General features: G+C 43.3%; 1 protein-coding gene across 1 annotated transcript; it reads left to right on the top strand.

Annotated features, from left to right (window-relative positions):
- The first annotated feature begins 29,290 nt into the window (after positions 1 to 29,290).
- On the top strand, positions 29,291 to 131,239 carry LOC8027799 (Down syndrome cell adhesion molecule-like protein 1 homolog). The gene is made up of 24 exons (XM_040207633.1): positions 29,291 to 29,407; positions 37,534 to 37,621; positions 63,649 to 63,909; positions 64,338 to 64,745; positions 70,557 to 70,718; positions 83,496 to 83,786; positions 86,669 to 86,790; positions 89,274 to 89,460; positions 92,511 to 92,658; positions 94,039 to 94,187; positions 95,951 to 96,082; positions 97,243 to 97,410; positions 106,147 to 106,217; positions 107,013 to 107,253; positions 110,812 to 110,904; positions 111,470 to 111,655; positions 112,774 to 112,907; positions 114,364 to 114,523; positions 119,828 to 119,992; positions 122,454 to 122,641; positions 126,168 to 126,249; positions 127,164 to 127,268; positions 128,070 to 128,128; positions 131,102 to 131,239. Exons 1-23 carry the CDS (start codon positions 29,291 to 29,293, stop codon positions 128,114 to 128,116), a joined length of 3,705 nt encoding a protein of 1,234 aa, XP_040063567.1. The 3' UTR covers positions 128,117 to 128,128; positions 131,102 to 131,239.
- The last annotated feature ends 12,940 nt before the right edge of the window (positions 131,240 to 144,179 follow it).

Genomic DNA, 144,179 nt, shown 5'->3' with positions numbered 1-144,179 from the left:
AATTGCAGATAGAATGCGCCCACACGTCTTTGGCGAATTAGGAAATTCTCGTTTCGCAAGCATGCACTGCAATTGCTGCATATCTGTATTTTTAATGAGCTATAGCAAAAAAAGCAAAATACCCTTTGAAAAAAAAAATATCACCGAAGGTCTCGTTATCTAAGAGATGTTTTGCGTAATATAGGCACTTTCACATGCAATTCCAAATCCATGGAGCGAGCCAGTTGTGCTTGTCCTGAATAGAAATATGTCTGGTTAATATGAATGCCCTGTTATATTGATACCCTTTTTAAGTACAAACTGGGAAAATACATGCTTTTTTGTCTCCTTATTACGGACAACTAGTATTATAAACAATTTTTCGGGGAGAGTGTAGGTGTCCATATTGAACAAGACATCACTGTGTCACGGTGCGAATAGCCGGTAGTGCTTTTTACATAACTGCCGGCATCGCCGTACAGGTCGTGCGCAATTGACGCGCGTTTTGAGTTCAAGTTCAATAAATATGGTGCTATAAAAATATTTATGAAGACTACGAGAAAACATCAGGAGGCAAGCGCAGAATTTTTGACTCAAACTAATATTGGACAATGCACGCTTCCCTTAATTTTAGCTCTTTCCGACGCTATCATTCCTTTACTAGGAAACGATTGAGGGCATCTTTCTATTTGAAGAACGTAGTAGTTGAACAATAGGTTACCGGCGTTTGAGCCAGACGTTTCGTCATCTGAGCAGAGGTAGGCATTTTATGTCGCTCTCACTCACGCTCACCCTCACAGCGACACTCACCTAAACCCCTCGCTCACAATCACCCTCACAGCTACACTGACTTCAGCCCTCACTCACCCTCATCCTCAGAGTCACACTCACCTTCAGCCCTTCACTCACCCTCACGGCCCTCACGGACTCATGGCCCTCACGCCCCTCACGCACTCATACCCCTTACGCACTCATAGCCCTCACGCCCCTCACCACCCTCATGACCCTGACGCACTCATGACCCTCACGCCCCTCACGCACTCATACCCCTTACGCACTCACGGCCCTCACGCCCCTCACGCACTCATACCCCTCACGAACTCATGGCCCTCACGCCTCTCACGCACTCATACCCCTTACGCACTCATTGCCCTCACGCCCCTCACCACCCTCATGACCCTCACGCACTCATAGCCCTCACGCTACTCAGGTCCACTTCAGATGGGGTAATTTCGCCCAGAAACTTGACGTCGCAACACGAGCAGCACGGGCCATTCGTGTTCACACGCAGCAATCAATTACTGCAATTTCCCAACATCGCCATACAATTTTATTTTTCTTGCACTAGTTAGACACACAATTACGCGTTATAAACGTGTTTTTATGAATTTAAATCTCGTTGAGAATACTAATGCATCTTTATGAACTGTTTATTTCCAAGAAAACGATCAATTTCTAACCAGAACCAAGTATTTTGTTTTCGTAAAGTAGTAAGCTGTAACATGGTTAAACCATGTTCAACGTTTACCAAATTCTTTTCTTGTCATCGTCACCGGCACGAGGTGTCACGTGAAAATATCGCGTCCCTGATTGGATGCAGCCGCTTCAAACGTCTTCGAATTGCTCCGAGTTGCTCGCTTGTTTCGAGCCGGACCGGATCTCAGCAACTCGTGTCGATCTAGGGAGAGCTATAGGGAACAACCTGCCAGGGCAACACCAACATTGCTGAGAAGGTTGCTCCGAAAGTTCTTCCTCACGCACTCACCGCCCTCACGTTCCTCACGCACTCATGGCCCTCACACCCCTCACGCACTCACCGCCCTCACGGCCCTTATAGCCCCCACGTCCTTCACGCACTCATGGCCCTCGTGCCACTTACACACTCACTGCCCTCCCGCCTCTTACGCACTCATGGCCCTGAGACGAAGCGTCACGTGAATTCACGCTTCTGGTTCGTCCGGTGCCAGTCGCGGTTCGTCCAGATGCATCGAGGGTGGTGGCCGTGCTGTATTCGCGCTGAAAATGGTTCACTGCTCCGCGGGACGTTGTTCTAACGCAAGCCACACAGGACACAAAATGTTCCGGTTTCCGTTTAACGAAGAACGAAGAACAGAAGCAGTGATGGGTCGTCGCAGTTAAGCGGTTGACGGAGCAAAGTAACCTGTAACAGCCAAGCGTCGGTGCCCGTTAATGCGCGGCCCATTTTCTCACACGTCAGCGCAACGCGTTCTCTCTTTATTCAGGTTGGGGCCGCGTGAAATGATGATTTCGAACGCAGACTCTTTACACACAGAAAAAGGTCTGGATTAACCACCGAAGGGGTGAGCATGGCTTGCCGTACAAAGCGTCCGCGAGAACGCTGGATGCGATTTCCCAGACGTCAGATTGCTTGCGATCTTCGCAGGCAATCAGTTCATCGCGTGACGTTTCGTCGACAGACCGTTTAATCGACAGCAGCGCCTCTGGGATGTATTCCTCTGTATGGGCTCCCACGATTAAAAGCTTGGCTCCTTTTCACAATGTCGAATAACTAAGAGTACTCATTGAAACTCGGCCACCACAGCTTATAGGGAATTCAAAGCAGCCCATCCGGAATCATGGATCGGCTTAACGAAGTTCTATTCTCGTCGTCCGAAGTAGGTAAAAAAATGCCCAGTTCGCGAAGAATGCGTATACGTTTGCTGCATTAGAGACTTTTAATCGTACTCACAGAGTAGTTAAATTAAAGCTAATATAATCTTGTCGACGGATGCAAAAAACACAGCTTTCCGCCGCGGCCTCTTTTAAGCTTCATAAGTCGAGAACCAAAAATCCGACCTTTTTTGCCATTACGATTTGAGATGAAATCACCCCATTTATATATAAATATATATATATAGATATGGGCCATGCAAATCGGCCATGCTAAAAAGGTCTAATTTTTGATTTTTGCGAAAAAAAATATATGTTTTGGCGGCATTTTTAAAATGAAGGTGGGTGCAAACCGCATGTTCTCCAGATTTTTGGTTCCCGAGTCACGAAGCATAGAAGCCGCAGTGGAAGAAACTAGTCTTTTTGCCTGCCGCTGCAGGTGGCGTGTTTGACATACTCTGCTCGCACTAGTTTCTTTTCTCCAGTTTTTTAACTTTTCCCCCTCCTTTAATGGGTACTATAAAGACACCTTGACGTATTCAAATATTTTTAGAAATTTTATTGTTTCCTAAAAAAAAAAAAAAAAATGTTAACCTCGTCATTCAAGTCAAGTTTTAGTCAACTTCAACTGACGATTATATTGTCTGTACTTAAGTTAAATTTTATTTCTTTAGCTCTATAGAAAGCCCAAAGCAAGTCCATTATAGATATAATCATATCATTATGACCTGCCGAGTATCCGCTCCGTTACCTTCACGTAAACGTTGTAAAAAATAACAAAAGCTAAAAGTTTCAGGTCAATGTTATAAAATGCTTTATTTTTATTTTTAAAATATTTTATATATAATAGTTGACTACTAGAAAAATTCATCTAGAACTGTACTATTGTGGTTGTATGTCCTCTATTTGAGCCGCAATCGCCGGAAATGTGTGCTCATTTGGCTGAGATACAGCAATCTTACTGGCATTGTGCGCCTCTACAGTTTCTAAAATATGTGTTCATTTTTGTTTACGTTTTCAAAAAGTACGTAAAGTAGGCGAACTTGTGATATTCATTATAATTTAAAACTTGAACTAAAAGAGAAACCACATAAGCACGCTACAAAACAATGAGTAACAAGTATAAACAAATCAAACGGTTCAACGTAAATAAGGGTGGTTACTCATTATACAGCCTATTGCGATTGAATGATAAATTCTTACACCATTCAAATCGTGTACCTAAATGATCGGGAATTTATTTAACGAGGTTCAAAAGTTGACAAAAAAAAATACATACCACGCTTCTTCATCAGACGCACCCAGCGAAGATCCACATGGCTCGAGAAAACGCATGTTAAGTCAACGTTCTGTCATCTTGCACTTTGAGTTTGCTGAAAACTGGAGTGCCGTGATTCAGCGCGTGGCGCAAAGACATCACTGGAAGAGGATGTTGGTTTTTATCTTTACCTGCCTGGCTACAACCGAAAAGGGAACGTTTGGCTTCGGCGTAGTGAGCGACGACATCGTCCATCACTCGTCCCATACGCTCTTTGCGCTAAACGTCGAAAGGCGGATGGATGAAATATTGCTTATTTTCAAGGAACTCGTCAACATTTCAAGCGGTGCTGTAAGCCACTTCAAAAGCAGACGCCAGGTGTAGGTATTCAAGAAAAGAAATGTCGTCGGCAAGTGGGTATTCTCCGCATCAGGGCACGAGAAACGCTCGTGTGATGGAGTGGGCTGCGTGCTCGAGCAGCAGGCATCCATGTATGACTTGAGAACTATAGAATTGTATTCCATGCCAAACACGCAAAGCATCGTTGAGGCACTCAGACCGAAAGTCAAAGGGATCATTCTACTCTCAGTTGCCAAAAAGAAGCTCACGAGTTTCCTGCAGGGTGAGAATAAAGTTGGGAGAAGGTACACCCACCAAGGGGCATCCGATCCTCACACGAATGGAAGAAGACACTGGAGGAAGGCGCCTTGAACGTTGCCATAGAAAACGTTTGCGAAAGCACAGGGTAGCTCAATACACGTGTCTAGGCATGGATGTACCGCTTTGTGCCCCGAAATTTAGAAAATCATCAATGATTGCATACCGGCATGCTCAAAACTGCAACTGTGGACTGCGTGGCTCTTACACAGTGTGAAAACTGATTCACAGTTGCGTTGAACCAGTAAAAAAATGTACTGACTTCGGAAAATGTGGCATCGATGTTTTTTTGTGTTTTTTACTGGTTTTGCGCACGCGTTTCTACATTACTCAGGTGCACGAACTGTGCAGTCAACCGTCGACGATCAGCAAGATGTATCATTCAATCGTAATAGGCTGGTTAATGAGTAGTCACCCTCGTTTACTTTGAACCGTTTTTATATAAAAACAATTTTTGACTTGTTGCGTTGCCTTTTGATTTGTATATACTTGTTACTCATTGTTTTGTAGTGTGCGTATGTGGTTTCTCTCTTATTTCAAGTTTTATATTAGAATGAATGTCACAAGTTCGTCTACTTTAGGTTCCTTTTTGAAAACGTAATAAAAAATGAACACGTATTTTCGAAATCGTAGGGGCGCACAATGCCTGCGGTAAGGTTGCTTTATTGTAGTCAAATGAGCACACATTTCACGCGATTGCGGCTCAAATAGAGGACATACAACCAAATAATTACATTTTTAGATCATTTTTTCTTGTAGTCAAGTATTATATCTAGAATAATTTAAAAAAAAATACAAAAATGGGTTTTTTTTTAGAAAATCGATCACTAACTTTCAACTTTTGTTATTTTTCACAAAGTTTACGTGAAGGTAGCGGAGTGGCTACTCGGCCGATCATAATTATAATATTATATCTATAATGGGCTTGCTTCGGGCTATCTTTATAGCTATAGAAAGAAAATGTATCTTAAGTACAGACGAAGTAATGAGCTGTCATATTTGTCCAAATATTGACCTGAGTGAGGAGTTTGATATTTTGTTTTGGAAAACAATTAAATTTCTAAAAATATTTGAATACGTCAAGGTATCGTTATAGTGCCCATTTAATGAGGGGAAAAGTTAAAAAGGCGGAGAAAAAAAGACTAGCGCTAGCAGAGTGTGTCATGTCAATACCTCACAGCGGACAAATACTTGCCCAAGCTGAAGTATTGACCAGAGTGTGTCAAACACGCCACCTGCGACGGCAGGCAAAAATAATAGTATCTGCCACTGCGGCTTCTACGCTTCGTAACCCGAGAACAAAAACTCTGGGGAACATGCGGTTTGCACCCGCCTCTATTTGAGAAATGCCCCCCCCCCCACCCCCCAAATATATTTTTTTCGTGAAAATTAAAAATTGGACCTTCTTAGCCTCCCCGATTTGAAATGAAACCACCCATATATATATATATATATATATATATATATATATATATATATATATATATATATATATATGCGTGATTTCATCTTAAATCGTGATGGCGAAAAAAGGCTTATTACATAAAGAAAAAATCACATTGTCACAAATTGTACAAAAAAAATGGATCGCAAATGTGGTATGCTAAGTTCAGCATTTATCGGTCTCTTGTTAAAAAGTTGTTTATTCATGACGAGTGTGTGCATTTAAACGCAGTAGAAAATAGTATTTTTCACAAACCAGATAAGTTTTGGAAATTTGCTAGACAACATACAAAAGGCAGTACACACGGTATCTGCCTAAGAAGAAATTCTGATTATCTGTCTAACCCGAAGGATATCGCTAACTTTTTTGCAAGTCATTTCAGTGGTTGTTTTTCCTCCGATGTTCCTAAAGATAGTGCATTTCTTGACGATCCTGTCTACTCTGATGTTTGTGCAGTAGACAAAGTCACTGTTAGCGAGATCTTGGCGGCTATAAGGAAACTGAAGCCGAAACTTACATCTGGTACAGATCATGTGCCTAACTTTATTGTTAAAGGTTGCTCGAATCTTTTTGCGCCTATCTTAGAGCATATATTTAATATTTCATTGAGTAAGGGTATATTTTCATCTCTGTGGAAAGAGTCTATTGTTGTTCCTATTCACTTCGCAAGTTGGGAACTATCGCCCTGTATCATTGCTATGTTCTTTTTCAAAAGTATTTGAGATAGTGATGCACACCCGTCTGTCTTTTTATTTCAAGCGCTGTATCAGTTCTTTTCAGCACGGTTTTATCAAGGGGCGCTCAGTCGAGACAAACCTCTGTACCTTCATTGATTATTCAGTGCCTTTTGTTTGTAATCGCGGTCAAGTTGACGTTGTTTATTTTGACCTCTCGAAAGCCTTTGACAAGGTGAACCACGCTTTGCTGCTGCACAAATTGTCACGTAATGGCGTTTCTCCTGTGCTTTTATTATGGCTTGAAAGCTACCTGACTGACCGTCGTTGTGTCGTACGCATTTTAAATAACTTCTCTGATCCTTTTTATCCGTCATCGGGAGTACCACAGGGCTCCAATTTGGGTCCACTATTGTTTTTGATCTTTATCAATGAGATATCTACTTGCGTAGTAAACTCAAACGTGCTGTTATTTGCAGACGACATCAAGCTCTTTTTAAGTATTAGTTTGATCGATGACTGTGACCTTCTTCAGAGTGACGCATCGCATATTTTAGACTGGTGTCGGGAAAATTGCTTAATCATCAATCCAGAAAAAACGAAGGTCATGTCTTTCAGTAAAAAACGTGAAATTATACACTATTCATACTCAATTGATGATAAGTGCATTTTAAGAGTATCATCGCTTCGTGATCTAGGAGTGTACTTTGACACTACTCTATCCTTTGGCTGCCATGTCGCCCATATTGCCTGTTCTGCATTTAGATTACTTGGAATGATTACTCGATTAACTAGAAAGTTTAAAAACTATGCTTGTTTCCATCGTTTATTTTGTTCTATTATCAGATCGAGACTAGACTTTGGCTCTGTGGTGTGGAATTCACTGACACTACGTGATGCAGCTAAAATAGAGTCAGTTCAGAGACGTTTTGTGCGCATAATCTATGACAAATACCTTGGCCGAAGGCATTTTTACAACTATGAACTCCTGCTCGACAAATTTGGCCTACAGTGTCTATCCCTCAGAAGATTATCGCGCGATGTTGCCTTCTTGTATAAAATAGTTCACGGGGACATTGACTCAACACTTTTGTTCTCAGTGAACTTTAACGTACCGACTCGCTCAAATAGGACAGCTCTCACTTTTTATCCCCACAATCAACACATGACATCACCAACAACAAGAATGCAGACAAGTGTAAACAATCTTGGGCATGAAAAGTTTGATATTTTTGATAGCTACGTAAATCTCAGTAGACAATTAGATGAGATTATTTTCCGTCGCTAAAAATGTACTGTCGTGTTTTGTTGCATGCTAGTTTTATCAGTTGAGCATGTTTTACAGTTGTGCAATTTGTTTTTTTTTCTCACTGTGCCACATTGTAGACCTTTGTTGGTTGTTAATTGGCACAAATAAAGGCATTATGATGATGATGATGATGATTTGCTTGGTGTATTGTTCACTCTTAAAAAAAAGGTACTGTAGTACCATCCTAAAGCCGGTAACCGACTTGCACCCAGGACAACCCCTTTTGGAGGTAACGTTACCCCCGCAACGAGGGTCCAAACTTACCCCCTGGGTTAGGGTGCAACGTTGCCTCCTTTTGGAGGGAACCTTAGTTCCTTTTGGGGTGAAAAGTGCATCCTTTCAAAGTCAGCTGTTTCCTCCTTTAGGGGGAAAACTCAACTCCTTTCAGAGGTAAGACAACATACTTGAGGGGGCTGCTTTTACCTCCTTAAGGAAGCAACAGCACCTGCTTTGGGTCTGGTTTTCGCTCGATATAGAGGGAACAGTTTCCCCATTTTCCGGCCATTAGTACACGCCCCTAGTTTCAACTTTTCCCCCTTAAGGAGGGAACTATATAATCCAGTTTGGGGTTACATTTACACGATGAGGGAAACAGCTCAGAAAACGCGTACTACGAAGAAGAAACACGACAGGACTGTGCTGTCCTGTCGTGTTTGTTCTTCGTAGTCCGCGCTTTCTGAGCTGTTTTCCCCATCATGAATAACATCAACCAACTGGCCTTGTTCACCACCTTCTTACAGGTTAAGTATACACTTGATGGTATCACTTTACCCCTAAAGGAAGGTACTATGGCCCCTTGTGGGTGTGATATTACATGCTTCAAGCGTGCGCCATATAATAGGTGAAGACGGCACTATTTCTGAAAGTAAAAGACAATGTTTTATTGTAGCTGTCACAAACGAAATGACATAAAAGCAATGGCATGACTAGACATCTTATAAAAGTTCTAAGCGCAAAAAAGGCGTTTGGAACAACACTTTCGGGACTCCAGTTCGCGACAGTCAGTAAAATTATCATAAAAAGTGCATAAACAATCAGTGTCTACCTGGCAAATAACAGTGAATCCTTGGAACACTGCTTGGAATAGCGAAGCTTCATCAGAGTGAGCTCAAATGACGGAGTCTTGTACAAACCAGAATCAAAATGAACTCGCTGTGATATAGCATACATTCAGTATCACACATATTGCAAAAAGCAACACAAACCAAGACATGACTAGTAATGACTAGTGCGTTGTCAACTCAACGACAGCAGTACACTATGCCCGTCCTATAGAGTAGAGGAAAGCAGACTCTGGGATTTGCTCGTCTAATGTGTGAAAGAAGAAAGGGCTCGTATCTCCTGCTGCTAATAAGCTATAATAAAACTACCGCGAGGGCCAAAGGGATCTAACCCACTTCAAATGCATTGCAAAAATCAGTTTTGGCCATCTTGTATTTGAACCCTGCAAGTCATCACATACCATCTTGTATTTAAACCTTACAAGCAAAGATCGCTGTGAACATAAACCCACAACCCTCAAATGCTTTCAGGCACCGAGTATGAAGCAGACTGAAATAAATTAAATATGCCAATGCTGCACAGAGATGAAGGCAGTGATTTTGGAAGTTACAAAAATGTGACTATAAAGCAATATCATTGCCTTTTTGTAACTCTCAAAATCAACCATCCTTCCTTACGTCAGACAAAAAAAAAAACATTTAAGAGACGACATAAAAAAAGTTATAAATCTGAATAAAAGGGCATTAAAAAGGAAAATACTTTGTGGCATTTCTTTAGGTTTGAAAGCAATGTGTTGCGCGTGACTTCACAATTGAGTGTTTCAGAGCCATTAAGAACTCCAATGCAATAAATATGCTGCTGAACTGGTAATGGTACTCAAAGTTAAAGATGAAGTAGAGGCAGAATGCAAACAGGACTGCCTCAGCAGGCGACACGGCTTCGAGGTCTCCCTCCAGTGCCACATAGCTGGGCACCTCAGGATTAATTAGGCTTGAGCTGACAGCCACCGGGTAGATTGCACTGCCTGTTTGGAACTAAAAAATGTGGAAATCATGCGATATAAAATTGAAACCTATCATCCACAATTTAAAGAAACTGAAACAATATTAGATTTTTCTAAGACGCATTTGGAGCATTTTATGGGCCACTGGCTCCGGCATTGAAAACATCAACCATATTTACCAGACGTGACCAGTTTAACTGTTGACTAACCACCATTGACTAAAATTATCACATGGCGGGTGGTAATCGTAGATTAGTAAGCACTTTGTATTCACCGGTCATGTTTAAATCTGACCCCCCGATTTACTTAGGTGACTAACCGGCACCGCTCCCCGTGGAGAGATAGGGCAACCAGCCTCTGCTGCGTCGCGCGATGACAGCGCAGCAGAGGTTGGTTGCACTATCTCTCCACGGAGCGCGGTGCCGCCGCGGCTGAGATGCGCTCCGATAGCAAACCGAAACTTAAAAACCCGTCGATTTTGTGCGGTTTTTCAGAAAGCCGTAAAATGCTTCGCGTGCCTTCTATCGTTCTGCAATTTGTTGATTTAGTGTTCTTTATTGATGCTGAGCAATTTTCTAATTAAAACCGTGCCCTTAAACACAATATTACAAAAAGGTAATTACGCAAAAATAATTAACAACTTAATTATCCCGGACTTTAATAATTTTCCCAAATGGGCCCCAGGACCAGGACCAAAACCCCACAAGCATTTTTTGTTGCGATGAGTAGTTTTCCCAGGAGCGATTTGGCCTGCGTTTTCTGGAACACCCTGTATATATATATATATATATATATATATATATATATATATATATATATATATATATATATATATATATATATATATGTAGAGAGAGAGAGAGAAGGAGTAATTTTTATTACTCTTTTGTATAAAAAATAGAGCTGAACGAAGCACTTCTTTTTAATGCGAACGTGCTTTCCGGAAAAACACGCGTGCTTAAAGAAACTTTCCGGAATTATTAATTCCCCCTCGAAGACGGCAACCTTATCTAAAACAGCGTCTCACATGACAAACTCAACCGCCCGAACTAGGCTTAAGACCACGCTGCAAAGCACGCATTTCAAGGAACCTACTTTTCAACTGTTCGGACTTGACATTGCCGAAATTCTCACTCTCGTTGAGCTTTCACAAAGACAAAACCCGACCCAAATCCTGGGTTTTAGGAACTCAACAATAGAAGCTCGGCGCACGAAACTCGATAACGGGTCTCGTATGGTTTATATTATACTATCCGGGCAATGGACGGAATCGAATGAGGTCTACGACGTCAAGCGGGCCTAATCTCCGAACGACCGCTTTCGGGCACGCCGCTACCGCTAAGCCCCCCAAGCCCCCTCCCCACATAAGCTGCTTACGCATTCTGTGGCAGGAAGTAAAGGGGAACCTCGAGCTGGCGCGCTTGGAGTTTCGGCTCGCTACACGCGCGCTGCACACCCCAAACCCATCGTCGAACATGCCGAAGCCCAAGCACAAGCCGGTGCCGAAGCTGCGACCAAAGGGAGCCACCGAACCGTTACCGATTTACTCGAGATTCAAGCCTTCTATCAAAAACAAAAAAGCACCCGGAAAGTCACCAAGAAAAAATATGAAAAACCGAAAGACAACATCGTTCATTCCTAAGCTGACAGTGGTGTGGCAGGTACGCTATCATCGGGCCAATCAACCGCCTCGTTTTCATCACCTGACCCCGCTTTCTTCGCGTTGGCATGGGTGGGGGCGCAACTACGTGATGAGGGAAAAACTCAGGATAGGTTCGACGAGCCCGTAGCTCTGATGGCACTGTCACCGGACGGGTGGACAAAGCATACGCGTGCACTGCGATCACCCCTCAGCTGACAGTGCGGTGGAAGCTTTGCACTCTCCTGACAAATAACCGCCTCCCTTTTGTCACCTGATTCTGTTATCCGCACGTGGGGATGGGGTGAGAGGATGATCATGTGGAGGAAGACAGCCGTATTACTGGACCGACAGCCACGTAGCTTCCACCGCAATGTCAGCTAAGGGATGAACGGAGTTGGTTCGGTGCCGCCGAGGAAATTGAGAATTCCTTGTTCGGGGACAAAGTTCCCCATTCGCCGAGTGAGCCGGTTTTTCGCGACAGACGAAAATACTTAGGCACTTGTCCTGCATTTCGTTTTCTATTGGTGTGCCGGGTTAAAGTTTGGGTCTAGGACACTGAGGATCCCGGCTGAAGCCATCTAATGCGAAGCATCTTTTGTCAGACAGGATGAATGGGTTATTGGCTGGCATAAAGCTCTGATTGTGACGTGCGCCCGTGAACGTCGGGCAAGGCCTCAAGGAAGCGTCGTGAGACATTGTTTTTCTGCAAGGATGAAGATCTTCTTCGTTTCCTTCTCTTCCCAAAAAGTGAGGGCAGTGAGAGTGGGTGAGAGGAAACTAAGCGACGACGACGCGCAACGAAGAGCACGCAGTAAACAGCCCTTGTCTCTTTTTGTCACTCAGGAAGCCAGAGCGGGGGGCATAAAATAAAAAAAAAAGTGCCACGACACTGTTCAGCTGGGCTTCATGAGTAATGTTAGCGTTACTACTCCGATTGAACACAAATTTTAGCAGAACGCTCACGAAGCACTCGTGTCCCTCCAAGGTCTCACTCTGGCAAGTTGTAGGTGACAGAGGAACTACAACGCAAGTTTTTGCTATCTGTACAAATCATCGGCCGACGTTTTGTATACGGCGTAAACACTCCAGCGCCACGGCCTCACTACCTAGGAGAAGTAGTATGCTAAATAGATGATTTAAGGGAGGTGATTTGGGAGGAAAAATAGAAGATCCGTGTGAAGCGCAGCCCTATTAGTTGGTTTCAAGGAACATTTCAGAATGTTGCGCGGCGAAGTAAGGGTACGCATCTTCGCGTGCGTGCCGTTACTTTGCAAGGCTCTCCTGGGGCCTAAGTTGTTATACTTTGTTTCACTTCGAGTCAAGATGCAACCGACGCTCTGAGCTTGACGTGACCAATCAAACTGCGTCATGAGTGCACTAGTGTGGGGTTCGTCGTGATTGTGTACGGGATCTGTCATCGCTGAACAGATCACAAACAGAAAAGACCCAATGCTGGCTTGCGCTTTTGACGCTCCTTGATTGGCCCCTTTAGCTTGTAGCGTCGGTTGCGTCTGGACTTAAGGTCAAACGAAGTATAGGCAAGCTTCACTCGTCATTGTTCCCGCGTAGCAGTCAAAGACAATCACTGAAATCGGAAACAATATGTTGATCGGAGGGCCAGAAATGTAGTCTTATACGAAATACTGGTTGTTCGGTGTGAAACTGGTCATGATTTATGTGCTCACATCACGCGCAATGTAAAAAATCCCGCACTTTTTTCACGATATTATTTTCCTCCGCCTGGATTCCCTCGGTTTAATCAATAGTTTCTTGAGACTGGTTCTCCAAGTGCTAGGTGAAAAAGTGAATGCGCAAGCGCTTCTCAGGGCCTACATGCAATAAAGGCGTAAGAAGTTCAGGGTCTTCCAGAACGCTATTAGTGTGTAAACATATATGTAGAATTCAGTCAATGAACATGTTTTAATAAAACATTTCGCAACTGTGTTTTCAGCTGGTGCATTTACTTGACTTAAACTTTATAAATGTAGGTTTCTGGAAGGACATGCAACACCCACAAACCCTGTTATTCCTATGATCGAAGAGGAATTTGCCAGATATCGCTTCCGATAGACGCGACTACCTCACTGATACCACATCATAAAACAAATAAATATATTTTACACGTGCACCCTCAAGCACATCCAGCACATTGAAGGGTGTATAGGTTCATCTGTAAATAACAGCATCAACCACAGTGTTAGTTAGCATTTTCCTCCTTTGGCACAAAAATACTAATCGTTTTTTTTTTTTTGGCTTGAATTGTTTTGCAGGAACTTACACTCATGAACTTTGAGTACGATAATTGCACAAGCTTTAAGCAGCTTTGTGAAATGTAATATTGTACATTGTTTTTATACGAATACTTTTACGGTTGATTTGCACTCAGAAATATCCTCTGGACCAAAACTCTTGTCTAACGGTGAGCGGGGTAGCCAAGAATTGTGACTTCCTTGAGAACGCCGCATGTTATATTCTCGGCTTACCACGCTGCTCTCTGTTTTGTTGTTGCGCAGGTGACCGGTACAGCCTTTTTCCGACTGGAGAGCTCCACATCCGAAAAGTGGACGCTGCTGATGCAATGTCCCGGTACCAGTGCCAGACGCAGCACAGGTTGACCGGAGAGACGGTCAGCAGTCCCTCGAGCCGCAAGCTCACTGTGAGAGGTACTATCTGCCGTTCTTGTCATCATACCGTTTCGTGTACTAATTATGGAGGACTGCGCTGCGAAGCCACCAAAAATACAACAGCTTAGAGCCGTGTGTTCAGTAAGTACCCTATAAAAACTGTTAAACACAGATGTCCGCGTAATTTGCCCTTTATGCAATGTTGACAATTAACACTTTTGTATAGGTGCTAATGCATCATTGCACCTACGTGCATGGAATGTTTAATTCGACAATTTCATGGCGTTATGAGTTTCTGTAAGGAAAATGTTTTTTTTAAAGATTTTTTAGAGCCATTCATTTCACAGATGCATCTACCTGTTTATAAAGCAGAAGAGTATGCACGTTGCCTTAAACGCTTCAGCTGCACAATAGCTCACAGAATAGAAGTAACGTGTCACGGCTCAAGCTTTCATACCCCGACAAAAATTTAACTAGAACTAATTAACTAACTCTATTGAATTAGTCAGAATGTTTCGAATTCCAAACACATAGATCGTCATCAAAAGCAACTAAATGGGTAATATTTAGAAATACTTAACGCACGTGGCAAACAAGGGCTTGCCCTAATATTACCACTTGGGCAACCATTGCTAGACATGTGCGAAAGGCGCTTCTAGTTCACTTATCTGTCTCCCCGTGGCGTATATATCACCTTCATTTTCAGCGTTTACGTCATGTGCAAAATCCCGCCAAAGCGAAGTGTGGGCTGAATGAAATAAACAGTAACGTCAAAGATAGAAAGGATAAGATAACGAGTGTCTTGCGGTGGCAAAATGATACCTTTATCATACTCCGTTGCCATTTCATTGCGAGAGTCTTGTTTTTCAATCAAATTGCGATAGTTCAATCTAAGCGAAAACATATGAACTTCTAAACAATTTCGCTGAAGTTATCGCACACATTTCTCTCATTCTTATAGTTGACTTGGTGTGCGACAAAGTTAGGTACCTTCACATGTAGCAGTGTCGTTAATGAGTATAGGGCATAAATGTGAATGTGAATGTAAATAAATGATCAGAGGTTTATTCTATGGAGGACAAGTCTAATGAAGGATTGTCAGATTATGTATTTCAGTGACAGGATTTTTTACGCGTTGATTTATATCCGCTGTCCGCCTGGTGCAATGTTGTCACCAAGAAAAAAGCAGATCAATTTAGAACAAAGAATAAGCGTTTAATGAGGCGAGATTGTTCCTAAAATCAGAAAACAAGGCGTCACGCATCTTGCGTCAGCTAGGAGCGGAAGGGTGACTGACCCGAATCAGCGCGCTATCGCTACTTTCTCCAACGCGGCACATTCAGGAATGTTCTGAAAAGGAACAATCGATGGCAACTGAGAACGGGCTGGGATTTATTATAGCAGTACAAAATAAATAAAACAAGTATTCGGGACGAGCGGGATTCAAACCCCATCCCTCTGTGTGACAGCAGCATGCGTTGCCAACTTAGTCACACATGTGGCAATATCACGGGAACGCGACAGAACAGCACACGACAAAACAGCACGTGACGAAACAGCACGGTCAAAACAGCACGCGTCAAAACAGCGCAGCGTCAAAACAGCACGGCGACAGAACAGCAGGTGTCAAAATCGCACGCGACAAAACAGCGCAGCGTCAAAACAGCACAGCGACAAAACAGCACGGATGTAGCAACTTCGAGCGCGCTCTTCACCTCTCTCTGCACGAATATTTTCGAAAATCTTAAACCCTTTTATTTATTGTCGCTAGGACATAACGGAATTTATTGCCTCTTTCATTGCTAAGTCAGTGTCCGGACTGGTTCTGCTGTGTTATTCCATAAAACAAACGAAGTTAGCAGTAGTTACTACTACTTAACTACGCTGATCTCTGAAGAGATTGGGTAGTTAGAGGTGATATCTTCGCGTCGATGTTAAGCGCGTTGTCTGGCATTTTCTTTTTTTTTTCTTTTTTTTTTCTTTAGAACCAGATGAAAACTTATTGGGAAAAAGAAATGCATAAGTTCAAGTTATGAACCGTCTTGTTTGCGGCGGTCCGGTGAGGTTCCTTAGTACCCGTCGTTTCGTAATTACCACCTAAGCGTAGAACGTCCCCTCCACAAAAGCGGGAGATGCGCCGATTACAGATGCATTGATAGAACCGGGAAGATAAGGTAACTTTAATGTAGAGTGAATTCAAGGTGTACCATGGACAACGATTCTGCGGGGTTGATTCGCCGTGAATAAAATGTCCCGGAAACTCGCGGCTGCAGCTTGCAGGCGAGAAGTTGATTTGAGTTAAATTCGCAGAATATTGCCGACGAATGCCTTGATCGAGTGGAAACCGGTGAAGCAAAAACATGCCACAGCCTCAATGCTGTTGCCGTACAGCATGGGCTAAGCACACCGTTGCCGCACACACTTTCTGTATCTTTTTAACGACTAACAACAGCACATTGCAGTGCGATTGATTCATTCATTGTAGACGACATCACCAGAAAACTTGAGCGTTAATATTAGCACAACTGCTCGAGAAATTACCAGAATACGCACCAGCGGGGGCTTCGGTACTGCCCAGGGAGCCTTCATGTGCGCATCGAGTATACTCCCCACTCCCAACTTGCTCCCATGAGAACGGATTCGACAAATTGGACGTCGACGAGATGACCTTCGAGGAATTGGCCTAGACCCTCCATTCCTTTACAGTGCCTACTTTGAGACATGCATTCTTTAACTCCATCGCTATATTAAGGGTTCAGATAAAAACGGTAAAAGTACGACGAAGTATATATATTTTTTTAAATCGGTTTTATCTGAAAAAGGTCACTAATTTCGAGAGTGTTTGGAGGGGTGGGCGGGAGAATGTGCTCCATTACTGAACGTATGACCACTTCTTTCCGCAGTTTTTAGCCTGTCTCCGAGATCGGTTGAACTTTCAACAAAAGTTGAACCGACGCAATGGTCTTCAGGACAAAATGTGGGTTTTTGACCTGATAGGGATTTATTTGTGTGTCAAATTCTTTGTTCAAAGAAGATAGTTTAACCATGAAATGAACAATAAAATTAAAGGGCATCCGTAAATGCCGCACATTTTTTAACCACCCCTAGCTTCCCTCTACTAGAGGAGGGCATAAATACGATTGATTTATTGTCGTTTCTTGGACTGCGCGAATTAACCACCTCTCGCTGTCGTGAAAATGGGGGAAAGACGCACTGAGTACAATGCTAGCAAATTTTTGGATTTTGATATTTGCCTCTCCGACCGAAGTGGTAGTAAAGCTCATGTTCGTCCTGTGTACAAATACAAGCCCACGACGATATTGTCAGATCACGAAAGGGCCCCAGTGCGTCTTGCAGAACAGGTCGCGTCGGCTGCCACAAAGCACAACAAATAGGAAATCCAGTGCCTGGTTTACTCACTATTCGTTTTAAACAAACGCCTTTAAATATTGCATTTTCGTCAGTTCTGGTTTTCGTCTATAAACCGAAAAGAACTGAAAAGTTTGAGTCTACAAATATACTCAGCAATAAACCGAAAACTTCTGCTTGAAATAGAAACCGAAAAAGTGTACGCCGAATTTCAAGATAATTGAAACCGAAAACGCCAAACCCTAGCTCTATTGTAAATGTCCTGTATTGACACTGTGCTGTTCTGACGCTGTGCTGTTCTGACGCTGTGCTGTTTTGACGCCGCGCTGTTTTGGCACGTGGTCTTCTGTCGCTGTGCCGTTTTGACGCTGTGCTGTTTTGTCGCGTGCTATTTTGACGCGTGCTGTTTTGTTGTCGTGCTGTTTTGACGCTGTGCTGTTTTGACGCGTGCTGTTTTGACCGTGCTGTTTTGTCGCGTGCTGTTTTGTCGTGTGCTGTTCTGTCATGGTGCCCAATATCACCTATACTTCGTTCCACTTCAGGTCCAGACGCATCCGGCGTTACGAGCTGATGGTACATATCAGACAGCGTTAAAAGCGCACCATCATTGTGTTCTTCATGTTTCTTTACAGGATCTATCATGGCATAAACTATCATAAACATAAAAAGGCCCAGTCACTTGTGATTTCGACTCTGCTTGATTGGTAGCTCGTAGCGTCGGGTGCGTCTGAACTTAAGATGGAACGAAGTATAAAACCTATCGTTTATGCAGAATTTGCACCACCTTACATTGCATTTATATGATGTATACAGGGCGTTTGGTTTAGGCTTTTCACATCATTTATAACAATTCCTTGAGGCTACAATAAAGCAGTATATTTACGTAAGTCATACGGTCAGGGAGATATATGTGTGGGGCTAATTGTCGCGATAAGTTGAACAATTACCCAACAATTGTTGAATAGTTGTGATAATAAAAATAAACCATCTGTTCAAATTAGATACTTGCTGAAAGTCATCGAAAAATACTAAATTGATCAATTTTACAAAACAAAAACGCAGCGCATAGCAAACGCGATGGTGCGCGTAAGTTGCTACTCGTGCAACACGCGCAAGGCTGGCGTTGCGAAAACGAGGATGACCATTTCATCATCGGTGTCTATCATGCCAAATCATCGAAAATCAAAGCATACCGAGTAGCATGGGCTCAAAGGGCAGATGATTTGGCTGTTTTTAAGCATTCATTCGCCTTTTGACTTTTGAGCACCCGCGCCTCGCCAGGGAACATTTTGAGGAGAACCCAGTCCCAAGCAAAAGATGGAATAGAAAATTTAGAGCCTTCCAGCACATCCTGGTACCATGGCAAATACTTCAAAATGAATCTTTTTTGAGAAAACCGGTCCCAAATTTTTGGATTGTCCTGCTGTGTATACGCATTCGATCATCATTCGAAATTTGAGCATCGGCGCTTTTTTAGGACAACCCAGTCCCTAACTAATGCTGGAATAGGTAACGTCGAGCCCTCAACCACATACTGGTGCTATGGAAAATACTTTATAATGAGTCCTTTCTGAGATAACGGATCTCAAAGTGGAAATGGTTTGGCCGTTTTTACGCATTCGTTCATGTTTTGAAATACTGGCACACGCGCCTCATCCAGGAACTTTTATAGGTCGACCGAGAGCTTAACTGTTTACGAGATACAAAATTTACGACCCTGGAGTATAAGCTACCGCTATGCCAAGTCCTCTAAAATGAGAAAAATGGACATGGTTCGACTATGCCGAGGCATTCGTCCATCATTTCCCATTCGGGAAAACGCGCGCCATCCAAAACTTTTTTTGAGATCGGCAGAGTTCTTAACTGGTGACGAAATGCAAACTTTAGTGGCTCTCGACTACAGGCTGTTGCTATGGTAAGTCCTCTAAAATGAGCCATCTTTGAGGAAACTTTTCTGGAAGTGGGGAAGGACCGTGTCCGCAAAGTGCGACCCCGTGGGCATTTCTCAACGGTGGCTGCAGGGGGGGAGGAGGAGGGAGAGCGTCGCCAGTGTAATAACAGCGGTGGCTTACCGGAGGGGAAGGCAGGAGAGGGGGGGGGGGAGGAAGTGAGGGAGTAGCAAAAGCGAGCCTTTGCGTGGCCCTGTGTGAGGAAAGACAGGGAAAGTGAGAACAGTGCCTCTGCAGTATAATGAAGTTTTACGTTTTATATGAATATTTTATTGCCTGGAAGGGGCATTAATAGCTATGCTGTACTAATATATTCATATAACAGTAATAACGATCGCATCGGCAGACAGACGCAAGTGCCACCACAAGTGTTCAGAACCACGTTTCTCACACAGTTTACTTTCTGCTTGACGTATTCGAGCCCATGAAATAAAATGTTAAGTCCTTTTTGTTTGCTAGGTGAAGAGAAAGTCATCGCCGTTAATTTATATTCTGTACCAGCTCGTCTGACCCTTGCGCACCTTGTGTGTTTGCTAACTCCCCCCCCCCCCCTCACGCCAAATGCTCCCAGGGGCTTTAGTATTCACTCGATCTCAGCAAATGCGCCGAAAATTTAAATGGGAGGAGCAGACGAGAGCGCGCGGCAACTTCAAAACTCCGAGCTCAGATTCGAATAATTAGGGGGTAGAACGCGTTCGACGGCTGCCTTTGTGTCCAATGCAGCCGTCGAACGCGTTCGAACGCGAGATTCGAACGCCGAACCCCTGTGTTCCGGGTTTTAAAGCGTTCTACTATCGTAACGGAGACAAAGACAGCTAGCCGTTTATGTTTACCCACTAATCATTCCAGTCAGACCTCGACATTCTGACGTTCCACATGCTTTCATCGCCTCCTCTTCCTCAATATCTTGGAGCATACAATCAATGAAGACACGAGCTTGGCTATCCCGTCATCGCGCGTTATTTACGCGTTCTCTATACTGCCCTTTGATTGGCTTGCTCATATCTGTGTTCTGACGCGCAAAAGACGCTGCTTAGGCGGAACGAGGTATCGCTCCGAAGAATAAGCGACGGAGACTGAAGCGAACTAGTACTGCTCTAGTCCCATGCAAATATCAGATCTTTAAACTCGTACATGTATGCAAATTTTGTTTTCATTCAAACGTTTATATAGCAATTGCGGTAGGAGATTTGATACCTTTCACACCTCGCGCTCTCGTCCATTGCAGTAAGCAAACAAGGATAATAATTGAACCCTTGTCAATAAAAGTATAAGCCCAGCAGCCAGGACAAAGCCCTACTTATATAGCATTGTTGCTCAAAAAATCCTTGCTCAAGAGACTACTCTGCAAAATATGATATAAACAAAAAAAAACGCAAGGTCAGCTTGATTGAATGTCAGCGAAGCACATAATTCCCGGGTACAGAAATGCCAGGTTCCGAATCAACGACGCACCGTGGCGTACGCGTAGCGAAATGCTTTTACCAAACCCCCGGTACCTAATTACCCGACACAGAATTTGTGGCACCGAATTGTACCGCACCAAAGTTTACGGCACCTTATTTTCAGGAATCGAACTGTCCGGCGCCGAACTGTCCGGCACCTAACTGTCCGGCACCGAATTGTCCGGCACAAAAACTGTCCGACACCGAATTGTGCAGCACCGAATTTTCCGGCACCAAATGGTGCAATACCGAATTGTACAGCACCGCATTCTTACGCACCAAATTATTCGATACCAAATCGTTCCTCACCGAACTGTCCAACACCGGAAGGTGCAGAACCGAATCATACGGTTTCCGAATGGAACGGAAGCGAATTTTACAGCATCGAATTGTCAGGCACCAAATTCTGCAGCACCAAATCGTACGGCACCGAATTGCACGGCGTTGAATTGTCGAAACTTCTTCGCCGTAAACGTTTTTGTTCCAATTTTTTTCACCGTGAAGATCACAGGAACGAGGCGGGTTGAAAAACGGGTTGTAATTCCCTTTTACACTTTCTCCTCCAGAACGAACTAAATATTTTGTTTTGTTATTCCAGCGAAGAGCAACGAAAGCATGTTTTGAAAAGGGTCTACTTCCGCCGAAAGCAGACCCTTTTCAAAACCCCATCAAACATTTTCGGTCCCCATTTTTTGAGCACGAAGGGTGTGACTGGATACGAATGCTGACGCAGCGATCGTTCTGAACACGAGAAGAACTAAATTCATGCCGAAGGCTGACACAATCTTCGTGTCCAATAGACGGAGTTGCCCACGTTACTGGAAAATAGTAAGAAAATACATTTACAATTACTCAAGGCTAAATTGTAATTTATTACAATTACCCTCCCATAAAAGTAAGTGACCGTTACCCCCAAAAGTAATCCGTTACTTTCGTGGCGTTACTTATAACATTATCGTCCTCAAATAAGAAACAAAGGGAAGAATGTTATTCAAGTTCTTACTGTTGCCACCTGTTCCATTTATTGACCTTGAGTATTTTGAGCAACAACTGACTCTCGAAAGTATCGTCAGACATTTTGCGTTATTTCTTACTGAAGATGTCCACGCTGAACGCACTTTGAACTGAGGCACTGGATGGGAGTGCCTCCCGAATTTTTTATACTCTGCATTGAGCTTTTTCAGCGAAACAATGGAAGTACTATTTACCTCGAAGATAGAGCAAAGCTTCGTCCTTGCAGCCGTTGCCTGATATTCGAGAGTTTTAGTAAAGTTAGTAATAGTAACGTGATAATTAAATATTAAATAAGGTTTGGCTGGATATTCTTCTTCCTTTGGTTCTGAACAGGTCGAGCCCAGGTTGAGACGTTGGTGAATAAGAAAAACTTTGCAATATTTAAATAAAAGTAATTGAAGAAAAAAAAAAACAGGACACTCATAACAACAAATAATTAGAACGTTGGTTAAAACAAGGAAACGTAAACGCACGTTTACCGTGTGTACCTTTCTTGGTGCCGTTCAAAAACGCACGGCACACGGACCGACTGCAGTTCACTCCGGTGTTCTCCGGATACACGTCCGCTGATGCCACGGGCAGCGAAGGGCAGAGAACTAAGTGAGCCGCGCTATGGCCCCACTCGCGAGTTTCACTCTCTCCTCAAGCCCAGAATATCAAGTCTACGTCAGCCACCATAATGTTTTATTTGTAAAAATATCTGCTTGAGATAAGATGCGTCCTTCTGGGGTAAAAACAGGAAGAAGAAAAAAGGAAGACTGTTACCATTTTCGAAGTGCTCGCAAAAAGATGACTCACAAAAAAGTAACTGAGATGCATACCTGGCTGGAATTCACAAAAAATGTGGGCCAACCCTAGAGGTTGGACTACAAAAAATGTAAGTAGCTTTTAAAACAGGGTCAAATAAGGTGAAAGAAGCGAAAAAAATTACATCCTGTTTTCTAAGAGAAAATGATAAGTGTGCATCGACGAAACAGGATGCTTGTGGCAATAACACATTCACACATTATCATATCTCTTTTATTGAATTTTAGGGTAGACGGAGCGTTGTCTCGTGTTGTGATTGTTAATTCTTGTCTTTGCACTTACGGCCTCGATCTTCTCGAAGAGGCATACAACCACTTGGTGTCTTTCTCTCCCCGCCTTCGATCGTAAACAAAAAACAGATACTAAGAAACTCGGATATAGCTTATGTATCCGGCCAAATCGTCGAAAGCCAACTCGTCGACGGCCAACTGGTCGACGGCCAATTCGTCGAATGGGCCAATTCGTAATAGGGCAATTCGTCGAAAAGCAACTTGTCGAAAGGGGCAATTTGTCGAAGTGCGATTCGTCGAATGGGTTGAATGACGGTTTGGGGTAAAAGTTCGTGTTTTTTCGTTATGCGCTGACCTAAAGTTTTCTGTTTGGACTAGGGACAGCGCCCTCCTCAGGTTACAAGACGGTAAGGAAAATTACAAGAGGGCGGAGGCAGGACAGTAGCTTGAGACAAGTGTAGAAATGTTCATTTTGGGATCGTCCTTATTTTAAGTTTTCTTTATTGCATTTTGTAATGAGCCACCGCAGACTGTCGAAGTGAAGCGGCGTGACCGGTGGGCCAGGTGGGTTAGCATTTTCGTTATTATCCGCCGCAGACTGTTGCCGCGAAACGGCGTGAACGGGTGGGCCGAGTAGGTTAACACGCGCCGCGCGACGTAGTTATCGTCCCCCCCCCCCCCCCCCCCTGCACCGTGAAAGCGGAGAAAGCTGCATGTTATCTTCGACAAGAAAGAGCCCACTTGAGGTCTATTACCGTGCGGAGATATTACACATTACTATATGGCAGGATTTGCTTTAAAATTCTGGAAAAAAATATATATTATGGCTTTGAAACAGCAGCAACCAGTTGGCCTCTTTGAAGAGTTTTCGTTCGACGAGTTGCCCTGTGACGAATTCTCCTGTTCGACAAATGGGCCCCCGACAAGCTGGCCGTCGACGAGTTGGCTTTCGACGAATTGGCCTAGACCCTATATCTTGTACCCCCCCCTTTTTTCTTTTTTTCTTTTGTAGAAATGTTTATTTGCATTTTTCGACATTGTTGTTAGGGTCTAAAAAAAATAGACTCAGGGGTTTGGTGTTGCAAATAAAAAAAAAAGGCTTTGCGGAACTGAAAAGTGCCAAGCCTCCCTTTGCCCTGGTCAATTTGCGTGACAGTGTCACTGCGCTCAACTTTACCAAAATGAAAACTACATTTTCTTTGGAAGGGGGGGGGGGGGGGGCGAGAGGGGGGGGGGAAGCTGGTCCTGAAAAAATTGTAACGGATTACAAGGAATCCGTTACGTAAAAAATGTAAGGGAATTACTTTAAAATTACTCTAGAAAGTATGTAATTATTCCGTTACTAAATTACCGTTAAATGTAAGGGATTACAAGTAATTTCGTTACATGTAACGGATTACGTACAAGTCTGCCATACATATTCACTGTGCGCGCCCAAGCAATGACAGACTCCGATAATTGGCTTTGTAACTACAAGAAGGCGCGCAGCTTTGAAAAGTTTTATTAACCAAATCATGACATTGTTACTGCAAACAAGTATCTAGGTACAAGTAGCGCGTTACCTGCTGCACCTGCTGCACCTGCTCGCACCCGTCACGTGTCGAAGACACGTAATGACTAGGGTGTAGAATTTTTCTGGTTTTTACAAAATAAATCTAAAAATAGCAATGAACATTCACCAGCGTCAGAAATACCACGTTGTTTTCGATTAAAACGAGAAACACCCATTCAAAGAAAAAGAAAAAAAAAAAAAGCCCTTCAATTTCCGTCTACTGATGTCATAGATGTGCCATGCTGTCGCCGGTCGCGATCCTGGCGGTGTCCCAGCAGCGGTGGATGATGTGGCAGACGCCTGTTCTGCTGCAGGTCACCCTCCGATGTGACAGTTCACGGAAGCGTCGTCAGCCAGAAGTTGTTACGCGGTGACAGCAGTGACACTCGCGCTCTCTCGTGCTTTTTGGGAGCAGTTCTACGCAAAACCTTACCCGCTAAATTCAGCGGAAAATTTTCCCCACTAAATTTAACAGAAATGTTTTCTCGCTAAATTTGGAGTTTTCCCATAATGCAACGTGCTTTTAGGCCGATGCCGACGCCGATGGCGACGCCGCTCAACCAGGAAACGGGTGCCTAAGAGCTGCGGTCTAAAATGTTTGCTGGTTATTTTTTTTTTTCAAGGTCGTTTATTTTTAGGCGCTTGTTAGGTACGTACATTTTCCCCAAATCAAGAATTCTGCCAGTCGGGAATGAGTGAAATCCTTCATTTCGAAAGTCTATGGCATGAGAGTAATGTTAGGTATGTGGTCACCACCGATTGTACCAATGTATCAAAGGGTGTTGCTAGGGTAGGTGTTTAGATAGAAATCGATAAAACGGTACAAACACTAGTAGAAGATACACCCCAATACAACTCTGTGCTTGTGTCCTTTTTCTGCATGTGCTTGTGCACATTTTGCACTGTTTCTTATTAATCTTTTCACAATGTGAATGTCTGGTTTGTTCAGGTCAGCGCTAAGCAACTCTCTTCGTGACTAAACTGGCGATCGTTAACGCTTTAACCTACCTAGTAAAAACAGCAAGTACAACTTGCCATGCTCGTGGTAGAAACACTATGGTTAAGAACAATCCAATATTAGTGACAGCACGCAGCGCAATAGTAGCAAAGAAAAAGAATCCGAATGGTCTGAGTGATTGCATTGAGGAGTACACAGACTTCCTCCAACCTTCGGACATGTGGTCCCTGTTTGGCAAGTATTGCCGCCTTATGATATGCGTGAAACGTTATAAGTGCGAATAAAAAGTGTAAATGAGATCTGAACTCTTAGTCTCTTAGGATTTTACTCACCGATAATAAGTGCTTTAGCTTCCGTACAAAGAAATAAAAAAAAATATTGCTAAACTGCGTTGAAATTCTAAGTAAAAATAAACACCAAAAACCTTTCGGCTATTTTGTTTTTATAAAAAACACCGCGAAATCTAGGGCCTAGTTATCATCATTCACACAAAGTGTTCTAGCCTCATTCTCTGCACCCTCTGCGCCGTTTTGAGAAAGAAAAGAAAAGAAGAGGCGACGAGGCGAGGTTTAGAAAAGACGAGGGCATCCCGTGCCCTTCAAACCGATATTAAAATTGAGTGTCGGCTATATTCCTCATAAAAGGCAATCCTGGATATGACGATCTGATCGGAATATCAAAATACAGCTGCAACCTTTACTGCAAAGTCTTAATGTTGCGTTATTTTTATTTCGTACTCAAAATTGTATTTTTATGTTTTCCTTTATTTTTTATTCAAGATAAATTACCATCATGCAAAGATGGGCAACTCTGTCTCGTCGCGTCTGGGAACCGGTCGGCTTTCGCAAGCAGCGCCCAAGTTTCCAATCTATCGTCGTGTTTTTCGTGGTTTATCCGGAAAACATGAATTTTTGGCATATTGTCTGAGGCTTCGAGTGGTCATCGATTCGTCCAGTTTGTTTACTCCGAACACGCCAGGTTGTTTAACGTTCAAATAACCGTAGATGGGCACTTCCGTGAACGCGTTATGCCAGCTATAAAGAACCGCACCCAGGAAAGTGAGCAGCTCCGTCTGTTTGGATTCAAAGCAACTCTAACTTAAACGCTCACTCCTGACGGTAAATAATTATTAAGTACCGAGAAATTCTGAATGCCGTGAAAAAAGCTTTCTGCATATTGCCATACATTAATGTGAGATATTTTTAATTTCAGACAGATGCATCAATCATCAATATGTATGATTACTGTTTAAACCTATACGCCCGCCAAACTAACTCCGCCTAGCGCTTAAGGGATTACGAGCCAGCTAGCGAATATATTTAGCACACTGGGGCTGGAGTCGTGTTTAAGGCTGCCAATGTCCACAACTTTTATTTGTATTTTATCGCTCCGAAATTATTAAGAGCGTTATTGCTTGAAGCAGACATCAATCAAAGTGTCAAATAAAGTTTTAGCAGAGTCGGACGCATCAATCTTATCGCGCAATTAATATTCGCTTCCGTGATTGGGCAGTCTGCAACGCGCTGTATAGAAGAGGCAGCTCTAGCTAGTTCTAGTCGAGACTAACAGCTTAAAAAAACATTAAGATTTTCTCAAATTTCCTTGAATATTATGGGTGTTTGCCCTAAGCTGATAGTTTGACATTTGTTTTTAGTTGTTTTTTTATGCAGATTGAACGAAAAGAAATGTAGAGCAAAGTTGAGGCGTCTTTCAATTAAAACGCTAGACTGCCCCCGGCCAGACACCGTTACTAGGGAGTTTTCGTAGATCGTTTTCGCCGTCCCGCAAAGCCCTCCGCAACCTGCTGCGATAGCGGGAACTCCACAGTCAAGGCTATCGGAGCGCAGGCGCAGTAGCAACTTTGTTGCGGAACGCTTAGCGGAGGGGGCAGCGCGGTCTACGAAAACTCCCTACTGACTCCACATACCGTATCATAAGCGCCATCGAAATGGCGAACTGCCATGTTTGCGGACCACTACGTTTGCCATCACTACGCACGTTTGCTACCACTACGCATAAGCGTTGACAAACCCTGAAAGGTGACCATTCAAATCGGTTAATTTCGTGTAGACATTTTGAAGAGGAAATTCTAGCTGTTCAATGCTACTTCCTGGGCATGTCTTCCCGTAAGTGCAACCAAAAATGACTGAAGGCTGCGGCTGCTAGCTTGCGTATGGGAATTGGCAATCCCTCGTAAAAGCCCATTCAGCCCGGTCACTTTCCAAAACAAGCGTTTCAAGGAGTATATTTTAGTTTTTGTTTTAACGGATAATTTATGAGTGCTAATTAAAGACTTGAGCGTGTTGGTGATCTACGTTGACTTAAAACAAACGAAACACACAACGGGAAGCAACGGGAAGAAATTAGTAATTCGTCCTCTTGTGTGTTTCTTTCGTTTTAAGTCAATAATGCCTGCATCCTGCACTAACCTTGCTTGCTCGTGTTGCTGTTGATCGCACCGTAGCAAGGCCATGAGAGATACAGTGCGAGCAACGCAGAGAAACTGTTGGTTTGACGTCATAGCGCGTGCAACCAATGGCGTTGCACAGCTCGGAGGGGAAGAGGGGGGTGGTAACCGATGTTTGAACGCTCCCCTTTCCCCTGCTACGGTGCGTAGGAAGTCGGGCCGCGTACAAGGGTAAGATCTGCGTCCTAAGGCTTGCTCACGCCCTTGTGGTGATTGTGACCGAGGGGGAGGTTTGGTATGGCAACCGCTGCGTCAGCTCAAACAAAACCGGTTTTACCCGCCTCCCCCCCCCCCCCCCCCCCCCACCTTTTTTTTGGAGCCGACGCAGCTGTTGTCATAGCAACCCTCGCTTTTGGTCGGACTCAACGCAACTGTTAATCGCCCTTTCGTGCTATCGCACCTTCATTGTACTAGACAGAATGTACAAACGCGGCGCTTTTATGCAGAAGTAAAGAGAGGGGGAGGAGGATACGACAACTCACGAGGACGTCAGAGCACCAAGCTCTCATTAGAGGGATTACTGGGTAGTCCCGAAGGCTAGGTGCCTCTGTCTCCCTCCAGTCAGAGCGAGGCAGGGCGTCGTTTTCTCCGCGCGCAGTGTCTCACGTGCAAACGCCGGACGTCGGCGTTCAGCGCTTTCTTTCGTTCTTCTCCGGGAACCTCCCCGGGGTTAATGAATTGTTTATTTCGCCGCGCAACCGGGGCTCTTGGGTGGTGTCGGGTATCTCCGGTACCTGCCGTGTGCTGAACCATAGCCTCCTCTATACTCACAAAGCCTAGCAGTTCGACGACGGAGCCTTAGAGTGCCCGGTCGCAGAATTGGAGCGCGAGTATCTGGTAGCAAAGAGCATCAAAGAGACATTTCTCGGTGAACCTGGATGTCAGCGGACAGCTTTTGCAGCGGCGAGGACCCGAAACACGCCTGTTCGCTCGGGACAAGCGTGTTACGGCGTCTCGCCGCAGCGGGGCGCCAGTCACGTGGCTCTCCTCTCGTTCGTTGTATGCCGCTCCACCTTTTCCATTTCGGCGGCCGCTTCTCGTGGTGTTCAGCCAGGCTTTGTCAGTATATAGGAGGCTATGTCTGAACATACTCCTTGGGTTAAAAGTCCGACTCGCGTGCGGCGTCGACAAAATGAGCACGGCCACGTCCACACGTCTACTCGCTAAGCATCTACTGATTTCCCAAGGTTTCTATCCGCATTACCTAGAAAAAAACTGGGAACATACATATCACACTTTTTTTTACTAATTTCTTCCCGTTGCAGAGTCGTTCGCCATGTCGCCCCGCATAGTGGACAGTCGACGGCAGGTCCGCGCCGACAAGGGACTGTCAGCCGAGCTGCCTTGCGCGGCCCAGGGCGAACCCGTGCCCGTGTACCAGTGGTTCCGAAAGGTCAGGGGCCAGGCGGTGCCCCTTCTCCCGGGGCCCCGGCTCCTCCAGCTCGACGGGACGCTCGTCATTCATCAGGTGGGGGTCCGTGTCCTGACGCGGATATTGCATTCCGGATTCCGGCCCAGACGAACCTCTCTTTGCGAGCGAGCGAACAAAATAAAACGGCACGTTTCGTTTATATCGGCTTTTTGTTCCTGCTTGTTTTGTATACGTCGCGTTCGAATGGGCTGGAAATGGAGAGTCCGCACGCCTAGGTAGGTGTATAGCGTGGATTGCAACACGACGCCCCTACACAGATGCACTGGGACGCGGTGGAAATTGTGAATCGAGAAAAAACAAAACATGCAAGCAATAAGTGGAAAATGAGAGAAATTCCCCGTTTGTTGGAATCCGCGGTCGACCGTGTTTATGAACGCCGCCAGTTTAATTTCTTTGAGGAGCTGTAAGAAAAATAATAATTTTGATATGTCCAGAATGTCTATAGGAATGAGGGAGCGAAAATCACTTTCGAACACATCTAGCGGCAGGCTATGAACAAGCTATGAACCGTTTCAGTAGTTGGCATGAAAAAACCTTCTCAATTGAAAAAGGTGTGTGCTGCTCGATGTTGAATTGAGCATTATGAAAGAAAGTTTATCGTGATTTCAAATTTTAAATTTCACACTTAGTTTTTATTCGTATCGAGTTTTTTTCGCCTTTGTCATTTGGCGTAAAAGCCTACTTAGACTTTTTTTTTTTTTTTTGGGGGGGGGGGGGTTTCGCCCTGCGATCCTATATTAGAGAAACAAGAACCGGAAACTTTTTTCTTTAATGCTTGTCTTTTTTTTTTGTTGTACTTCAGCGTTTATTTATGGTTTTACACACCCAAAATAATTCAGTCTGAAAACCATTTTTTATACACTGCTGTGCACGTATTGTGTCACATTATAACTGAAGTGCATTTACCAGTATTCATCTCCCGTTTAAACCCCATATAGAAGTGGTTTACCGTAGCATTACAGTATTTTCCACTCTAAAAGTCGCAGGTTTGCTTAAGGCTACGGTCCCACTGAATGTGACAGTTTAGGTACTTTTTGGCAGGTCATTACTCATCTCCTTTTAAAAACTGTTTTGTGGGATTAATGTCATTCGAAAGGCAATGCAAAACTCTTTCATTTGATATTATGTATGTGTTGGTTTTTACTGTTCATGCGTGTTTGTAGCGTTGCGAATATGATGGCGCGGACCCTCACTTGCTCCGCTAGTTCATGTTTTATGAACGATCCATTAAAGATAGCACGGTTCCAATATGGCAGTTTTGTTAAGATGATGTCGGAGCAGAATGTAACGATACACTTTTTTGGTATTTGCACTACTTTGTCTTTTTAATCCCTCCAAATATTGCCCTAAAATTGATATTTTTCAGCACCAATATGTTTTTAATGACAAGAGCTAGGGCAATGAAATTAGCTACAGATGTAGTGCTTATAATTGGTAATATGCAGAAAAAATTTAATGTTGTGTAAAATTTTTTTGTTTAGATATTTTATATCAAACATAGCACTTTTTTGTGCTTCGAGTCATGGTACTTCAAATGCCGCTGAGGAAATAATTAAGCTATGACAAAATCTTTTATAACATTTAGAGCTACAATGGTTGCCCAAGAGGTGGACGATCGCTTTTTTTCATTTTCAAAGTCATAACGCTCCAGGAGCCCTTCAAACTTACCTGTTTTTTATGCATATCTTTTTTGGACATCAAACAGATTTATTGGCATCTAATAACATTTATTGCTTGGAATAGATATACATTGCGATGTATTCAATTTTCACAATGATCTTGATTTGGTTTCTTAATAGGTATAGAGCTTAGCTAATTTTAAAAACAATTAAAAACTGTTTGGGTGTTTTGTTGCGCTACCTGGCGGATGGCAGACAAACTGCTGATTTCTAGTGTTCAAAAAATTTCCGAGGGCGGCGTTGGCGTCTGTATCATCATCAATCTCCGCGTCTTTTTACCTTCACATTTAAAAAATATATTGGAAGATTTACTATAAAAAAATGAATGGTTTAAGTACTGGGTCCGATTAATAAATCTAAGACAAATAATTGCACACGTGTAGCGTGATATAATGTGTTCATTATTCGATATGATTGAAATCAGTAAACAATAAAGACGAAGAGGAAAATAATACACCCGAGTTCACTTCATGTCTAGAGTCACTAAATGAGCTTTAAAGTATCGGCATTCCGTTCCCCGAAATTGTTTTGGGCGCCGACATTTTGGGTCTTGTTCAGAGCAAACGCAACTGCCGATCGTCATGATCCAAAAGTACGACTTCCTCAGCATTAGATGCGGTGCTAGGAAGCTGATGGAATATTGCAATGCTCTGTCGCGGGTTGTTTAAACATTTGTGGGGTACGGAAAAGCGTTTCCTGTGATTTTAGATAAAGCTTCAGGTAACTGGCAACCATGATTTTAAGCCACAATATGGCTTAAATCATGGTTGCTACGGTTCAGAGTAACTGTCGTTACTCTGAACCGTAGCTAATTATACCCCTGTTACACGAGCATCCTTAACCGTGGTTAACTCAGCTTTAACTGCTGTTACGTGGCACCACAGTCACCGCACTATACTCTCAGACAGCTATTTCCATAGAGGTCATATACTAAATCTAGAGGAAAAAGTCCGCCATTTTCCCATACATTCTGGCTGCCGCAAGCGGCGCACCATGCAGGCAGACCCTCTGGGTCCCAAACACGGTTACATCATCAGAGCAGTTTCGTGAACTTCAATAATCCACGAACTTACCGGTGGAAAGATACTCGCGTTCTTTTCGAAGGTTTCTTTTTGCATAGCGCGCAGATGTAGGGCCTCGCGTTAACGCTAAACTAAACCATATACCCGGCTTCGCTGGTGGGGCGCGGCTGGGCGCGGTTGAGGAATACGAAACTGCGCAACCACCAGATTTCCGAGATTTCGACAGAAGGGAAGTTAATGCAGCGTAATGACTTTATTGCTTTTTATAAGCGTTAGAATAGCTCAGGATTTAGTTTACAACGTTAAATTATCACTGTTTATATTGCTGAGAGTTTTCACTCTTCGTGTTTACCATGGCAACGTTGCTTTCTTTCTCTCGTGTTCTGTCGCTCTCTTTTGCGATCGTTCACTCGGGACCCAGGATGTCGGCGCACGGGATTTGCCACTCCTCCTCACCCACCTTTACCCCCCTGGCTATTTCAGAAGAAGTGGAGAGCGCTCGTGCACTGCTTCGATGTGTGCTCAAGATGCTCAAGCGCACGTTCGCCCATAGCTTTGACTGCATAGCCAAAGAATGTTGTCGGCCAGTATTGTGCGCTAACTGTGGCTTAGCGTAACTGCAGTTAAGTGCGCCCGTATAACAAGGGTATTACTGGCACAAGTGGGAACAATGAGGAAGAGGCAGGTGTCAAAAGGTAGTGGCTTGTGGAATCCACGGGGCTTACGTCATGGCCCCTCCAGGTATTACAAGCCTCTTGAACAAGAGCATGAATAGTGTCATTAGATAAGCTACGCGTCAGAGTAGCGACACTTGGCCATATTGTGGCTTAAAATCATATTTGCCAGTTATTTGAAGCTTTATCTGAAATCACAAGAAGCGCTTTTCCGTCCTCAACTTTAAACAGTGTGCGACAAAGCAAAGCAACATTACGTGAGCTTCCTAACACCAAATCTAATGCTGAGGATGTCGCACTTTTAAATCTTGATGATCGGCAGTTGCGCCTGCACTGCACAAGCACCAGAATGGCGCCGTTCACAACACTGACGGGGAAGAGAGTGCCGACACTCCAAGCGCAGCTCATTTATTTGCTCTAGTTCCCGCAAAACTCCTTCTCCCTGACTGAAACTGAAAGTAAATATGAATAATACATTATTATTATAGCTTATTTAGTTATAACCAACTACACATGGTGAGAGGAGGAAGCGGCCGGGTAGGTGAAACGTGGGTTTTATGTGCGACCGTACTAACCGTCTCAAAAGAGAGAACGCGCGAGCTTGCGCTGGTTTAAAAAGAGGCATCCAAGGAAAGAGGCGGCACGCTGTGCTCTTTGTTATTATGCGTCTAATTGCAAATTGTTGTGTGTATGTTTATACAGCCGGAAGTTAGTCCGCCTTAGTGGGCGTCTGACTCTCAGCTGTAGATGAGCAGTTTAGCCAGTGCGGTACATCCGCAAACCTGGCGTCTTTAACGTGCACCATGCAGTACTGATGCACACGACCGCACGCCGGTACGCTGCTCTTCCAAATCGAAACGGGCAGGGGCGGGGTGGCTTCTGCAGCGCGAGCTTTCACTCCAAGTGCTCCGAGCTGGTGTGCGCTACACCATGCACTCAGCCACCGACCCCCCCTTGTGCGTCTAATTTATATACAGGTATAAGTATTTGAAGATCGGCGATGGACGTCGATCGTCTCGAGGTAATGTAACGTAATGACATTATATAAATAATAAACTTGTTGAAGGACTGAACAACTCAATTTTTCAATTCTTGGATTGTAATATGGCGATAGCCTATTGTACTTACTGTTGATGAAGAGCAATATGAGGTGACGATGTAATGATAAAATGATGAGGCTCTATAAGGACGACGACATTAGTGGGTGTCGAACCACAACGTACAGTGCCAGACTTGTTTCAAGTATCGTGTACCCAAAGACTTTCTTCACCCGCAACAGAATATGGTAGAATCAATGAGGATGCTGCTTTACAACTGCACTGTGCAGAAGTGCGGCTTATTCCTTAAAAGGAGGATTGAATTTCTTGCAGAATTCCCTGATTGACTACTTGGAACAAATGGCCTCGTTGACGTAAAGTGTCCCCGTTCCAAAAGATTCTTGAAGCATACTTAAACCGCAAAGGAGTATGAGGCGAAAAATGAGAAAATGGAGCCTGGTGCTAAAGGTACAAATCACCACCATAGCTTCTACTATGAAATACAAGGGCAGTTACACAATACACAAAGAGAGTTTTCTGATTTAGTTATATTTACACTTAAGGGCATTGATATCCAACGTATTCAGAGAGATGACACCTTCTGGTCAACCAACATAGAGCCTTTTCTACTCAAGTTTTACATGGAAGGCCCGACTTCCGATGAAATTCCTTACGTAGACGAGTTGTCCGACCGAATAAACTGCAATTACTCCCAATCTCTCGATCTTCGTTCGTAAGCCATGGTATCATGACATCGAGGGGTGTGGCTCTTCGTCCGCTGAATATTGCCTCGGCGGATGTTTTTACCGTGTAAGATGAGACCGTCGCTTGCTGGTGGAACAACGACCTGGCGATTCTTCACTGAACTGCTTCTTCCGTAAGCTTCAAAAGGGCTTTTTTTTAGAGCGCAGCTCTTAGGGGCCCGTTCCCGGCTTGAGCGGCGTCGGCGTAACCAAGGTCACCCCAAGGTCACACGACCCCCCAAGGTCACCCCAAGGTCACGCGACCCCCAAGGTCATCACAAGGTCACGTGACCCCCAAGGTCACGTGACCCCTCCCCAGGGTAACGCGACCCCTGTCACGTGACAACCCCCGAGGTCACGTGACCACACCCCAGGGTCACGTGACCCCCCCGCCGAGGTCACGCGACCTCGCCGATGACGTCACCGGCATCCGTATCGTCATCGTCATCATCACTGATGACATCCGTGATGATGACGATGACGATGCGGATGCCGGTGAAGTCATTATTGACGTCACTGGTGACGTTATCAGTGATGATGACGATGACGATGCGGATGCCGGTGAGGTCATCAGTGACGTCATCGGAGTCCGCATCGTCATCGTCACTGATGACGTCAACAGTGACGTCAATAATGACATCATCGCCATCGTCACGTGACCCCCAAGGTCACGTGACCCCCCCAGGTAACTTCACCCCCCCCCCCCCAGTACCCTTCCCTCCTCCTCCTCAAGAGCTGCGCTCTAATTCGGTGTTACAGGGAGTTGTAAACGGCTTTTACTTTTTTTTATTTCGCACACCATCTGTTCTGCATGCCCGTTAGTTGCAGGATGGTATGGTGCACTAATGTGATGCCTGATGCCGGTTTTTTTTTCTTCAAAAACTTGTTTATTTTGTTTGAAGCAAGATTTGGCGCGTTATCAAAGAAAAGTATTTTCGGTAGGGCAAAAGTAGGTAAAAGAGACAGTAGAACGTCAATGACGTGTTTGGACGTCGTGGCAGGCATCGTGTAAACCTCCAACCACATAGAGTACGCATCGTCCATGACTCCGCAGATGCGGATACGCTTCGCCGCCCACCGATTGAATAGTGGATCGTTTTCAGTTACTGTTCATGATGGCGTTGGACTCAAGGAAGACTTCGAGTCTTTCCAGAAAGTTAGCCCAGGTGCCAGGACTTTTGTCGAAAGCGGTAAGTGTTCGAAACGTCGACAACGTCGGTAGCCACGTGTTGTGCTTGACACTGGACACTTACCATTCGCTGAGAAGAAACTTGCATGTTCGTCTGCGACGAGTCGTCCGATATCAGGTCATCACCGCAACACCATCTCCCGACAAAAAAGCCTGTCCATAGTTAGCAATCACGTGAACTTATAAATTCCCGAACGCTCATAACTTGCCGTCGCTAAACGCCGTTCATTCATAGCGTCATCATTGCAAATAAACGTCTTCCTATTTCTTCTGATGGTTTTCATCATATTCCTCCTAAGCTGTACTTACAACATTATGTGTGTCGGTACTTCCGAAAATATTGCAACGGCGTTTGTTTTCTGGGAACCTATAATGTAACAACCTTTACAACATCTGCCGGACCCCGTGAAACACAATATTTCGTGACATTATTTTAGTCGTCATTAAAATGCTGAGGTAAGCACCGTAAATCGCGACTTGATGTCCGCTTCCACTCGTGTCTTGGAAGATTGAGTCTACTGAGCGTGCATTCCTGCAGAAGAAATTTTCATTGATAGAATATTAACACGTCAATCAACATTTGATTCCTTCTTGGTAAGATTTGTTGTGAAAGCCCGTAACAACCTGCGAACCGCATCTCCGCATACATCCGTTTGCTGGGCCACGCTACTTGAGCTAGCTGAGCACAGCTGGCAGCGGCGCGAGCAAGGCCACGAGGGGAACGTGATGGTGCTCGAGCCATCCCACTGTGAACCAATGTTTCGGCCACCCCACGGGTACGTGTCGCCATCTATTGGTTGAACTAAAGTCTTGTTCAAGATGGCTGCCGTGGGACCGCAGCCTTAAGTCGCACCCCCTCTACACGGAGCTAGTTTTCAGTAAAAAAGTAGGTAGGTGAGTCGGACCTTTGTATAAGTTTCACCGTGATGTTTCTATGGCCGGCGCGGTGAAACTGCATTGAAAATCCCTCATATTTGTAATATGATTGGAACCATGTGCAAGACAGTGCAAGGTTCAATATTCTGGTCAAAGAATCAAACGAGAAATATGACCACCTTGGTGAATTTTCGTAATCAAAGTTCATACTTATTGAGGGAAATGGGCATGAGTCGCACCGTTCTGTAAAGCACGAAAACGTAAAGAAAACGACTGGTACAGAGAACAATACACTGCTTCCAAAATTTCAAAACCCACCTTCTCAAACTTAAAATCAACTAATCTATGTTACAAGGTGCTTTCGAAAGGAATACATGAGATGCATATAATACGGCTGGCAATTGATGGAATAACCTTTCAATTATTTAACTAATGCTTCAATCAAAACAATTTTTAAGCCAGTTAATTGACCTGTTAGGTCTTTTAAAAATTGGCGGGAAAATAAAAATGTTTGGTTTATCGGTTGGCGCTCATATTTTTATTTTAGGACGCAGTACTGTTGTTTTCTAGTGTACATATATTTATAACACTATCTGAATGTCAGCTTCAGCGATGGATAAAATTAAAATAATATTATTTTTCATAGAAATAGTGCGAACCAAACTCTGGAGTTTGAAACCTTTAATACTGTATTCCTCAAAGTCAACGCAACCGAATAATCAAATGATTAATCGACTAAAGCTTTGCGATTAGTCGGGTTAAAATGCTTAATGAAAGCTCAGTCATAGTGTAGGAGAGCCATGTATAACCCATACTCTTGCTTCTGGCTTCACTTCAAGGAATCCTTATTCTTCTTCCTACCAACAGGTGGCCGTGACTGACGCAGGTCTCTACACCTGCTTCGTCAACAACACGTCGGGTTCGGACACGGTGGACACCGAGCTACAAGTGTCCGGTAAGCGAGTAACGTTACTTGCCACCACGATATGTTCCACTGGCCAAAGATACAAGAGGCATCCTACACTATAAATAAATGTCTGCGAGTTCGCCTTCCTGGAGAACTCGAAGACAGTCAGTCACTATAAGCAATCAAAGAGCCCCAACGAATAATAGCAAAAAATAATAATACGATTAGATTTGCAATTTGCGTTGTGCACAGGGAACGATGAACAAATAAAACGTTATGCATATTTTCCCAGCGCATCTCGCACATTTTTGGTTCAATAATATCCGGAGCTTTGTAAATTACCGGGATTCTCCTAGTCTTCCCCGTGGTTTGTTGTTTCGCGTTCTGTAGAAAAGTGAACGCAAATAACTTTTATTTTTGAAGTGTATAAGGAACACAAGGATTCATCTACGAACTGTTGAATAAAAGTACCAGACTTACAGAAAATGTACCGGTCATCGGTTAGGGTATATGAATTTGCATACTATCTTATGTGTCCTTGCATGTTGGTGAGAACATTCTTGTAAATTCGTGTTGCTAGGACACTGCTCGAAGGTACTGTGGGGTTCGATTGAAATGCGGAGAGTGACAGAAATTCCAGCGCGTCACCGGCGCAGCGTGGAAGCTTGGGTTGTGCTGGGCGAGGTTTAAACAGATCGGAGCAGGACAATTAAACACCCTCGCAGCGCCCTTCTTTCCAACCCGCAGGAGATGCAACTTGTGCGCAACCTTACAAACTATTCAGTTTCGAGAAATCGCTAAAACAATATTGTTCAGCAAGTGGGGGCACCGATGATTAAAAGAGTAGCCTCAAAAAACGGCGCCAGCTCGTAGAGCTCAAATTTCCAATTGGATGTGTTCTGGTTAATCGAACCTTACCTTCTGAATTTTAGGCTTATCATCGTTTTTCTGAGAAAGAAACAACACACGAACATCCGGAACATCATACAGGACGGGCGCCGACGCAGAAGACCGAGTCACCGGGGGTCGTTCTTGTGAAGCCATCGTCCAATAGGTTGATCAAGCATTCATTCCACGGTAGATATCACGGTAACAGTATAGTGTGCTTTTGATAAAATGCTGCAGCGTCTAATGGGAGATGATGCCAGAAGCAAGACCTTCGGCCGATTCTGTTGACTCCGTCGGCAGCCGTCCTTAATAATGTAACAAATGACATTTTTTATACAGACATCTTACAAGGTAAAACTTTATATTAAAGCACACACCTATTGAAGACGTTAACTATATGTGCTGCCGCCGATTTGCACAACACCTTTTACAATGAGCCCCTCACTTTATGTCAACCTAAAAGGCCTTGTTCTGTCAGTGAACAAACAGTGGTGATTACCTTTAATAACAAGGCAGTTGCGTCGTATCTCGTAAAGGTGGTTCAATTCAAAAACGGTAGTATAAATGTTTTCAGGAATGTTTCTTTCTTTTGACAGATATGTTTTCTTAGCCGAATTTTATGACATAACCGACACGTTAATTTTCGAAGGCTATCCTTTATGTTTGCGCGTTAGAAAACGTTTAAAGTTATATATAAAGTATTCAAAACCATTTGAAGCGAAAATACGAGGGACCAACTGACCTTCGTACAAAATAAAAGTGAAAAAACCCATTTCAAACTAGCATACGAGAGACAAACAGTTCCTCCGACAAAGTTAATTTTAGCCGGATATTAAATCAACGGAGTTAGACGGCGCAGATATTCAGGCAGGAACTGTTGCCTGAACATCTGCTTTGGTTTTCGCCAGTATATTCAAGATTGCATATTTCCTTGGTCGTAGAGAAAACAAATACCGCAGTGTTCTGGTATTTTCTATTTGTGCAACCCTGTGTTGATGTTGAACACGCAAATACTCCTGAAGTCTCCCATCTCTTCGAGCATACCATGTGGGCTTCCGACGTTCCTACTGGCAACTTCGCACTTTGCTTCCCTTACACAAGACAAAACATAAAAAAGTGTTCTGGGTCTCACAGTCGACCTTCCGTTAGGCTAATAAACGACCACCACGGCTTGCTAAGGTGATTAATTAGGCGAAATTAGCAAACCTGTTTGTGCGTTAGCGTCAAAACGTTGTCAGAAAAGAGCGTGTTTATGAAGAAGGAAAGCAAGCTGCAGAGCAACCTTTGGTTCAGCAAAAGACATCCGTGTTGGTGTGCGGTGTTAGCTCTTTACCTGTTGCAAAACGTGCATTGCCATCTGTGGCGCCGAAAAGGATGCCGGAAACGGTAGGTACAAGACGGGTTGTTGCAGACGACGAAGGCGACGGAGAGAACACGGATGAGCAGGAGATGGAGGGCCACCTTGTTAAATTCTGCGTTTTGTAAATCTTTGTCGTCCGTAGATCTCCATGTTGCAATATGTGTTAATGCATTACTGTTTCCCTGTACATCTCTTTCTCTCATTCTCTATTGAGTATCTAGTGATAGATGTGGCGGAGGCAAGGAGTAGTGTACGTGGCTTCCCGCGTGGCGTATTGGGATTGCGAAAAGTTTAGGGGACTACAGTGGATCGCAAAACCTCGCAGCATGATGGCTGCAGAGAAGAGTGCCTGACGTGCTGCTTTCTCACTACTGAATATGTAGTTGACGTATTTCCACATGGCGTAGTGTCACAGGACCTGCCATAACGTGTTTTTCTACTTTACCAACAGGTGTTACGTAACCTATTAAAATGCCTATTCTACAGAATTGTATATCATAACAAGCATGTAACTTCGGCTAGCTGCTTATGCTTACTTTTTTCTTCGACAGTTACGAACGAATGAATGAATAAGTTAATGCAAGAACGTGGTAATAGCTGTCGGGATGAGCGGATGGTGTGTGCCTGGCGTGCGGTTTTTCCATTGATTGTAAAATGATTTCACCTGTTTAGCTACTGCAGTTTTATAGAAATTATTAAACGATCAATGAAAAATTTTAGGGGTGATAAGAAGCCCTGTCATCATAAAACACTTGAAATCAAGAAAGGAAATAAATTCAATAAATACCTCGCTTGAAAAATATCACATAAAATTTTCTTTTTTTGTTATATTTACAAATTAACCAACCGGATGACAAAATCGAAAATAGGATAAATGTTCAGTTAGGGATAACGTCTCATAGTACTATTCATTGGAAGCCGATTTCGAAAAAGCGCCCAACGAGATGGATATGAATTATTTATTTACATTTTTCAAAGTGTTCAACCCCAAAAATGTGTATACTACTATGTTTGTATCACGAAAATTATATTTAAACAAATATTATGCCAAGGTTAGTGGAAATCTCAAGAGACTGCGAGGAAAATATAGCAACAACTATATGCGTACTTATCATGTATTCAAATAAAAAGTCATTAAACGATACCATTCAAGCATACAAAACAAGCTAGTAATCAACACATGACAAAATATTTTTTATATTATCGAACTGGCTTAATATTTCCCCATCTCGGGCAAAACTCCGTTAATGCTTTTCTTTTGAAGTGCTGAAAAAAGAAAAGACAGAGGAAATCAGTTGTTTACATAGCTACTTTCGCATGCGAGTTGTTCGAATGGTTCCAAAGAATCCTGCTAGACGTAAAGAACCTTAAAGAGATGCTGGGTATACTTACTCTTTTGTATCCTGTTTAGTTTGCTCGTGGAGTGAATTTTTTTCGTTTGTATGTTGTTGCTTTGCCCACTCTCTTATGTAATTTCTTCGGGCCCTGAAGCTTATAAATAGGGCTCCGTGTTTTCGGATAAATTCGAAAAACTCCGAAAAACACCCGCCGGTAAAATTCGGTCAATTCGGATTTATCCGATAAACTCCGAATATTTATGTGGCAGTATTTTTTTTCTTTTTTTTTACAGTTTGATCAGCGCAGACTTAATGGTCCTGGGAAAATTCCACCATAATTATCTTTCAAATCTTGGATCGTTGTCAAAAGGGGTCTCGCCGCTTGTCTCTTCGAGGTTGATTCACCGCAACAGGTCGTTCGTCGTACATTCGGGTCACGACAAAAGCCACTCTTTTGGTTTCCGGTTTGGGTCATGCAATTTGTGATTTAGAGAAAGGAAAGGGTACGTTTTAGTAACATTCAAAGCTATGGACCATAGGGATTGTATAAAATTTGGAAGAGGGGCAGTTCAAGCTCTCTATTACCTCCTTAACCACTTCACCTCACGCAACCGTGGTCTAGATTGATGGAATAGGATGGGATGACTACGAGCTTCCTAGCGACTACCTCCGGGAGTTTATTGATTTTAAGGTATCGGTGTTTATCCAAGTGCCACTTGTGTGTGACTTTTGTCGTGGATAAACAGCGCTACGTCCCTGTCACTTTTTTGTCTGGTCCTCGTCTTTTCGCGCTGTTTTTAAATCCGATGGATAAATTAGTATTGCCAATGGCAATGGCACCAACGCCGAATTCAACTGAAAATATTTCAATTGATACAAGAGCGTCTTCTTTTTTTATCTGGCATATGTTTACATTCGGTTATTATTTATTTACTTATTTTTAATAGGCAACACAGCGAAATTAAACTCCGAATTTCGGAGAATTGGGAATAAAAAATATAAACTCCGATAAACTCCGAATCTTCGGCAAAAATAAAATCCAAAAAACAACCTCCGAATTTCACGAAAAATAAACGCCGAAAACACGGAGCCCTACTTAAAAATAAATACATAAACTTCACGCTTGGCATTTCTTACAACTACCGAAATCTATTCTTTTATGCGAACTTGTTAGGTACGTGCCACGAGCCCGTTCTTCGCCTCCATTTGCATCCAAGTGCCACGGGAGAAAAGGGCTTCGCACATCGAAGTCGTACAAGCGTACCACAAGGCGTTATGCATAGAAATGTTCCGAAGTAATTTACGCGCACTTGTCTCGTTTCATTTGAGTAAATAGGAAATGTAATGATATTTTGTTTGCATTAAATATGGCACCCAGTTTTTAATGCAATGCTTGCCGTACAAAAGAAAACTGTCGCCTTCTTCGTTATTTGCTGAGAGCCAGTCGATCTGTCACAGAGCAGCGCAATTGATTTTTTGGGGGTGGTCGTTTGCCTTTGAGTAATTAATCAGAGATTAACGGCGCAATCAATTCCGACATGCGACGTTTCTGTCGCTTTCGGCCACGTCCACAATGTAGCCAAATTGTCCTCCCTAACTTTCTTATGCTTTCTTGTTATCGACCTTTACGTCCGTTGATCAAGAACAGCTTCGAAGCATTCGGGAAGCAATTGAGAGATATACACAGTCAATCACTGTTCGCCATGAACAAATACGATGAAAGAGATTGCTTGGATTCTAATGATCTGGAGTTTCTTCGATGAGGCCATGTCTCTGACTTACAAAGAGAGCATACAACTAGGGGAAAGCTGTTCGCGTACATATTCAACCTGAGACTTTTATAATCTTAACAAGAGATTTTTTATTTTATTTCATAAGCATATCTTCATGCCTTTCTTGAGCGTTAAAGCGATTATGCAGGCACTTTTTCACCTTTAGCAGATACCGTTAAATGTATTCCTTGACGTTCATTTCCTACAAAGCACGTATTACATTTTCTCCCGCAAATGGCAGTCACAGAAGAAAAATAAACGAGTACCGTTTTACTTAGTAAGCCGTAACCAAACAGGTCTGCCACGTGATCTGGTGCCAATTATAAGACGCCATCGTTCGTGATAACCGCGCGCTGGTCAACGAATTTTAGAGAACGTTCCGATCTGTAGACATTGTAGCGAACAAGCGGGCGACACCATCTACACCGCAGAGCAACGTGCACCAACGCAGGCATAGCGAAAGAAGGCACAAGCCTCGCACCCCTAGCGGCACACACGCGACACAGAGCACCGATGGAATACGCCAGCTGGAACCCAGGCTCGTCTCATCTGACGTAGACATTATCTCGGACTGGCCCGTTTGTAAATACCTATCTGTAAATTATGTCTATCTGTAAATATCTATCTGTAAATATCTATCTGTAAATCCGAAAAATATTTACGATGGCCTAAAGGATGCGTTGATCCAGCGTACTACCACCTCCGAGCAGAAACGGCTGCAACAGTTACTGACCGCCGAAGAACTAGACGACCGCAAGCCGTCCCAACGTCTTCGCCGCATGCAGTAGCTACTAGGAGATAGAACCGACAACCTCGATAATTCACGTATCCGCGAGCTCTTTCTTCGAAGGCTTCCCAATAGCATGCGCATGATACTTACAACAGCCAACTCAACGTCCCTGGAAGCGCTAGCACGCATGGCGGACAAGATCATGGAGGTTGGTTCCCCAGCTCTTTACGCCACCACCAAGTGCTTCCCACGCAGCAGCTTCCACCTCTCCACACCGACATGATGCTTTTTGAGATCATCCATTGTCTCTCATCAAAAGTCGACCAGCTATCGGTGCAGGTTGCCGAACTACGAGCGTCGACCACCTTTCGTCCTCGGTCTCGCTCCTCCAGTTTCCACCGAACCACTGGACCCAGAAGCTCTCCAAACTCGACAAACCGCATCTGCTGTAACAGTAAGAAAGCACAAAACAAACAGAGGGACAAAAACAGACATGTACAAGCTTTATGAAAGCTTGTACATGTCTGTTTTTGTCCGTCTGTTCGTTTTGTGCTTTCTTACTGTTACATCTGTCCCAACACGCTCGTCAAAGTCTGCATCTGCTGGTACCATCAAAAGTTCGGCAATGCGGAAAACAACTTCTCGCCACCCTGCTCTATGGGAAACGCGAGAACAGCACGTATTAGACAGCCAGTGTGATGATCCTAGAAAAGAACCGTCTTTTTTTTATTACTGACGAGACCACCAAAAATTTGATACCTCGTGCACACAGACGTGAAAATCTGCGTTTATCCTTCAACTCAGCTATTAACACCTATGGGGAGAAATCCATCACTCTCGAGCTCAGATTAAGACGGCCTTTTCGCTGGATATTCATTATCACGGATGTCAAGTACCCTATCTTTGGCGCTGACTTATTACAGTTCTTCAACCTAATAGTAGACATGCGTCAGTACCAGCTTCGCGATGGCGAGACGCATCTACTCGTCCAGGGAATACAGGTCCGAGACCAAAAGCTTCAACCCCACCAGCCATCTCCCCGAGCCTCGACACAATGGGCAGTCCTTCTCTATCACTTCCCGAGACTAACACGACTATCGTTCCATGACACATCCACGCAGCGCACCATTACTCACTCCATCAAAACTACCGGACCACCCATCTTCGCTCCACCTCGGCGACTAGCTCCTGAGAATCTAACAATAGCAAAGAACGAGTTCAAACACATGATCGAGCTTGGCATTGTCCGGGCTTGATCGAGCAGTTGGTCGTCCCCCTTACACGTGCTCCAAAAGAATACCGGAGATTGGAGGCCTTACGGCGACTACCGTGCACTGAACAAAGTCACGGTACCAGACCGGTATCCCATCCCACATATTCAGGATTTCCCCAGGGACATTGCAAGGGCAGCCATCTTCACCAAGCTAGATCTCGTGAAGGCCTACCATCACATCCCAATTGCGCCAGAAGACATTCCTAAGACAGCGATTGTAACACCTTTTGGATTGTTTGAATATTTGCGGATGCCATTCGGCCTAAGAAACGCCGCTCAAACGTTCCAGCGTTTTAAGGACCAAGTGCTGCGAAACCTCCCATTCTGTTTCGCATACCTGAATGACATTTTGGTGTTTAGCAAGACATCTGAGGAGCACCAATGTCATCTCCGAACGACCTTCGAACGTCTAGACGAATTTGGTGTCACCATCAATGTGCAAAAATATACATCCGGCGTGTCCTAACTGGACTTTCTCGGACACCACCTCGACAAGGACGGCATTCAACCTTTGTCGTGGAAAGTCCAAGCAATCAAGGATTTTCCAGGGCCAACCAATGTCCAACAACTCAGAGAATTCCTGGGGCTTATCAATTTCTACCGTCGCTTTCTCCCAGGATGCGCTGCTGTACTTCGCCCACTGAATGCTTTCCTTGCGGGAGTCAAGGCGAAGACTTCGCCCCTTGCCTGAAACCCCGCAGCCGAGGAAGCCTTCGTCAGAATCAAGAGGCAGTTAGCCAACGTGGTACTCTTGACGAATCCCAGATCTGACGCTTCAACTGCCATCATGGTCGATGCCTCGGACATAGCGATCGGCGCAGTTGGTCAGCAGTTAATTGATGGATGCTGGTGTCCCATCGCTTTCTACTCGAAATCGCTGTCCCCTACAGAAGTCAAAAACAGTGCCTTTGGACGCGAGTTACTTGCCACCTACTCCGCTGTTAAGCACTTTCGTCACATTCTAGAAGGGAAACAATTCTTCATACTCACAGATCACAAGCCGCTGACGTACGGCATCGCCTCTCGCAGTGCTGCGCACTCCACGAGAGAAATTCGTCAACTGGCATTCATATCGAAATTTAGAACGAACATCAGGTTCGTCAAAGGACAAGAAAACATTGTAGCCGATACTCTTTCCCGCATTCACATCGATGCGTCTTTCATAAAACACCCACCTACGCACTACTCGGCCCTCTCAGCTTCCCAGAAAAATGACTCTGAACTCCAGACGCTGCTCAGCTCCTCCTTCCGCTTACTGGAGCTCCAAGCAGTCCAGACAGATTTATCATCACCAACACAGGTATGCTACGTCTCAACCGGTCAGCCACGTCCTTACCTCACTAGAGAGTTTCGACGCCAAGCCTTCAACATACTTCATTCCCTGGCACACCTTGGTATCAAGTCAAGACAGACTTGTTTCATCTCGGTATGTATGGCCTGGCATGAACTGCGACGTCCGACGCTGGACACGTGCCTGCATCAACTGCCAGAAAACCAAAGTCCATCGCCATACTGTCTCACCGACTGCGACATTTCAGCTTCCCCAGGGACGATTCTGCCACCTCCACATGGACAACGTTGGCCTCCTTCCACCATCTCAAGGTTATTGGTACATATTCACCGTCATCGATCGCTTTACCAGATGGTAAAGCGATCCTAACCGATATCCTTTCTGAAGTCGTTGCACACCCCTAACCGTTATCACTGCTGAAGCCGTTGCACATACATTCCTCACTTCGTGGGTTGCAAGATTCGGAATTCCTACCACTGTAACCACAGACCGCGGAAGACAGTTTCAATCCCATCTGTTCGTAACGCTATCAAAACTGTTTAATTTCCATGACATCTCAACGACGTCATATCATCCGAGCGCGAATGGACTCGTCGAGCGATTTCATCGGCAGCTCAAGACAGTTATCACTGCCACGACGCCATCCACATGGAGTGAATATCTTCCGCTCGCCATGCTGGGAACCAGAGCTGCGCTTAAGATCAAACTTGGATGCAGCGCAGCAGAGTTGATTTATGGCACCCCGCTCCGCCTACCAAGCGACGTCTTCTGTGCTCCACCATCCAGCTCTGTACCTGACCCCCTCGGCTACGTGGAAAGGCTCCGCTGCCACATGGCCACCCTCCGTCCCACATCCACACGTCGAACGTGGCAACAAAGACTCTTTGTGAGCCCCGATCTCTCCACCGCCACGCATGTCTTCGTGCGCCAGGATGCTGCGCGACGCTTCCGTACAACCCGCATGCGACGGTCCGTACAAGGTACTTGGAAGAGCTGAAAAGCACTTAACCCTGGCCTACCCGAACCGTGAAGACCATGTCTCAATCAACCGACTGAAGCCTGCGTATATCCTGAGCTCCAACGACATGAACAACCTCACACCGCACACTGCGAATGTGGGATGCTCTGCGATGATGGACATCGCGCATCCAACCCAACCCGACCAAGCCCGTCCCCGCACCATCCTTCACTCTCCAAAACACTACCAACTAGTGCTCCAACAGCGTCTTTCACCGCTATTCCGCTAGGGGGGGGAGCCCATGTAGCGAACAAGCGGGCGACACCATCCGCACCGCAGAGCAACGTGCACCAACGCAGGCACAGCAAACGAGGCAGGAGCCTCGCACCACGAGCGGCACACACGCGACACAGAGCTCCGATGGAATACGCCAGCTGGAACCCAGGCTCGTCTCATCTGACGTAGACATTATGTCGGACTTGGCCGTTTGTAAACTGGAATATATGTAAATAACAAGTGTGTCAGCAAAGAACGCCTCTCACTATGTCGACCACAACATTATTAGAGCCTGGCTATTCCAGTCACCACAGCGATTAGGCCCGAGCCACTGTCCGAATGTTCACCAAGGGGTTGATTTGTCTCCAGCCGAAGTCCAATGCTCACGCAGAGCTCGTTTCAAATTGATGGGTCACATTCGACTATCGTCCCCCTGGGGTACTTCTTGTGATATCGTCAAACACTATAATCCCCCTGACTACATCATCAGGTATTCCAAAGTTGAGACTGAAAGAAAAAGGCCCGACACTATCTTAAAAATCGTACCGCGACAAAGAAGTTCCTGAAACGGTGGCGTTGCGTGCAGATATGCTCGAGTCACACTATTGCTAGCTTAAGAAACGCAAATCATGGCGATTTCTGGGCATCACATTGCTCCGCAGCCAATATAAAAAATTGTCGAATTAGCCGATGGGAACGCCCTCCGTTTCTTCAGCTGTCAGAGAGTGTTAGCGACATGAGCGACCAAAAGCGTCGCCGTAGCCGGCATTCGCGATTGGCCAAATCATGGATTCCCATGCACTGGGAATGCTTGCCCAATCGCCGCTTCACGTCCAGACAAATTCTGACAATGAGAGCGAGTCAAATCTTGGTCGTGACGTGACGAACGGAAACCACCAGAGAGCGCCACCGAAACATCTCTGAGCGAATAGTGCCAGTAAGCTCTCGTAAAATGCGAAGCATTGAAACATGGCAACCAAATAGTGTTGCACGGTGCATTTAACTGAATGCCGGATAAAATGACGGACCAGATATAACTGACAGAAAATTGGCCGTCTATGTCGCTCTTCGCCTGAGTAAGTGGACAACTTATTTCATCGGAGCTGTTGATATAACCCACTAAAGCTCATAATCTATGCCTGCTTAAGAAACGCTTGGCGACGCTTATTATGTTCACGCTTCTCGCCTTGTGATTCGTTATGGGGCGTTATTACAGGCGGATGCCACACTCTGATTGACTGTTTAGCGAAAATAAGACACTCGAGAGTCGGCACGCCCAGCGTTCGTTTTAAAGTTTTCGGTGAGTATATGGAGTATTCACTGGCGGCCGTAGCTGTGTGCTCGACTGCCGAGATCGTGCTGACGGCGACCTTCCAGTTTCATTTTGTAACGTGCCTTCCGCACTATCAAGATCACCCATCTTAGCACCTATTAATGTGAGCTCGTTCTGACCGCGCTCTCTGAACAATCCGTTCAAATATGACGTCCAGTGAATACCTCCCAATAGAGGCTTAGCATCAGCTCTTCACGGGTGCCGTCATAACCAGCCTTCAGTTTTTGTTCCCTTTTGTTCCGTTTGCTCCACTTCATCATTACCACGAAGTAACACGTTATTGCCGTTTTAGATCCATCAGTGTCGTTTTCCCCAGCGTTGACCTTTGTGGAGGCTCCTCAACGCCAGCTTCAGTGTCTCGGCATCTGGGTAAGAGCAAGCGAGGTCAGCAATAGGGGCTGTAATAAGGCGCGTGGGTAACGCGTCTATAGACGAATATCTCAGTGTAAGACCGGACACCACATGACGGCAGGGCTTAATTAACGCCGCAAACTCACGCAATATTTCCAACACTGCCGCTTTGACCAGGTATCGCGTCGCGTCATCAAGCCTATACTGACCGGAACTTGAGTAACACCGTAAGCCCCCCTAAAAAGTGTGGGTGAGTCTCCCAGCTGTCGAGATCGACAAAGATGAATCACCACTAGGCGTAATACTATCCGTACGAGCATTTATTATACCCGACGGGTCCGGATGGCAAAGCGAAATGAAAGGCGTCACTGTCATCGATCATATGTTGGGCCTGCGGGACCATGGACTCTTAGTACGACATCAAGAGCGACAAGGCCTTTTGGTATTATTTCCTGCTCCCCTGAATGCCAGTCTTAATTTATAGCCTAGGAATTCTCAATCATTTCCAAAATATCGTATTTCTAAAAACAAATTATCGTAAGTAGAATCATATGTACATCGGCTAGTTGGTGATTCATCGTATGAAAGTATTATAACTGATAGACTCTGGGAGCATTACTCTTTCAATAAGGTCGTCGAAACCGGTACACTGCGTCCGATGTGACTCTGTCCCCAATTTGACTACAGAATCATTTTAGCCTCAAACGAGAACAAAATGACAAAATAACTATCGAAAAAGTATTTTTTTTTTTGGAATAGCACAGTGGGATGACGGCACGTGTTTCAGCGCCGCCTAAATAACGTTGTTTATTTCTGACGTGGCACACTTAAAAAAAAAAGTGTGAGTGGTAATCATTAGCATGATAAGATCTTGATATACGACGCATTTTGCCTAGACCCCATGTATTTTTGATAACACAGTGTGTGTGTTTTTCTATATAATTATAATTCAGTTCTAGGTGGCGCTCTGTGGTGTTAGTCGTCTTTTCACTTGTCCATAGATTTCTGGTGCATTTAAAGTACTCGAAGCCAGATGCAAACCGTACTGTTAAGACGCAGTAATATCAAAAAACAGCAGCGAACAAAAAAAAAATCTGCCTCACATACGCGTACTCACTAAAAGTGTAAGAACAGCACGAGATGGCGAGTTTCGCGCATCTTCTAATGAGCGAACGAGATTGCGGCGCTGTTGGACACGACAGACGACGAACGAATCCCGAAGACAGAAGCATAAATATAATAAATCATGTTTCCAGGGTTCTTAAGCTGTCAGTAAATGTATATCTGAAACTGTATAATATTTTAAATGCAAAAGCATTTACTGTCCTATGGAGCGAACCGGCGTTATCAGCTCTTGAAGCCGCACAAAACGGCACCTAAATTGGCAGCCTCTAAATTCCCATTGGCTGCAACGCGTCATATCAAATGTTTCGTCACAGAAGCCACAAAAGCCACTCAAGATCAAAGCGGACGCGCCTCAGAAAAAAAAAAAATAAAACACAGACACACACACACACAAAAAAAAAAAAAAAAAGCACAGCAACGCAGACGCATGGTCACGGAAGCCGTGGTGCCGAGGATGTGCGCCCTGCCTGCGCAGTGGGGGAGCGCGGTGTGGAAAAGGAAGATGTGATACGCTGTTTTCAGGAATAAACTGCGTGTAACGAATGCTTTCACATTCTTGCACGTAAGTAACCTGAAGTGACTTATCGAACTTTGTTGTATTCGGAAGACATGAAGTTGTGACCTTGAACATTGCCGAGTCACTATTTTTGTGCCCTTAGTAAACCGAAGTTTATAATTGTCAATGGTTGGCAGCTGCAACGAGTTCCAGGATGTAGTCTGGTTCTTTGCGGGAACTGTGGGATAACTGTTTTACTTGAGCCCGGTGTCCGACATTTTTCGCGCGCTGGCCGCGCTGCTCAGGCCGCTGGATTTACCGTTAGAAACTGTTACTGTGAGGCGCTCGGTGGCGCTCGCAACTAAACCAAACGATACAAAAAAATCACCGCGAATTTTCATCATCACCGTTATCGTCGTCTACGAAAATTAGGAGCAGAGCGAAATGTGCTGTCCGCATCTCGCCGCAACACGCAGACCTTTGGCAAGGTAGATGTTGGTCGAAATTCGAAGGTCCATCTTTTGAAAACGCGAAATGTGTAGAACAAATGTCCATGCGCCGTAAGAGAAGTTCGAAAAGCCTTTTTAATGGATGTTCAGAAAGCTATTTCTATGCCTGTCCCACCGGTCTATACTAGATCCGTAGGGAACAAATACCGATTCGCACTAAATCTATCACTCGGATGTATCATTGAGTGAAACAGCGCAGAAACCGGAGCAGCGAATAAAAATTACGAATCAACAAAAATCGGCTTACCTGTCTATTTTTTTAATGACAACTATGAAAATGCAATCTTCATGCAGCGTGCTCGCACTTGACCGATGCTTTTAGGCAATTCTGTTTTCGCTTCTGGTTTGGTTATAAGCGCCGAATGCGGAGCTCTACAGATCTGGCTCCGCTCGCTTTTCTGCTGGGCAGCCGAGCGTTTGGACGTGCAGGAGCAGTGCGCGCGAAAAATCTCGGAGGCCATTACTAGAGGCAATGCTCGTATTATCACAGACTTATCTGCTAACAAAAAAGAAAGATTCTATTTTAGAGCAACGCTAAAACTGAGTCGCAGGAGAAAAGCCGCGATTGCAGCCACTAAAACAAGTAGTCAGAGCGGAAAACAACTCCACTATTCAGCGGAAACCGTTCAAATCCGTCCGCACGGAACGCCTCTTTTACAATTAGAATCATAGTAACAAAAGGCTAGTTTCGTGCTTTTGAGATTCATGGGCTGTTTCCTGATGGCGTAAGCACGCGCCGCTCTTTCTGGGCGTGACGATGACGCCCCCTACCCTACAAGATGTTGGAAGGCGCGGAACAAAATTTCATAGTGGGTTTGGTCTCTCTTCGATCTGTTGTATTGACCCAACCTAGCAACGCTTCTTGAGGCTAATACGGCACTGTACGATCATGCAACCAAACAGAGCTATCGAGGCTCGGATCAGCCTTTGTCGTCTAGCGGAAAAAGCCAGCCTTACAAAAAGGTATCCTTGTCAAGTGTGCAAAATCGATTGGGTTAGTACCTTTCAGAGAGCCTCACCGAACGGTTTGTGACTTCGACTGTAGCTTGTCTAGTGTCGAAGTAATATAGCGGAATAAATTTACAGATAGCTGTAACCCTCGCCTGTCAGCCCTATCTTTCTGTTTATGTTATAGTCGGTGAAAACGTAAGAAAATCAAGGCGTGGATATTCCCTGACGTCTTATCATCTTTGCGCAGTCTACGAGATCGCGGCATGATATTAGCCAATGAAAATGAAAATTAACGAAGCAAGAGGCGTGAACCTGAGAAGTCCCTCCCTGCGTTTCTTTTCCTGTCTGGGACCGTAGTGGCACCCTAAATTCATCATGCTTATCAAACTGAAACTCATCGGCTCAAAAGTTTGTATTTTAACTTTTTACTCGGAAATATATTGGAACGGATCATTGCTTGATCGAGGTACTAGTTCTTGAGATGGCTCAAGTACTCATTTTTCTTTTATATTAAACAGCCTTAGGAAACATAATTTCTTTCATTCTTTCGCACATTTAAGTAATGTTTAAGCAGAATATGAATTTTTCTAATTTCCTTTCATCCTAAGTTCGGCCGCACACGACGTAATCAGCTAATGGGACCAATTAAAAAGCGCCAAAAGCGCAAATCATTGGATATTTTTATGGTTGATACAGCAATGACAAAACACGCACAAAATTATGAAAACAACATGATAGTCCGTTTTTTTCATGCTATCTAAATTGCCCCGTCAATTCGTACTGTCGGCTGCATCTGGACGTAAACTGGTACAAACTATATGTATGTTCACATCTGTGTTTTAGCAGAATTTCTGTAAAGTACTCTGTCAGGTTTTTTATGGTAAAAAGAAAGGAAACGGAGGGGTCCGTCTGGTTTTGATATAAAACAAATATATTTGCACCTAGTTGTTGCTCTTCTTTCCGAATCCACGTAAAGAAAAAAAAACTTTTTAGCAAATAAATCAAAGAAAAGTGCGTACATCCAAAGTTCAACTCGCCGAGGTTGGCACTAGTTTACGCTGGTTTTATGCGCCTCCCTGGTGGCAGATGGTGACCAGTCAACCGGTTGTTGGGATGGCTTTGCCGGTTGCTCTTGAGCCAGGCTTGCCGTTTTGAGTTGACGGTGACGACAGGCCGGCAGACTTCTATGGATGACAGCTTCGCCGGTGTATTCCGAAGCCAAGCTTTTCCGAATCCGTCCGCTCTCAGCCCTGAATCTCCTCCCTCTCCTCGACCTCTTTCTCTTCCTTTTTCCCCCGTTGGTAGCCTCCGATTTTTTCCCCCTTTTTGTTGCCGTATTGATCACATCATTACAATGACCCCCTTTTAGTTTTTTTCGTCTTTTCGCAAAAAAAAAAAAACCCGAAAATTCGTAATTATTTGTTCCTTTGGTAAGTACAAAAAATCACAGCCAACCAAGGTAATCAGCCTACGTCTTTTTTCTGCTAAATGTGTTTTATTCGAAACGAATATTCTTGCAACAATAAACTCCACTAAAGCGCACGACTGTTGAGCTGCTTTGCTTTGTGTGAGTAATGAAGCGGCTGATGGACTGTTTGCACGACGAAATGCCTACCCGATAAGTACAAATTAAAATTTTCCACTGCCCATACGAGTGCAAGGTACTCTCACTCAATCGCAGAAAAGTTATTTTCTCTCTCGGAAGGAGTCGCTTACTGGCATACGCTAAAGGATGCAGTGTTCCCTCGAGTTCTTTCATAAGCACCACCCCCAAGCTGTATTCGGAGGCATCAGTTCTTAAAACAAACTTTTTCAAGAAATCAGCGCTTTTAAGAATAGGCGATTCTGCAAGTGCCCGCTTCAACATGTTTATATGAAAAAACCTTGTGAGTATGACCTAAATTTAACATGTAGACGACCTTGCTTTTCTTTTCGACCACGAAAAAGGTTCTTTCCAATGCATAAGCAATTTGTTATGACTGGTAGACAGCAACGTCAGGGACCGATCTCCTACTTTCAATTGACGGAGTCTCTCCTTTCGGTCATATGTCGCTTTTGACTTTGTTGTGTTACGTCCAATAGCTGTTGAGCTAATTCAATTGTTTGCTCTAACCGACTCTGTAGCTCTAAGACGTAGCAATATGTCGTCTTCAGCTCCGGGCTGATTGTATCTCCCGTCCAGGTTTCTTTCAGAAGCGACAATGGACCTCGTAAGTGTCGTCCATAAATCAACTCCAAAAGGAGAAAAACCTATACTCGCCTGTGGTGCTTCGCGGTAGGCGAAGAGCACCGGAGCCAAGTATTCATTTCAAGATTGGGGTTTCTCTTCGCACATCTTTTTCAGCATTTGCCTGAGCGTAACGTAAAAGTTTTCGACCAGACCATTGCACATGGGGTGGTAGGGGTAGACAATATGTGCTTGATCGAGAGCAGCTCCGTTACCTCATTCATCAACTCCGAGGCAAAGCTCGTACCCTTCTCAGAGATAATCTCACTTGGTAGACCCACCATGGAGAAAATTCCGATTAGCCCCTCCGCTACTGTCTTCGAGGCAGTGGACGGTAGGTCGACGGCCTCTGGGTATCCAGTCGCAAAATCCACTAGGGTGAGTATGAACCGATCACCATTCTTAGAAGTGGGCGACTGCGGTCCAATGAGGTTGATAGCAGCTCGTTCGAAAGTTGTCTTAATGATGGGCATGCGCCCCAAAGGTGCTTTCTACTCCATTCCTTTAGGAATCGTCCTCTGGCACAGATCACACGAACGCACAAACCGCTTAACATCTGCTAAGACTCCCGGCCAATAAAAAGATTCTAGGACTCTGCCACTCGTACGCTTGACACCCTGGTGGCCTGCTATTGCGATATCATAAGCGAGACTGAGGATATTGTGACGCAACGTTCTGGGGACCACCACTTGGCGGAACTCTTTCCCGTTCGCGAGAAGGAATCTTCGGAAGAGAACTCCCTTGCTTAAAAAAAAACTGTAGGTGTTGCTTCCTTCTGTCACGTGAGTGTCGGCAATCCTTCCGCGGCAGATTTCTAATGACGTGTCTTTCAACTGTTCTCTTTCAAGGACGTTTTTTGTAACATCTTTAATCCCGAGGCTGGGTGTGGGATTTGGAGTAGTAGGAACATGGCTCTTCAATGCGGCGAGGATGTTCCTGCTCAGTGGCGAAATCTTTGCTGCTTCAGTCTCATCCCCACTTCTCCAATTTGGATCAAGGTCTAATACCTCCTTGGCTCCCTGAACGTTGCCAATAATTACGTCATAAAGTGGCTCGTCCATACACTTTCCGACAACCTCTGCAGTAAATATAGAGAAGCTATTCTAATGATTGTTTCTGGTAACTCCCTGCATGTTCCGTCTATTAGGACAACTTGGCGTTGTTTGCCCGTCGGGTGCTGAGGACCAACCAACTTTCTGCAGACGATAACGGTGTTGCAGCCAGTATCTCGTAACAGCTTAGCGGGTTGTCCGTTTAGTAGTCCATGTTCTACTGGCATGCGTCTCTGTGGTTGTTACTCCTTTTTATCGCACACCACACTCACGAGTGCTTCGTTGGTACGCTCCACACCGTGCGTTTCATCGTTATGCAAGTGACTTTCTTCACACTCGCGTCCTGTACTTCCAAATTCAGATACAATAAAGCATCAGAGCTGAGTTTTCCCGCCCTTCCGCTGAAAGCATGCTTTGGCATCGTCCGGATCTCTGGCAAGTTTGCCATACTAGGTGTCGCTGTTTTGGTCTGGACACGCAATCGGTCGCTCGGTGACCAACTCTGCCGCACAAGAAGCACCTAATTTTTGTTTTCTTGCCTGCTACCTGGCAGGTAATTTTTTCAATTATTATCACCTTGGCTATGGTCCTCCTTGAAGTGCGCCAGATTGTCTTGCCTGTGCGCTTCCATGAACTTATCCGCTGCTGCGGCCATCAAGGGAAGTGTATTGCAACTCCGCTTCTTGAGGAACACAGCGAACTTCAGATGACAGCCCTTGATGAACTGTTCGGTGATCACAAGGTCCCGCAGATCGCCGTACGTTTTGGGAGGAAGACCCACCTCCACCCAGCGATCGAATAATCCCTCTAGCCTCGCGGCGTACTGGCTGCCTGTCTCGCCGCTATTTGGAGCGCTTCCTCGGAATTTTTCACGATATCCTCGGTTGTAAAGCGAAACCGCTGCAAAAGTGCCATCTTTACTTTCTCATAATCTAAGAAGTCTTCCGGGGACATTCTTGCGAATACATTTAGGCCTCACCTACGAAGCAGAGGCTTAATGCAGTGACCCATTTTCCTCTTGGCCACTCCTGTCCCATTGCTAGAACCTCAAATCATTTTAGGTACGCATCCAAGTCATATCTTTGGTCGTCAAACGGCGGCATTATCTTATGGGGACTGAGATACTGTGACGCAGTAACTCCTTGGGGTCCTTCACAACCGCCCGCACCATGCCTGTCACTTGCCGACCCCTCGGCCTCAATCACCCTAAGCTTAAGCTGGAGCGTTATCTCCGTTCTTTCCTCCAGTTCCGCTCTCTGTCGGAGAGCTTCTCGTTCTTCCACTCTGTCCTCTCTTTGCCGAGCTCGTTCCTTATCAACCCATGTTCGTAATTCTGTTCCTGTGATGCCCAGCTTTTCACCCAGGGACAGTGGCGTCACAAGGGGGAGCGGGGGGGGGGGGGGGGGGGGGGGGGGCGATCGCCCTAAGTGACGCGCTCAGGGCGTGGCGCGACGGGCCACGAGAGCGGGTAGCGGGGGGGGGGGGGGGGGGGGAGGGGGGCGGGCGGGGGGGGGGGGGGGGGGCGGGCTGCCGCCGTGGGTGCCGCTGACCCTCGTGACGCCACTGCCCGGGACCATCAACTCCTTTAAATCGATAACTCATATGCTGCACCAAAAACCAGTCAGTGTCCTGTCGCGGACGCCAGTTATTGTCAGGTTCTTTATGGTAAAGAAAGGAAACTGAGAGGTCCGTGTGATTTTGATATCAAGAAATATATTTGCACGTAGTTGTTGTTCTTCTTTCCAAATCCACGTAAAGAAAAAAAAAAAACTTTTTAGCAAATAAATCAAAGAAAAGTGCGTACATCCAAAGTTTGACTTGCCGAGGTTGGCACTGGTTTACGCTCGTTTTAGGCGCCTCCCCGGTGGCAGACGCCGGTCTCGTTTGGCTCCAGCTGCTGGCGCACCGATGGTGACCAGTCAACCGGTTGTTGGGACGGCTTTGCTGGTTCGCTCTTGAGCCAGGCTTGCCGTTCTCACTCGACGGTGAGGACAGATCGGCAGACTTCTATGGATGATAGCTTCGCCGGTGCATTCCGGAGCCAAGCTTTTCCGAATCCGTCCACTCTCAGCCCTGAATCTCCTCCTTCTCCTCGACTATTTTCTCTTCCCCTTTCCCCGTTGGTATCCTCCGATTTTCTTCCTCTTTTTGTCGCCGTATTGATCGCATTATTACATACTGCAATCTATGTTGCCTTAGAACACAGCCGACGCTACACGCTGATGGGACCAATCAGATAGTGCCAAAGTGCACAATCGTGGGTTTTGTCATTTTTCTGTACGTGTTCTATCATTAATGCACCAACATAAACGAGAAGAGAAGTGTGACTTGTTTTTGACCCTGCTTGAATTTTCGCAATACCTCATAGCGTTGGCTGCGTCTGATCTTAAGCTGAAAGGAATTGTAGTTCTACTATTTTGTACAAAAAACACCTCGGTTTTACATTTTTTTATCATTGCTGCAGTGGCTATATTTTGAGCTTTTCATGAAAGCCCAACCCCCACATAGGGCCACACCAAACGTTTTTCGGCGTAGTTGGTCACTAACTTACCAACCTATAATTCTAAATGATATCTCGAAGAGAAAGGCTTCATTGTATAAAGATTCTCGGTACCACACTCTACGCACCAACTTGTGTCTCTAAGGTCACGCAGCTGAGGTGGAGCTGCTCTCAGCGTATACCCCACGCACAGAAGCTTTACTTTGCACGAATCTACTTCGTACGCAGGCGCAGTGTCGATCCATGGCGTGGGAAAACGCCTGCGGCCTTTGTTTGTAAACGGGGTGTTGACCTACCGACTATCTTTCGTGAACTTGCAAATGCAAACATAGCGGACGAACACGAAGGAATGAACAAGGACAATACAAGCAAGTATACGTGTATGAGCTTGACCTTTTTCCACTCCTTCGTGTTCGTCGTCTGTGTTTGCGCACTCACGTTTACTCAGCGCAATGAAACAACCAGCCCAAAAACGCACTCTTCCTAGACTATAAGTAGGCGCCTACACGAATACAAAAGTCGTAAAGTCACGGCGCACTATCTGCTCTTGGTTGAACGAGCCCTCTGAGAAAGACAGCGAACGCCGTGACGTCTCTCGCGGCCCTGCTTGATTTGCCACTCGGCTCATTCGGACAGCCGCGCTTGTACTTGAGCCGCTGTCCCATTGCTCTTACATCGTACAAGAGACACGGTGTCTGCTACAGACAGGATTACATAATTCTCTGCGGTCACGCCCCGAGCACGCTTGAAGCATGCTTGCTTCAAACATGTCTGCAAGAAGATTTATCACGAAAGCATTAACTATCCCATGGACCGGAACCGGCGGCGTCTGTAACCGCAAAAGCATGCGAAAAAAAATGCCGATTGTCCCATTGGCTGAGCGAAACGGCTCCTAGATAGCCATTGGCGGCCGCTTCACGAGAGCGCGCGCTCCGTCGCCGCTCTCGCGTCAGGCGTTGACGAATGGGAGGGGGGGTCTGCGGCCGCTTCTGCTCCTCTCGGCGCCGGGGAACATGGCGGCGCCTGAGGCATCTATGTCGTCGGCGGCCGCAACATCGGCGGTAGCGAAACGGAGCCATCCACACCAGTACACTGCACACGAACGAAGGAACCGGAAGAACAACATTCATGCTTTCGCATTGACAGCTCAAAAAATGTGCTTACTAAATGTCCTCGTATTTTTTTTTGTAGGACCAATTTGACACGAAGTCGTACAAGAAATAAACATGCCTTTGAAAGTGGCTGCAGGCATTTTTTGTATAATGTTCTTGCAGTGTGCACTGGACATGTCGAAATTAAAATATTTTTTTTATTACCTAACACGATTGAAGACGATACGTGGATGTTACCCTCAAAATTTAAAGCTTGAATAAACAGTACTTTTTAAGTAAAAAAAAAAAAAAGTTCCAAAAGCCAATTTTGAAGTTCCCGCGTGATCCGCGCAAATTCGGTTACGTCAAATATTGAGCCGTAATACGAGTCGAGTTTTTCTCACGCCTTCCTATCGTCACGACCCGAAATGGGTTCGCCCGCGTCCGCGACCAAACGTTCTTTTCCGTGCGTGACGCCTGTCCGACGGTGAGCAGCCCTTACAAAAATCTGTAGTTAAATTCTTTTGAATTTTTGTTGAAACTTTTCTGGAGTCGTATTGAATTTCGTTTTAAACTTTTTTGATGTTTTTTAGACTTTGTTTTGACAACTTATTTAACTCCTAGTTAAAATTGGCCATTTAAATGTTTTAGAATTCCTTCTTATATATATTCTTTTGAAGTCCTTCTTACATACATTCTTTTTAATTCCTTATTACATAAATTTTGTTGAATTCCTTTTGACACCAACCGCAGATTAACGATAAAAAAACAGTCATTTTTTCCAACATATTTTTGAATTTCGTTAGAAAATAGTGTCCTTTGGTACATACACATCCCACAAATGAGCAATGCAAACAAACACAAACACCATCAAAGACTCAACATGACTCAACATCAGAAGCACAGTCCTGTTGACAGCACCAGAGCCTTATATAGCCTACATATTGAAGGTAATGATTTGGCCGGTGACCACCTCAGCACTTACTAAGTTTCAAAGTCTCCGGTCTCCTTCTCGAAAGTCTGTCAAAGGGAAGAGAGTGTTTTGAAGTTCGTGGACTCTATCTCTTACAAAAAGCATTGGTACAACTAATAATAATTTCGTGAAGTCGCTAAAACAACCTCCACAAAAACGGCTCATAAAACAAATGTTATCGCTTCTCTGCATAGCACCACTCAGGACGAAGCCAGTCAAGGCGGTTGCTCCACTTTAAAATAGTTATTTTGCTCTTCTTTACTAGTTGAATAGGGTCAATAATGCCACGATAGTCATTTACAAAGTGAGAACGGCTGGGCGTGTTTTTCGAACGCCTGGCCCCCAGCACGCGCCCCTTGCCTTCCGTCGTGCTTTGACTACGCAGTGGAGCTCGAGGGGCGCGAGACGTCGAAGAGTTGTCAAGGATAGAAGGCTCGCGCTGGAGGCAGGAGAACGGAAGCTCCTCCCTACGGTTCTCAACTTGTCAGAGACTATTGAGAAACGTAGTGACTTTTGACATTTAGTCAAGATGTAGTATGTTCAATGAAAATTCAACAGAAAGTCTGTAGCTTTTCTTTTGACACTGGATACAGAAAGTCAACTGAATAATTTAAACACGAAGTAAACAGAACGTCTCCAGTATTTCTGATAACACTTTCAACAGGAAGTCAACAGAAAAAGATCCAATATAGAGTTAATAGAAAGTCAATAGCTTTTCATTGACTCCAGGCAGAAGAAAATCATAAAAAAAGTTTCAACACAAAATCAACAAACTTTCTGTTGACCATGTCAACAGGAATTCAGTTAAAAGAAAGTAATCAGAGTGAACAAGAAGTCAACATATTTTCAATAAAAAGTAAAAAATAAAAAAAAACATCCGTCATATTGGACACCGCACACGGCCGCAGACCAAATAAAATATTAAAAAAATGTCTCTTTTTATTATGTCTACTTTGTATTTTGTGTGTATCTCAATTGTGTGTGCTTAACCCAGTAGTCTTTCGAGCTGTTGGTTAGCACAAGAGAAAAATAAACATTGATTGATTGATAAAATAATATAAAGAAATAATGTCACTAAGTTTTCTTTTTTTTTTTTTAGAAAATAACCTACAAAAAACGTCATTACAACTTCCTTTTTAATTTTTTTATAAATAAGTCTACAAAACAAAATCTAATGTTTTTTCCTTTTGAATTTTTTTAGAAAATAACCTACAGAAAAACGTCTTTACAAGTTCTTTTTAATTTTTTTATAAATAAGTCTACAAAAAATCTATTTTTTTTCTTTTGAAAGTTTTTTGACAATAGTCAAAAGGAAGTGCGTTTATAAAGGAATTCAGTAGGATCGCGGAAAGTCAATAAGAAGCCTAAACAAAATTAAAAAGAATGTTGAGACCCGTTTTTCTAAGGGAGACTACGCTTCACTTTCGATTTTGAAGTTCTTTCAGATGTCGAAAATTCTGTTAAACGGTGTGAGGTCGAAGTGGACGTGCAGTGGACTTTTATGAGCGACGTGAGGGGCTACGTCGCGCCGGTTCTGCCTGAAAGCCTGCCCCGGCGGTGTCACCACCGAAACGGCGGCTCAGAGAGCAAAGCCAGTTGTTTTGACCGGTTGACGGTTTCTTTATCGAAGTCTTAGAAGTCATCGAGCACCTAGGAAAAAGAACTTCGTCCGACTCCCCGACTCCCCGACTCCCCGATCATCCACAGCGCTACATATACCGAGCGCCCGCATGTTTTCCGAGAGAGGATAAAAAGCCAGGTCTCTCAGGACTCCGATTTTCGGTATTTCAAAAAGAAGGACGTAGTGCCTTCGCAGTTGCATTAAAAAAAAAGTCTTACGAATGCCGTTATTAAACATAATAAGATCGTCGCTTAAAAAGCTACTAAATTTTATAGCGGATTACGTCACAAATGAAACGAAGCGAGGAGGAGAAAAGAGGAAGAGAAAAATGCCAAAATTAAAAATACGCGCGCGCGCGCGCGCGCGTTTGGACAGCTGTTGTCGCGTTGTGATGCATATTTGCGTATCTATGACTACAATTTGCATCGTTTAAGACAACATCAAGGAATTCGACCTTTGGGGTGTCAGTGCCCCTTTAAGATGAAACGAAGTATTAGCGGCGAGATCTTTTGGTGGCGCCTCCTATGGTTCCCCCTTGTGACGTCATTACCTTACAAACAACAAGTTCGATGGTGTTTGTAAATAGCATGGTGGACACTTGAAATTATTGCGCTCTCAAAGCAACACTGCCAACACCGTCAAAATTAAAGTTCTTTCATTCCTCTTATTTCCGTCGATGATAAATCCTTTTCTGACGTCTTAGTCAGCGTTCGGACAATCGTGGAAGGCCGACCACAGCGACGCTTTCGGTCACGCACTTCGCCAATAGATTGTCACCTCGAAATAATTTGCAGGGCCTTTTTCTTTTTTTCTTTTTTTTTACCGCAAAAGTAAGTTTTGCATTGCCGAGTCATTTGCCACCCAAATGTAACGCCAGCAGTCCGAAGCAGATGTCAAAGTTTCAAAACTATCCGTTATCTACTTGAAAAGTTAGAAGTGATATTCTAAAATTTTCAATGGGAAAGTAGCGGCGGGGAGCCCTCGAATGCAGGGCGCTGAGCGGCGCCAGTAACCAAGAAAAGGTCCCAGTTATGCGTTGAAGCTTTCAAAGAGTGCATCGTGTCTTTTGAATAAAATAACGATTCGTTTTGACAGTTTGGTATCTGCTTCGGGCCCTTAGCGCTACAATTTGGAGGAGGATGAGCGTTCAGTTATTTCTCGTTTTTTGTCATATAAAAAAATTTTTTTTAATGATTATGATGCAATTAAATGCAAAGGTGCAAGCGAGCTGGACACGAATGACGAAAATAATCCTTGGAGATTGGTAGATCTCAGTTGGTAGAGCGCTCCACTGGAAATGGAGGGGTCCCGGGTTCGATACCCGAATCAGGCAGATATTTTTCGGTCGCACACCAGACACCTAGCTGTGTTTGGAGATTTGTGCTTGTTCTTTGTCCCTCTTGTTCCCCTTCTCAAGAGATTATTTTCGTCATTCTTGTCCAGCTCGGTTGCACCTGTGAATTTAATTGCATTGTAATCATAACCTTAAGATGAGAGCTTCACCCTTGCTGGTGTTACACTGGTGGCAGCTGATAAAACCTGTTTGCTCTACTGACGTCTAAGCCCTGGTTAGCTCAGTTGGTAGAGCGCTCCCCTGGAAACGGTCCCGGGATGGATACCCGGACCAGGCGAATTTATTAGGTCGTGCACCAATCACCTAGATTTGTTTGGAGATTTCTCCATTAATTATTTTTGGTCAAAATATGTTTTTGTTTTATTTTTAAGGGGGGCTGTGGCAACGTCGTATACATGTAGACCAATCTCATCATATCTTCTTCTTGCTGCAGCTTTGTTTACTGGGCTACGAAAGAACTTCTGAGCGTGTGTAATGCTCTCCTCTGTGAAAGCGCATGGGTTCCCGGCCCATTGACTCTCCATCTTTGAGCTGGTTGATTAGCGGCGTAAATATGTATAGGTCTCGCTGATTATTTATTTATACTTTTTTGTTTTCCCGTATGCAGCGTCGCTGTCAGTGACCATTCACCCTCGGAACCAGAAGGCGGACGTGGGGAGGCCCGCAAGCTTCAACTGCAGCGTGACGGGCCATCCGGTCACCAGCGTGGAGTGGTACCACAACCAGAAGCCGCTGTCGAGGGGCTCCAGCCACTCGCCGTACAGCGTCACCATCCCGTCGGTGCGGCGAGAGGACCGGGGTGTCTACCAGTGCTACGCCTACAACGAGGAGGAGTCGGCACAAGCGGCCGCTGAACTCTCGCTGGCCGGTACGCAAAAACCTTCCGACGTTACGGCTCCTGACGACATGCCGAGTCGACGCCGCTGGCTGTGAAACAAAGGACGTTGGATGTACACCAGCGCACGGCCTGCACAAACGCTCAGTGCCACTGCCCAGACAGCTTTCATTAGCTTTTGTCTAAACATTAAATAGAAACTCGTGGTCTATTCTTAAGAACACGAGCCCGGACCGAATACGAGGCAGCACTATTGCCCAGGAAAGTCTGATTTCAAAAGAAACTATATCATTTTATTTCGCCACAGAAATACAGCAAGGTTTCAGCTTGACGGTTCCTCGGAGCACGAGAGTAAGAAGCTAAAAACTAAGAGAGGGATAGAAAGAGAGTGCATACTTCTGTAAGACACAAAATATTTCCCAGTAGTGAATGTTCTTCGACCTATTTGCATCACTTTACAGACGATCCTCCGATCCTCCGAGAAACCTTCACGGAACGCACGCTCTCCCCCGGTCCTTCCATTTCGCTCAAGTGCATCGCTGCGGGGAGGCCGCTCCCTCAGGTCACGTGGTCGCTGGACGGACTTCCGGTTCCGGAAAACGGTCGCTTCCGAATGGGTGACTACGTCACGAGTGACGGGAGCGTCGTGAGCTTCGTCAACATCTCGGCGGTGAGGGCCGAAGATGGCGGTCTGTACCGGTGCAGCGCCGGAAATGACGTCGGCGTCTCCGAGCACGCCGCCCGGGTCAACATTCACGGCCCGCCCTTCGTGCGGCGCATGGGCAACCTGTCCGTGGTGGCGGGAGAGGTGCTGAGCATCACCTGTCCCGTCGGAGGACATCCTATCGACTCCATCACCTGGGAAAGAGGTAAGATCTTCCTATTTTCTTTCAATTACTCGTTTGGTTACTTGTGCGCCAAGAAGCTAGGTCAAACATATTACGGCTTTCCTTGAAAATTGACGCCGTCTGGTCCATTGGTTGTCTGTCACACTTCTGAGGGTCAACCGGCGGAGTGGTCGCCTCACTAAAAATTGACGCCCTCTATGCTGTTTGGATTCGATAAAAAGGAATAATCACGAATTCGGAAGTACCAAGCGTCCATATACTACATTATTGTAATTATAATATTTTTGATTTGAGCTCGTAGTATATGACAGAATTTTGTGTTCTGACCCCGACGTAATGCTCCCGGTAGGTATTCATGAATATTAACAAAAATCAATATGAGTTGCGATTTACTCGACAAAGTAATAAAGGCCCTTTTTACCCATGAAACATTCCTTTCCGGCACACTTTCTTATTTAGGACAAAGTTATCACTCACTCTGAGTGATAAACTTTACGAATAGTAATGGTAAATTGAAGCTATTAGAACTGCGCAATAAAATATTTTTTGATACATTAGACATAATATAACCACAAAAATAAATTAGATGATTGTTTACAGTATAATTTTATTTTGCCTAACGCTAAGTTCCTCCAACTTTTTGGTGTAATCGGCTCACCGAGTGCTTAGAAAAGGTAAAGTAGATGTAAAATAAAAAACAATATATAAACCGCAAAAAAAAAAAGAAAAAAAATCTTTATTATATATTTTTTAGAACTTCTATAGTCACTTTTTTTTAGTGTTAAAACTACGAATATAATACTTGCATGAAAGTGATGTGATGATACTTTAGAAAAATCGCGTTTCATTAAATTCGAGCCCATAGGGTCTCAACCTAAATCTTACTTTTCTTATAGAGATCCTGATAGCCTGTAACGTAGAAAGAAAATTGTGGTTGATATAAGTAAAAATAACGTACTATTTCGTACTTGAAGCAAAACAAATAAGTTGCAACAAAGCCAAACATATTATTTAACGTTTTCTAATGTGTTCTTGTTATAGAGTAGACGCACGCGGAGCCAACAATTCGAAATTGGTGCTTAAGCAACGAATATGCGTTTATTTACTTTGTTTTACACTTCAATATGTAGTTGGTTTGTTTAGAAATAATGTGCAATGTACCGTGTCAATATACCGAGAAAAGTTTCCAGCCCAAATCAGAACATTCGGAAAAGTTTGACTTTTACAAAACCCAGCTCTGCTACTTGCAAAGGTTTTTCACGATGGTTGAAATATTATAATGTAGAGGCCAGCTTGTTGCAAAAAAGCAATGATTTATCAGATTTCAAAGTTAACTAACAAACGTGGTCTGATTTTTTATGTCGTTTCTATCCTTGAAAAACACTGGAACAAGGTCGGATCATAATTAAACGGAGAGCGTGTACGCCTGCTTCTTTGTCCCGACTAACGAAGCCGCGATGTCTCGCGTGTTTGACTATGGAGCGTCAACGGGGCACGCACTCTAATTCACCGAAACCCTTTTTAAAGGTCTTTTCTTTTTATTTTTTTTTCTAATCCGCGCATTATTTCTTCGCTTCGAAGCCTTGAGCAAACGGGTTCGTCGAGCTACTAAACCAACTTCCGTTTCCTCGTTGTTGTTATTTGAGTTTCCGCTCACATTTTGTTGTTCATATTTAAGTTACCGCTCGCAATTTGTGTTTTCATTTATCGTACATTGTTGCTTGTCTTTTCTTCTTAGCGGTGCGCGAGCTATCCTATCACGGTTTTACCAGGTGACTCGCTCAAGAGGTTTTCCCAGGAGAAAGCAGTAACATCGTTGGTGTTATCTTGTCGCACCAGGCGCGCAACTCGCTGCTGCAAATTGGCTCTACGCGTTCTGTTTTGTGGTAGCTTTATTACGCAGTCTATTCCGCGTTTGGTTTGTGTAGCGAGACCGAAATTGCAACCTCAAAGATTCTGCTAAAGAAAAAACAAATTCTAACGTGTGTAGTATGCGGTTTCTAAATGGACTTTTCCAGAAAAACGTGGAAGGTTTCGCCGCAATTCCGCATGGTACTGTGGGAAACAAAGGATCGGACTTTTAGTTTTTTTTAAATAACCGTTCATCTGGCTGGAAGATATGCGGTTTATAAAGCTCGAGTTTATACGCAACGCGACACGCGAGTCTGGCTTTCGTTCACGGCTGGGTTTAGGCCACTCCTGTAGTCTCGCTTTCTCGTGTGCCGAGATATGCCATCCGAGCTTTATTAAACCTCTCCGATGAGATTGAAGTTCTCCGGAGATAATTTAATTCCGATCGCAAATAACCTTGCGACTCCAGACGAGACGGGCTCTCCAAATTTACCGCTTTTGTGGCTTTCATCTGGAGGGTTTTGAAGAAGCTCGAGAATGTTTTTAAAAGGCTCGTTAAGCGGGTAAGCTGTATTGAAGGCAGAAGATAAATTGCATCATCATTTCTGAAGCCCTGGAGCAGGAGTTTCAATTACTCGCTTTATGGGTGCTACTCGCTTAGGTATGTAAGGATGTTCCTATCTTTTCATGAACGACATTAGCTGAGGTTTGTACTTACGGATTAGAAATTATAAACTGCACGAATAAATCTTAACTCTGAATGAGATACTGTCGTTACTGACAAAAAATTGCAGGGTGTGGCAGCTCCCGAGTAGCTCATTGTTGCTCCCAGCCAATTAGGTTGCGACATCAGCCGATTAGATCGCTTGAGTACGAATCACTTTCCGTAAGGCGTCAACCAGCGTGGCAAATCTAACGGTTTTCTCGCTAACTGTAGCGTGTTTTCTCAGTTATCGTGCGGGAGAAATAGGCGTTTTGCATGAGGCTGGATTTGTAGCGGTTTTCAAGTCACGTTAGCAGTGCCAGCGGGTAGATGGCGCTGTTGCCGTCGCGCAGCAGCGTCACCTTCTCGCTCTGCAACGGGACTGCCACTTCTTTTTTCTGCGGACCCAGAGTGCTCTCAAATATATTTTTAATATTAGAACATGGTTCTATGTCTGTGGTAAGTTAGCGTCAAGGGGTCGTCATTTTTGCATTTCCCCAACAAAAGCGTTGTCAGTCAGAGTAACGTCTGCGACGCCGTTGATGTGTTACAGTGAAAAGCATTGAAGCGTGCTCTTATTTGATTTGTACGTGAACGTATAAACGCGTTTTATGTGTCTGCCAGGTGAAATGGGCGAAGTGAAATATGCGCAAGAATTTCGAAAACACACGGGGCTATAGGAATTTAAACTCTGACGCTGGTTGCTGGAAGCTCCAAGCGACGTCACAATTCGTCAGATACCGCTACTGGAAAGAGAGAGGTTTTATCAAATTATGTGGATTGGGTAATAAAATATTTAATCTGATACCAGATATCGCACAAAGGGTCTGAAGAATAAAGGTGTCCGTCGGCAGGTATTGCAAAAAACAGACTAGGTAACACCTGGTAACAGTGAGGTTATGCAGCCGGCATCGTTGAGTGCATGGAAGCAATCTGAGCAAAACTACATAGCTCCCTTCTAAGCGTTACTTTATTTATTGTCCTGTTTTAGACTAATTATAGGAGTACATTGGGTTTCAAAGTCATTCATGCTCTGGGCCTGAAATATATAGATTTATAGCGGTCGTTCCGGATTTCTAATGCGAATTTTGTTCAGTTTTTATGTGGCAACTGTGGGGTTGCCAACTTATATCCAAACCCAAATTTAAAGCAGCACCTTTGTTTCCTCAGCTGTCATTGACTATGATGTGGATGCACCGCTATATTACAATAATATTCTTTGGATAAAAATGTTTAAATACTATCAATTTTGTCTTGGTGTTCTGGCCTACTCGCATTGTGGGTGAGATTGGGGATGGCCGGGGGAGGGGGGGGGGGGGGACGGAAGTGTCTATATAACCGAGATATGCATAAAGGTTTTTTTAAATGTATGCCGCAGAGGGTACTTGCTGAGAAATAAAGTCACCACAATAGCCGGCGATGCGACGTCGGTTCAAGCCAATCATTCTCGAGATCACCTGAGATATTATCGTAGAAAATCAAACCTCCTAGAAGAGGTCTCGCTTTGAAAAGTTTATGTGAATGCGTCGATCATCACACCGTTTGTCCATGCCAGAACGCGTCATACCACGACATCTGCCTGCTGCCCCTTTTGTCCCACCCAATCCGGGAGGTGGATCTGAAGCTCCTCCTTTGGAGGTTCACGGACCTTCAAGCTAGCCGTCGGCGCAGTCTCAGCCGGTTGTGCCTTCATCCTAACCGGCCGCCAGACTTTCAACGTTGGGCACATGGCCGCATTACCGTTCCCTTCTGGACTTTTTCCAGAAAACGGGAATGCACTGTCACCCTTCAATCTCTGCCGCGCCGCAAGTGGACCTAACTGATATATATATATATATTGCCATTTTTTTAATTAGTTAAGTTCCTTTGGCATCTCTTACATCGTGTAATCAGGTAGTAGACAAAAACGAATTGACAGCGACCTTCACTTCTAAGGTACTACCGAGTGTCCTAAATAGTTGTTAGGCTCTTTAAATCGACTGCGAAATTCGGTTTCTTAATCTATCGCGCTGCGATTATGTGCAGCATTGCCCAACGATGGTGCATTTTTTTTTTTTTTAGATTTGCAAAGAGCTAATTTATTTGAGGGAAAATTAAAGAAAGAAAAAGGCTTAGCTCCTATAGAAACTCAGCGAAGCCACCAGTCTTCAAACGATGCGGCGCCGTTTCGCAAGGGAGACAAGAAACGGCGCAAGCGGTCGCGACGCCAACTGCCGCCAACGAACGAGCAGACGGCGGCGAGAGCCGGCGTCATAAAGGAGTTGTAGTAAACCGTTTCCGCAGCCCGCTAAGCACCCGAATAGCGCTGAGTAATCCGCCTCAAGATTTCAACTATGCAGGCAAGGCTGGCAGCGTGCATGCGTAGCTGGGGCTTTTTTTTTTTTTTTTTTTTTTTACGGATATTGCCGCGGAGAAGAACGATCTGCTACAAATCCTTATTAGCAGATGATCGGTTCGACTCAAAAGCGGCGCGCGTTCCGCAAGCGGCGGCAGTCGAAGAACCAAAAGCAGGCGCGGTACCAAGGGTCTGCAAAGCAGACGACATAAGTACCGCAAAATGAGACCAGTCAAAATAACCCGAAGAACAATTTTTAATCGATTATATATGCATTCAATGTGTTTTATTAATAAAGATGATAAAAGAAAACATTGGCAACAGATATCAAAAATGTTCGCGCCGCTCTTGAGTAAAAACAAATCGTCTGGTAATGAATCCGGCTCTCGGCGCCGTATGCTCGTTCGTTGGCGGCAGTTGGCGCCGCTACCGCTTGCGCCATCTCTTGTCTCCCGTGCGAAACGGCGCCGTACGTTTTGAAGACCGGTGGCTTCGAGGCGTTTCCATAGGAGTTAGGCCTTTCTCTTTCTTTAATTTTCCTCAGTTAAGTTCGCTCTTTGCAAAGTTTACAGAAAAAAAAAGCACCATCTGTGGGCAGCGCTGCTCAAAATCGTACCGCGATAGGTTAAGAAACCGAATTTTGCGGTCGATTGTAAGGACCTTGGGCATTTGGAAAACCCGGCGTAAAGCATACTATTGTATTATTTAAGGAACGATCGTTCAATGCTCATAGAAGACATTAAACAGCCATTCCGGTAATGAAGAACCCATTTCTTTAATTTATCCGCTGAAATTCGCGCGGCAAATATATTGGTATATAGTTCACGTGAACATTAAATCATGTGACGTCAAATTCCCCTATCAATTTAGCTGGGAAATGTAGTGTTTTTCGGGTTTCATTAAAATGGTTTTCTCGATTTTTTTCGTGTACTGGCTGACACAGAGGGTCTGCGGCTCCCATACAACCACCGGCAGAAGGCTTTCCCCAACGGGACCCTCCTGGTGCAAGACGTGGAGAGGGCAACGGACGAGGGCCTCTACTCGTGCACGGCCAGGAACAAGGACGGATTGTCCGCCCAAAACAGCGTATCTGTCAGGGTTCTGGGTGAGTGGACATCAACGCGGCACGTCCGGTAGATGCTTTGAAATGGAGCTCCCGCGAAATATTAATACTCACTGATTTGCTTGACCTGACCTAACTTAACCTAACCAAAACTAGTAACCTAAAGTACAAGACACAATGCTTTTATTCGCGAAGTTGATAAAGTTAGCCGGGTGTACTGCTAACTTAGCTACGGAGCCAGCACGCAGGAACGGGTGGAGCAGAAGCAGGTGGTGTGAGAAAGCATGTGGAGAGGAGAGGGGTGGAAAGGGCAAGAAAGAGAGGAGCAGAAAGCGGTGGTGTTAGAAAGAGCGCACGCAACGAGGAGTCGAAAGGACAGGATTTGGTCTGAGAGGCTCAAAGGCTCTGCTGTTAACTCTAAAAACGTGCTAATTACAAATAGCACGAAGAGGTAAAAATAATGCGGCTTAAACTGAAACAACAAAAAAACGATAGTTTTTTTTTTATTGCCTGGGTTATTTGCTAGTTATAGACATGTGATCCAACGGCGAACGGGGGAAAATTCGAACGTCGGTATTGACATTACATTTTTTTTGCCTTATTTTTCAATTGCTCTTTTGAATAAAGCGACAATAAGTAGCATTCCGTAAAAATTAAGACTGAGTATTCCGTTAACGTGTTTAGTTTTGGGCAGCTAAAAAATCACTGAGGCGGTTTTTTGAGTTACCCGAATTTAAAAAAAAAGACTGTATAGAAACCTTCGTGTTTTGAAAACCGCGGACAAACGCTGTGTCGAGAGCCCAACCCGACGCTGCCCATCGAGCTAACGGTACGACACTTGTACTTCGTTACAACCCAGTCGCGATGGGCGCGCGCGATAAGCCATCGACCGCTCAGAATTACTCACGTCCCTATCGCTAAAGCCTACGCCCGTTCCAATTGGCAATGTGTGCTTGTTATCCGAGGCCCTCCAAAAAAACGTCGCACTGCGCTGCATGCAGTATTCATGGTGTGGTCACAGCGGCCTCCAGGGACAATAACGAGGGCGAGGGAATGCAGTTTATCCGCGGGACGACAGGAGATTTATGGAATTTATGCGGGCGGGTCCGGACGATAGCGATGCGGCAGACACCATCTGCCGGTATGGGGAGAGTATACGGCTGCATTACGTCGATGGGCCTCTTGCGTTAGACTCCTTCCGTGTTTGCCGTCGTTTCATTGCTGCGACTCGTTGACCGCGTTTTCGGAAAGTGTGTCTGAGTTCAACTCGCAAGGGGAAAAAGTACGAACCGGTTTATCGGCTTATTGAATTAGAGCTTTCGGAAAGATTTGCGTTAGTTAGCGGTAAAACTGGGACCTGTGTTTGAGTGTAAATTCGTTGAACATTGTGCGTGTTATAGTGGTGGTGTGGACTTCAACTGAGCTCTTTCAATGCTCGGATGGTTCCGAGAGTGTTTGCTCTCAAATTTCAGCTCGAAGGCTTCATCGTTCGGAAAGATGAAACTTTTAGCAAAGGATCGGATCAAGAATTCAAAAGGAAAGGTAACTCTATGGATTGTAGTCACGCTCCTTAAATACAGACTTCCTAAAAGACTAAGCACGCATGCCCAACTTTCTTAGAAAAGCTTGGAGCATGGAGGTAGATGGGGTAAACAGAAATATGGAGCATGATGCTCGTGGCAGTGTTTCTATGGTGTAGATTTAAGCTGACTCAAAGGTATGTTTAAAGTCACGTCAATTTATTACACGAAGCTTTAGCGTCCATTTTATTGATATTGACTGCCGAAGCAACTATATTTATGTGAACAAGAGGACACAAATCTTTATTTATACATTTCTTTTTTTTTTTTAGAATCCTGTATAAAAACAAACGGGCAGATTTTTTTTTTTTTCATATCCCACTTTTGATTTGGCATTATTTTGCACAAAGATAAACGAAACATATATCAGATGAGCATCTCTGTTAATGGCAATTATATATTCGAGGCAACGCCTAAACTCATTTTGAAATGCCTTTACATTTATTGTCTTGGTGCGTGCAGCAATTACAGGTATGGTTTGGTTTGGAGTGGACTGGACCGTGGACTGCTTTTGCGATTCCGCAGAGCGGTTCCCGCCGTGCTCTTCCGCTCTGTGCGTTACCTCGTTACGTTCACTTTTCTTCTCACAAGAGGGGACGATTTTTCTAGCACGCTTCCCATAACACACCATTGTTGACGCACACGCGTATGAAACCTGTTGTGTCTGCACCCAAAATCGCCGACATCCGGGAGGGCCAGACTGCCTCTCTGAAAACAACAAACCCTTTGATAAATCTAACGCATTTCGTCTACAATCAGCGTAGCGACACCAGCGATTTTGCATAATTTTAGATATACTATTTGAGGGAGCAATTGTCTTCGTAAAGTTTGTGGCTGTGGATCTACTAAAGCAAACCTTTTATGGAGGTTCTTCAAAACTTGGTTTTAATTATGATTTTGATGCGCCTTATTAGTGTCCTATGTGCATTTATAAGAAATAGAAAAATAGTTTTTTTGTTAGGATTTAGGATGCGAATAAAGTCAAGCTGATACGTAACTTTTCGAAAATCGTACACTGCAGATTGGGGGTCCTGCGTCCTTTTTTAAGCTCGCGTATCCACGTTCTGTGCACCCTGAATCTAGCGCCACTTATGTAATCTGCAAAGGGTGTTTCTTCGTTCACATTTATTAAGTTCAAAGGGTTTTTAAGCGCTTTATGTTTCGACGTATTTCAGCCGCTTGTCTTTCGTCTATTTATCTCGCCTTTCCCATCGAATTAAATGTGAAGCAATTTCCTTTTTTCTTCATGTGGAATTTTCCCAAATACTTCACAAGGAATGCACATCTCATTACGGGAACAGCACATGGACTTGGCGCAAACAGGGTTTTCTAAATTAGCCATTTTTGTTCATCGATTTTTCAGGAGGTCACGGTATGGAAATATGCGATATCAGGGGGGGGGGGGGGGGGGGGGGGAGGGGGGGTAAGGGAGGGCGATCCCTAAACCAATATAAGGAGGCTTTCTGCTTGTTTGATAGAGCTGCAGTGGTTGATTGGGCTCCTATAAAGTCCATTTTGTATCTACTGTAGCTTGTCTCCCCCCCCCCCCCCCCCCAACCCCCCCCCGCCCCCCCCCATCAAGTTTGCTCTCGGACGCCTCTTTCCACTCCTTCGTAAGGCGTGCGTTGTTTTGTCCTGAGAATCCTCGGACCCTGTCTTTCTTCAGGTCTCAGGTGGTGCCAGTTATTTCTAACATGATGGATTTGGAAGGCAGGATGCTCCACAACCTCGAGATGTTCTCCTTCGAATTAACAGGAGTAGCGGCCTCCCTCTATCGTCGTGGGCATCTCGAGGTCCAATCCTGACAGACGCCTCAGATGTCTCGGCAAACCCAATGTCTGGGTGGGCCCGTGGTAACACTCTCTACTGGCGAAGCGCGATGGCGTCAGCAAGGCCATGAGCGATATTCGAGTAGCACTCGACTAGGCCGAGAAACGAACGGAGGCTCCGCGTGAGTGGGCGCAGGGGTGTTCACAATGAAGTTCACTTTTCGGACAGTGGCAAGATGCCTTGCGTGGTGACCTTGTTTTCCAGGAACGACAATTCATGAGCTCAGAAGGTACGTTTCTCATTCATCCGAAGTCTAGCTGCCATGATGAGGCGGAGAACAGCGGCCAGGTTCTCCAGGTGCTCCTGTTGTTTTTGCCGAACTCAGTGATATCGTCAATGTAGAAGAGAAGGCCGACGGACCCTTGAAGAATCTACAACACACTGCTGCAAGGCTGCAGGGTCCGACGCCAAGCCAAAGCACACCCGCTTGAACCAAATAGTTCATCGTGAGTCACGAAATGGTCAAGTTTCGGCTGTCGGGTTGCAGCAACACGTGGTGCTAGGCGGACTCAACATCTAACTTAGAGATGTGGGTGGCGCGGACAAGACTGTTCAGGAGTACTTTTATGTGAGGAAAAGAGAAGTTGTCCATGGAAACAGATTTCTTAGACTCACGAAGGTCAAGGCGGAGTCAAATTCTGCCGTCCTTCTTTGTCACGACGACAATGACGGACACCCTTTCGGGGGCATTGACGCGTTCAATGGCGTCCAGCTCTCCCAACCAACAGAGTTCTTCCGAAATTTGAGGTCGAAGTGTCAGTGGGAGACGCCGTAGCTTGACAGCCACAGGAGGCATTGTGAGTCAGATGTTGACCCGATGGACCTAATATTTGGCAAGCCCGAAGGCCTGAGTTGAAAAGGCGGCAGAACTCGGCGGGCAAAGTCTTCGGAAGACAGTTCCTTGGCAAATATTAGCGTGAGAGGGGGAGCTGACTAGTTTTGATTGTCACTGGCATATTTGAAGTCTCGAAGAAACGCAAGGACGACACTTTAATGTGAAGGTTCAAAGCCTTGATTGAGTCGATACCGAGGAGGGATGTCCTTTGCGACGGGACAAAGAACAAAATATTATTGGTACGTCCCCTGTACCAGACTTCCGCGAAGGAGCAGCAACGTACGGGAATGGGCTGTTTACAGTAATCGAGAAGCTTCACTCGAGGTGCAGGAAGCAGCAACTCGGAAGCAAAATACTACTGAAAAAAGTCCGGGCTGCAATTTACGCTGTAAAGGCGGTTGGCCGGCGCATTTGTAGTATCACCTGCAACAATTGCCCACTGCATTAAAGACCCTTTTCATGGCAAACGCCATTAGGCGGTACTTCAGTCTTTGACGTCCCAGAGAACGTACGGCTAATAAAAATACTTAAAAAAAACACCCTAACACCGCTGCTTAGAATGTCAATGAAAAGTTTAACTAGCAATTTTCCAGGTGAGCGCCAAAAGAACGAAAAAGCGCGAGATCTGTAAAAAGGTTTGGAATAATGCTGTGAACCAACTTGCCTCCTCCATGGCGTTATATTGTACAGACAAGTGCCGTAGTTAAATCTCCAACTCTGATGGACGTGTACAATTTATGCTTTCTAGCACTGGTGACATAACCAAGCTCGACAGGCTTGCAAAGATGGAACGACCACAAGTCGAATGGGACGCAGGAAGCAGTCCATGTTTGTAAATAGCAAAGGGGTCTATACCAAATGATTGACGAAAGAAACGTAAATGCACTGTACGAAAACCTTTGATACATGAAACCCTAGTGACGTCACTCGCCTCATCGCAAGCTGCCGTCGCCGCGGCAGCGTGCACAAGAGTAATCTTTACTGGGAAACGTACGCAGTGAGCGTTACGTGCTTTGCATTGATATCAGGAAATCAATATCAATTATATGGTTCGGATGCTCATGTTGTGATTGTTCTTTATTGAAACGAATGTTGTGCTGTATGTTGTATGCGTGATATGCACTTTTCGCTTTAATCATTGAAGTTTTTTTGTTTTTTTCTTCTTTTGTGAGGACGCCGATACAAAAAATGGCATACGAGCCATATACAGTTTCGCTGTAAAACGTTGACTTCCAGGATAAAAGCAGACGACCCCTAATCGTTCAGGAACGTAATGGACTTGCCAGCGACGCACATGTAATAGAAAATGCTTGCGCGTATAGAGCCGACGACGGAAAGGACGCCACTATTAAGACTTTGTCATCGTTGGACGGGTCCTGGTAGTCGACTCCACAAGCGACTCCAGCGGCCGCAATAAAAACATTGCTGACAATGTGCTGGATGACGAGGCAGGGTGCTGATGGGAACTGCAGCGTAAACAGTGTGGTGGTGCATTGTCCGTGCCACGGGAGAGTTAAGGAGAGGTGGAGGGGCGGTGGTTACTGTGCGAGTGGCCGGCGGGACGAGAGGCCCGCGGAGGAGCTGAGTCATGGTGCATCTATTGGCCGTAACTCGCTTGCAGGGGAGGTAGCCAACGTGGAGACGAGCAATGACGCGTTGAATTCCCTGGCTGGCGAACATTTCGTGAGGTCACACGCTCACCGTGCCCTGGAGCAAGTTCTTGGACGTACTGAGCGGCTTGCTGTAGCTTCCGTGCCAGAAACATGACCCGCGAAAGCGAAAGTGACGAACCTTTTAAAAGAAGGCCCTCACGAACATGCTGAGAAGTGATGCCTACCAAACACTGTCTGCGGAGGGGAGTCGCCGAAGGCAATGAAAGAACAGGACGCAGAGAGCTCGCGTAAAGCAGCAAAGTATTCTTGAACGAACTCTCCTGGTTACTGCGCGCGGTGACCGAAGCGGTGACCTTCAACAACGACGTACTACGCGACGGAGAAATGCTGCGTTAATGCAGTTATGGCCTAGTAGTACAATGACGGGGAAGCGGGAGACGTTTTGACGTCATCGTAGACTTTAGGTGGTAGCGCGAAGAAAATACGCTGGCCTTCAATTCCCAAGCTGTGCAGGAAGAGGGCCTTTGCGCCGCTGAGGCGGAACCTCAGACGCTCCAGAGGCCAGAAGGAACATCTCGAACATTCGGAACAATTGCGGTTAGGCAACAGCTAGACGGCCGGGAACAGGTAGGAACAGTGCTGGTGGAGCGAGGCCGGAAAAACTCATGGCGTGGGCGGCGTGACCACGTACAAGGTCCCTCCGACGAAAATGTCTGATCCTCGTCGCCATTCTGGTGTCGTGGCCGAAGGCCGGAGTTGGGGGAAGTCACCGAGCCATGACCTGAACGTCAACTGATATTAAGAGCATGACAATGCAATTATATAGACAAAAACACTAGCGCCACTTACGTCAAAAGGTTATGAGATTACACAACGAAATATCAACAGAAACCAAAATTAACAATACCTGTGTTTTTTTAGAGTGTCAGTTACTATCGTAAATTACTTGCCCAGCCTTTGATTCCTTCGAAGCATAGGAGACGGGAAAAAGCTATGCTGGGTTTTCACCCTCCTCAAGAGTGAATCTCTGCGTTAGCCTGGAAGACGTTCTTCGTAAGTCATAGTACCTCAAACATAGCGATTCATCATGTTTCTCTTCTCGTATTTACACAAAGGCACCGTTACAATTTTAACGCTTATTATGTGTAAATTACAACTCTAAAAATTCCATAAACGTATATATACATATATAAATTCTTCATTTAAAAGTATATGTTGTAGAGCTAATTCTCACATCGAACCTCCTGTATGTTAATTCCTCGTCTCATTTTAATTGTAATCTAAATCATTTTGCATAAAACAAGCTTTTACGTTCATTTATTTTCTCTTTATTCGAAGTGTCTATTTTTTTATATCTTCCTCCGAAGTCTCGTACTTTTTGTTCATTCACTTGTTTGAGTTCGCTATAATTTCTGCTGGCGGAACAATGCCCGACTCGTCGTTTCTGCAATAATGACGTCGATTATCTCACTCGAGCGAACGGCGACGCGTTAAACTAAATTGAAATGAAGCCCGGGAATTGTCGGGCACTTCCGAAACGAGATGACTCGAGCGCATTAGCTCACACCGATGGATCAAGAGCAAGCGAATTCGGGAGTCCATAAAGACCGTTGCAATCATTCTGCACGTAAAGCGTTTTTTTTTTTTTTTTTTTTTTTCTTTTTTTTTTAAGCTTGCGGTATTTGATTTAGCAGATGGGGATCAAGTGAAACGGAAATGGCATGCACCTTACCAGGGAATACATTTCGCTCCGTGAAAGTCAGAAATCTTGAAGACAACAGCTTTTGCGTAGTTCGAACGGCTGAACGCACGTTGACTCGAGGTCTTCCCCATTTGAATTGGGAGGGCTGGCTGCCGCCATCTATCGTCGTGCACCGCCTTCGGGACAGCGGAGAGAGCTGTCTGTGTGGTCTCGGCGATTTCGGTATTTCGGTGTGTCGGTGGCAGCCTTCTCTCTCGACGCGATGCAAAAATGCGACAGCGTGGACAGCGCGGTGCGCGTGACTTCTCTCGGACGTGGTCTTTCCATACCGATTGGGGAGGATTAGCCGCTCTGGGTGCGTTGTCCGTTGTTAATAAACGGAGTAGAATGTATTCTACCCGTAAAGTATTTGAAGAAATGTGTGTGAGCCAACTTACCTGCGGAACACTATACCCGCAAACTGGGTGCCGGACTTTTCATTGAACGCCATTTCATCGAATAAGTGGACATTTATGCGTCCACCTATGTGTCGTTCGTCATGGGCAATGCTTTTAGAGTACCAGGGGTAATTTCTAGCTTGACGCGTAATTTTAGAAACCCTCATTCATTGATTCACCTTTTTAATTCTTTAGTGAGGTCACGACTCGAGTTTGGGTCTGTCGTATGGAACTCAATATAAAGACGCAGACTATGAGTATAGAAAATGTTCAGAAAAGAGTTGTCCGGATTGTTTATGATTATACTATGAGGCGCGCGTTTAATATTGGTATGAATATATAATGAAAATGTTTTCTCTTTCACTTCTCTTCCAGATTTAATTTTCCTGCACAAGGTTGTAAATGGCGTAGTTGATTCGGCGCAACTCCTTGCGAAAGTGAACTTTCATATTCCATTTCCAGTAACCAGACACCTTGTTTGTTTTGATATTCGCTTGCCATGTAATACCGCACCTTTCTCACGAATTCGGTCATTATATAATACATTCGCTCCACCTCACCTTGACATATCTACATCAATTCCTAATACCGTCACGATTGGAATGATATTATTCCAGCATTTAGCATTATTTTTGCGTTATATGTTTTATCTTTTCAGTAAGCGTGTTTAGACCCTATGTATTTGCTTGCTGATTTTGTTTGTTTGTATTGGTGAACCAATAAGAAGACCGATGGGGTTGTTTTGGGGCACCCAAAAATAAAGATTATAAAAATATATAAATATGATTATAATATCACGGGACGGCCATTCATTGAACACCATTTCAACAAGTCACTTCGCACAGTTTCATCGATATTTTCTTTATAAAGTTTTGGGGTATAAATCTGATTTTTAGTTGCTCTACTGTCGTTTCTGTGTTGATTCACGCTTTTATCAAATCACCCGGACCAGGATTACTTCCCCGGACACTCTTTCACCATAAGCTTGTCAGTAAATCATAACGCAAAACATGATTTTTCTTTTTTTTTTTTTGTAAATGAAGCAGTTTTTCGTCACACACTTTGATCCCCCTCCACCCTCTTATTTGTTCACGCATGAAAAGTACATGCTACAAAAAAGAAAAAAAAAATACTCGTCGCTGCGCCATTTCTTTTTATTTTGTATTTATCTGTTTCAGATATTCAGTCCCGATTTTTCCGCCGCCCTGAGCTCCTGGTTATACGTATGAGACGGTTGCTGCTTCTCAGCCACTTGCAGCTCTGTTTATTAAGACATAAATGGCCAGGTGAACATCTTATGACGACGAAAGTTGTGAAATTCATTTTAGGCGAACGGTTTGTGACTGATTTTACTAGGCCTATTAGGTAAAACACCGTTGCTTTTGAAAACCACATTTTTCCGCATCCCCACTTTGAAAAAAAAAATACTAATAACGCCAGTTTTTTTTTTTATTTATTTATTAAAGAGAGGAGTCCTGAGCGGGCCACAGCCCGTGGTATTCAGTCTGCAGGTGAGCGCATTATCCATAGCCACTTTCATTGCTTTGTAATTGATCGGCTAACTTTAGAGCTTTCTGGTGTTGTTAGCGCATGCTTATATTACGTGCAAGTCCATATCATGTCAATTATTAACTCATTCAAAATAAAAAGTACAAAAAAATTATTCGGATTAGCGCGACGAATCGTGTGCGTTACTTAGCGCCAAAGACGCCTGGATGAGCCTCAACAAAAAACATAAAAAAGCACATGGGTACACACGCATACAAAACTGATTGTCCGAAGTGTGAAGGCTGCAGAATCGATACAGTCTTTTAGTAATATTATATCGAAGTAATTGACTAGCTCAAACATTTTGGACATTCATCTGCGTTTTGGGGATGGCTTTCATTTCACGCAACACCGAGCATTATTTCTTTGTAACGTTGCAAAACAGCCCTAATAAATGAGAAAGGTAAAAAAAAACAAAAAAAAAACGAGTTCATCCGAATAAAAACTAAACCTATAGTGTTCCTCACCATGTAAACAAAATTAAACGTACGAATGGCAACACAAAGAGAAAGAAGAGGCACAAAGCACAGAGGCACCGTTCTTTCTCTTTCACCAAATAATAAGAAAAAAACAGGTGAAAGAAAAAAACACGTTTATGATAGTTTTATCTCCGAAACGAGAAAACCCATATTCCTTTCGTGCTCATTCTGCGGAAGTACCCGGCTATTCATCAGCTGTGGTTTCCATTCCGCGGTAGTCGCTGATATTCTTCAATATCGCTGCGCTTGTTTGTGTTTGTACGTCCGCCATGTATAGCGGACTCACACTTGGCTGAACGCCTATGCGTGAGCCGCTATCTTTGTAATGCGTAAATATAAGCCATTTATTCTTCGTCGGTGCAAGCAATCCTCTCCGCTGTTGAAAGAGTTTCGGCGAGAAGTATCTGCTCAAGGAAATGCGCTATGCTCTCCCTGCTATTACAGGCTGTGTAGGTTAATGTTTGAAAGGGGTTTATGCCTTACATTTTAGAATCTTTGTTTTTGATTTACATTTGACCTCGAATCCGCGTGTGTGTTGAGGTTATAAACGAAAATTTTCTTTTCGTCGAGGTATACTAGACGAGAAGTTTATGCGCAAGGTTCTTGGGTTATTTTTTTCTTGTCGTTGAGGCCATTCTTTAACAGTTTTTGTTTTGTAGGATTATCATTTGATAACGAAATAAATCCGGAGTAGTCAATCAAAGCGAATATTTTTCTTCTTGTTCAGAACGACTTCAAATGCCTTGGTATTTCGCACGCATTTTGATAATTATACTATACTGCGCACACTGCAACCTTACTAAAATATGAAAATGCTTCTAATACTTGAATTAAACTTCGGAACCAACGCGTTTAAGAAGTCGGGAGGTTCTATCGGGGGAAAATGAAATGAGAACAAAGGAACGCGTAGCTCGCGGTATACAGGCTGCGCCGCCTGGAAGTGAGCCTAGGGGCGAGGCTGTGTGGCCTACTCCGATGTGTTCGCTCGGCGCTTACCAAGCTTCGGCTTTGAGCCTCTTAGTGCGCCGAGAGCTATCACCGCTACCTTCGCTAGCTCGGTGCGTGCGGCGTGAAGGAGCTCGCCGCTAGTAGTAGCTAAAGTGCGCGCTCAACCAGCGCGCGCTTTAGCTGCAGAATAGTTCCTCCTCTGTTCGTCCTATTTCTCGCTTCCCTTTAATTTCGGAAAAGCGTTGTTAGAGAAAGAAACAACAGATTTTAAGATCTTGGTGGGCGTCCGCGTTTCGTTTCGGTTTAGTCTTATCTAGAATTCAGAGAGTAAGGAATCACGGTGCTAAATTTTGGTGTTCAATATTAGAATAAATATACCTATTCATTCGCTTTGTATGTGTTTTTTTTTTTAAGTTCACGTTACAACACCCTCGCGCTACTTAAGCAGTTCATTCCGTTTTTGTTTTTTGTTGTTGTTGGCAACCATTCCTTTTGGACTATTTAGGTTATCTCTAAAATGCAGACCTTATTTTTGTACTGCGAGCGCATTCGGGTGTTCTTAGAGCAGAGGTGCAGTGACCAAACCATCGCGCATTTTTTATTGGCTCCGCATCTTTAACGTCTTTACATTTCAAAATATATACACTACAGCACTCTATGCATTAACATATTATACTAAATATTATCATCCGGTGCATATTTTAAACCACGGCAGTCCCCCCCCCCTCCCCCCCCCCCCCCCCCCCAGAACTCATTAACATTGCCCAGATTCGTAATGTGTGAGGACAGTGATTATGGGCATTCTGCGGTATTCATATCTAGAATTCAATATCGTAGTACATTCACAAAAGTTTGAAACCAAATTCAGTAATTATGATTTGTCACTTAAAGTACGAATGGTTAATTTATTTTATATGTTATGTTTCCAACATTATATTACTAATTACTTAATTTGACATTCTGTTGCTACCTATCGAAGGTTAGTCGCAGTCTTTGTATTATCATTGGCGATCATCCTAATGTTTTGTTAAAATATGACCAAACTATAGCCAAAGCAGCTATGAGCCCAGAAGCTGTCCAACAAATTTGTACCACGTATTTTTTTTAGACAATCCATTGAATTCAAAAGAATTGAAATTAACTTACGTAGCTCTATTTTTTTTGCATCCCTTATATCGATATGCCTACACGAGAGAAATTTATGGTTAAATCCGAAACGCTATAGGAGGTATTCACTGGACGCCATATTTGAGGGCGATGTTCAGAGCGCATGCTCGGAACGAGCTCACATTAATAGCCTGCTCAGTCCGGCAACCTTGACGGTGCTAAATGCACGCTCCAAAAGGACTGCGGAAGCTCGCCGTCAGCACGCGCTCAGCAGCAGCGCGCACGGATACGGCCTCCAGTGAATACTCCCTATAGGCGTGACAGCTTTACATTCTGCTCATCGAGCGCAGGTTCGTCTCCTACTTTCGCAGGGGTCGGGGGAACGTCAAAACGCTGACCTCCGATTGGCTCTGATATAAAGATAGTGTGTAAACCTCAAGGCAGCTTGCCTTTGAGGTCTACCCAACATCTTTAAATCAGGGCCAGTCAAAGCTCCGCTTTCTGACATCACCACAACCCCTGCGGAAGAACCAGACGAACTTGCGCTTCACGTATCCTGTAAACACCTCACGGTTTACGAGCACTGCGTGTGCGCAGAGGCCAGATTCATGTCAGACACTGTGCGCCTGCACATGTCCCGTGACGTCAGAGTTTGCTTACGGGTGTGTACGTCTCTGACTTCAGCGTCGAATATTGGATGAGGTTGCAGCCACCAATATGCCCTTTACGTCTCGCTCCAGTGCGGCCGGCCATTGTGCCCTTCTCGTTCCCGGAGTCCCTGCACCAGGGGCAGCGCTTCAACGTGCTCTGCACAGTGTCCAAGGGCGACTCTCCGATCCACATTGCCTGGTACAAGGACGACGCGCCCGTGGCCACCACGGGTGCAGCGGCCGTCAGCGTGCTCAACGTCACCCAGTTCTCGTCGACGCTCATCTTCGACAAGCTGGTTCCCGAGCACCGGGGAAACTACACCTGCGAGGCGCGAAACCAGGCGGGACTGGTTCGGGCCACCTCCACAATGGTAATTCACGGTATGGCTTTGATGCACCTTTTACCGCATGCCCGTCCTCCTATCTTTCACTTGCCGGCAGTTACCTAGAAACAACACATCTTTTATTAGAGGGAATACATTCTACTCAGCTCATTTTCATCACTTAGCGAGGCTACGGCGCCAAACCTTCCCCTAGCCTGATGTGCTCTCTGCTTCCGATAGAACGCATGCGTTTCGCGCTGTCAACGCTTTCACGTGGCGCCAATAGAAAGGACAGGCGCCAGCGCGCCGACATACCGGACTGACCAAGACAGCAGAGACGGTTGTTCACGATAATCACGGGCGGCCAACACCCCCTACCTATTCAAAGGGGACTGTGCAAGTCCAAGAGTTTCAACTATGCACCGCCTGTCGGCGCCAAGGCCATTGGATTTTCGCGGAGTGAGGTGTATTTCCCTGGTAAAGTTGTCTCAAACAGTCTAAAAATATCCACCTCGTCTACCTTTTTGCAAAGCTCTTAGAAGAGCCAATCGCATCAATCCACGGAGGCAGCGCGGCGAATGACAATGCCATGAAAATATGTACATGCCTAAAAAAGCTGCCTATGCTGTGACACTGCACATGATGTTTCGTGTACCAACGTTGTCCTTAGTTTCACAGCTCAGAGTGCTTCTTTTAGTTTCAAACATATTTCCAGCCCCGTCATTTTCGAGCTTCCTGCGTTGATTTCATGGATTTGCTATAAAAAAAGTACTATATTGCGGGAATGTAAGCTCGCCGGATTAATACGATTTATTGCTACTGGATACGATACGCACTCTGCCGGGAGTCTGCTAGCATGTAGCGCCGGTGGATTCGACACAGGATGTCAAACTTTCAGTTTCGATACGTGATCTGAACTAAAAGTGAAAACGATTTTTGTAAACAATGAAGGGGAGAGGAACTGATACGGGAAAACCAGAAAGCATGACAACAAATAGCGCCTGCTGCAAAAAAAAAAAACAACAAAAAAACACTTTTGTTTATTGTTTATTAAAAACTTTTTTTTTTTTGCTTTTAACTCTAGATTTATATAACTTGAAGTCTTGAAACCTTGAGATCGGATCTCAACAACCGACGCTACAAAGGTGGGGGAGTATGATGCTCCGACGCTGCATAGTTTTTGTGGAGAAGGAATACTCTTACATTTTTTTCAGCAGGCGTCCTAAAAAAAAAAAACTTAGATTAAAATGATATTAACTAAGAAACGATTGTTTACTTCATCTAGTGTGCCTCCAAAGTGTGTGTCGTCTGAATTAATAAATTGACCTTTTTTACCGTCAATAAGACATTGACACACATTAAAATACATACAAATTACTGCATCTTTAATTTTGTAAAATTTTAGTTAATAGCACGCAAATTTTTAGGGCTTAAATTTTTTCTCGAAGCGACATAGATTTATGCCTCATTTGCAAATGAACACTTGAAAGCGGGGGTGTGCTTTGGTCACACACAAAGTTTACTGACCAATTTAGATGGGTACTCCGGAGGTGCGATGTGCTGACAAAACTAATAACAATTTCTAGATTCCCGGGCATTACACTTCCCGGCATGCTACGGTACATCCAAATTCTAAATAGCTACTGATGAAAGGGCGAATAAAGGTCACGCCAAAACAAGCACTTAAATTTACTTGCGTATTTCAGTGGCAATATTTCTACTTTTGGAAACTAGCATGTTTATCTGGCACCCTAAAACAAATAAACGCCGCATTTTTTTTTTCTGCTCAGCAACTGCTGGAGTGAGCTTCAATAGAATTAATCTCACGCAACCAAACCTTCTGTAATTCATTTGAAAGAAGTTCTACTGGTAAAATAATGAACAAGTACCCAAACCAGTTATCACCATTTCAGCAATGCTGGTAGAGGTAGGGGTAGAGGACATAATTAAAACATCAATGAGCTCGCTGGTAGCGCTAGTGATAGACGACATAATTTAAAAATTTAATGAGTTTTCACAACAAAAATATTTGGGTCAAATATATGGGTTGTTAATTCAGTTATGCCGAAATCGTTGTATTGAATAATTTCGAGGCAAAACAGTAACCATCATCTTTTCCAGAGCTCCTTTTTAAGATCGGAAAATATTGGTAATTTCCGTACTCTCATAATCACTCAACAATCACTGAGAGCAACCCCATGGTAGCGTTCAAAAACGATTGTGAACTCAACAAACTAACCTGTCACGATTACACACATTTCTAAGTCTAAAGATATGCATTTACCTTTCGGCATGACACTGTTGGAGCTCACCATGTGCTGTTTCCCTTGCTCACTGTTCCTGCGCAAATGAAATTTTGTGATACACCTATAATTCGAGCTTCATCACTCACTAGGATTCCTCTGTTCGTAGCGATTGTATGTGTTCGTGCTTTGCAAGAACCTTTTACATAGACATTTTTTAGCTGTCATTTGACGCTGCGCACAATGTAGGTATATGCAAAGGTACATTATGCTAACTATTCAACAGCAGACATTATTGTTTTGGGAAAATATATCTCGCGCCCTGCCACTTGCCGAGCACCCTTCGTAGAATGCTGTGATTGGGGTCCCACCCCCACTGTGGGAATGCTGACATGCCAGCAAAGCTGTCATTTTTAGTTTCTCGGCCACTACAGTGGGTTTACCTTTACGAAACCTCGGGCATCTTTGATTTTCCTAGCGTCGATGTGGATGGTGCTGACCACTCAGTGAACTGAGTTGTAAAGTCCACATACCTGCAAATACTGATTTCTGGTATTATTTTTAATATTCCCCGAGCTTTCGGAGGTTGTGAGTTGTGATCATGCCTTGATAATTCTGTGTTCGTGTCTAAGTGTCACATTTCGCTACTTTTTGGTTTACTTATTTCAGCTTTTGACGGACGCGTTTGTCTTTCCAGTGCCTCCAAGATGGCGGATAGAACCATCAGACTCTATAGTGGTCAAAGGAGGAACGGCAATCATCGACTGCCAGGCCGATGGTTTTCCTGTTCCGCGAGTTCGCTGGACAAAATCTGAAGGTATACACTTGTCTCATTGCTCTTTTTTTTTTCTTTTTGCGGGGAGGGGGGGGGGGGGGGGGGGAAAGGAGGGGGAGGGGGGGCATACATTTTAGTGACAGCATTCTGTTTTTATTTCTAATCTAGGTTGTTTTGTTTTTTTTTACTTTTCAAACAACAACTGCAGTAGAGTCTCCGATGATAAACTAATTTATGCAGAAGCGCTGCGACTACTGATCACTGCATTAATACCTTCAGTGGCACGTCGTAAAATGATATTTGAGAACCAGGACACATATACGGGAAACTAGCGCAGTGAAACCTAACATTAATAAAAAAAAATTAAACACAGGTTGTGTCATACGATATGTACCCTGATATTATTTAGTTTTTGTTTTAGTCCTCCACCAATTAATTTATGAAACCATCGGCATTGGCTTAGTCACTGACATCTTAAGAAGCGCAGTGAGTGGCGAGTTTTGACCACCTTATTTAATTCGTTAGCATTAGCACCTACTGGACAGCGAAGAACTAATGCCGTCCGTCTGTGGGCCAAACAGGGGAAAGGGATGCGCGCCGCGTAGAGAGGAGGAGTGCATTGAATTACAAAGGCGAGAGGGGGGCGCTGACACGGGAAGGAAGCCAATGCGCGTGCGGGAAACTGGTGAACAGCGAAAGCAGCGTCAGGCAGCGGATGCGAAAGAAGCGGCAAGCCGACGCGGGTCTCGTGCGATAGAGTCTGGAGCGAAGGGGGCTCGGCGATCCCATTCGGTGAAAAAAAAAATATTTTCAGCCTTTTCACTCTGGTGAAGAAGGATGACCAGCACAGCTGTACTATGGTGGGAATAAAGTAGTGGCCGTCCGCACGTCGGCAAGCCAGAGCGGAAAGGCTGGAAAGGTTGCCGCGATCTATGAGCGACGGCGGCAAGCAGACAACCGGCAAACACAGCACTATGGACAGCTACCGCCATCTATGAGCGACGGCGGCAACCAGAGTGTTGTGTCGACATTTATTTGGTACCGGGCACGACCCTGGGGAACCTAGCCCTTAACACCTCCGCTGTAAAAAATGAAAGGAAGATTCATGGTTGCAGTCTTACGGAAAACGTTTGCACGACCCTCGGGAAACGACGCACAGATCCCATTTTGGTAACGCTAACACTGACCCAATAACGACGCCAAAAAGCGGGAGCAAAAAATAGAGGATGCAAAAGAGGAAGCCAAAAGAGAACGGAAAAACAGAAAAGTAAAAGCTTTTAGCATTACAGTTTCTCGAAGGGGGATGTGTGTGACGTTTCCCAACGGTCATGCTAACGCATTCCCTATGGATCCACCAATGAATCTTCCGTTAATTTTATCTCCACGCAGAAAACGACATGATGGCGTAATCAGAAAAAAGAAAATAATTCAAAACAAATCACAAAACTGGATTCGTCGACATAATAGGCAAAGCCCGAAGATTCTTAAGGTCAGCATTTTGTAAGAGAACTGGCTGTGTATGACACGGGATATCGGAAGAACACTTACAACAAAGTCTGACTCGTGCCCATTTATGTACAAGTTTTAGTTTACGTCATCTAGAGCCTGTTTTGCACGTAATTCAATGTTAGGTCTAACACATTGTCAACAAACATTGTTAACGGCAGGTCTTGTCACTTTGATCGTGATTTTCGTTAGAATGAGTTAAATGCCCGCAAAACCGAGAGGAAAAAGTTCCAGACTGAACTACGCGGAAAATTTAATTTGGTGTTCAGCACATAAACACTTACCCATAGTGCCCCTGTACATCTGCGAACAGCCTATGACAATATAAATACTCATACACAAATACCTACATATATATTCCGTCCGCGGTTAACTTTGCAAAAATTATCAATACAAAGTTTAGCACCAGTAAATCTTGTATGTCTGCCTTCTTTTGATTTGTTTTCTGCGGGCGTTGGCTAGTTTTTTATTAAATTATTTAATTTATTTTAATTTTTATGTTTCACATATTTATCTGTTTTCTTATTTCAATATTAGTACGGCCCTTTGAGCAATGAAGAGAAAAATAGTAGAATAAAACCATTTAAAAATAAAAACAATCTACTACAGAGCCATCCTAAATCGTGAGTGGTCAGGCAAATAGTCACAAAGCTCGCAAGTTGTTGCTGCTCGAAATGAGTCGAGAGATATTACTGCAACTCAAGGTCATTGTCTAGGAAGCGTGGGGTGCTCGTTAATGAGAGACTGCATACCGTAATCGAATTGATGATCAATGTGGGAAGAAATATACAGGGACCAACTAGTTTTTCTTTTAAATTTTACTGCAAGAGTACAATAATAGGTATTCTAAGAATGCATAAACTAGTTAGGCCGAAAACCAAGAAATGGAAAATGGTAGGGTGGTTCACACAAACTTGCTCGAGACTAGCTCCAGGTTGATAGCTGCAAAATATAAATCGTGCCACGCTCTTTATACATATCTAGAAGCGTATATTTAATGCGCTTCGTGAACGCGTGAAACGTGCGTCTCACAGGGAACGAACCGGGAGACTACAGGGCCATCAGCAGCAGCTCGAGAATCCACGTCTTCGAGAACGGGTCCCTCGCCGTGCACAACTCCGACGAGAAGGACGCGGGCTTCTTCCTGTGCCAGGCGTCGAACGGCATATCGCCCGTCCTCAGCAAAGTGGTCAAGCTCTCAGTCCACGGTAAGGATGACACTCATAACTGATTCGTAGATTTGTCTATTGAGGCACAATTGTCTTATAGAACCCAACACGGATTTCGTGATCTCCTCAAGCGCGTGGCGCAATGGAAAGTACCAGAGTTGGCCACCTGCCAAAGAAATGTTTAGGACGGCTCAACAATAAAAGTAAAAAAAGGCAGACACAAAAATAAATTTAGGCTACGCTAAAAAAAAAAACAAAAAAAACGGCGGCCTTTGTTAGAAGGATTGGGATTCGTCCCGAGAAGCACTGCGTTAAAATAAATTGTAGTTTTATGGAGAACGCAAAATGCAAGGTTTCATCGTGACATAAAATATAGCAGAAAATATTTCATTGCGTCGTCGTTATGCTACATACCTAATGCGGTAAGGCCTTATAATAAAGTTATTAGTTAGGGGTGGATATTGGTTGCTTGTGCTCCGTAACCAGCGATTTCAAAATCTAACAGTTTAAATATTTACCTTTTTCTTTGATCTTATGTATTACTTTTTACCTTTGAGCGCAATTGCCAATTAGTTTGCTGTACACACCTAAGCTTCGCTGCATAAGAATTGCTACCAATACGCATCAATTTAACTTGTGAAATGAACTGCTACGCGATTGCAATAGGGAGAAAAACGAAGAGAGCGAGGAGGAGATGAGGGAGCACGGGAGTGTCAGAGCACCGAGCTCTAGTTAGAATGAGTAGACGCAAAAGTTATGCGCTGAGAAACTTAGCGCGAGGAGGAGATATGACCGGGCGGGGACGTCATAACGCCGAGCTTTGGTTGCAGTGATTATTGGGTAGACCTAAATTTCGTCGAACTCGTTGAAAACGTTCGAATGCGAGAGCTAAACACCATACTCCGGCGCTCCGTGATCTGATGCGTTCGACGAGTACAGTAAAGACATAGACTGCCTTTGTCTGCACTGTACGTAGCAAAAGTACGGTGGAAGACCCGAAGCGTGTGCTGGAAGCCAGGTGTTCGTAACAGACGCCCCGCTGTTCTCAATCTGTCAGTGACCGTAGCATTTGCGTCTACAAATCCTTCAATACGCTACTGGCCACGTAACGTATCCGTAACGCTATGGAAGGGCTTGGTACGCGACCATGAGTTGTTGCTAGCATCGACAAAGGGGCTATGAGCCGCCAATCTTACCTGCGCTGCTGGAAGTCTGGCAGCGAGAAGTGAGTCGGAATTTTGAACCCATTCTGAACGACCCACTTTATCAGTAGAGAAATAATATAATCGCACTCTGAGCATTTCTCGTTAACGTAAGCGTCTTCAGCTCTCTACAGTCAATCAACTGCTCAATCCCATATGTTGGCACAAATCTCCAAAATAATATCCCGACTAGCGCCATCTAGTAGAGGCAATGCGAACCAGCACGCTGAGTCGCCTAGCTCTATTTCCCACACAAGAAAACTTTTTTTTTAAACCTTGAAATTTTTATTTTGTGAGTTCTCTCGTTAGAGATCAGTCAAGAACGACCGACGCTTGCGTACAGTGATCAAGTACAAGCGTAATACAGTTTCGGTGCAAGGGAAGGGGTTTTTGAAAACTTTATGTAATAGCGAATTCGCGATGGATCATTGTTAGTAGGGTTGCCAAACGAAAATGCTTCTCCCACTCTCAGAAAAAAAGGGTGTATTATTACTCCCTTTGTCCCATATAATACATTCCAAAACTTCGATTCGACATACAGCGCACTATAATCGAACAGACGGCCCCAAGTATTTACGAGGAGCTTGATAGCCGGGAGGTACAACTTATTAAAATAGCTAATGTACGTATTATTGAATACGAAAAAGATTATTAGAGTTTTCTTGGCGCTACTGCAAAAACTCCGTGTTTCCATTTCTTTGGTTTTTGATACGTACTTTAGCAATTTAAGAAGTAATATCGCACCGCTATTATGGTGCCTGGAACGCGTCTCCGACTGGTGTGTTTACCGGGTTCAAAAAAGTGGTCCCTCGATTTCCGCCTGATGACGTCAAAGCAATGTCATGCTGTCGCCTGGTGCGACCCTGGCGGCGCCCCAACAGTTGTGGTAAAAGTGGCAGGCGCCTGTTCTGCTGCAGGTGGCTTTCCACTGTGACAGTTCACGGAAGCTGGAGCATCCGGAAGTTGGGACGCCTAAAGGGACGCCGTGACGAAAGCGACACTCGCGTTCGCTCGTGCTTTTCGCCAGCATTTCTACGGCCAACCGCCAGGATCGCGACAGGCAACAGCATGACACTCGCGTCATTTGTTGCCACATTGGGACCACTTTTGATGTATGGGCGGGATAGGACGCTAAACACACCAGTCGAAGACGCGATCCAGGCACCATACCGTTATCAAGCCCCTCGTAAAATTTGGGGCCGTCCGTTTGACTATAGAGCGCTGTACGTCGAAATGAAGTTTTGGGGTGCATTATACGGGACAAAAGAGTGTAAGGCGATACCCTTTATTTTTAGGGTGTAGGCCAAGTAGTGTCCCTCGCGGCCGCTAGCGACCTTGTACCAAACATTGACCAAGAACTCGTGACAAGTAGCGTATTGAAGGACTGGGCGACTACTCGCTAACCATTTTCCCATTAGAGCGCGACGCTTTGACGTCCCTGACGCTTTCTTCTCCTCCTATACCTCTCTCTCTCTCTCTCGCTTTATCTCATCATTCTCGCTGACAGCCTAAGAAACGCAGGCTACGGCGAATCACGAGCATCGTACTATCGCTCCGCATCCATTAAGCTTGCAACATTCGCCAATAAGAAAGCCAAGAGCCAATTACAAAGCAAGAAACGTCACCATAACAAGCCCCCCCTTCTGCTTACAAGGTTTCAGTAGCCGCAAATACATGGATGCGACCGTAGCGCACCGATTCGACGTATCACAATTGTGAGTGGATAGAAGAGAATGAAGCAGAGGGGCTGGGCGCGTGTGATTGGTTTCCTCTAGATTCAGTGGACTTGGCATCCATGTAAACGCTGCCGGTAACTCGAAGTCTTCGAAAGCCCGAAACATTGGATGCAATATTGAATTCGTTCCTGTTTGTTTTGTTCATTTACAGTGGCAGCCCACTTCAAGTCGAAGTTCAAGGCTGAGAGTGTTCAGAGAGGACATTTGGTGAAGCTAAAGTGTGAGGCCTTCGGTGACAAGCCTGTTATCATAACGTGGACGAGAGACAAGCAACCTTTTGACCCAAAAGAAGATCCCAGGTATGTGTACTGCTAAACAGCGTTGTCTAGGTTTATTTTACTGCTTTCTGTCAATGCGATTCAATTTTTCGGAATACGAATTTGCAGTTATTTAGAAGATGATTTACTCAGTAATCCTTAATGTCTGCATGTGTATCTAAGATGCCCTTTTTAAGGGCACGCATACATTATGATTTTTTAAAGGTACGGATATGTATTGAGGGCATCAACATAAACAATTGTATCAAACGTTTTACAACTGACAAAGTCTTGACGGTCTTGACACTTAGCGTAACGGTCAATAAAGGCTCTATTCAAAATTACTGCTACTAACATCCTTCATTAATAGCAAAAGAAAAACAAGGCATGTGGAAGGCCAAGAGGCTTTGCATAAAAGCATTGACTGAATTTCAACTTTAAAGGGTTGATTTGGATCAAACCATTGCTCATGACTTGGAATTACTAACTGAGATTTGCTTTCTTCAGGCACTAGAAAGCTTACCACCTAATTTTTGTAGCAGAAAGAATATAACGTAGGGCCAGTCAACGTGAATTGCTCCTTTAGAAACACCTGCAAAAAGGAGGTTTGCTTTAAACAGACAGACACCGTAACTTCACCAGCAAGCCCCATTTCTACGAGTTAATCATAAACAATTACGTGTTTCTGGTTCCGGAATCTATTTTTTGGGCTCGCTTTTAGCAGTATTTTTTGAACACCAGATGAAGTGCGCCTGATCTCCTTAATGTGATAGGCACATTTAGTACTCTCGTCTAGAAATATATTGCACGTTTAAACCTTTTTATAGCGTACCTCCTATACCAGCGTTTTACATAGTTTGGTTCACGGACTTCATTGGGACCGCGGCCACCTTCAGTGAAGTATGCAATAACTCAAAAAAAGCTCCACGGTGGAGATGCAAGGCTTTAAAAAAGGATCTGAATCGTCGTTGCGAGCTTCTTTGCAGCTTTTATAAAGTTCTCACGAGTCGCAGTGCGCTTTTGCTAGTTTCTAGTTATGAGCATTTTTAGTGCATATTTTCATGAAGGAAGCGCTTAATACGTGTTTCCATTTTTGTTTTCCACTGTGAGAGCACTTTGTCTGGGCTCGTCAACGGTATTCCAAAGTCAATAAGCGTTATCTATATTCATCTGAATTGACGACACCAACTTTTTGTGATTTACGGCAACGTGGACTACCCCGATCTACGCAGCGCATTGGTGTCATGCAAGCCTGTTCCGTAGAGGTCCATGTATGACCCTGATATAGTTGTGAGGTTCCTGATGACACAAGGTTTGTAAAGTGTGTCGAGAAACGAACGTCCATGTAGGGTTGTAATTGTTTTTGTTGGAAATATAAACTGTATTACCTAATGGGCCATTTTGTTTTAATTTCTTCTAAAGGTACGAACTTAACGAAACTCTATTCTCTGGAGGAATCGTGTCGGAAATCACGATCCGCGGTGCCGATCGACGAGATTCTGCCTTATTCACGTGCTTAGCGCGTAACTCGTATGGCACCGACGACACTAACATGCAGCTGATACTTCAAGGTGAGTTTCAATTATAAACTGAGTATTGGTCGCCATGTTCGCTGACATCTTATTGCCAATCACATATTATTTTTTTTAAAGAAATTAACGTTTGATCACCTTTCCTTGAAAGTTTGTAATGCTACTACAGAGCAACAAACTTCATAGTTCTAATGCATCTCCCACTTAACCTATCCTTTCCATTTTTGTTGAGGAAACTTTGATATATCAATGTTAAATCTAACCGTTGTGTTTTGCGAGAAAAATACTACAGTTAGAATGCCGTTCGGGGTTACTTGCAGATTTTTAAATACGGAGCATGAGGAGATTAACCATCAGTTAGTCTTCTCATGCCCAACATTCACAAAAGCCGCGATCTGGAATCTTACGGTCTCGGGTGAATTAAATAAGAAAAAGAGATAATGACAGAACGGGAAAAAATCTTTTTTAATACATAAAATCCGGCGGTGTGCAAATTCAATTAAACATATGACCTTCTGAATTACGAAACATTATCAGAAGTTACGCTTCATTATGTAACAATATAGCTGTATAAATAATAGAAAATCTACAAAGCAATTTTAGCGGTTGTTAAATTTAATAAACCTGATTTCGTCAGGGACCAGAAAACTTAGCTTTTATTAAGAACCAACGCGGGACGACCATAAATAGTTTATTAGAAAATAATTTTAAACTGCATTTTTTAAACATCATCAAGTTTCAACACTTAAAAACCAAGTAGGAGACATGACGCATACCGTACACAAGAAAGGCTGATTCGCAACTACACATTCAATTTGTGAAGAAAAAAACAACAATATAAAAAAGAAAGACTACACACGGGCTACAAGGCCTTCACGATCATAGTTCGGGGTGTATGGTTTTGATAATATTACTGCCGCCCATTTATGGTGGAATTCGAAATGTTAGCTTTAATATGCAAACACTCAGATCACTCGCCGAAGCAACGTTCAGCCCTACATAAAATAAGAAGGTCCATTATTTCTCTGTTACCCCCTTTTTTGTGCTTTTGCATATTTCTAACATTACTAGAAGTATAGTGACACATTTACGCCCTGCATCTAGAGAGATGCGAACTTCGACCCTGAACTGGAGAATACCTATCTGATCTAAGGCTATCATTACGGATTCTGCCTGCTTGAGTTATTAGAGAAAAGCCACTGTTGGAGGCCATCACCTCTTTCACTGCAGGTCAAATGTATAGCACACGTCTTATAATTATCTGATATATAAAATAGCGCAAGAGTACAGGAACATGAAAGTGACAGCACAAACGCTTGTGGTGTTCCTTTCCTGCTTCGCTCATTTTGCGCTATGGTACATGTGATGTATAATCAACTAGCCCAGCAATTGATTTTAGCCTGTAGTAACATTTCAATTGAGGTCAAGATCTGTAAAAATGTGAGCACAAATATCTTAGAGATTTTAGTTTAATATTTTTGTGAACTTCGCACTGCTCCCTAGTTTTACATATTAAAGAGTTGCGTTAATTCGATCGGGCATGAATGAACAGCAATAGTTTTCTAAAATATCCCTTTTATATCGTGACTAAGTAGGTATGTTGACGAATGTGTGTTTTGTGCTTTACCTGCTTAAAGCATTCATCCTTTGTTTTTGTCGCTTTAAATAACCATAGCTGAGAGTTAGTGTCTCATTTTCTTCGTTATTAGTAAATCCTAATATTTGTCTTTGAAATATATTTGGTTTTTATCACCTTGGGAGCATATTCCTATCGACCCAATGTTTGACCTTGCGTCTTTCAGAACCCCCGGACAGTCCTCAGGAGGTAAAGCTTTTAGAATACGGCAGCAGACATGTCAAGTTGTCTTGGGTAACGCCTTACAGTGGAAACAGTCCCGTGGTCAAGTACGTCTTGCAGTACAGGGAGGACTCTGGTAAGTATGGTAAAACATCCAATTGAAATAATCCGTGTTTTTTTTTTCTTATAATGCACTTTGAATAATTTCTCAATGTAGGTTCAATGCAAACCTATAAAGGTCCTCAAAGTCGATGTCTACAGTTAGTAATGTTTATTTGTGTGTGTTTTTTTTTTTTTTTTTACAGCGGAGCTGTTTAGGGTTAGGTTCCCCAGGATCGTGTCCGTGTATGTCGACACAAACCTACCTGGACAGTTACCGCCACTTATAAGCGACGGCGGCAAGCACACAACCAGTATGGTTTCCGCCGGCGCTCGTCGATGGCGGCAACCTTTCCAGCTATGATAGAAAAATGGATAGTTGGGCGCGTTGGTGGGAATTTATCGTAGGAAACAGCGCCAAAAGCAAACGACGACGAAGAAGAAGCACACAGTGTATCGAGTACAGCTACGCTGGTCTTCCTTCTTCACGAGAGTGGAAAGGCGGTTTTATTTTTTTTTAATATTCCGCTCTTCATTATTTTTTTCTTTGCGCTTTGAAAGCGAATGGCTTCTTCAGTGAAATCCGTCCACTGGAGAGCAATTACTTTATTTCTGACCTACCTGTTGATACTCCCATACACTGCCGCTAATTATGAAGTATTTATTATGTTCCTTAAATATTAAGTGATATGGAATTTAAGAAACCAGGAAGTAAAGACGCCTTCCCATCATCTCCGTTGCTCGATATTTTATTTCGAGAGTAATCTTTAAGAGAACAGATGATAAAACAAAAGGAAAAAACATTTTCCTAAAATTTGTTTTATCCTCACATAAAAGCAAACAAGTTAAACTACAATAAATGTGTCCATTTATTAAAGAAACGGCTATACTTGAAGTGCATTTGAGTATACGTTCAATACCTTAAGTACGCTTTTAATATTATTTTAGTGAACGTTTTTGTTTAGTGGTCGTGTTCACCTGTCGACCCTGTCGGCGACTTAGGTGTACTTAAAAAGTGAATGGTTAAAATTCTACCTGTGGAATGAAATATAATTTCAATGTACTTTGTTTTAAGTTTTAAATGAACATACCAATTAAGAAAATTTTAGTGGATTACATTTAGCCATAAAATATTCGGCTTGATTAGCGCGTCTTTGTCTTAGTGTGGGTTCTGAGCCGAACAAATTTTGCCTCCAGAGTCTTGGCACCACAAGTCTATGAACATCAGCGTTCCCGGATCCGAAACTAGCGCCGAGATTAGAGGCTTGCATCCGGTAACCCTGTACGTCATCAGAATGTTTGCCGTCAATTCCTTGGGACACAGCGAACCCAGCACGGAAACGCATGTCCGAACAGATGTCGAAGGTGAGTCCGCTTTTGTTTTTAATGGCCAAGTCTTAACCCCAACATACTTGCGTCATGCTGGTATTTGTTTCAAGCTGTAATGCAGACTAAAGGCCGACCCAGATAAGATATGTTCACGACACACTGACTCGCGTTTTAGCGGTCGTACTCACAGCATTTGATGGGGGCTTTTATTACAGAAGGAAAGAGGGCAAGGTTGCCAAACCACACTCGGCGCTTTTCGTCGGCAACTCTTCGGCGTTTGGTGCAGTGTAGCCAAATTCGCGCTTTTTATGAAACGAGGCAATATGTAAATCGGCTGCTACATTTCTTTTCCGCGAAATAACACAACTGACTGAATGTTCATCAACGACGAGATCCCAATTTCCAAACGCTTCTCGCAGAGGTGCGCCCTGCAATCGCCACTTGCATGAAAGCTCCAAAAGGAAGACGGCTGCGATCTCTGCTCAAAGCCCTTCCTTTTATATATACTTTTTTTGACATCGCTAGTCATATAGAAGTTATTTTCGTCTGTCTCAGACGTTCATCGTTCCTTGGAAAGAGCTGTAGCAATTCCATGCAGTTCGCTTATAAACCGTCAAACGGGAAAAGCGACTACCCGACTTTGGCGACTTAGCCAAGCCAGTCAGCCGGCCGAAAAAGTAGGCTAGCCGATCCTCGAGCAAGCCCCGGCTGTCAACTTGTGAGCTGACTGGGCGGCACGACGCTGTACGTTTTGAGATACGCACCGCCGAAAGTCGCCGAAATGCCTAGATCGGTCTTGGTAGGATCACCGCAAACCCATATATTTACGCCGATCTTGATTCACTGAGGTAGCTCTCATCCCGACGTGCGCCATACGTAGAGATTACGTCAGCACAAACGAGCTCAAATACGTCGAAAATACGCCCTATTTGGTTCTGCTTTAAGTTGACCGATGACTGTAAGGAAGAAGTTAGGCCACGCGAACATAGGGAAAACTTAAAAGTTATATTACGATGATCATATCAAAGTGTTGGATATCATATTATGACTTTCGGCCAGATGTACTTTGTCTCCAAAAAAGTTGTATGTATCAATGTGAAAAGCACAGCGACGTGCTTGACGTAAGAAAATGAATTTGACAAAGAAGTTGTTATCACCGATACATACAAGTCGTATGCATTGTGGGTCACGATATCAACATGTAGTCATAATCATACCTACCGCTTTTTTTTGTTATATGCCCCTTTATACACTAGCGCTACTGTCGAGTAAAGGATCTTTCAATTTCATTGCATCTCTTTTGTAATTTTGGTCAATTCAGGTTAGTCAAAATCCGAGTGCTATTCTGCTTTTTTTTTTCCTGCTTTAAGTTCCGTCCTGGGCTCTAGATTGCTACGATTACGTGATTGTACGTCCTACAAATGGGCTTCGTAAGGTAGTCACTATATTGTTCCAGAAACGTTCCAATTTGAGCCTTCGTTTGCAGGTAATTTTAAGAAATGAAACTATACATCACCGTTTAAAACAAACACTTCAGGTTTTGCCTGATCCTTTAAAAAATAAGTGGCTCCGGTTTATTTGTATGTGTCACTTCCTAAAGTTACGAGCACAAGTTAAGTGAACATAACTGTATTTTGAATTCTATTTCCTTCGATAAATCAATAGCCCTTATCGTCTACAACTGCATTTCTTTTTTACTTTTAGACAAGAAAAGGGCTGATATAAATTCACGTATATATATATAGGTGAAGTAAGGGAAATATAAAAACGATGGACCGGGAAAAGTTAATAAGTCAAAGATGCGTACTGTCCGAGTTGCTAATTCGAAATTTATTACGACGTTTCGAGCTGGGACCACTCTACGACGTCGTAATAAACTTCGCATTAGTAACTCCGACAGTACGCATCTTTGACTTGCATATACATATAAATATACATATATATATATATCTATATCCATATATATATATATATATATATATATATAACGGGAATGGTGGCGCGAGGCCGAAGGCGTGGGTATATAACTGAGAAGAAGAAAAAAAAAATATATATATGTGTAATATGGGTGGTTTCATCTGAAATCGGGCAGGCTAAAAGGGTCTAATTTTTAATTTTGAAGAAAAAAATATATGTTTCGGGGGCTTTTCTTAAATAAAGGGGGGCGCAAACTTTATATTCCCCAGAATGTTTGTTCTCGAGTTAAGGAGCGTAGAAGCCGCAGTGGCAGAAACTAGTGTTTTTGCCCGCCGTCGCAGGTCGCGTGTTTGACACCCTCTGCTGGCGATAGTATTTTTCCTACACCTTTTTAACTTTTTCCCCTCATTTAATGGATACCGTAAAGATACCTTGACGTATTCAAATCTTTTAGAAATTGAATTGTTTTCTAAAAAAATGTCAAACTCGTCAGTCAGATTTTTGGCCAACTTTGACAGGTCATTACTTTGTCTGCACTTAACCGAAATTCTCTTTCTTTAGCTTTATAGAAAGCCGAAAACAAGCCCATTTTAGATATGATAATATCATTATAATCTGCTGGGTAGCTGCTCCGCTACCTTCACGTAAACATTGTAAGAAATAACAAATGTTGAAGTTTGAGGTCGATTTTCTCAAAAATCCCATTTTTGTAGATTTTTATTTTTAAATTCTTTGAGATATACAAGTCAACTATCTGAACGAAAAATCTACAAATGTAATATTTTGGTTGTATATCCTCTATTTGAGCCGCAAGCGCCTGAATTGTGTGCTCATTTGACTAAAATGAGCATACATTTCACGCGATTTCGGCTCAAATAGATTATATACAACCAAAATATTACACTTACACATTGTTTTTTTCTTGTAGTCAACTATTATACCTAAAAGAAATCTCAAGAAGTAAAAATTTACAAAAATGTTTTTTTTTGGAGAAAGGTGGCCTCAAACTTTCACAAACAAAACTAAAGCCGGCATTGTGCGTCTCTACTATTTGGAAAATATGTTTTTATTTTTGTTTATGTTTTGAAAAAGATACATAAAGTAGCCGAACTTGTGATATTCATTGTAATTTAAAACTGGAAATGAGAGAGGAACCACATAAGGACACTACAAAACAATGAGTAACAGGTACATACAAATCAAAAGGAAACGCAACATGACAAAAATTGTTTCTATAAAGTCTGGTTCAAAGTAGACGGGGGTGAATACTCATTCTACAGCTTATTGCGATTGAATGATAAATTCTCACACCACTCAGATCTGTACTTACATCTTATGGAATCTCTTTTTACGAGGTTCAAAAGTGGACAAAAAAAAACATTCCAGACTTCATCAGACGCACCCAGCGAAGAGCCACATGGCTCCAGAAAGCGTATGTGAAGTCAACGTGCCGTCATCTTGCACTTTAATTTCGCTGAAAATTGGAGTGTCGTCATCAAGCGCGCGGTGCAAGGACATCACTGGAAGATCAAGTTGGTTTCCATCTTTACCTGCGTGGCTACATAGTTAGCAACGACATCGTCCATGACTCATCCCATGCGCTCATTGTGCTCAACGTCGTCGAAGCGCGGCTGGAAGAACTATTGCCTATTTTTACGCAACTCGTTTATATTTCACACGGTGCTCCAAGCCACTTCAAAAACAGGCACCAGGTGTACGAATTTTAAAAAAAAGGAGTGTCGTCGCCAAATGGATATTCTCCGCATCAGGGCACGGGAAAAGCTCGTGTGATGGAGTGAGCGGTGTGCTCAAGCACCAGGCATCCATCTATGACTTCATAACTACAGAATTGTACTCCGTAACGAATGCGCAGAGCTTCGTTGAGGCAGTCAGACCGAAAGACAAAGGGATTGTTCTACTTTCAATCGCCAAAGAGAAGCTCACGCCTTTTCGGGAGCTCAAGAAAAAAAGAGTGGGAGAAGGTAAACCCACCAAGAGGCATCCGATCCTCACACGTGAGGAGGAAGGCGCCTTGAACGTTGCCCTAGAAAAGATCTGCGAAAGCACAGAGAAGCTGCATACACGTGTCAAGGCATGCACGTACCACTTTGTGTCCCGAAATTTAGAAAATCATCAGTGAGTGCGTGCCGGCATGCTCAAAACTGCAACTGTGAGCTCCGTGGCTCCTACACAGTGCCGAAACTGATTCACAGTTACGTCGAACAAGTAAAAAAATGTACTGACTTCGGAAAATGTGCCATCGATGTTTTTTGTATTTTTTACTGGTTCTGCGCGCGCGTTTCTACATTACTGAGGTGCTCGAACTGTGCAGTCAACCGTCGGCGGTCAGCAAGATGTGACGATAACAAAACCTGGCGCATATTTCCCGAAGAGTTATGTACAGTACTTGAATAATATGAGAACGTGTCCTTCGATCGTAATAGGCTGTTTAAGGAGTAGCCACCTTCGTTTACTTTGAACCGTTCTATAAAGAGGCAAGTTTTGTCATGTTGTGTTCCCTTTTGATTTGCATGTACTTGTTACTCATTGTTTTGTAGTGTGCTTATGTGGTTTCTCTTTTATTTCAAGTTTTAAATTACAAAGAATATCACAAGCTCGCCTATTTACGTTTCTTTTTGAAAACGCAAAAAAAAAGAAAAATCATATTTTCGAAATCGTAGAGGCGCAGAATGCCGGTTTGAAGTTTGTTTGTGAAAGTTTGAAATATATTTTTTCAAAAACACCCAATTTGTAAATTTTATTTGTTTAAATTCTCTTAGATATAATAGTCGACTACAAGAAAAAACAATCTAGAAATTTAATATTTTAGCTGAATGTCCTCTATTTGAGCCGCAAAAGCGTGAAATGTGTGCTCATTTTAGTGAAATGAGCACACAATTCACGCCATTGCGGCTCAAATAGAGGACATACAACCATAATATTACATTTCTAGATTATTTTTCCTTATTGTCGACTATATATATAAAAGGATTTAAAAATAAAAATTCACAAAAATGTTGTTTTTGAGAAAATCGACTTCAAACGTTCAACGTTTCTTATTTCTTACAACGTTTACGTCAAGGTAGCGGAGCGGCTATTCAACAGATCATGATATTATTATATCTATAATGGGTTTTTTTTTTGGGCTCTCTGTTAAGCCAAAGAAAAAATATACCATAAGGACAGACAAAGTAATGACATGTCGAAATTGACCAAAATTCAACCTGAGTGACGAGCTTGACATTTTGTTTAGGAAACAATAGAATTCCTAAAATATTTGAATACGTCAAGGGATCTTTATAGTTCGTATTAAGTTAGAGGAACATTTTAAAAAGGTGTAAGAAAAACACTAGCGCCAGCAGAGCGTGTCAAACACGCGAGCTGCGACGGTAGGCAAAAACACTAGTTTCCGCCAGTGCGGCATCTACGCTTCGTAACTCGAGAACAAAAAATCTCGTGGACATGCGGTTCTCGCCCTCCTTCATTTGAGAAATACCCCCAAAACATCCCTTTTTTTCGTCAAAATAAAAAATTAGACCCTTTTAGGTTTCCCGATTTGAGGTGAAAACACTCATATCTATATATATTATTTTTGGTGAACATGCGCGAATCGTAAATTTCGCCAGTTCACCAGATAAAAAATATATATATATTTTATCTGGTGAACATGCGCGAACCGCATGTTCACCAGATTTTTGGTTCTCGAGTTACGAAGCGCAGATGCCTCAGTGGCGGAAACTAGTGTTTTTGCCTGCCGTCGCAGCTCGCGTGTTTGACACCCTCTGCTGGCGCTAGTGTTTTTCCTACACCTTTATATATCTATATATATATATATATATATATATATATATATATATATATATATATATATATATATATATATATATATATATATATATATATATATATATATATATATATATATATATATATATATATGTATATATATACAGGGTGTTTTAGAGAACGCAGGCCAAATCGCTCTTGCGAAAACTACTCATCGCAACGAAAAAAGGCTTGTGGCGTTTCGGTCCTCGGCCAGGGGCCCATTTAGGAGAATATGAAAGTCCGGGATAATTAAGTGGTTAATTATTTTTGCTTAATTAACGTTTTTGATATTGTGTTTAAGGGCATGGTTTAAATTAGAAAATTGCTCAGCATCAATGAAAAACACTGAATCAACAAATTGCCGAACGATAGAAGGCACGCGAAGCATTTTACGGCTTTCTGAAATACCGCACAAAATCGACATGTTTTTAAGTTTCGGTTTGCTATCAGAGCGCATATCAGCCCCGACGGCACCGCGCCCCGTGTTGAGATAGTGCCACCAACCTCTGCTGCGCTGTCATCGCGCGACGCATCGCACGACCAAAACGGCACAAGCCTTTTTTCGTTGCGATGAGTAGTTTTCGCAGGAGCGATTTGGCCTGCGTTCTCTGAAACACCCTGTACATTTATATATATATATATATATATATATATATATATATAGTTTTTTTTCGATGCAACTGTTGTGTTGCGATTGTATAGAGAATTAACACACCACTGCGTACCGTTTTGGCTGCCAGTTAGTGCCGGAGAATATGAAAATAATTTAAACAGATGTTTACAAAATTTCCTTATAATTAAGTCAGCTCTAGGCTTGGAGCAATAAAAGAATTTGTTCCAGATCGCTATAGTTATTTTAATAGTTCCTTTAACTGTAGGTCGCCTGAACAAGGTAAGGCTGAAAATTGGAACATTTATTCTTTATTCTTTATTCATGAAAAACCCGCAGCGCCTATACAGTCATTATTGCAGGGGGCACAATGCAATAAAAAAGAGATCCACATTCTCGCGGCACACCACTTCCGCCGGCAATGAATTCCATCCCGCAATGGTTCGTGCAAAAAAAGCGTGTTTCATAATGTTTGTCCTGAAGAAGTACGGCTGAATCTTATAACAATGGTCTGTACGAGCAGAACGGTAAGATGGGGAGTGCAGAAACTTTGCAGCACAAATTCCTGTTTGGTTGTGATAAATCGAGTAAAACAATTTGAGACGCAGCCTTTTACGACGCTCATTTAAATGCACCCATCTTAGTTCCTTTTTCATTTCAGTGGTGCAACTGAAACGATCGTATCTTCGCAGGACAAACCGAGCAGCAACAGATTGATTACGTTCTATAGTACTGATACGAACCTGGTAAGACGGGTCCCACACAGGACAACCATACTGTAATATCGGTCTAACATACGCTTTATACGCTGCCTCCTTAAGCTCTTTGCTTACATGTTTAAGGTTGCGCTGTAAAAAACTTAAAGCCCTGCCTGCCCTGGAAACGACACTGTTCACTTGAGCTGTCCATGTTCCGTCTTCAGAAAATATAACACCTAAATATTTATAAGATGGCTCAATTCTAATATTTTCATTGTTAATGAAGTACTGATGAGTCAATTTATTATGTTTTCTAGTAAAACACACAAGAACACACTTGCTAGCGTTCAATGACATCTTATTGTTACTACACCATGATTCAATTCGTTTAACATCTCTCATAAGCTGCGTGAAATCCGTTTCACCAGACACTGCTTTGTACAATGCACAATCATCGGTAAATAGACGTATTTTTGATGCAATTCCTCGGGAAATATCATTAATATAAATGAGAAAGAGAAGCGGTCCCAACACAGACCCCTGTGGCACGCCAGATGTTACAAAAACACGACCCGAACATGTCCCATTTACAACAACCTGTTGCTGCCTTGAAGCTAGGTAATCTCTTAACCAGTGCATCATATTATTATCAATATTTAAAACTTCAAGTTTCTGCAGTAATACCGAATGGAGAGACAGTATCAATTGCTTTCTTGATATCTAAAAATATACAATCAACTTGACCTCTATTATCAAGTACTGTGGCAATATCATGATAAAACTGGATTAACTGCGTCGTACATGAAAAACCTTTTCGGAACCCATGCTGTTGATCATTCAGAAAGCCGATCAAAACAAGGTGCTTCATTAACGCCGAGTACAAAACATGTTCGACAATTTTACAGCACACTGGGGTAAGCGAGATCGGCCTGTAGTTCAAACCAATACCTTTAGATCCACCCTTTAAAACTGGCCCGACATTGGCTATTTTCCAATCATCAGTCAATCATATTTTTTAGTTTAATAAATTGTATGGGTAAATAAATATGCGATTAACAAGGTTATCGTGAACAGCTTCGAGACTTAGAGAAAAACATGAGTAATAAGGGATTTGTAATAAAAAACAATACGAATTAACAATTCATTTACTGCAGAACTGCCTGTCGAAATGAGACAACTCAGGGATTCCAAACATCCATTTTATTCCCATATTTTCAATGGCCACAGATAAATCAAAATATTTCAAACGAACCCAGCCATCAGTAGATGTTCATTCATAAATGTATTATAATTCACAAAGCACATTATTAGTGCTATAGATATACTCAAAATGTGTTGCTTTAAAGAAACTTTAACCTGCAGTCGTGAGGAATGAGACAAACGAAGTGATTTTTAAGTCACTGGGAATACATTCATTTACATTCATTCTTTTCTTTGCCTTGACTGTTTTGTAAGTGAGTACGTAATTCTTGAGCGAAATATTACTGACTGACTTGGCACAATATACTATAACTTTGAGCCAATCAAAAACGTTGATGCGACAGAGACATTTTAACAAATTCTAATTTGTATAGTATCAAAAGTATTTGTATCATGGAAGCGACTCTGAGGTTTACTGTGGAGCAATATTTGAATCTTGGTTGGCTGGGTTGCTTAAGACATTTTCAAAACCAAAGTGTTTCAGAGTTTTTTTTTTCGCATGTAAAACGTGTTTTATAGCTCCTGGAGGACCGCCGTTGAAAGTTAGGGCGGAAGCGACCGGGTCCCAGTCAATCAAAGTATGGTGGAAGGTAAGAGCGCAACGTTCACTAACCATAAACACCTACACGTAATGCCTAAATTACTACATTTTTGCTAGATAAACCGATCTTTTGAACCAAATAGTGATTATAAATTATATTTGGCTGTTCTATTAAAAACAGTTTATTAACATATAAAACAAAAATGTGAGCGATTAATTTCATATTGACTTTATAATATTTAAAAATAATAAACCAAAGATTATTTAACTGGTAATTGATGCATACGATACAACGTATTGTTTTAGAGTGATTATCACACAGGTCACCAAAGAAAAATGTTGAGAACAAGTGTTCTGAGAGAACATTCCCATGACAACTAATATAGTGTCTTATCTTTTCAAGTCTATACTCACGATGTTTCTACTCATTATATATGTTATTTCGTATGTTATAAGTGCAATTTTCGCTAAACACTCTTATGTTTACTGCTATAAGTTTATACATTTTACCATACATTTAGGTGATAGCAGTTATAATTGGCATTATAACAATCACAACCTTTGAGAACTTACTCTATTTTGAATCAGCTTCACGATTCATTGAAACGACCGTGACACTTTGGAAGATAATGGCATAAAATTGCTAAAATGTTAGTCTCAAGGTTCCATTGTCAAATTTTGTGAACCTTCCGTCCATAAGGTGACTGCCACCGGGGAGAGCAACAGACTGTTAAATCTTTAGTATTATGCTCACGCGTAGTTCGTAATTGGCAATTTTTAAGATGAACATTTTCCACAATAATAAACAAACGTGTGACATCCAATTTTCATGCGTCTCTTGCAGCCCCCTAGAAAGGACGTACAATTCGGAGCTCTCAAGGGGTATTACGTCGGCTACAAGGTCAAGGATACAACGGATACCTACGTATACAAAACCCTCGAAATCACCTCTTCTAACTTTCACGACGAGTGTCATATCACCAGCTTAAAACGTAACACAGACTACAGTGTTGTAGTGCAAGCGTTCAACGCCAAGGGTGCAGGCCCACCTTCTGAAGAGATCTTCGTTAAGACGCTCAAGAATGGTAAGTGAATGACTAAAGGTGCATGAATATTTACTCTACAGTTAAATGTTCTCATATTTTTCCAGCATAGTATACGTCCCGAAATAAATCGCTAAATGTGCTATTTTATTCAAGCTATTTTTCAATGAGACGGTGGAAAGTCTAGCGTTTCAAAATATGTCTTGGTAGTAGGCACCTGCTGGCTATCAAAACCAAATTTTCATTCTTGAAACAACTTCAGTGCATTGTGGTAGGCATTGCTAAATCACCGTAATATCTCTCTATATGTAATTAAGAGGGCACACCATAATTGTATTATATTTGTATTGTAGTTACTTTTTCTGCAGAAAGCAGCATGAATTATGTAGTTCCATCAAGGAATATCTATACGGAAAGTGGTTTTAGGAAGGAGTTTTATTATTCCAATCATATTAGTTGCATTAAGCACTAAGAAAATACAGAATGTACTAAGGTGTTGGCTGGATATAAAATATAGTTCCACCATCATTATGTACTGTAACCAGACATAGTTGGAAGTGTATTTATCTATTAAAGCTTGTGGGGCGCTCGGCCCGCCACACGGCGGCCAAACCGGCGACTAGCGGGGGGGCGGCACCCGGCGCCGAGAGGGTAGAAAAGGGATGGCCCGTGTGGCCGAAAGCAGTTGTTGCCCCGAGTCTGGACCAGAGTCATGGTAATAAACCCTGTTTGACCCCGAAGAACGAGTCGTCTGGTTGATCACCTGCGGCGGATGGCGGAAGGCGAACGCCACATCTGGCGCCCAACGTGGACTCTGTCGTCCGTCGTCGGTGATCTCGACCAGACGGTTCGTCCTCCCTTTCTTATACTTTGCATTTCTTAATCTCTTTTCGGTCGTTGATTCGTCGCGGTTCGCGTTTTTCATTTTTTCTATATCGCGTCGTGTTTTTCTTATTCATTGTGACTTTTTGCGCGCTCGCCTATCACCGCGGTCTGCACGTCGCTGACGGTGCGGTTTTCTTGGCGTAGTTTGTTGGCGCGTTTTTTTTTTCTTCCCTCGTGTTCGCGTGTGCGAGAGGCTTGCGGCACGAAGAGCAAGCGGCACCGGAAGCGACGACGAGTCCGACTCGTACCTGCTGAGCGAGGACGGACTTCTTCTCCGCTACATCCCCCAGGCAGACGACGACAGCGATGGATCGCCTTTCCGGATTGTGATACCTCGGAAGCTGCGCAAATCATTCATCAGGTACTTCCATGATTCAGCATTAGCGGGTCACAGCAGCGGCAGTAAGACTTACGATAAGTTATGTCGTGTTGCGAGTTGGCCAGGAATCAGGCAGGATGTACTGAAGTATGCTCGCAGTTGTCCAGCGTGTCAGAAGGCGAAACCTCGCGGAGGCCAACCACCAGGATTAATGCAGCCAGTCGTTAGCCAGTCGCCTTGGCAGATTGTCGCATGTGATGTCATGGGACCGTTTCCACGTAGTCCTCGCGGAAATCAGTACCTACTTGTTGTGACTGACCACTTCACCAAGTGGGTCGAACTGTTCCCCTTACGGAAGCTTCTTTCGCAGCGGATCTGGGACTGCCTTCTGTCCGTTTTCACGAGATTCGGCTTTCCTGCAGAGCTCATCACGGACGGTGCTTCGTACTTTCGAAGCAAGATTTTCGTCGACACCTGCGCTGCGCTTGGAATACGGCACAAGCTGACTTCGCCGTATCATCCGCAAGCCAACATCACGGAGAGGATCAACCGCAACCTCAAAATGATGTTGATTTCCCACACAGCCCGTCACAAAGACTGGGATGCCAAACTCGACGAGATGGCATTTGCAACGCGCACCACGGTCAACCGATCCACTGGTTTCACGCCTGCCCGTCTCAACTTTGGTAAGGAGCTAACCTTCCCAATGGAAAATTCATTTCTATACACAGATGTTGCGCAGAATGGACGCCCATACGCGCAGTTCGCCCAGGACGTCCATCACCGACTCTCGTCGGCCGTTCGTGAAGCACGAGAGAACCTCGACGTCGCTCGTCTTCAACAGGCCGCCCAGTACGACAAGGGCCGCCGCAGTGTCCACTTTCAGGTTGGAGACCTGGTACTTCGTCGGACACATCCCCTCAGCGATGCGTCGAAAGGCTTCGCAGCATCCCTCGCCAACCGTTGGGATGGACCCTTTCGCATAACGGACACAATTTCCCCGCTGAGCTACCGCCTAGCACGACTGCATGGTACACAGCAGTACGGCCCAATTCACGTTTCTGAGCTCAAGCGTTACTGCGAGCCAGCAGTTTTTCCGCAGGTCCCGGACATCCCAGCTCCCAGCCAGCCCTTGGACCACGGAACTACGCCCAGGCGGTACAACCTACGCCCTCGGTGACTCATCACCTGTTCTATTCATATCCTTTTTTTTGGCTGGCTGCGTCTCTTCGCGGAGAGGGGGGGAGAGGATCCATCTCCTTCCCGCGGGTCTGCCCTTTGTTTTCACAAAGGGATTGTTCTGTTCGCGAGTGTCTCCGAACATGTTTGACGTATCACAACCAGACCCGTTAATTCGTCCTTTTTCTTCGTGTGCCCGTTCTCTATTTCCTCCGCAGGATCGTCACTGCCACCAAGAGCGTTCCCGCCACGCCTATCATTTCAGGCGATTGGCGGCACGCTTCCCGCCGCGCCGTGAGCGTGCCTCCGTCGCGACTTGGACTGTGCTGGTAGAGGACCGCCCGGTGGGCTGGGCCTCAGCGCTACGCTGGAGGGAGCAGCCCCGGCCCGAGCGTGGCGCGCCCCCGAAGTCCGTCCCCGAGCCTTTCCGGGGCAACACGTTGGAGGACCGGCACCCGCACGAGCCCGCGGCCGTATACAACGAGGCGGAGCGCCGCCTGCTGTGCCCCGTCTGCGGGGTGCCGGAGCTCCACCGCCCCACCCACCTCGCGGGCGCCTTGCACCAGGCCCGCGTCGCGGCGGACTGGGCTCGCCGAGCCGCGCCACCTCCTGCTGCACCACCGGCAGCCCCCCGCCCGTTGGAGGTCGCGGAAGCCATCCGGATCCTCCGCCAAGTCCGCCCGGATCTGCTCCGCGACCCGGCCCACGAGGAGGCCATCTTAGACCTCGACCTCTAAAAGGGGGGGGAGGTGTGGGGCGCTCGGCCCGCCACACGGCGGCCAAACCGGCGACTAGCGGGGGGGCGGCACCCGGCGCCGAGAGGGTAGAAAAGGGATGGCCCGTGTGGCCGAAAGCAGTTGTTGCCCCGAGTCTGGACCAGAGTCATGGTAATAAACCCTGTTTGACCCCGAAGAACGAGTCGTCTGGTTGATCACCTGCGGCGGATGGCGGAAGGCGAACGCCACAAGCTAAATGGCTTTACACAAAATATAGAATATACAAATAAAATTACAAACGTTTTTCTATTTTCTAGACAAATATGTTTCTCGCTCATTACCTTAAAGTAATTATTAATGTACGCAATGAGTGCGCATTAGAAGAAATACTAAGGTACATTTCGTGCCAAGGAATAAGATCTTCTAACGTATTTGTTTAATGTTAACCATAAAAAGGTAAGATAAAAAGACAATTTGACAGCGTTTTACTTTTATTTTTAGATCCTCCCACGTCACCGTCATTGAAAGTAAGCTCTTCAACGTCTTCCTCAATTGTGGTTTCCTGGAAGGCAACGGATCTAAACGATATTCTTGGTGAGGTCCCATTTTCAGCTTACCGTTCTAGTTCCGTTCTTTCTGTATTATCTCGTGCACACTCAACTTGCATATAGATGCCGCTTACTTTTGGATATAATAGGTAAACGGGAGGAATGTATGCATATGCTCTCTATGGAATAAAACAAATTGCTGTGAAGATGAGGTCTACTACCAGTCACAGCCTTCAAAAAAATGTCTCGACCTCGAACAAACTCCTTGAATTATCCGTATGAAGAATCCATTGCCTTACTTCATTCGCAAAACAGTCTTTCACAGCACACTCACTGAAAATATATCTTTAACCACACTAATATTATCTACGCTGCAGTCCGTCAGCTCTCCTATGCGCTATAAAATTAATATATGCCGTCTTTGGTTTGTGTCCTTATGCCTAGCAAGTTCAATATAACCAAAATTTTTTGAAAGGTTTAGTGGGATATTATATGTAAATAAAAGTTCGCGTCACCTTTCGTTTTTTGCAAAAGACTATACGTTTCCAATGTAACAGGTAACAAAAATATGCATGAAGTGTGTGTTGTTCATCTACGACTTTGTTTTGCAGGATATGCGCTGCACGTCAGAAAGGATTTCGAAGAGTGGTACGAAGTCAACGTACCACGGAATGTTGTAGAATATAACGTTGAAAACTTGTCTTGTGGAGCCTCCTATCAACTGTACTTGGCAGCTTACAACTCGGTGGGCAGAGGAGGGCCGAGTAATATTATATCTGCGAAAACCGTTGGAGTTGGTAAGTTCATCACCACCTTTTAAGTAAAATGCGTTTTATTTATTACTTCGTTAAAAAAGTTTGAACATATTTGCGCTTTACAACTATTTAAATAGAGTCACCTGCTATTTGACCTCTACTCTAGCACCGAAGATTCGAGTAATAATATGAAATGCAGAGATTTGAGAGTGTAGCGAAAAAATGTGCTATGTTAGCCTGGGCACTTTCTCAACACAAGTGCTTCCCAAATTTATGCGCTCACGCTCGTGTTGCCCACAAGGTGACAAAATTCTGGAGGTTGCATATTGTCAGCATAAAACCTGCAGTATGTCGGTTTCATCTACAATAAGTTTTTACTTTAAATGTAACAGGCGAAATTGCGACTAATTTAGTTATATGATTTTATCTCTGTGGTATTCGTTCGCTATCTATATTGCATGAGCCTACCGTTAGCACCGCGAAAGGCTCGCTTAATCTATGTCCCCATAACGTAAATTACATTGTACACGTTGTACAGTGAACTCATCTCCGTCCTACACACAACATGCAACAGATGTGCTTTTGATATAACTATTTCGTGTTGGACGCATAGAAACCAGAAACATTTATGTCTAACATCCACGCTATGTAGAACTTTAATGACTTCAAATTGGCGTCACATTTTCTTCCCAAGTGCTTCCCACGAAAAACTTCCTTGGTAATAGAGGGTTTTAAGGAATCGTTTTAGCCCATCCGATAGGGTACGATGGGCCGTTCTTTACGAAGCGCCCATATGCGAATTTCCTGTGGTAGCGCATGCGCTGTTCGTGCAGGAGGGCCTATCGTACTCTATCAGATGTGCGAAAACGATTCCTTTAAACTCTCTAACGTATTAGTTCCCATTAGGGTTGCACACTTCACGGTTGCACTCAAGCCACGTTTTCACTCAGCACGCCTTTTACATGATGATGGAAAGTTTTGTTGAACTTTTCTTTGGTCAACACCTTTCCTAGTTACCCGAGGTTCTTTTTAATAAATATCTAATATTTTGGGTAATGGCTACTTATATTTCAATATAAGTCCCGGAGGTCATGCTCGTTAGATTTCTCGTGTGCCATACAGCTTATGCTCAAGCGAGATTCTCGCTTTTCTTATATTAGCTCCTGTGGCACCTGACAAACCTTCACTTATCACCGTCAATATGACTTCGATCACAATTCATTTGGATTCCTGGCATGATGGAGGGTGCGCCATCAACGCATTTGAGGTTCGGTTCCGTCGTCAGAAAGACCGGGTAAGTTTGCATATATAATTAGTGTTTGACTTGTATCTGCCATAAATTCACGATTACATGATTTGACACTCTTAAAACTGATATACTTGGAAATGTCTTGTTGTTCCTAACTCAAGAACCTTTTAGCTCAAAATGAACCTAGATTTCCCCTTTCATTATTCTCCAGTCTTAGATTGAAATTCCACTCAATACCAACTATATATTTGTTGGTTTCAATATTATGCTCTCTTAATAGTAGCTGACATATTAAAAAATCTAGGCGTCAGGAAACGTTATGGTAATTCATGGTGCTGATGATCTGTCGTGATTTCAAATGAATAATTGTCGGATTGCTTGAGGTCCGCTGATTTTTTATTTGATGAGCTTATGCGGCAAAGGTAGGAAATTTTCTGTAAAAGTGGCCTTGACGACATCGGAATCTTTTAGTCTAGCAAAAAAGAAAGTTGCAAACAGGATAACAATTAACCATTATTTAGCCTGTGTTACTATTTTAAGTGCTTTTAAAGGTTTAAAACGTATCTCTGCATCTCCTTGAATACCTATCAGCAAATTAAGTGTTTTTATTAGCATTCTGAATTATTATTATTATGGAATGTCAACTAATTGAACAAAATAATGGGATAAAAACAAAGCGGTGCTCATTTACCTATGCTACTTTCGGGACACAGCCATTCTCACTTTTAGCAGTTTTTCTCCTTGGAGTACTACACTCGGTTTGATCGACCACTCTCAGCTCGACGGCATAAACTGGATATGACCCACTACCGCAAGTAGCACAGTTACTTGAGCCAACATTTTTTTCTTTGTCTGCCATATTAGGGCCTTGAATGCCTCAAAACGCCGAGTTATAACCACACTGGTGTTCGTTAGCTAGAATCTTGGTATTGGGGCCCTAAATTTCTGAACAAATGCGGGAGTTAGGCTTCGCTGTCTTGTTGTCGCTTATCAGATGGCTTCTTTGGACCTGAGCTGGCTAGGAAAGGCCACGATTAGTCTTCATGTCTGCTTGTTCGGTTTTCACTTGGCAAGTTTGGACCCAGACAAGTGCCATATTTATGCCTCACCGCTGAAAAGCCATAGTAAAGCAAAAACAAATTACTTCGACTCTAATTAACGTCTTAATTCAAAACCTTCTTAGACCAGAGTTAGGCACCGAGGTTTGCCGGGGAGTTTTGTCAGCCCGAAAAGGCGCTAAAGCTTCCGACAAAAGCTGCAATCGTTAAAAATACTTTACTAGTTTCATGCATATAATTCCTACTACGCACGTAACGTACCCATATATTAAGCAGGGTTCCTAACATCCAAAATAAGGTATACGACTCACCATACTATTTTAATCGTAAACATAACTGAAATCTGGAAAAAATATAAAAGAACCTGATGAACCATTTTTATAACAATATGATTTTTCGAGAGTATTTAGAATTTGGGCTGACAAATGAATTTCTACACTCAGGTATGGAATGTTGTTGGTCATAACATCACCCCGGACCAAAAAGTTGTTGTCCTGAATGATCTCATCCCTGGAGTGCCATACCTGCTGCAAGTAATCGCAAAGAACGCGGCTGGAGCTACGGAGGCTGAATACGACTTTCTAACTTTACCACCAATACAAGGTAAGATATAGTATGAGTCCATGTCATAAACAAATTGGCCATGCAGTGAGTTTTATCAGACAATGTTATAATTAGACAACATTTTGAACTGCGGCATGTTTCAGAATGTTTGCCGAAGGTTATTTTAGGATTGCCACATTATAATATTAAACAAATTATATATGAAATGGTTGTTTATTTTCTTATGAATGTCAAAATTATTCTATGTTAATATATTAAGCCGCTAATTGAGCTAGGTTTGCGCTTAGGCTTAATGAGGACAATTTAGGGTGATCACATAGACCTTAAAATCTTACCTATTTACTTAAGATTAGTTCTTCAAATAAGCATAGCTACCCGATATCTCAAATTCCTTAATACTGCTCAGTTTAAAGAGCATAGTGAAAACACCTTCTAAGAATATTAAACATTTACGTTAGATTCCAACACCTAAGCTTACTTAAGTCTAAATCACAAAAATAAATACTTCATTTGTAATACCAAAAACTACTAATTCTGGTATTTACTTATATATTCCACATCAAAATCTCCAGACGTGTCTCTAAGTTTATATACTTGGCTGCAGAAAGTGTGTTAGTTAGACAAGAGCGAAGAGAGCCTTTCATTTTGGGTTTATTGCATTGTGGTGAAAAGATTCAAGCTGATGTAAAGTTTGGTTTACTTGTTTTATCAACGGGCTTTTAAAAAACCCAACTTCTTATAATTCTCATAACAAAGTGCAAAAAGTTTTCAAACTGTGTAAAAACAACTTCAAAAGACGCCTACATAAGCCTCAGAGGGGCTGCCGACGTTTAATTAAGTAACTTAACTTATTTATGACTAGGTTTACACTCTTAGCCAACGTTAAGTACCTTAATAAGACCCTGGCTACCGCTATGAGGCTTCAAATATACTTTTATAGTTCATCGGAGTGAACTATAATTACCCTGCATAGCATGGACGCGTGAGAACTCAACTCAACCAAGGCGTTTGCGACGCAATTGTCTGGTGAAAAAAACTACCTTCTCTAGAAATGTATATTTTGTGTTATACCTACGATTCGCAGACATCGCTCCTTAATAGCTCTATCAGGGAAGCCAGCAAAGGTTCCGACGAAGTTCTCGAATATGTGTATTGCTAATCTTTAGTGCAGAAATAATACAGGCTTTCTATGAAGTCACTAATGAAGCAACTATGTAAAAAAATAAAGAACTTAAACAATCGGTTCCTGCACAGTTACGGCTTAAATGTTCCATCATTAAAAATTTTGGAACGTTTAACTGTGATGCTACAGTTCTAAGCCTCAGCTAGTGTTAATACCTCAAAGTTAACTGCCTGTATTATAGCACGTGTTATTTGTTGGATTATCCTACCGATTAATTGATCAGTGTTTCAATCGCGATTTATTGTTTTAACCGATTATTCGGCGTAAGTTTGATAAACAAACAAAAAGTAAAAATTCAACGCTTAAACCACACAGGCGTGGACGAGTACACCTCTATAAAGGCATACTTTAGAGGAAATCTTGACCTAAAGTAAACTGGACAGAGGAGATTTGTAACTCAAAACAAGTGGATAAGTTGAGACGTGGCCTTTCAGCTTTAGTGGCGTATGAATGTCCATTAACCGCAGTAGAGCCAATTGTCAAAAACTCAAAGGAGTTTGCTGTTGCCAGAGAAGATAAACCAGTATATCTGCCTCTGCGGCTAAAGTAATCATTGTTATTGTGGGTGTCTTTTGACTGTTCTCAGTTAGGCTGATTGAAAATCCGAAATTGCACATTGTGCCATTTGTTATATTATCAGCCAAAACAAAACATTTAATTTTGACTCTTATTTAATACTATTGTGCGCAGTAATAAACAAAAACGAATGATTAAATTAATTATCGATTAGAGGCTGTTGATTAACCGGGTTAACATTTTAATCGACACCCAGCCATTATTGTACATGGCTGAAGCATAAAATTCAGTTAAAACAAATGACCCAGGGGGTATACTTTGTTTCACCTTACGATGGACCATAACAAAGGCTCCGAGCCACCAAGCCAATCCATAGCTTAGAGGTTGTCACGTGCCCTTCTGGTTGAGCGATGCGACACGAGGAGCGCGAAGTCATTTGACAAGCTACAATATGATCTATGGATTGGTGCCGGTAGGCCGTAGCGTTCATTGTGGAACATCGTACGGTAAAACGGAGTGCATCCCAATATAAATCTGCAAATCGTAAAAAGGTTTACAATGAAACTTAACATTTGCCAATACACATACACCCTACACGGAGAAACTGTAGACGTTAAAAAAGAAGCGAAAGGCTTGGGAGTACGTTTTTAAGACGGTTTGTAAACTACGTAACAAGAAACGTTAGTAGTTCCCTGACTTTTCTATGGAGAAACTTCTCGCGCGCTTCGCAATTGCTAAAACGCTATCTTTGTTTCTTGCGTGTAGCCCATTTTTGAATATGCTTGTATCGCATGGGATCACCCCCCCCCCCCACAGTTTCTCATTATGAAAATGGAAATAATTAAACACCGGGTCACTATAGATTTCTCAGAAAGAACTAGAACTTTGATACTAGTGTCTCCGCAATAAAAAATGATCTGCAATGGAAATCGTTTGAAGTTACGCGTATTTGCGTCTAAAAGAATTTCACTTTATTTGCAATGGTTTGTCACAAATCTAAAAGTCGCGTTACTTGTTTGACGCAGCTTATGTATCGCGTATATTAAATCATGACCTGAAAGGGTAGGAATACTCGTCAAAATCTTATGTGTTTCCTAATTGTTTTTTCCACGAGCAATAAGAGAAGGTAATACCCTTTCAAACGAGATTGTTACCTTTCAAAGTTAAAATTCGATTTTCTCGCAACTCCAACATTGCATTTATTAATATGTTTCAATAAAATGTTGTATTTGTGTTCTTTTCTTTGCCAACCGAGGTTGTGTACTCCGTGCATCCGTTTGTGCATATCATTTCTGTCTAACTTACGTGTCTCGCTGACCTTTGAATGTTAAAATTTCAATTTTTTTTTATTTTTATGAGGATTTTTTCTACTGCAATGCCCTCTAGGCGCTGTAGGAAATAAATAAAAATACATGTCAAGAACATTCAGCAACACATATATAAAATGTATCTAATTGGACGCATCTGAATTAGTAGTCGCACTTATTTTTAGAGTCCTTTGAGAGAACGGCTGATGTTTTATTGTTCGTAGTTTGCTGTGCGCTGCACTCGGCGATTAATGAGTAAAGCTTCTTCACTTCTAAATGCACAAAAAAGCAAGTTTATATTTAATATTGTATTACAGTAACTAAACTAGTAATATACACATTGAAAAGAAGGTATTAATTTCTAAATGTGAAACCAGAAATCAGTACTTCATTCCCCAATGCTGACTTTATTTTGCAGCGCGCAGTATATTTTTCGCCAGGTAAATATAAGCAGTATACTTTCACACCGACCAAAAAATTGAATGTTTTCAATCTCATCACGCTCCGTAAGAGAATCGTATAATCCGAAAAGCTTTAGTAATATCATTCAAAAGCAGGACAATTTAGGCACCAACGTTTACGCGGTAATACCTTCTGGCACATATTTTGTTTATTTCATTTTGTCTGGACTTTTGCAAAATAGCACATTTTCATCAGTTCGTGCTTGTGTGATGATTTTATAAACTTAATTATAACGATAATAAACATAATAATATTATTAAGAAGAAGCACAACAACAATAAGCTACGGAAAAAAAGGAGTAGAAGAAAATAATAAAATATAATGTATTTTCCAAGAAAACACAACCTTGGTGGAGGAAAATATATTGAAGATGCTAAAAACAGTTGGACTGGCACCACGTTCCCATGACCCAACAGCAGAGCACATAAAATGTGATGTTCCACATCAAGAATAAACAAATAAAAAAAGCATAAATTAATAATGCTTTCAGATGTTTTGACATGCCCATATTTTGGCCCAAGACATGAAAACATCTCAGAAAAAGATTATGCGGAGAGTAAGTCGTCTGCATCTTGCGCAGGAGTTGCGGTGAGGTCAGTACGACGCCAAGTTCTTATTGGTTGATTGAAAAAAATAGTGGGTAGACCTCAAAGCATCTAGCATTGAGATCTACCCACTATTTTTTTTTTCAATCAGCCAATAAAAGCTTGGCGTCGTTCTGACGTCATCGCAACTCCTGCACAAAAAGCAGGCGAATTACGCTCCGCATTAGTCTATGTTTCCAGCGGTAATCAAGAATATTCACTGTCGATTGGATTTGAACTTTTAATGAAGGTTGCAATTACACATAATGATGTTTTATTCCCGAAACTTACACATCAGTAAGTTAGACTTATAGGAATTGTGCGGCAACATCCGCAGGTTACTAAGTTTTTGCGTTGGTTACGCAGACAGGGCCTAATTATAGTCATATGTGATATTTCATTAGGAGATGTCCCAATATTCGTCAAAATCAATTATGAACATCAGTACGATACTTCACGCCGAAGTTCGCAAGTATGCATGGCCGGTCGCGTCGTGACGTCACATCAGGCATGAAAACGCCAGAGTCGCGAGCATTGACTTATTCCCGGTTTTGATCAACATGTTTGTGCGTACGAAGATGATCACCGAAGAAGTGAGCTTACTTCAGTACCGTAAATCTTATATTTCTTAAACCTAAGTTATTTTACCGAGTCAGCAGTAAAACCCTGAGGTGGCATATCTTTGCCTGATGTTACGTTAGAGTTTCCGCTGTTGCCAACGAGAACGCTGTGTGTTTTGCAGGTACAATCGGAGCAGTTGGGCTTTATATAAAACTAAATTTCTTCTGCTTAGGAGGATTAAAAAATTCGGAGATCTCACGGATGATATTCCTCAAAGCAAAGACAATATAATTTATATTGTTTTCTAAACGACAAAAGTTTACCGGACAATCTCTTTAAGGCCCATGACCTAAAGTTGAGTTTTCGTTACTTTTCACGCAGTTTTGGAATTTGCACCATTTTCTATTGCATTGAGTTCTTCATCCCAACCGGCAAGCACGCTCGAAAAATAATCAGCATTGAGCCCATACAAACAAACAATACAGTGGCACACAACTTATGCTATCATGTAACTCTTTTGAGTTACATGATAGCATAAGTTTTAATTTGATTAATTATGAAGTTATAGAATCAAGTCCTATACACCAAAATGAAGTTACGTGAATAACAAATACGACTCTTTATTAGTTTTAGTAGTAGCAAGTTTTATTTACTTGCCTTTTCAAATGGAACTTATATATTTATTAAATGGCTTTGCCAAAGTTGCTGATGTGACCTCTACACGTTGCAGAGTCAGCCACGCCCTCGCTCGTCATTGAGAGTGAAGGAACGCCATTTTACCTTGAGCTGGGAGTCATCCTTCCAGCAAGCATATCGCTTATTGTGGTGCTCGCTGTCGGAATCCTTGTGTACGTTGTTCTACGCAAGCGCTACTCTTCTGGGAGCTCCAATAGCGGTAAGCGCTAAGTGACCTTCTGGGTAAATTATGCCGTGATTTATGTCTCATGCACTGTACGGTTGAAGGCAAGAAAATTTCCACTTTTGGTGTACCACTGCCATTTGAACGAGAATATGTAAATCTGAACTGCAGTGCACCGACCCCTCTTTTTGTTACAGCGTCGTTTCCAGCGAAGTCTCAAGAAAGAACAACTTGAACTTACACTTTCTCTAAAACTCGGTCACTTCGGTTGATTGGGTACACTGCAACCCACGAACCCTTGTTCCTTTACACTTTTTATGACCCTTTTCAACGAGAATTTAAAAGCGTAGTAATTTGTTTGGGATTAGTTTAATGCTCAGTGCCACTTTGCGGAGTTGGTTTTATTTCTGTCTTGTCAATCGCCGAGTAGTGTGGGTAGACCAATATATTTTATTTAACCTTAGAGTGATCAATATTAACGTAATGCACAGGAATTCTAATGTGTTGTTTCAGTACATTTTAGATGTTGGGGCGGGCCTGCGTATAAATTTATTATTTTTTTGCACAATGACCACTATACTTGGGGAAACTTACGACGTGCGAATATATAGAATAAACGGGGACGTCAAGAATCGCCTGATGCTGATTCATGACCATTCAAGGTCGGTACATTTCGTAGTCATATCCCGTGTTTTTATGCGAGCAATATGTTGACATACCAGTTACAAGATGCCGATGTCAAGGCACCTTGCGCTGTTTCTGTCAGGGACATCTATAACGCGCGTGCGATAAACCCTCGCTTATCTACGCCCATAAACTTGTTGACAAGACTATGGGAGTGTGAGAGAATCAATGTTGGCGAAACAGTTGACATGCGTAATCATAGGCATCGTCATACTTGATCAATCTGAGTTGCTAACTAGCGCAATGACGAATCCAGTTAAGGTTTCTACAATCAAACGGTGTAAGGGGTATTTAATTGTAAAATATATTGAAGCAGAAAAATAACCTACAAACGCTCTGCCAGTCAAAAAAATAATGTTGTTATCGGCCTGAACTTTGGAAATTTAGGAACCACTGCCTATTCAGAGACTTTAGTTCAGCAGCTGCTCTCCAATTGTTACGTTACTATAACAATGCAGCTTTAAATTATAGGGTATCACTAGGTAACTGTCTCGCCTGTTTTATAACGCAACACTCAGATCAAAGCACCCGAGTATCTGCCGTATAAAACAAGGCATAAAACAAAACAATGGTCCCAGATCTACGAAAAACATAATATCAAAAGGAGCTTGGCAATTTGAAATATGGCTAACTGTCTAATAGGTCGACCTGACGAAACCAAAAATTGTATTAACATGCATTATGTCTGCTGTCAACCGACATATAGCTGTGACATTTCAAAGTATATCAGTAGATTGCCATTAAAATAAAACCTAAATCAAACCTGTATTTTGGCATGTATATCATACATAGCAAGCAACACTAGTAAAAAAAAACTATATGAATACCTCCAATGAACATAAAAGTGTGTATAGTGTTAGTATAATATAAAAGCTTATACACTATTAATACCAATTGCCCAAGGTCTCGTATTTTTGTTTGACTAATCATAAAAAAGTGTTTTTTCTTATTAATAGGAAAAACACTAGAGCAAAAAGAGCGCTACTTACTTATTTTCATTTTTGTGGTATTTTTTTTCTAACTATATTCAGTTATAGTATTGAGTCAAAATGTTGCCAATATCGCAGCTCGTTTATTAAACCCCCCAAATGGAGCTCTATACTTTGTTTCATTGTATGTCCAAGCGTTACAAACGCAACATGCCAAATGGTCCAAAAAGCTTATCGGAAAGTGATAGAACACGCACTTTTCGTGCCTCTATGCAAGTGTTGCCGCCAAACTGATCCAATCAAACGCTCGAACGGTGCGTCGTGACATCACGTTTATTATTCTGTGCGTTTGTGTTTGTGTGCTATTAGCTTATAACCCTGCTCCGATTGCGGATAAAACTAGTATAGTAGCTTTAGAGCGCAGCTCTTGGGCGCCCGTTACCGGCTTGGCTGGCGTCGACAACGGTGTAACCGCGCGTTGCATTATGGGACGTCTCCCATAACGACATCACACGTCACGTCACGTGTGACGTCACGAGAGCCACTTGTGACGTCACCGCGCGTTGCATTATGGGTCGATCTCCCCGCTAAATTTGGCGGAAAAATGTCCCCGCTAAAATCAGCGCAAAAAAGTTCTCTCCAAATTTAGCGGGGAATTTGTGCCGCTAAATTTAGCGGGGAATTTAGCGAAAATTTCCCGCTAAATAGGAGAGGAGCACGAGACCAGGGAACGGATGAGAAGGAGGGGCATACCCTCCTCTTCGTTCCTTCCCCTCCTCCTCCTCAAAAGCTGCGCTCTAATTCGGCGTTACAGGGATTGTAATCATCTTTCATTTTTTTTATTCGGGCATCACGACTTTGAATTGTTTCTGTTTTCACCCCAGGAAGCTCAGCCTACGGATCACGCAAGAGCCACCTGCAAGAATGTCTGCATCTGTCCGAAGTGGACAAGAGTCTGGGCAAGAAGAGCATGTCTCTCGAGGGAAGGCTAGATTACTACCCGACCCCTTACGCCACCACCCGCGTCACTGACATAGACGAGCGGAAGCTGTCCGAGTGTTCATACAAGCAGGTAACGAATCTTTGCGATGTTTCTTTTCTCGGTAGGGATGTAAATCCTCAATGAAAATGCGATACTCAGATATTAAAAAATTCTGGGTTACAAAAAATGCATAAAATGCATAAAACAATGTACAGGTCCCCACAAAGTAAAAAGGAGCGCCGGAGCGGCGACCAAATTGCATCGCCGCGCTATCTAGCGGCGCCGGCTGCAACTGATAGGTGCCGCCTGCGCATGCGCGCGTGCCGTTCGCGGTGTCTTCCGTCTTTCTTTTTTCATCCTTGCATTATCGGCGTCTCGAGCTACCAAACGCTGTTCAATGAGCACCGCTAGGTGTTCGGCTCACACGCGGAGATAACGCTGAGGACAAGTGGCAAAAGGCCAGTGTTGTCGATGAGCACCACCCCTTGTGCTATCAGGCGTCGATTTTAGAAAGATCGTTCCACCGCTCGAACCATCGATAACGTGTGGGTTGGAAGAAGAAGACGGTGGCCCCAGCGAGAGGCACGTTCGCATGCGCAGATGTAGCCTATCAGTTCCAGCCGGCGCTGATCGATAGCGTGGAGATGCAGTTGGGTCTCCGCTCCGGCGTTCCGTTTTACTTTGAGGTGACCTGTACACTCTTTGAGTCATGTTGAGAACCACCGCGGAGCACAGAATGCGCTGTAAATGAGCTGGGCAAATGCAATGTTTGTATAACATCATGTGACATTTTGAGGTCACATGTGAGTGACGTCACACCACTCCATGACGTCACATGATGCAATTTTGTCACAGGACGTCATAGCGTCACTTGACCTCATGATATCACGTGACATCATGATGTCCCGTAAGGGTCTTCATCACGATTTTCACGTAGAATTCGGGTGATAAAACATTTTTTTCGCTGACGTTGTTCACTTAACAAGGTACCAAATATCACTGGGTACCACCCGCTGTATCATTTAGACCTTTGGGGCATGCTAAAATGGCAGTCTTCGAATGGTATTTGGGGCGGTTGTCACATCGACTGCAAGGTTAGGTTTTCTTCAGTAGTTATTGAGGCCTGGGCTAAGCTACAGGGCCTACCAGAGTAACTCTGCCTATAATTCGACCTTGGACGACCTTCTCGTCAGGAGCCGTCAGCTATCTCTTATTCCATTCCTCTCTTCTTTTCGAGCCTCGCTTCGCTTCCTTCCCTCCGTTTACCTCTTTTTCCTCCTCTCGTATACATCGTTCTTTTTTTTCTTATTCCTCTCTCATCGTATTTCCAACAGCAGCGTTATCACAATCTTCTTTGATGAGGGAAAGCTTTATAGTTCCACGTCCAGAACTGCAAAGAAATGCATTCGTATCGCAGTACAAGCATGCAAGCAAACGTTTTTGGACATTACCTACAAAATCGGGAGATACGTCACGTGCAACGTGTTTTAACCTGTGCGGTGTGTTTATTTCCGAGCCTTTCTGAGCTTTTCTCGGCTTGAGAGCAGCGAGAAATTCCGCTAAACTTAGAAAATTCAGGACCCACTATAAGTGGCGGGAATTCTATCCCTGTTAAATTCAGCGGGAGAACATGATTTGTGGTTAATTATAACCCAAATTAATATCGCTGGTAAATTGAGGAAGAAAACATGAATTGGTTTATAAGTGTACATAAGTTCGGGTTCTTCCGTTGTATTTATCGAAGAAACCCTTCAAGGGTAAATTTAGAGGCTTACAAGCTTGCATCGTCCGTTTTAGGAAATGTGCTTTCTAAAACCATTTCCCAAAACACGTTCTGTGTAAAAGAATATACAAAAAAGAACGCTCATATGCTCAGGTGGCACTTGTCTAAAAACACGTCGCGTCCTTCCAGGCGAGTGCCTCCTGACGTCACGTGAACAGATGACTTTATCCCAAGCAATTTCTTCTCTCACAGGATGTCGTGACGTCACCGTGTCAGTTTCGCATGACCATGCGCGTTCAATGCTAGACGCTTTATATTTTCCACAATTACCCCGGACCAAAAAATGGCAGATTATATATTAATGGACTGGACATAGCGCGCACTTGCGCACTCTCTACAGCAAGCCAAAACTTTTATTAAAGAAACTATAAATACATACGGCAAGCAAAATTTACTAAAGATATAATTATAATATCTGCTTTCTCGAAGAACACCGTGGTCCTCCAAGAACACTGGTCACCGGGTTATTGGGTTACGGGTTAAGCTGAAAACTGCTGATTTAAGGACTGCGGAGTTTCTCTGTTCCTTTGTTATAACAAGCCGTGAAGCGCAGAAAACAATTAATGGTGTATTTATTGAATCTTTTTAACAAACTTGGGAAGAAGGAGTAGACGTCTAGAGAGTTCTCAAGCCATTATAGTACTCAAAGCACAACAAATACCTTCTTTGACTTGGTCTTAATCAAATCTGGTTTGTGTTACATGTCTTATCAGATAAAACTGCCTTTTATTAAAGTGCTAAAAGCCACTGCACAACTCTTGGAATGTAGTGTTTTGTACGTTTGCCATTTTGTAATAGACTTCGATCTTGAATTAATTCCAGACGTGTATTGCGATCCATTTAACAGCTGCAGGTGTACTAGTTTTTGGTCTTTTTTTTTTATTCGGGGGATATTTTAGTTTCTCCTTTTTCTTACACAATAGTTTTGGCCATAACTGTGGCAAAAAAGAACCTCTAATGCTGCGTGTAGTAACTAGAACTATCACTTCTTTTCGCATTAATGCAGAGCTCTTGAAAGATACGACCTCAGCCAGCAAAAAGGTTGTCGCATTTTTGCACGTAAATGAACCCCGCACGAGTGCGTCACTCCGATGCCCTTAATTGACTCACTGGCGCCATAGTAATGACCGTTTCCTTGGTAAACTTCAAAACGAAGCATACTAATTTCCTAACTTAAAAAATTTACCAATTGTGCCAAGCGATTGCTCATTTCAAAAACGCACATCTGTTAATCTACAAATGTTAGTGGATAGTAGCAACGTGTTCATCTGTAATCCTTACCCAATTAGTCCGAACCGAAAACACCGACTCAACCTTATATCTGACGGTACGGCTGAGTTTCATATTGCAAATAGTGCTTTAAAACATCATATTTTAATATTAGTCTTATGTGGTTCTCACAACACAACACTACACAATATTACAGTAGGTAACACTTATTGCTTTAACAGAGGTAGAATGGCGTCCTAGAGATTAGATGTCAGCAACCAACGAGAGAAGGAGCCTGAAGTATCGACCAGGAGCTCTTGCAGAGATCACTGACCTTAATGCAAGCCAGTGTACTCAGATTTCCCTTCATATTTAGAGTACTGATAACCCTCATAAGAAGAGAAAACACGAAGTGCTATATTCATAGAATTGCAGCACACTCTATACAAGTGCCTTCACTCATTTCGTCATCATATATAAGACAAAGTAGAACATTCGTTGCTAGATTATAAAGTATACGATCGCTCAGACTGCTTTCTTGAATTGGTACTTAATGTTTCGAGATGACGTGCTCGGAAATACTCGATTCTTTGCAAATTATTATCTACCCTCTCTCATCAGCAGGCCCAGGACGAGCCTCTTTACGCCACAGTGAAGAGGACGCCTAGGCCCCCAAGATCTGATATCCACGTGTACAACTATCCTAGTAAGTGTGAACGCTGAAGGAATGTTCTGTGTAAAAGTTTTCTCAAGTAAACCATTCCTGACTCTACACAAACAAAATTGTTAGTCTCAAGACTCTCAACTTCTGAAAAATCGTTTCTTTCTGGCTAGAAAAAGAAACAACAACAATATGCCTTTCTGCTGAAGTTATTAACTGGGTTAGAACAGCGCAAAAAGACGAAGGACCAGTTAAAGGAAACACACAGACACAGCGCTTTTACTGGTCCTTCGTCTTTTTGCGCTGCTTTAACCCATCCAATATGACCACCAACCAGCTAGCCCAACTTTACACTTCGTTAAAATTATTACTAGCTAATTTTACTCAATCTTATTACAAGACATTAGCATTTGGTTATTACATCTTCTTTTGATGCGCTTTCAGAATTTATAGACACGTCCAAGATTAAACATAAGGTTTTGGAATCGAAAGGGATTGTGGCTAATGGGCTTCAGATAGATGCGCCAAAAGACGTAAGTCTTAACACTGTAAAAGCAGCACAAGAAAAAAAATACTTCAGCCTGCGTTTTGTCTAAAGCGCTGGGACCCTTGATAATATTTTCATCTAGTCAGTAAACTGGCCTTATTTTCGAGCACGGGAATGAAAAGTTCCTGCTACCCTAGTTTTGAAGACTCGAAATTTTGGTATTTTATTTCTTACATGGCCATATTTGAATCTACGAATCTCAATGCCGTAACGTGGCTGGTAACACATAAACATCAGGATTTACACATTTTTAAGTTTTTGCTATTGTTTTGTTGACATGTTTATCGTACAATCATTCTCAAAACATGCGTTACTTCGAAAAAAATAGAAAAACTTCAGTTACCTCAGGTATCGTTTCAAGCAAACAAAGGGACCTGTAATTTCATGTTTTCTCACTTGTCTCTATCCGCAGTCATAAACTCTATGTCAGATGTCGCGGACCGGCGACCGTCGTCTAGCCACTGGAAAATGGCTACAGCCATAGTCAAGTTGGATGACGGAACAGACGGCTTAGAAGGTTAGTGACCAGTTTGACCTTTAGTGTATTCCTTTATTGTTGGCGTCCCAGAACAAGAAAGCTTACATAGTACTTAAGTCGTTATATTTGGCCCTGAAAATATTTCTGACAGATATATTGGAAATGTTCTTCAGTGTACGTTCCGGTAAGAATAAATATATGTTTTGTCCGGAAACGTGAAAAACTAAGCACGGTCAAATACAAACTAACTCAAATAATGGTGGACGCCAGCTTTGACAAAGAAGGTCATATCAAATATTGGAGGGATCCTTTTATTGTCTTCATTAAACTCAGTATCCTTATGTTACGTCTTATGTTAAAAACCTCTCACGGGACACGTTTGGGATAATAATATTATGTTGATGTAACTCTAGTTTTATTAAGTGAAAACGTACTTGTACGGAAAGGGACGTTCTGCGAAATGAATAATATCAAATAGAGTATCGACAATAGACACAACAATAACTTTGTGTCGGGATTTCCTAAAGAATCATGACCCCTTACAAATATAAATGCACCATCCCTCTTCACCCACTTTCTCTTCCTTTGCATTGTGGTACCGTTTTCAATTAATTTGAAGCATATTCTCACGCCTCATTTTAGTAATCTGGAGGCTGATACAGGACACACACACAACACAGACATAAAAAAGAGACGTGGCCGAATACCTTTGCATGAGGCCAAATTATTCATTTTGTGACACTTGGCGAACCACTCTTTACGCCGTTTGATACGATAACAAGACTTTAGATCATCGACGCAAAATAATTTCTGACTATTGATCAAAATTTTCTTTTTCAGTTAACCACTCGCCTTCAAAACGACTGAATAGGATATCGCATAGGTGAAAGTCAACACAGGTAAGACATTTTTTTTTTTTTTAAAGTACCTCAAATATTATTTGTTTCTTTGTAAAGTTTCAGCTTTTGATGTTTGTTATGAAACTTATAAGCAACATGTTTTGTCGTGTTATTTGTTTAGAAAGTGCCTATTTGTGGTGCCATCACATGCATATTGCTTTAACAGTAAACATAGCAATACACTTCATTTTATACACTTAATTTACGCCTGGAACGGAGGGCGGATATCGTTCAACTCTGCAGAGTTATCCGGCTCATTTCTGGCTGCTGCGAATAATATTGTGTGAATTGAAAAAAAAAAACTTACTTGTCTTGAATAACGAAACCACGGACATGTTTCGGTCATCGTTTATTTTGTGCGGAATTAGTTTTACCATTTCAATGGTAAATAAATTGACATAAATACTCGTCGAACATTTTAACTTAATAAGTAGGCAAAGGAACAAAAAATATTTTACTGACTCACTTGAACCGTGCCACGAATCTTGTCGAAGCGCACTTGATGCATGTTTTTTGGTGACAGAAATCGGGACGACGTACTCTCGGGTTCCAATCAAATGCCAACACTGGAGGGCGTGGCCGGCGACACTTGCTGTGCCTTCTGAAGGCCTCTGCAAACTGATAAAAATGTGGGATGGATACTGGGGCGCTGCGAGTGTGTGTTTCATACTCCGACGTGTTCCACCCCCGCAGAGCACTGCCCAAGCTTCGACGCTGCGCCGGTGATGCGCTGGAAATTCCGCGACTTTTAGCATTTCATTCGAACCCGAAAGTGCATCATACAAGCTAAAATATTTAGATGTGATATCAAAGCGCCAATAATCAAATTTCGAATAATTATTGTTTTTAATTTAAAAACCGATTTTGTGTTGTTTTTCATTTGTTTATTGTGGCGGATATTTACTGTCGTTTTATGTTGACTGACAAGCTTCCTTGAGAAAACTTGGCGCACGTGCTATCGATATATTACACAGCCTTCACCGACTGATGCCCAACTCATTCAACTGACACGGATATGTTAATCCTGTAAAATATAATCATTTTCTTTTCGCACTGTTTTCTAATCAAATTCCGCCTCTTTTTTGTATTTTACTACTTCCAAATATTCCTAGTTTCTTTTATTTTCCTTATTGCGTAAACAACGTCAAATTGCAATATCATAGTGTACTAATATACAGGGTATTCCACGTAACTTGAGACAAAGTTTAAAAATATTTTGGTGCATTTTAGGAAGACGAAGCCAAAAAAATAATTTTGTCGATTGCTTGGAGCAAGTTAGGCTATTTTTTGTGTTTTTGCCCATTTAGATAATTATTTAATATTAATTATTTAACTTTTGAAATATTCAATTAAGAGCAAAAGTTCCAATGTCAAACTTTTAGAGCATCCTCCGAAACATCCAATTGAGTGTTTTTATCCAGAAACCTGAGCACATTTTTTATGGGCTTGGAAAATAGTTTGTGAACTATGAAAAAAAATGTGACTTCTCGCATGGGCACCTTGTATTGCAGCGCTCTCAGCCGTGCCTTGAATAAACTAGGCCTGCATGCTAAATAGAGCACTGTTGACTGAGCGCAGTTGACAAATTCGCGCTTTTGTGTTTGTTTTTTTCATAATTCGGGCACTTTTTTGAAGCCCGGAAGAAGGAATTATGTTATAGGTTTCTTGATACAAAGCACTGAATTGGATGTTTTTTAGAACGCTCTGCAACTTTGTCATTATAACTTTTGCTCTAAATTCAATATTTCAAAAAGTTCATTAAATAGTCTTAATTAATTAGTCAATAGGGCAAAATACAAAAAAATGGCCTGACTTGCTCCAAACAATGAGCCAACCTATTCGTTTGGTTTCGTCTTCATAAATGCACTAAAATATGTTTAAACCTTGGATGAATTTACGTGGATACCCTGTATATATTAAGAGGATACGCTCGATAGCAGTTTTCATGAAATAATTCTTTGAAATGGTACTTTACAATGCATCTTTGTATGCAACAGAAATAACAGATCATGCAGGCAAGCTAGTGAATCTTTAATATCCTGAAAACTCCGAACTTAAAAGCAGAAAGTTAACAACAAACCCACACACACACGCGCGCGCGCACTTGCACACGCGCGCACAAACAGTTTTCAAGCAGACCTGCATGTGAGTTGTTCACCTTTTGTTCCTAAATCTGTGCTTTTCAATATGTTTGTTAACGTTACTGTTTCAACAAATATTTTTTTTCTATTTAGCAATGTTGTAGGCCACACAAGGGGCCAAAGCAGGAGAGTTTATGATACATATTAGGGCAATGCAAAGACAGAAACACACAAAGACGCACTAGAATTTGTGAACGGAATTCCTTACTGTAACAAAACCTTGTAACTCACAACTCGTAATAGTGACGGCGGCAAATAAATCAGTAATTAAGAACGAATGCAACTGATATGCACATAGGAGACCAAACCATTTTAGTTAGGGAGAATCATTAAAACACGCGCGCACGCACACACTAATTTTGCATAACGCCACAAAACTCTGCAGTAAGAGAAGCAAAAACAAAGGATTAATGTGACCTTGAATTATTAGGAAACATAAGACAGACGGCTCATATTTCACTGGACAACTCGAGTAGGCAGAAGACAACGATACTAACCTGCGACCTGCGTAACATTACAAACGATTCTAACCGGAGATGGATGACGACAACGGGGACAAAGGACAAACACACACGACTCAAAATATATATTGAGACGTGTGTGTTTGTTCCTTGTCCCAGTGTTGTCCGCAGTTTCCCCTTAGAATCATGTGTTTACTAGGCAGTTTGTTTCAGACATCGATGGTTCTGGAGAATTAGAATTATTTTACAAATTAGTCCTTATGAAGATGGGCGCTGAGGAAAGTAAATGAAGATGCCGAGTGGAGCGTGTTTCAAGTTTAACGAGATAACGATCTGACTTAATGAACCGCTTATTATTCTTTACATTTCAGGAGACAAGGGCAAAACCACGTTCCTACTACAAGTCGGGAAGCCAAAGATTCTTCTATTTTCAGCAGGCACAAGCTGCTTAAATGCTCAGAGACAACGTGTTCAAACCCATGGAGTGTTCCGGTGATCCGCAACGCAACATACTTCCCACCTGAACGTCAAGAAGTGGGCAAGATGACTGTGAAACCTTTCTGTGATTGTGATGCGGTTCTCCTCAACCGCCATGTAGGCCACACGGGCCTATCATTTATCTTGAATATGAAAAGACGACATATCTCAGTTATACCTAGGAAGAAGCTTGAGAGGTATGAATATTACAATGTACGCCGACTGTGACCGCGACATTAACGTGTAACGTTGTCTTGAACCTGAAAGACCTGCGTCAGGCGGTATACACTGACCAAAATGCAGCGTTCACAACAACGATTCAATCTCATATTACACGGTCTGCACAAAATCGGGTTCTTAACCTATCGCGCTATGATTTAAAACAGAGCTGCCCCGAAGTTGATGGAAGCTTTTACTAAAAGTTTGGAAATATTGACTCACCTTGGTAAATTACTAAAAATCCAGAACTATGTTTTCTCTGTACTTTGCATGTACACTTGAATAATATTTAGTTTCACTGTGGCCCTTATTTGGGCAAAGTAAAACGAAAAATGGGAGAGCAATTTTTTATCTAGTTTCACCGTATCATCAGTTGTAGTAAACACCAGAATCGCCCAGAACGTTTTTTTTAATGATTTTGAGAAAAAAAGGTTTAGCAATAATTTCTCCATACACAAAACCAAACTTTTTTTTCTTTTTTTTTACGCTGACAGTCATGTATGTACTCTCAATTAATGAGTGCAAAACCTTCGGGCTCCTCCGCAGTAAATCCCAGCGCGATACGTTGGGATTGAAGCGTTACTGTACGCGCTGTAAGTCCCGCTTCACCTCCTTCAAACCAGCGTGTGTTTCGGCGGAAGCAGTTTATAGATCGTATACGAAGAAAAACTGAGGAAGAGGAGCAGACGAGAGCATGAGGGGACGTCAGGGTGCCGAGGTGTGATTGGAGGGATTAGTGGCTAGGCGGAAGGCTTGCAGCCTTCGCCTCTATCTACTGTTTCCCTCCAGTCAAAGCAAACAATGGCGCAGTCTGCTGCTCGCGCAGTGTCCCGCGTTCAAACACGAACGGCTGTGTTCGGCATTCGTACCCGCTTCAACAGTGGATAACCGACCAAGGTTGTACAACCGCGCAGCTTTATCTTAGGGTGTAGAAAGTCATGCTGTCGACAAAGACAGCTTGCCTTCGCGTGTCCACACCATCCTTCCAATCAGAGCTCGGTGCTCCGACATCCCCGCGCAATCTCATTTACTTTTTTTTCCTCAGTGTTTCTTCGTATTCATGATACAAGAAAGGTCGACTACCATTTGTTACAGCATGTCAATTTGAATGCACACGTCTTTCAAGCGTAGCAAGCATGTGTTAGAATCATGGTGAGATTGGTCACACTAGCAAATATGTTATAAAAAACTAGAAGTCAAACAATTTATGCAGAGATTACATCGGGCTTCAAGTTATACGTTAGTTAAACAGAGACGGGCAGAATTTTGGTTTCGGTACGTAGGTTTGTTTTGAATATTTGTTTTATACTCAGTTACAGAAACCGTTTTGTTTTTACAATTACGGTTTATTTTATCAGTACAACTTGAACAAAAATACTCAATTTCCTTTTGATGTTTTGTTGTTTAAGTGTGAATTGCTCACTCACTGCCACGTTGGACTGAACGACACCATTATTATTTGTTTTGTGTGTTAATCACCTTGCCTTTAGTGAGAGACACTTTTTTAAACATATGACCCGTGCATCTGACAGACGTGCGGTGTGTCGGAATCCGAGGACCTTCAAAAATGCATCTACATCGCGTCAACTGTGCCTGTAAATAAGCAATTGTTCTGGTGTAGTATTGACTGATGTCTATGCATATACACTTTCATATCAAACGGGTGAACGACGTGACTTGGGATTAATTAAAGTGCGTTCATTTATCAGACGTCAATATTGTAATATTTTCTTGTAACTAGCAACCTGCTTCACGACTTTCTTTTAAGAGAGGTAAGAGCAAAGGGCTCCTTCAAAATCGAATTTCCACAAACTCCAACAAGATGTTGTGCTGTGCGAATGTTGGTTCAAATCGAATAGCGCAGTGTGGCTCCTACCTTTGGCACTGTAAATAGAGCGGCCATAGCTTACCCTTTGCTTGCGTAGCGAAATCTATTGGAATAACTAAGGGCTATTCGATTCGAACTATGATTGGCACACCCCTCATTCTACTATACAGAAACTTGGAAAATACTGTGAAATCTCCAGCTTTCAAGGCAGTTTTCTTGAGCAAACTAAACTAGAGGCTTTCTGCACAATATGCGCAGTAAAATAGGTAAAAAAAGACAACGAGACAACCCGAAGCTCTTCGTGTTGTATCCCTTTCCTTTTGTCTCTATTTTAAGGAGCACAATTGTTTAAAGGATATAGCACCAACTAGCCCATATCTCTATTTTATTCTGCAATTCTCAACGCACCATATGTTCGCCTTTTTTACGCAACGTAACTCGTGCTATTCTTCGTGTGATCATAAGTCAAAGCGCAGCCAAGATTGCGAGCCAACGAAGCTAATCATGCAGCACCAAAATCGCAAACTGCACGGCTCTTGTCTTTCTCGCGTGCGTGGGAAACCCAGGCTTCGCCAATCAATCGATCTTAATGTGCCGTTAGGTTTTGTTTTGAATGCCTAATCCGCGTTTGTCTTTCCTCTGGCCTCTTATAGTGCTCAAACTTTAGCTGAAACGAAGCAAGGAAATATATTTTCCGCCGCAATGTTCAATTACACCTTTTCGAAATGAATCACTGTAATTCGTAATGAGAGTTATGTTGTTAATGAACTCATTGAAGGTCTCTCGAACATACATGGATATTGTCACAAATAACAGATGATGAGGCTGCAGAAAACACAATGAACTAAAGATTTATTTGGGTCAAACTTGACCCAGAAACGAAGAGGACGAACTCACGTCGGGAAAGCACCAGCGAGCGTTGGCGGCGGCAGCATCAAGCCACGATGCGTCGGCGTAACAGCTGGCTATCACGAGAAAGAACCAGTGAATGAATCAGCAATACGGCGCTCGGCTCTTTACCTAGTATGCTCGTCAGCTCAAATATTCGACCAAGGGTCCTAATCTGGACACTTGGTAGCCGTCAGATTTCTCGCCGTCTTTCTCGCCAAGTGTCCAGATTAGGGCCCCAAGAATGTTCGGAAAGAGCTAGGGCGGACTTACTAGGCAAGGACGTTCTGGCTTCCTTTTCGTCTACGTTTAGGGTAAGAGTATACGCGAACCTTCTAGAAGAACGCAGAAGCGTACGTTCTCGATCCTGCAAGCGGCATTACACCCCCTTTTAAATGCGCATCGCCCCAATGCAACACAAAACAAAGCAAAACAATGGCAAGCTACAAACGTCCTCTAGAGAACGAAAACTCCTCTGTTCCACCAAGCGTTGAACCGCTTGAATCTAACGACGAAGGTTGTAACGGCCAGTGTCAACAGGCAGCTGGTCTTGAATGTGAAGTCGGTGGGTCGGCGGACTTCTTCGGCCTATTGAGCGACCACCTGGGCGTCGTTGCTCCAATCGCCAGCTGGTTCGAGGGGCAGCATCGCGTCCAGCAGGGTCCTTACTTTCCGACCATGCACCTGCTGGAAAGATGTAACTACAGCGGTCGCTTGAACTGCTGTGTTGTACGCAGACTTGAAGTAGGGCAAGACCTCTAGCCACGTCTTGTGCTCCACGTCGACGTACATGGCGATCCTGTTGGCGATGGTCTTGTTTAGCCGTTCTGTCAGCCCGTTCGTCTACTGATGGTACGCCGTAATTCCACGATGGCTTCTGTTACTGAGCCGGAGGATCTCCTGGGTTAGCTGTATTAAAAACGACAACCCTCGGTCTGTAACCAGTAATTTGGGGGTACCGTGCCTGAGGACGATGCCCACGACAAAGAACTTGGCTGCTCCGACAGCAGTTTCCGACGGGACTGCTTTTGTCTCGGCGTATGTGGTGAGGTAATCGGTCGCGACGATGAACCACCGGTTTTCTTGCGTTGATAATGGTCCAAGCAAGCCCATTCTGATTTGATGTAACGGCGTAGACGGGGCAGTGATTGGGTGTGGGAGTCCTGCCGGCTTCGTCGGTGGTTTCTGCGTCGTTAGTATTCGCGGCAAGATCGGACGTACAGGTGGACAGTTTCGGGGAGCTTGGGCCAGTACAATTTTTCTCGAATCCGTGCAAGTGTTCTGCTGTAACTAGGTGACCATATGTCGGGTTGTCATGGCAGGCTCGGAAGATCTCTTCTGGAAGCCTTCTAGGGACCTCTAGGAGCCATGTCGAGTTGCTGTCCTCGAGGTTCTCTTTGTATAGAATACCTTGCCGGCCGGCGAATGTTGAACGCCACGTGAAAAAGCTCGGGGAATCGTACCCCCTCGTCCCTCCAAGTGGTCGATCAGCGCGCGCAATTCAGGATCGCCCCGTTGAAGCGCTGCCATGCCATTAACACTCACTGCACCGAAAAAGTGCATGTCATCGCCGCCGCCCTCTTTGCCGCAGCCAGTCGCTGACTCGACGGGGTTCTTGGCAAACAGTCCGCATCGATGTGCTGTCGGCCTAACCTGTAGACCATGGTCACGCCGTACTCTTACAGCCGTAGGCGCCATCGAACGAGGCGTCCCGATGGGTTTTTCATGCTCGTTAACGAACATAGCGGGTGGTGTTCAGTGACCACTCGAAAAAGCCTCCCGCATGACTGCGGGCAGAATTTTGTCATGGCCCAGACGACGGCAAGACATTCCTTCTTGATCGTCGAGTAATCACATTCCCGGTTTGACAACGTCCGACTTCCGTAGGTGATCACGCACTCTGTACCCTCTCGTCGTTGGACCAGTACCGCGCCGAGTCCTGTATTGCTGTTGTCCATTTGAACTTCTATTTAGGCTGATTTGTTGAAGGGACCAAGAATCAGTGGCGACGGGAGGCGTCGGTTTAGCTCGTCGAATGCCTGTTGTTGTTATTCTCCCCGTTCGAATTTCACGGCGTCTTTTGTGAGGCGCAGAAAGCTTGGCGAAGCCAAGATTTCTGCGCCTCCTGTAGTGCGCGCAAATTTCCAGGATTATTCGGACGGCCTTCTTGTTGGTGGGCGGTGGAAATGCCGCTACGGCGCGAGTCTTCTCAGGGTCAGAAATAACACCTTCGTTGCTCAAAACGTGGTCTAGGAACTTCAGTTCGCCGAAGGCGAACCCATACTTCGTCGGCTTGAGGGTGAGTCCGGAGGTCCTGATTGCTTTAAGAAAGGTCCGAAGGCGTCGAAGTGCTCGTCGAAGTTGGCCGAGAATACCACGACGTCGTCGATGTGAGCGAGACAGCTCTGCCATTTGACGCCTGCCAGTGCAGTGTCCATGACACGCTGGAAAGAAGTTGCTGGCGCCGTGCAGTCCGAAGGGCATCATCTTGAACTCGTGCAGTCCATCGGGCGTGACGAAGGCAATCTTCTCCCGGTCCCGTTCGTCTACATTGGTCAGTAGCCACTCTTCAGGCCCATCGATGAAATATATCGGGAGTGGCGCAGCCGGTCAAGTGTGTTGTCGACGCGGGGGAGCGGATGCACGTCTTCCTTCGTTACCGCATTGAGCCGCCGATAGTACACGCAGAATCGAAGCGTCCTGTCCTCTTTTTTCCCGAGTACGACAGGAGAGACACACGGGCTTCTTGACGGCTGGATTATGTCATCGTTGAGCAGTTCTCAAACTTGTTCATGACTGGCCTCTCTTTCCTTTGGGGAGACCCGGTACGGCGGCCGTTGCATTCTAAGGTCATTCCGGTCTCCTTATCGTTTACGCTTGTGGTAAAAGTATACGCACACCTTCTAAAAAAAATGGAGATGTTTACCTTCTCGATCATGCACGCGGCAATATATAGGAATCCTATAATCATTCGCAACCTAAGAAACGCAGGGCGCGACAAGCCTTGAGTAACTTCTTATTGCTCCTTAGTCTATGTATGAAGTACAAGCCAAGAGGCGTGAAATTACTCCAAGCCTTTGTTAAGCTATCGAAGTCACCGAGAACGTAAGAATGCAGGGCGTTGCAAAAGGTAACACGTCTGAAGTATGCCCAAATGTACTTCGAAATATTTAATCTTATTTTTTTTGTATTTTCTTAAACACATAGAAATATATGTTCCCACATTCTCACATACATTTGATGTACAAACAAGTCTATTTCGAAATCATTTAGAATGCATTCGGAAATATATTTCCGCTCGTCACGCCCTGCCTTTCTTAAGATGTCAATGACTGTAAAACCATTCATCCGTATGTGCTGTGGGAACCACGTGTTCCCAGTCTCCCTAGCTAGGCTTAGTACATGCCGGCCGAGGGAACCGCCATGGCGACGGCTTCCCGGATACGGGGCAAGGCCGCATTCCTCGAAGAAGGCGGCGTCTACCTCGCCCTTTTGGGTGAATGTGCCTCTGGTGCACCCTTGGAAAGGATTGTGGATGCGGCCCATCTGCGGGATTAAGCCACACCGCCTACCCCGGGATCGTCCATTTCCCGTAGGCGAGAAAAGCCGCGCGCGAATGGCGGCCGGGACTTTCGTTGGGGGAGGCTCTGGGCTACGGAGCCTCCTTCTTTTTCAGCTTCCCCCTTCCCACGAATCTGCCTAATACGGCAGCGTGGGCCCCTCCAGGTGAATATGTCTAATACGACAGCGCGTACATTTTTTCGTTCTTTTCTTTTATTAGTTTGGCCGACGGACAAAGGTATGGTGCCACAGAAGGCAATAAAACACGTCAATCTAAGCACACAAAGTCATCCTGTGTTTCTACGTGGTACCCCCCTCAGAGGAGAAGCTCACAGTGCACAAAGCAAAAACGAGACGTGTGCGAGCCGCTGAAAATGCTATGAATCATCGGAATCTTGGCCATTTAGTGAGGAGCAAAAGGAGAACTTACGATCAGGCGCCAGTATTTTTGGGGTATCTGCATCAAAACAAAACATGGCTGGTCAAGTTTATGACGCACGGGTGCCACCGACAGGAGTGTGACGACAACCTGCAACATTCCTCTGCTGTCTTATCACCCGGCAGATATTGAGGTGATAAAATAAACATAAGGTCAATACACCATTAAAACACCCGTAACAGTAATTGCGCTCCCGAATAAACTTTAGATAAGACATACCCACTTACAAAACAAGAAATATTTTCTCATTGCTGCCGGCTCAACCTTCGAACTAACAAGAAAAAAAAACGTACCGTATTGTCAAGGACCCGCTGGGGAATGGTGAGATAAAACATGGCTGTGGGGTATAGAAATACTCAAACGGTTATGCATTTATATATAAATAAAAAATAATTATGCGCCTTTACTTGGTGCTTAGGATCACGAATGCAAAGATTAGTTTTCAAACTAATGCCCTAAAATGTCTTGACAGCACTTTAAAAAATTTTGTGAGGCCCGTTCTTCCTTGCGCGGTCCGTGCGAGGAGAAAGTCGTGAAGTGTTATGCAGAAATCTCCACATTGGCGTGCTTTCTTCAAGAGTTTGCTGAGCAGACAAAAAAGGTTTCAGTTTGCCTTTTTTTTTCTTTTCGGGTAGGACCGGCTGAACATAAAGACCGCTGGACTGCCAACTATATTTACTGAATCATTTTCTTATATTAATGTCGTTCCTTTCCTTCAGTTTTCCCTTCAGTGCTTCTTTTCTTTTGGCATTTCCTCTTATCTATACTGAACAAGAAGATTTGTGCCCAGCAAAAACCATTTTTGTTATGTTGCAATGTGGTTTAACTGTAACTCAAGCAATCATCATATTTTCCTTCTATAGCAAGGGACTCCAACAACTCCTTCTGTTCTATGTTCAGCTGGTTCCACCCAAATGAATAACCAACTAGCTGAGTTCATTCCTCTTCCTTTTGTCCTCCAAGTGTTGTCTCGCTTCATCGTTGGTGTATTAGTACGTTTTTACGCAATCTTTACGCGTGTAGTTAAAGAGCGTTAGTTAACTTCCATAATGTTGGGCTTCAGTACGCCATACTTTTTTGTGGCTCGGTGCTTGTGAAGCTGTGCATGTGCACACTTCACTTTATCGGAGATGCCACAGATATCGTAGAAAGGAGTCCAAGGTGGTACCTCAGGTGAACTAGTACGTTTAGCACTAGCGTGAAGGTCCCTTTTGAAGGGTTGCGTCTGCAAGCGCTCGGCCTCATAAGTTGCTAAACAAGGCACTCGAGAGCTATTCATCTCCATCTTTTGGACGGTGAACCAAAATTCGTCGAGTGCTCGTCGACCAGTGTTTTTCACCGGAGACAAGATCACCGAGGGCCTCATCCGTGCTATACCGGAGGTAGGGACATCAACATCTTTGCCTACAAAATGGATCCGCCGACCACAGCGCGTCAAATGGCATGGACGATTGGCAGCCATAAAGTTGATCATGTTTTTCATCTTTCCGCAGTTCTTTATCGTTTTGGCACGTGGGACTTTGCTGGAAGCACCATGACAGCGCGGATTTCTTTCATCATTTGAACGGCAAACCACCATCTGCCAAGCGCTCGTTGACCAAAGTGTTTTCCTCCGGAGACAAAATTTCCAAAGACCTCATTCGTGCTTCACCATCGGCAGGGTATTAGCATATTCGCCTACAAGCGGGATTCCCAGGCCACGGCTCGTCAGAAGGCATGGAAGCGTTTCTGTCATGAAGGTGCTAATATTTCCGTCTTACCACATGTTAGTAAACAAAAACTTTCCACTGTTTCGACCCATGTCCTAAAGCTTGTACTATTTTTTTTTTTTTTAAATTCTGCCACTCGCTTTTTCTGGTGATCTGGAGAGGAACGCAATCTTTATGACCAAAGATCAGGAAAACGGTATTGGAGAATCTTCAAAGCACCTTCGAGAAGCTTGAGACTATGAGTCTTTTCTTCAACAAGAACTTAATGAGGTAAAAAAAGACGCAAAAAAAAAGCAACGAAGAATTCGAAGCGGCTCTTGAAAAACCAGTTAGCCAGCTTTCAAGTGAACTCTCCGCACTAAAGGAAATATCAATTGGTAGAGCTCCACCTAGTGAACCTCAGCTTACTGCCACCTTATTAAACAAGATATCTTAGTCCAAAACACGTTGGAATGATGCATAGGGCAGATCCTGAGGCACTAATCTTTAATTTGTAGAAATCACTGACGCGGACAAAGAAACCTTGGCTCAGTCCCAAAACATTGTGATTGGCTTCTGTTCCAAAAAATTGGTATCAAAGTTGACCCTTCTAAAATTATAAGAGCACACAACCAAGGATTGATCAAACAACAGATGGACCGCCCTTTATTTGTGAATTTTTTTCTCCTTAAAAGATATGGAGTGCATTTTTGATTGGGTACATAGCTTAAACGGACATTTGCTGCTATCAGAAAAGTTTTTGCGATTTGGGTCCCGCTGGGGCTCCGTCGCCTTCTCAATTTCGCCAAGCAAAGAGGCATGACAAAATTAGAAGTTCTACGTGTTCGATGTCACTCATGATGTAGTTAAAAAGAATAGCATAGCAGCACCAGCGTTCGCCTCGTTCACCCCCACTATTCGTCAGGAAAAAATGAGCGTCATAAGTTACGAATCATCCGATCATTTTATTTTGTTTACTTACATTAGTGATACCGAAAAAAACTGATGTGACCTTATTGATGGAAACAGATAACGTGGATTTTGTGCTTAATAAAATATGGCTCAACTCTGTCAATTTCCTAACTCCTTTATTATCCTTTTTTGGTTATTTCAGTTACCCCAACCTTAGCTGGTCTACTTTTTATTCTGGTCGTGCTTCGAATGAAGTTAATTTTTTTATTCTTTAACTTGCCTAATACGACCACTTAAATTAACACACTAGATCACAAATCGTTGCAGCAAGGTTCTCGATCTGCGCTTAAGCGAATACCTTTCACTATTCGTTAACATCACGTACTTACCTGGCGTTAGTGATAACCTTGTCATTAATATAATGCTGTCTCTAGCCTTTCCTTGTAAATCAAATGACGGTGAATTCATTCACGCTTCACTAAAACTCACTACGCATCCAACGAAAAACTCGAAGCTATTTACTATTTATTTTATGTTGGCATTCAGGAAAGAACTGCAGATGATAACTGGACGCTAGACAATGATAAAATAATCCATCTAGTCGAGATATACATTCCAATGACTCGCATTATAACATTTTATTTATTTATTTATTTATTTATTTATTCAATTATATACTTCAATACCCTCAGGGCCCAGGCGCATGACAAAACCAGTGGACATACAATGTTGGTTCAGTTAAAAATTCAGACAAACAAGGAAACTTGGGTATAAAATATAGTCCGGCATAATTTTAGCAAAATGTGAGTAGTTTGTGATTTTTCTAAATTCAACAATAAATAGAATAGTTACTTTTAATGTGGTAAGTTGGTGTTATTCCCATGACGTCTAGGAAGAAAACAATCGAAGTAAGCTGAAGTTTCATATTGAACTATGCCAACTTTAATAAAGGGATCGATGCGTGGAGAAATGAAAAAGAGAATAATGAATAGTTTGTCTTTCAGAAAAGCGCTAGAATGGCAAATTTTATGAAAGAAGCATAAGCAAGATATTTTACGGCGGGAGGATAGAAGAGGCAGGGACAGCGGTGTTTTCATAGATGAAATGCTTGCGGTGCGATGATAGTTACAGACTATTAAAAGTACGGCGTGATTTTGCACGGCTTCAATATTTGTTACAAGCGCTGAGGAACCGGGAGCCTAGCTTGCCGCGGCATAGTCTAGCTTTCAACTAATTAAAGTACTGTAAAGAAGAAGTTTCAGTAACAGAGGGATGAAAGAGAAATTTCTTTTTAAATATCCGAGCATCGAATTAGCGTTACTGATTATATGATCAGAATACGTTTCCATGATAGGTTTGATGTGATGGGAACACCAAGATACTTGAGTGACGTTGCAGATGTGAGCTGAGTTTTACAAATCGAGCATGGTGATTGTGACGTTTTACGACGAGATAACCTTATAGTTTTACAATTGTTAGTGTTTAGAGTAATTTCTTATCCGACACCACGCATAACTCAGCCTGAAAAAGTGCCACATCGAATTTGATAGTAAGTTCAGGATATATTACACAGGCATCTACGAATAAGATAAAATGGACATATACGCATTGCTAAGTTATTATTATAAAAAAGAAACAGAATGGGTCGCCAAACTGAGCCTTGTTGAAAACCGAAAATAACAGGACTGAGGTAAGACTTTTTTTTATTCGTATTAACAAACTGTGATCGATTAGTTCAAAAAACAGTTAATCTAGGACAATACTTTTAGAATAAATATTAAGTTTATCAAACATTACAATAAACAATAGCTTGTAAGATACTTTGTCAAAGGCTTTGCAAAAGTCGTGAAAAACGCGTTCACGCTTAATTCCATGGTCAAGAATAATAAAAAAAACATCAGTGAAAGTAAGAAGTTGAGTTGTGGCAGGACAGCGATTTCCGAAAACCAAGTGGTAAAGGTGAAAAAAAAATTCGGGTCTCAAAAACCAATTAGATTAGAATAAATACGTGCTCTAAAATTGTACGGGGCGTGCTGGTTAAGGAAATGTGTTCATTATTAAGAGGGATATACTAGTTACCTTATTTATGACGCGGAACCACCTTTACTATTTTCCAAGCGTTTAGTAAAATGACAACGTCAAGTGAGTGTTACATTGTTTTTCGAAAACTGAAACGTAACTTTTTTGTACCTTTAAGAAATGTAGAGCTTATGTTATCAACACTACACTTGGATGACATTTTAGATCATCGATTAGTCTAACAATCCTGTTTGATTAAAAAAAGAAGCGGATAGATTGAAAGGAAGTTGTAAACAGGATAAGCAGGGCAATCAGGTTCAACATCACCAAAATACGCTTTCACAAAATTTCGTTTAATACAGATGCACAGTGATTGCCTGGAATATCTGCACAGTTATCCCCTGTCAGTAAGAAAACAGTATTTTAGGGCCGCTCGCAACATTCCAAAATTGCTTAGTTCTATGAGATAACATAGAAGGTAGGGTTAAAGTTTTTTTAAACGGTCTTGGCCTCTTTCACAGCTGTCGTATAAGCATCCGCCACTTCTTCGTAAGCATCCCAACGAGCAGCGAGGGCAGATCACATCGCAGCACGGAAGAAACGCTTGTTGTTAGAACGACGTTTCAGCGTGACATTAAACCAAGGAGATTTGGGTTTAGAAGCAAGATATGTACAGGAAAGCAGCTAACCCGTTATTCATTGCGTTGTAATTTATATTCGAGAAAAACATTGGAGTATGCAAGTTGATGCGTGGAATGCAATGGCCGCTAACTCCTGGTAAGGAGGTTATAAAAGAGGTGAGGCTAGGGTCAGTGGAGATAATTAAATCTAAAACAGTAGCTGTAGTATCGGTAATCCAATTTGATTTAGAAACAAGTTGTGAAAAAAAATTCCTACCAGGGCTCAAGAAAATTTTAGTTCACGGGTGAATTTCAAGTAGCTGTCGGGAAAGCACTGAACCAATCAATGAGGGGTAGGTTGAGGTCTCCCAGCAATAAAATGGGCCTAGGAGGAAACCTAGAGAAGATTATATTCAAAGCATCATGTAACCTTGATCAGAAGGTTGCGGTCACATTGGGAAAACGATAGCACACACAAACAAAAGCGATTCTGTTTGCACAACGCAAACGTACGCATAACAGTTCCAGTGCGGTAGCAATATCTACGTGACAGCTTTCAAGGTTATTGCTCATTGCGTTGGTTATTGCTCATTGCAAACCCAGTCGCCACGTCTGTGATCCCTATCAGAACGATAACAGCTACAACTCTCAAAACAATGAAATATTTCATAGCCGCGACCCGCACACAAAAGCCATATTTCAATTAAAAAACGACATCTCTAGATTGTGAGTCAATAACTGATGACAGTTCGCCGAAATTCCGCATAACACTTTGATATTAGTAAAAACGACAGACAA

Source organism: Ixodes scapularis, unplaced genomic scaffold, assembly GCF_016920785.2.
Source record: "Ixodes scapularis isolate PalLabHiFi unplaced genomic scaffold, ASM1692078v2 PGA_scaffold7__128_contigs__length_106722199, whole genome shotgun sequence".
NCBI lineage: Eukaryota > Metazoa > Arthropoda > Arachnida > Ixodida > Ixodidae > Ixodes > Ixodes scapularis.
Note: the sequence above shows the minus strand (reverse complement) of the source record. Positions and strands in the feature narration are given on the sequence as shown.

Coding starts and splice junctions, on each gene's coding strand:
- LOC8027799 (XM_040207633.1), top strand. CDS start 29,291: ATGTCGCCCCGCATAGTGGACAGTCGACGGCAGGTCCGCGCCGACAAG. Junction 111,656..112,773: donor TGCGAAAACCGTTGGAGTTG/GTAAGTTCATCA, acceptor TTCTTATATTAG/CTCCTGTGGCACCTGACAAA. Junction 112,908..114,363: donor TCCGTCGTCAGAAAGACCGG/GTAAGTTTGCAT, acceptor TTCTACACTCAG/GTATGGAATGTTGTTGGTCA.